General features: G+C 41.9%; 2 protein-coding genes across 2 annotated transcripts; one reads left to right on the plus strand and one right to left on the minus strand.

Annotated features, from left to right (window-relative positions):
* Nucleotides 1-38,584: 38,584 nt before the first annotated feature.
* Nucleotides 38,585-98,595, plus strand: LOC110494073 (metabotropic glutamate receptor 2). Its single transcript, XM_021568769.2, has 12 exons — nt 38,585-39,081; nt 60,982-61,646; nt 87,279-87,548; nt 88,042-88,221; nt 88,427-88,817; nt 92,210-92,328; nt 92,436-92,600; nt 92,862-92,975; nt 93,085-93,516; nt 93,810-94,049; nt 97,247-97,433; nt 97,827-98,595. Exons 2-12 carry the CDS (start codon nt 61,131-61,133, stop codon nt 97,883-97,885), a joined length of 2,673 nt encoding a protein of 890 aa, XP_021424444.1. The 5' UTR covers nt 38,585-39,081; nt 60,982-61,130; the 3' UTR covers nt 97,886-98,595.
* Nucleotides 98,596-107,930: 9,335 nt separating this feature from the next.
* Nucleotides 107,931-114,142, minus strand: LOC110494074 (U3 small nucleolar RNA-interacting protein 2). The gene is made up of 14 exons (XM_021568770.2): nt 113,902-114,142; nt 113,692-113,777; nt 113,466-113,578; nt 113,265-113,332; nt 113,121-113,162; nt 112,782-112,908; nt 112,406-112,623; nt 112,190-112,290; nt 111,982-112,116; nt 111,768-111,830; nt 111,487-111,632; nt 109,344-109,423; nt 109,064-109,137; nt 107,931-108,703 (listed from the first exon to the last, which is right to left on the minus strand). The coding sequence occupies exons 1-14, from the start codon at nt 113,980-113,982 to the stop codon at nt 108,601-108,603; spliced, it is 1,437 nt and encodes a 478-aa protein (XP_021424445.2). The 5' UTR covers nt 113,983-114,142; the 3' UTR covers nt 107,931-108,600.
* Nucleotides 114,143-122,089: the final 7,947 nt, after the last annotated feature.

A 122,089-nucleotide genomic window follows, 5' to 3' on the forward strand; every position in this document is an offset into this window, starting at 1 on the left:
GCGACCTTTTGCCACATTTCAGGCTTCAAACATAAAGATATAAAACAGTATTTTTTTGTGAAGAATCAACAACAAGTGGGACACAATCATGAAGTGGAACGACATTTATTGGATATTTCAAACGTTTTTAACAAATCAAAAACTTAAAAATTGGGTGTGCAAAATTATTCAGCCCCCTTAAGTTAATACTTTGTAGCGCCACCTTTTGCTGCGATTACAGCTGTAAGTCGCTTGGGGTATGTCTCTATCAGTTTTGCACATCGAGAGACTGAATTTTTTTCCCATTCCTCCTTGCAAAACAGCTCGAGCTCAGTGAGGTTGGATGGAGAGCATTTGTGAACAGCAGTTTTCAGTTCTTTCCACAGATTCTCGATTGGATTCAGGTCTGGACTTTGACTTGGCCATTCTAACACCTGGATATGTTTATTTTTGAACCATTCCATTGTAGATTTTGCTTTATGTTTTGGATCATTGTCTTGTTGGAAGACAAATCTCCGTCCCAGTCTCAGGTCTTTTGCAGACTCCATCAGGTTTTCTTCCAGAATGGTCCTGTATTTGGCTCCATCCATCTTCCCATCAATTTTAACCATCTTCCCTGTCCCTGCTGAAGAAAAGCAGGCCCAAACCATGATGCTGCCATCACCATGTTTGACAGTGGGGATGGTGTGTTCAGTGTGATGAGCTGTGTTGCTTTTACGCCAAACATAACGTTTTGCATTGTTGCCAAAAAGTTCAATTTTGGTTTCATCTGACCAGAGCACCTTCTTCCACATGTTTGGTGTGTCTCCCAGGTGGCTTGTGGCAAACTTTAAACTACACTTTTTATGGATATCTTTAAGAAATGGCTTTCTTGCCACTCTTCCATAAATGCCAGATTTGTGCAATATACGACTGATTGTTGTCCTATGGACAGAGTCTCCCACCTCAGCTGTAGATCTCTGCATTTCATACAGAGTGATCATGGGCCTCTTGGCTGTATCTCTGATCAGTCTTCTCCTTGTATGAGCTGAAAGTTTAGAGGGACGGCCAGGTCTTGGTAGATTTGCAGTGGTCTGATACACCTTCCATTTCAATATTATCGCTTGCACAGTGCTCCTTGGGATGTTTAAAGCTTGGGAAATCTTTTTGTATCCAAATCCGGCTTTAATCTTCTTCACAACAGTATCTCGGACCTGCCTGGTGTGTTCCTTATTCTTCATGATGCTCTCTGCGCTTTTAACGGACCTCTGAGACTATCACAGTGCAGGTGCATTTATACAGAGACTTGATTACACACAGGTGGATTGTATTTATCATCATTAGTCATTTAGGTCAACATTGGATCATTCAGAGATCCTCACTGAACTTCTGGAGAGAGTTTGCTGCACTGAAAGTAAAGGGGCTGAATAATTTTGCACGCCCAATTTTTCAGTTTTTGATTTGTTAAAAAAGTTTGAAATATCCAATAAATGTCGTTCCACTTCATGATTGTGTCCCACTTGTTGTTGATTCTTCACAAACAAATACTGTTTTATATCTTTATGTTTGAAGCCTGAAATGTGGCAAAAGGTCGCAAAGTTCAAGGGGGCCGAATACTTTCGCAAGGCACTGTACATGTAGATAGGGGTAAAAGTGACGAGGTAATCAGGGTAGATAGCAAACAGAGTAGCAGCAGAGGGCTTGTAAGTAAGCATTCCATGGTATAGTCTAAACTTGTATTCGGGGCATGTGACAAATAACATTTGATTTTGAAATGATATGGAAAGAGAGAGACAGGTGATAAACCCTTCAACATAAACTGCTGTCAACACGTCATTGTCTTTGGTGTCAACCCCTTTCAGTATGACATCTCCGATCAGCTTCAACTTCATCTCTCTCTCTCTCCCCTTGGGTGGTGTGTGTGAGAGCCACTGTGACAAAATGAGATAGGACAGATATGATCCTTCCTCACGTGTATTCCTATCTGCTAATAGGTACACTGGAGGACTAACAAACCAAACCGTCACTCTGCTGCAAAAACACTGACACAGACATTAAACTGAATCTAAGGAAATGTTGTGTTTATGTATCATTATCAATTAAAAATGCTGAGTTTGAGGTGCTGCTTCTTGAGCTTATCCCCACCACTCATACAGAGAGTGATAGACGTGCTTTCAGTAAAGATGTGCATTGATTATATGAACCCTGTCAGCATTAAGTTTGATTTGGTGCCTCTACAGTGTTATTGAAATGATAATATATCTTCAACCATAGATTGCATGAATGCGTCTCTTGATGCTCCTGGACACATCATTAGTGATGTAACTATAAGGGCACAAGGCGAGACCCAAATGCAGACACAGGAGGCAGATGGTTGAGTTCCGATACTTATTACACCAAAAGGGATAGGCAAAAGGCAGGTCGGGGACAGGCAAGATTTCATAAACCAGGTCAGAGTCCAAACAGTACAAGGGGATAGGCAGGCTCGGGGTCAGAACAGGCAGAGTGGTCAGGCAGGCGGATTCGGGCGTCAGGACAGGCAAGGGTCAAAACCAGGAGGGCTAGGAAAAAACAGAGACTGGGAAAAATAGGAGCTATGAGAAACGCTGGTTTACCTGGCAAAACAAGATGAACTGGCACAGAGAGACAGGAAACGCAGGACTAAATACACCGGGGACTAATGGGGAAAACAGGAGACACCTGGAGGTGGGTGGAGACAATCACCAAGACAGGTGAAACAGATCAGGGCGTGACAGTACCCCGAGCTCTTCTCAAGGTATGTCGACAGCGGTGGACAAACATCTGGGCCGAGGGTAAGTTGACCTCCTGCTCTTGTTCTAGGAAGAGTGGAGGCTGGCCGACGGCCCAATGAGGGTACAGAACACCTTCCAGAACTGAGAAGAGAACTGAGGATGCTGGTCAGAGACCATGTCCACCGGGAGTACATGGATCGGGAAGATGTAGAAAAACAGCTTCTATCTCAAGGCCATCAGACTGTTAAACAGCCACCACTAACATTGAGTGGCTGCTACCAACACACTGACTCAACTCCAGCTACTTTAATAATGGGAATTGATGGGAAATTATGTAAAATATATATATATATATATATTATATTTAAACAATGCTACCTAATATAATGTTTACATACCCTACATTATTCATCTCATATGTATACGTATATACTGTACTCTATATCATCTACTGCATCTTTATGTAATACATGTATCACTAGCCACTTTAACTATGCCACTTTGTTTACATACTCATCTCATATGTATATACTGTACTCAATACCATCTTCTGTATCTTGCCTATGCCGCTCTGTACCATCACTCATTCATATATCTTTATGTACATATTCTTTATCCCCTTACACTTGTGTCTATAAGGTAGTAGTTTTGGAATTGTTAGCTAGATTACTTGTTGGTTATTACTGCATTGTCGGAACTAGAAGCACAAGCATTTCGCTACACTCGCATTAACATCTGCTAACCATGTGTATGTGACAAATAACATTTGATTTGATTTGATTTACCATAAGCTGGGCCGTCTCCTTGGCAGAGGGTAGTTTGGGGAGAGGGATGAAATTGGTGGCCTTGGAGAATCAGTCCACTACCATCAGAATGACCGTGTTGCCATCAGACAGAGGGAGCCCAGTGACAGTAACCTGGGGTCATAAAGAGTTTTGGGTCCTACAACATCAGACACTCTCGCCCAGCCGAGGTTGATCAGACCCCAACTTGTGTTCTAGTGGGATTACGATGCTTCCCATGGATCTCCTCTCTTGAGCCATCATAAGGCTTCTTCAGCTGCCTTGATGGTGTTGCTGATGGCTTTCCTCTTCTTTGCTCCATTGATGCAGAGTGTTCTGTAGGCTCTGTAGAGGGATTGCCAAACAAAAACCCTGCAGCCTACCTCAATAGGCATGCTAATTCCACTCCTGCTCCCAGCAGTCAATGACCAGTCCCTTGTACATGGCCCTCTTCTTCTTTTAAGCCTCCTCCAGATGACGTTCCCAAGAGACTGTCAGCTCCAAAATATTAATAGAAATATATTTACTAGAACGGCATCCGAACATGTCAATGTTCTTTGATGTGTGGGACAGCAGTCATATTGAGTGTGTTTCCATTTACAGTTGAAGTCGGAAGTTTACATACACTTAGGTTGGAGTCTTTAAAACTTGTTTCTCAACCACAAATGTATTGTTAACAAACTATAGTTTTGGCAAGTTGGTTAGGACATCTACTTTGTGCATGACACAAGTAATTTTTCCAACAATTGTTTACAGACAGATTATTTCACTTATAACTCACTTTCTCACAATTCCAGTGGGGCAGAAGTTTACATACACTAAGTTGACTATACTCAGCCTGGTCTCAGGGTAGTATGTTGGTGGTCTGTTGATATCCCTCTAGTTGTGTGAGGGCTGTGCTTTGGCAAAGTGGGTGGGGTTATATCCTGCCTGGTATGCACTGTCCATGGGTATCATCGGACGGGGCCACAGTGTACCCTGGACCTCCCCCTGTCTCAGCCTCCAGTATCTATGTTGCAATAGTCTACGTGCCAGGGGGATAGGGTCAGTCTGTTATATCTGGTGTAATTCTCCTGTCTTTTCTGGCGTCCTGTGAAGAATTGAACTATGCTCCTCCCCCCGGAGGAGGACCTGACCCTAGGACCATGCCTCAGGACTACCTGGCCTGATGACTCCTGGCTGTCCCCAGCCCATCTGGTCGTGTTGCTGCTCCAGTTTCAACTGTCCTGACTGCGGCTATGGAACCCTGACCTGTTCACCGGACGTGCTACCTTGTCCTGGACCTGCTGTTTTCGAATTTCTCTCTCTTCCGCACCTGCTGTCTCGACCTCTGAATGCTTGGCTATATAAAGCAAACTGACATTTACTGACGAGGTACTGACCTGTTGCACCCTCTACAACCACCGTGATTATTATTTGATCCTTCTGGTCATCTTTGAACGTTTGAACATCTTGAAGAACAATCTGGCCTTAATGGCCATGTACTTTTATAATCTCCACCCGGCACAGCCAGAAGAGGACAGGCCACCCGTCAGAGACTGGTTCCTCTCTACGTTTCTTCCTAGGTTCCTGCCTTTCTAGGGAGTCGTCCTAGCCAAGGTGCTTTTATATCTGCATTGCTTGCTGTTTGGGGTTTTAGGCTGTGTCTCTGTATAGCACTTTGTGACATCTGCTGCTGATGTAAAAAGGGCTTTATAAATTTGATTGGTTGATTACTGCACATACTTTACTAGGGTTGGGAATTGCCATGGACTTCACGAAATGATCTTATCGTGATACTTAGGTGCCTATACGATATGTACTGCGATTCAAAATTCTATATGCATTGCCTTTCGATAACGCAATATTCCAAATACAGGATATTGCTCACTGTATGTCTGCTGCAGGGAGACAAGAGAGAGCATGAGGAAATTAGTTTTGGCCAGTTATAGAAATAAAAGTGCTGAAAACATGTTGGCTCACTCTTTAAAAAGAAGATGGATAACAAGCTATTCAATTAAAAATACCAGAGTTTTGGCGCAGGTACAGCTGAAGGGCGCTAGCTAACACTACCTTGCAACAAAATAACACTACCTAGAATTAATTAGATAATATTGTCCAAAAGAATATTGCAATATTTGACTGTATTGACTTTTTCCCCATCACCATACTTTAGTAGTGTTTCCATCTGCCACTACTGTATCTCCAATATAATTTCACATGTAGAGTGTTATTGAAATAACCAATGGTCACCTTCACTTTTTACAAATTGATACTTTGAGTCAAAGTATCAATATAATATTGTCCAAAATATATTGCAACGTGTAATTGTGTACATTTTTTCCCCCATTACTATACATTAGTAGTGTCCTAGTTTCCATCTCCCACTATTGTATCCCTCATCTGATTTCACACCTAGAGTATCATTTAAATTACCATTAATGACCTTTCACCTTTGACTGTTTTTTTCTGTCTCAAACGCTATATTCTTCTTGACCAGGAAACTCTTGATGGTCGTTCAGGTGTGATACACTGTTTGAAATTTGTCAAAGGGGTGACTGGTAATATGGGCCACTTGTAATTAATGGAATGTAATACAATGTTAGTCACTCCATAGTTCTCCTTCTACTTCTGCAGACATTTAACCTCTCTACCATTCATTACTGGATACCAAGTTTAGCCTACTATTCATTACTGGAAGCGTTAGTAGTGCTTTAGCTTTCATCCCACTACTGTAGGAATGTTATGATCTTAATGCTGGGAAGAACAAGATATCTATCTTGCTGAATGTAGTTCATCTCGCTTTTCCAAGGAGAAGAGAATAGCGTTTTTCGCTGCTAAGAGATGATGCCTAGAGTGATCCTTTGGCCACCTCAGGAGCAGAGTGAGCAGGAGTTTTCCTTCTAATCCCCCACTGTGTGCATATGGTGTGTGCGCGCGTGCGTGTGTGTGTGCGTATGGTAGTAAATCTTACTCATAAAATCCAAATATGCAGAAATTGATCTGACTCCAAATATGCCGAAGTGTGCATGATCATGTTGACCATTGTACATTGCACAGGAGGTTGCTGAGAGGAAGACGGCTCATAATAATGGCATCGAACACAGGGAAACCATGTGTTTGATGTATTTTATACCATTCCACTCATTCCTCTCCAGCCGTTACCACATGCCCGTCTTCCCCAATTAAGGTGCCACCAACTGGGGCACAGATCCAGTTTAGGGGTCCATAAAATGTTGAACCTTAATCAATGCAAGGTGGATTTTTTTTCAATATAATTATGATGGTTCAACTCTTTAAATGCTTCAGCTTAGGTTTGGTGCATTTCCCTGTTCAAATAAATAATCAATAATTTCCAAAAGTCTCGTTACAGTTCTTGAATTCAAGGTCAGGATTTTATACAAGGGTATTAGCATACAGCAGTAAATTCACTTTAAAGTGCCATTCAGTGTGAATATTACTGTGACATTCGGGGGGGGGGGGGGGGTCTCTTGTTCTTTTTACGGGACCTCCTATGTGCACATACTTTTTTTATGGGTTTTATAGTTAAGACAGTTTAACTGTAAAAATGTATTATCTTATATTGTTGTCACGAACACAACCAGTAATGATGTTTTCATCTGATTGTCAAACAATACACTTCAAAAGTAGCTTCAGCACTGTAGGTTACCTGCGCTTGTTCATCTACTCCAAAATAAGTCCAGCATCTGAACAGTGCACTGTGCACCCCTCTTTGAATGGAAAGGGACATCTATTACAAACACCCTAAGTGTAATGACATTCAGCCTACAAAGTTGCATGTATTCATGAATAACAAATTGAAACATTTAAATGTTTAAAATCATTTCTAATTTGTGTTGATCATTTTCCTTCAGTTCACAGGAGGCTGAATCTATTTCACCAGAGAGCGAAGCAAACTCTGTAGCCCATCTGTAGCCCATGCATTTGATTCTGTCTTTCCAAAAATTTTAGGGGGGGGGGGGCGTGGGCCATCCCCTGGACATGACTGTCGTGCCTGTATGGGGCACAAAGGCACGTGCCCCCTCAGATTTGTTCTGTTTAATTAATTACCACCTTAATCAGTGCTTGTAGCTGAAAAGCTTTTTCTGAATGTTTTGTCTCCATTTACCTTTGTTTCATCTGGCAATGAACACATTGGACAATAGTGCAATATTGGATACACTTGGACACCCTACCCTGCACTGGGGCCTGCACTCGGGCATTATCTAAGCAGACACCTGCCTACTGTTGCTTTCATCCTTCCACTTGACATTATGCCTCTGATGTTTTTGGACTAATGCCAAACTTGAACTCCACTTGGATTTACTGTTTTGGACTCTCCCGCGGCCCGGTGTAGTACTTGCCACCCTCCCAGCTTTCCACCGGCCTGTGCTGGAAACTACATCAACTCCAAGGTGCTTCTATCCTGGCTATCATACTGGCCCCAGCATTTAATCACATTGAGTAAGTCACTGCTCTCTCCTTGCTGTTGTTATGTTGGCCAGTTTTGTGCCTTGGCTGTGTTTATTGTGGGTCCTAGTAGTGTTTTTTAGTCTGTGTTTAGGTTCTGGCTTATTGCCTATAACTATGGTGATCCCACAAACTGCGTGATACAATCTAACTATTACAGTGTGAAAGTGAAGATGGCACCGGAGGGGATGGCTGCCGTTTTATTGGCTCTTGACCAACTGTGCTATTTTGTTTGTTTTTTCACATTGTTTGTAACTTATTTTCTACATAATGTTGCTGCTACCGTCTCTTATGACTGAAAAGAGCTTCTGGACATCAGAACTGCGATTACTCACCTCGAATTGGACAAATAATTTTTCTTCAATGAGTCGGACTGGAAGGATATACTCCAAACACCCGTACAGGACCTCATCCCTGTCATTCGCTGGAGAGAAATATTGTGATTTTGCGGAAAGAGATCGGGGTGCCTTGTGAGGATCAGGTGACGAATGGCTAACCTGCCTTTGCCATCTGTTAGGTAAAGTTCAATCTCTGGAAAATAAATGGGACGAACTGAAAACATGAATATCCTACCAACGGGACATTAAAAACTGTAATATCTTATGTTTCACGAGTCGTCGCTGAATGACAACATTAATAACATAGAGCTGGCAGGTTATACACTCTATCGGAAGGATCGAACAGCAGCCTCTGGTAAGATACAGGGCAGGGGCCTATGCATATTTGAAAAACAGCTGGTGCACGATATCTAAGGAAGTCTTGAGGTTTCGCTTGCCTGGGATAGTGTATCTCATGATATGCTGTAGACCACACTATCCACCTAAAGATTTTTCATCTGTATTTTTCGTATCTGTCTACAATACCACCACAGACCGATGCTGGCACTAAAACCGCACTCAATGAGCTGTATACCACCATAAGCAAACAGGAAACCTTAATCCAGAGGCGGCAGTCCTAGTGGCCGGGGACTTTAATGCAGGGAAACTTAAATCAGTTTGACCTCATTTCTATCAGCATGTTAAATGTGCAACAAGATGGAAAACTCCAGACCATTACTTCACACACAGAGAAGCGTACAAAACTCTCCGTCGCCCTCCATTTGGCAAATCTGACCATAAGTCTATCCTCCTGATTCCTGCTTACAAGCTAAAATTAAAACAGGAAACAGGAACCCGGAAGCTTATAAGAAATCCCGCAATGCCCTCCGATGACCCATCAAACAGGCAAAGCGTCAATAAAGGACTAAGATCGAATGGTACTACACCGGCTCCGATGCACGTCGGATGTGGCAGGGCTTGCAAACTATTACAGACTACAAAGGGAAACACAGCTGAGAGCAGCCCAGTGACACAAGTCTACCAGATGAGCTAAATAACTTCTATGCTCGCTTCAAGGCAAGCAACACTGAATCATGCATGAGAGCTGTTCCGGGTGACTGTGTGATCACGCTCTCCTTAGCCAATGTGAGTAAGACCTTTAAGACCTTTTCCTTTTATACTCCTCAGCCTGGTCGTCATGCCATTACCTCGCCACCGCATTGCCACTCTCTGACTGACTGGCCAGGGCTGCCCTGCATCCCAGTGGTGGCACATCACACACCGTAAGCCAAGCACAAGGCAGTGGTCTTTGGTTAATGGGGATAAAATGGCTTTGGTGGATCCCATCCTGCTGAGCAACAGTTTTGCCCACCTGTTTCCAGAGATTCCTTCTCCTTCATCCTCTACCCTGTCTCACAAGGGTCCAGCTCAGTGGGTCTCTACCAAAGACCCATACCTCCTGGGCAACCTCGCACTTCAGGCCTTGAGGGTGTCTGAGGCTCCAAAAAGGTTCACCAGGCACTTAGCACTTCATATCTGGCTTAAAGACTACTGCCCCTCTGCTGGCATAACTTTGACTGACCATTTTGACCGTTTTTGGAAACAAAAGATGCTCTACAGGGACAATGGACTCCACCCAAACCATCTCGGAGCCTGGACCGTCTCTTCATATTTCAAGGCTGCGTTAAGATATTGATTTAGAGACAGACCAAGCCCTGCTCAGGTAATACCTCCCATCCTCTCTGAGCGTTATTGTCGTACTGTTGTCTATACTGCCAGGGGTGTTGTCAGTTGTAATCTTGTACCCATTTGTTTGATCTCCACTCTTATATCTGCCATTGTTACCTCACAAGAGGAACCACTGTGGTCTTCAAATGTGAATTCCATGAACTTGAATACCCCCTCGGTTCTCAAATTACATCGAAGGCTTAGGCTGTTGAATAATAGCAACCAAAGCTCATGTAAGTCAGTTTATAACATTCCATCATTGGTTACTCTCAGAGTTCCTCATATTGATATTGACTGTGTCCTCCGGCCCTATGGTGCTAACCTTGGAAAAGTAATTCCAATGTACTTTCCTTCTCTATAACTAATAGGAATAGATCAAATTCTGCAGTTCTACGCAATCTTATAGCCATACCAACTATATCAACCATCAAACAGGGCCTGCAACTGCCTCTTGAACGTAACTTGTTTTGAGTTGGTGTTTACATGTGACTTTAAAAATGGTAAAAGTCTTAGGTTGATGCATTTTAGGAAGTAACAGGAGCCTACTTCCTAGACTGGATTACATCAAGATCTGGGCTATGCAGATGAATCCAGATGTTATGGTATTGACTGAAACTTGGATCTCTGGGGACATTCCCTCAATTCAATATTGAGGGTTATCATGTGTTCTGAGCTGACAGACAGGGTAGAGGTGGTGGAGTGGCCATTTAAAAAATATATATATTTATGTCTCTTTACTGAAATCCATTTCCCTTGCCATAAATTTGAGCTAGAATTTTTAAGCCTTTGTCCGGTGAAAAATGCATCCATAACTGTTATAGGGGTGTACCGTCCTCCCTCGGCTACCCTTTGTGCACTCGAGGAGTTAACTAGCTTGTCTTCTTTTACTAAACCATAAGTTATTATCCTGGGTGACCTACATTAGGATTGGTAAATGCAGGCTTAAGACAATCTGAAAACATGTGTAATGATCTAAACCTAACCCAGTTGGTGACTAAGCCTACACAGCCCAAACCTAGACATCCTACAAATGAATTTCTCATTGATCTTATCGTAATGAATGCAGAAGAGAAATATAATTCTACTGGTGTCTTCGCCCAAGATGTTAGTGACCATTGCCCAGTTGTTTGTGTTAGAGATGTAAGAATACAAAAATCTCAGCCTTCTGTCATCACAAAGAGGAACTTTAGAAATGTCAGTGAACAGGCTTTTTTACATGATCTTTATTTTAGTCAAATTTGATTGTTTTTAGCTATCCCTGAATCAGATTGAACTTTGAGCCTCTTTCCAGATGTCTTCAATAAAATTGTGGAGAGTCATGCTCCCTTCAAAAAATGAATGGTTAAAGGTAGATCAAATGCATGGTACACTCTGGAATTATCAGAAGTCATTCATAAAAGAGATCATGCTTGGGTCAAGGCCAGGAACACAAGCTTAGGCCCAGACTGGCAAGTTTTTAAGCAACTGGCTAAATCTGATTATTAGGTAACTGATTTCAGATTGTAATGGGATCCCAGCTAAATTCTGGAAAACTGGAAAATCCCTGAAGGGTTCTACGTCCTCCTCACTGCCACAACAAATGAATTCAGATACTGGCCTTATTACGGGGAAAAATTCCATAATTAATGCATTGACAGAACTTCTAAGCCTATATTAGGCTGGATGCTGATACTGGAAATGTGCTGAATGATCAGAGAAATGATAGTCAAAGCTTTCAGGAAATTTACATTAACATAAGTCCTGGAGGCTTTGCTAGCAATAGACAACAATAAATCCACATGGGACGACTAATTGGATCTTGGTCTATTTAAGTGTGTAGCGCCCATTATTGTTTGCTCATTAACCCACATTTGTTATTTAACATTCTTATCAGGAAATGTTCCAAAAGTATGGAAATCAGCTCTTGTGCTGCCACCCCATAAGGGCGGGGATAGTAGTGATTTTAATAATTATCGCCCCATTTCAAGGCTTCCTTGTACAGCTAAGATTCTATATTCCTTGGGAAATGTACAACTTTGCTCTTTTTATCTGAGAAATGTATTTTAATGTAAACCAATCAGGGTTCAGGCTGGGACATAGCATTACTACAGCAACCATTTTAGTTGTTAATGATTATGTCATTGCTTTAGACACTAAAATGAAATGTGCTGCTTTGTTTGTGGACATGTCAAAAGCTTTTGATACTGTTGATCTTGGCCTCGATAGGCCTGAGCTCCTGACACCTGTTCATGGTTTCATGATTATCTTAGTGAAAGAACTCAGGCCATTGTGATGGATGGGGTTATGTCTGAATTTCTTGAAGTACATAAAGGTGTACCACAAGGGTCAATTTTGGGACCTGTTCTCTTCACTATTTAAATTTAAAGAATCGGTCAATCTGTAAAAAGAAACATAAAAAATATTTTTTTTAAATATAATATTATATATGTTATTGCCCCAATAACAACAACCCAACAATTGATCTGGCTGTGTCAAAACTGCATTCAGATTTTATTGTTATGCAGGAATCCCTTGCTGATTTTAAAACATGCTTAATACAGGCAAAATAAAATGCATGTTGTTTTTAAACTCTTGTAAGAATGTTTCGGATGAACTACAAGTGCACTCATTAGATGGTTCTCCAATTGAACGTGTTCCCGCTGTCATGACTCATGTGAGGATCCAAAGGATCAGGTTACAGTGGATCAGCTTTACAGAGCTCTCTCTCTCTCCCACAGAGGAGGAGAGGGATGGATGTGTTGTTGTTTTTTTTACATCTCATGTCGATCGTAAACCATAGGCAGCAGATGATTCCATTTGGGGCCTAGTTTGGGTGATCGGAATGTCTTTGTCTTATGAAGACTTTGCCACCAAAACTTCAACATTAAACAATGGACATTGAAACATTATTTCTAACATAAAGAATGTTGGTAATGATGACAGATGGAATATGGAAAAATAATGTATATTTTGTGATGTCATTAAAATGATCAGAAAGACGTTCAAACGGAAAATGTTTAACTTTAAGAGCTTTCACAATGTACATATCAGATTTACATCTAATATGTTGTAAAAATGATGTGATAAAATATGAAACTATTTTTGAAAAGAAAGAAATGTGATTTTAACCTTCTAAATGAGATAATGGCTTTTCATATAAACCTGGGCCCAGTCAGTATCACAAGGACTCGCTGAGAACTTAAATACAGATCAGAGAACATGAGGACGTGGTCCACATGTTGAAATGGTTAAATCTACATGACTAGAAAATGGTAAGACCCTCTGAATCTCTCGACGAGTGAAGAAGATATATACTAGACCAAACATTCACAGTCTGCAGCTGTGTATGTACAGTAGTCTAAGACAATTTGGCCAATGATGAGAGGGAAGAACAGAGCCCTCTCACAACTGTGTGGGACACCTGCAGTATCCATTCTAAGAACACTCCAAGACAAATACGCATACAACTAAGAAGGGCATTGGGACTTCTGGTGGACAACCAGAGACTTGCATTCAACCACTTCCTATAGAACCATCGAGTTCAACAGAGAGACGACAAAGAAATCTATGCGCAAATACAATACAGGTCAAACGTTTTAGAACACCTCCTCATTCAAGGGTTTTTCTTAATTTTGACTATTTTCTATGTCGTAAAATAATAGTGAAGACATCAAAACTATGAAATAACACATACGGAATCATTGAGTGACTAAAAAAGGGTTAAACAAATCAAAATATATTTTATATTTGAGATTTTTAACAAGCCACCCTTTGCCTTGATGACAGCTTTGCACACTTGGCATTCTTTCAACAAGCTTCACCTGGAATCATTTTCCAACAGTCGTGAAGGAGTTCCCACATAAGCTGAGCACTTGTTGGCTGCTTTTCCTTCACCCTGCAGTCTGACTCATCCCAATCCATCTCAATTTGGTTGAGATTGGGGGATTGTGGAGGTAAAATAGCCCTTACACAGCCTGGAGGTGTGTTGGGTAATTGTCTTGTTGAAAAACAAATGATAGTCCCACTAATCCCAAATCAGATGGGATGGCGTATTGCTACAGAAAGGCAGTGGTAGCCATGCTGGTTAACTGTGCCTTGAATTCTAAATAAATCACAGTCAGTGTCACCAGCAAAGCACCCCCACACCATAACACCTCCTCCTCCATGATTCATGGGGTGAAATAAAAACCTGGATATCATCCATTCACCCACACTGCGTCTCACAAAGACACGGCGGTTGGAACAAAAAATCTCCAATTTGGACTCCAGACCAAAGGACAAATTTCCAACCGCCTAATGACCATTGCTTGTGTTTCTTGGCCCAAGCAAGTCTCTTCTTCTTATTGGTGTTCTTTAGTAGTGGTTTCTTTGCAGCAATTCAACCTTGAAGGCCTGATTCACACAGTCTCCTCGGAACAGTTGATGTTGAGATCTGTCTGTTACTTGAACTCTGTGAAGCATTTATTTGGGCTGCAATTTCTGAGAACGATAACTATAATGAACTTATCCTCTGCAGCAGAGGTAACTCTGGTTCTTCCATTTCTGTGGCGGTCCTCATGACAGCCAGTGTCAACATAGCGCTTGATGGATTTTGCGACTCCACTTGAAGAAACTTGTAGAGTTCTTTACATTTTCTGAATTGACTGACCTTCATGTAGTAATGATAGACTGTCGTTTCTCTTTGCTATTTGTGCTGTTCTTGCCATAACTTCTTTGGGCTTGGGGGCAGTATTTTGACATCTGGATGCCAAGCGTACCCAAAGTAAACTGCCTGTTACTCGCGCCCAGAAACTAGGATATGCATATAATTGGTAGACTTGGATAGAAAACCCTCTAACGTTTCCAAAACTGTTAAAATAATGTATGTGAGTACAACAGAACTGTTATGGCTGGCAAAAACCTGAGGAAAATCCATCCAGTAAGTGGGATTTTTTTATGTGGGTGGTTTTCAATTGAATGCCTATTGGCTTTCACTAGATGTCAACAGTCTTTAGACATTCAGGCTTGTTTTCTGAAAAATGAAGAAGAATGAGACCTTTCTATTAGTGGACTGAGGAAGCATGCAGTACTGGTTTGCGAGCGTTATTGTAGAATAATAGTGAAGACATCAAAACTATGAGATAACACATATGGAATCAAAAAGGTGTTAAACAAATCAAAATATATTTTATATTTGAGATTCTTCAAAGTAGCCACCTTTTGCCTTGATGCCACAACCATACATGGTGACATTGACGTGCTAGCCACATTAACAGCTATTTTAATCGGGAGGGGGTTAGCCATGTAGCTAGCTAACTTAGCTTCAACGATAGCTGGAGAACATCAGCATGCTAGCATCATTATATATAATAATATAGACTTAGTGTACAAAATATTAGGAACATTCCTTATATTAGGTTGCACCCCTTTTACCCTTAGATCAGCATCAATTCGTCGGGGAATTGACTCTACAAGGTGTCGAATGCTTTCCACAGGGATGCTGGCGCATGGTGACTCCAATGCTTCCCACAGTTGTGTCAAGTTGGCTGGATGTCCTCTGGGTGGTGGAACATTCTTGATACACACAAACTGTTGAGCATGAATAAGCTAACAGTATAAGCCAGCATTGCAATTCTTGACACACTGGCACCTACTACCATACCCTGTTCAAAGGCACTTAAATCTTTTGTCCCGCCCATTTATCCTCTGAATGGCACACATTCACAATCCATGTCTCAAGGCTTAAAAATCCTTCTTTAACCTGTCTCCTCGCCTTCATCTATACTAATTGTAGTGGATTTAAATGATCACATAAATAAGGAATCATCGCTTTCACCTCGTCAGTCTGTCATGGAAAGAGCCTGTGTTCCTAATGGTTTGTACATTGTGTATAGCATATGTGACTTGTTTCAGGAAACTATGCGTATGTCGCGTGTCATTACTTCACAGGAGTGTCATTAGCGTTTTTTGGCAGAAATGCTTCTGGGACATGTGAATTTTCATGTGCCTTAATAACAAATGTGTATGCCATCTTTAAATATTAATAAAATTGTTAAATTACGAGCCCAGTTGTGTCATGGTTCCTCCTAGCACCAGAGGGCGGCAGAGACCGCTCTAGAGACTTTTATTGGAATCAGGTTATCAAAAGAGGTGTGTTTTCTGTGGTCCTTTAAAGAAGCATGAATTGTTTATCATCGTTTCCTGAGTGAGTTTTCGAGACTTAGTGTTTGTTGTTTTTTCAAGTGTACTGTGATCCTGTGGCTACCATTTCTCAGTAAAATATTATGTTTATCCTTAACCACTGATTCCTCGTCTGGTCTCTTCTCCACACCTGGGTCCAAACTTACCACTTCACAAGTTGGTTTTGCCACGGAAAAAGACAGCAACCTTTCCGCTAGCCATGATTGGCTGAAATAATGAGTGGATGACTAAGTTTGCTTTGGATAAAAGCATCTGCTAAATATCCAAAGCAACTTATAGTCATGCATACATTTTACGTATGGATGATCCTGGTAATCAAACCCACTAACCTGGCATTATAAAGCACCATACTCTACTAACTGAGCTACAAAGAACTAGACAACTAGGCTACTAGCTGCTAAGGCTATCCTGAGCAAAAAATACAGTGCCTTGCGAAAGTATTCGGCCCCCTTGAACTTTGCGACCTTTTGCCACATTTCAGGCTTCAAAACATAAAGATATAAAACTGTATTTTTTTGTGAAGAATCAACAACAAGTGGGACACAATCATGAAGTGGAATGACATTTATTTGATATTTCAAACTTTTTTAACAAACCAAAAACTGAAAAATTGTGCGTGCAAAAAAAAAAAACTCTCTCCAGAAGTTCAGTGAGGATCTCTGAATGATCCAATGTTGACCTAAATGACTAATGATGATAAATACAATCCACCTGTGTGTAATCAAGTCTCCGTATAAATGCACCTGCACTGTGATAGTCTCAGAGGTCCGTTAAAAGCGCAGAGAGCATCATGAAGAACAAGGAACACACCAGGCAGGTCCGAGATACTGTTGTGAAGAAGTTTAAAGCCGGATTTGGATACAAAAAGATTTCCCAAGCTTCAAACATCCCAAGGAGCACTGTGCAAGCGATAATATTGAAATGGAAGGAGTATCAGACCACTGCAAATATACCAAGAACTGGCCGTCCCTCTAAACTTTCAGCTCATACAAGGAGAAGACTGATCAGAGATGCAGCCAAGAGACCCATGATCACTCTGGATGAACTGCAGAGATCTACATCTGAGGTGGGAGACTCTGTCCATAGGACAACAATCAGTTGTATATTGCACAAATCTGGCCTTTCTGGAAGAGTGGCAAGAAGAAAGCCATTTCTTAAAGATATCCATAAAAAGTGTAGTTTAAAGTTTGCCACAAGCCACCTGGGAGACACACCAAACATGTAGAAGAAGGTGCTCTGGTCAGATGAAACCAAAATTGAACTTTTTGGCAACAATGCAAAACGTTATGTTTGGCGTAAAAGCAACACAGCTGAACACACCATCCCCACTGTCAAACATGGTGGTGGCAGCATCATGGTTTGGGCCTGCTTTTCTTCAGCAGGGACAGGGAAGATGGTTAAAATTGATGGGAAGATGGATGGAGCCAAATACAGGACCATTCTGGAAGAAAACCTGATGGAGTCTGCAAAAGACCTGAGACTGGGACGGAGATTTGTCTTCCAACAAGACAATGATAAAAAACAAAACAATGATAAAGCAAAATCTACAATGGAATGGTTCAAAAATAAACATATCCAGGTGTTAGAATGGCCAAGTCAAAGTCCAGACCTGAATCCAATCGAGAATCTGTGGAAAGAACTGAAAACTGCTTTTCACAAATGCTCTCCATCCAACCTCACTGAGCTCGAGCTGTTTTGCAAGGAGGAATGGGAAAAAATGTCAGTCTCTCGATGTGCAAAACTGATAGAGACATACCCCAAGTGACTTACAGCTGTAATCGCAGCTAAAGGTGGCGCTACAAAGTATTAACTTAAGGGGCTGAATAATTTTGCACGCCCAATTTTTCAGTTTTTGATTTGTTAAAATAGTTTGAAATATCCAATAAATGTCGTTCCACTTCATGATTGTGTCCCACTTGTTGTTGATTCTTCACAAAAAAATACAGTTTTATATCTTTATGTTTGAAGCCTGAAATGTGGCAAAAGGTCGCAAAGTTCAAGGGGGCCGAATACTTTCGCAAGGCACTGTAAATAATAATTCATGTCTAGTTTTCTTAGCTACATGTTTCCCCAAGTTCAAGGCATAGTTTTTATAGCCGAAGATGCCCGCACTTCTATGATTAAGAGGGGTTGTGTTAAATGCAGAATACACATTTCAGTTGAAGGCATTCAGTTGTACAACTGACTAGGTATCCTGGGTAAGGAGCTTGGCTTTGCATGATTGCACTGTCGTCTCTCCTGTGTTTGAAGGAGAACTGGTCACTGTAACGCGGCCAGGGATTCTCCTCATCGTCTTCTTCAAAAGATGCAGACACTGGGTCTGTGTTTGGATTGTCTCCTGACTCTCCTCTGTCTCATCCGTCTCTGTTGTTTATCACACACACCTCTTTCATAAAAAAAAATCCTCTTTCATAAACACATTTTTCATTTTTCTGGGAAAAAACAAGAGCTGACAGGACAAACGCTAGTAGGCTTGACAAACAAGACGAACTGGCAACAGGCAAACAGAAAACACAAGTATACAGTGGGGAGAACAAATATTTGATACACTGCCGATTTTGCAGGTTTTCCTACTTACAAAGCATGTAATCAACTGTGAGAGACGGAATCTAAAACAAAAATCCAGAAAATCACATTGTATGATCTTTAAGAAATTATTTTGCATTTTACTGCATGACATAAGTATTTGATACATCAGAAAAGCAGACCTTAATATTTGGTACAGAAACCTATGTTTGCAATTACATAGATCATACGTTATTTATCTCCCCAATTTCATGGTATCCAATTGTTAGTAGCTACTATCTTGTCTCATCGCTACAACTCCCGTACAGGCACGGGAGAGATGAAGGTTGAAAGTCATGCGTCCTCTGATACACAACCCAACCGCACTGCTTCTTAACACAGCGTGCATCCAACCCGGAAGCCAGCTGCACCAATGTTTCGGAGGAAACACCGAGCATGTGGCAACCTTGGTTAGCGCGCACTGCGCCCGGCCCGACACAGGAGTCGCTGGTGCGCGATGAGACAAGGATATCCCTACCGGCCAAACCCGGCCAATTGTGTGTCGCCCCACGGAACTCCCGGTCGCGGCCAATTACGACAGAGCCTGGGCGCGAACTCAGAGTCTCTGGTGGCACAGCTGGCGCTGCAGTACAGCGCCCTTAACCACTGCGCCACCCGGGAGGCCCTTCCTGTAGTTCCTGACCAGGTTTGCACACACTGCAGCAGGGATTTTGGCCCACTCCTCCATACAGACCTTCTCTAGATCCTTCAGGTTTCGGGGCTGTCGCTGGGCAATACGGACTTTCAGCTCCCTCCAAAGATGTTCTATTGGGTTCAGGTCTGGAGACTGGCTAGGCCACTCGAGGACCTTGTGATGCTTCTTACGGAGCCACTCCTTAGTTGCCCTGGCTGTGTGTTTTGGGTCGTTGTCATGCTTGAAATCCCAGCCACGACCCATCTTCAATACTCTTACTGAGGGAAGGAGGTTGTTGGCCAAGATCTTGCGATACATGGCCCCATCCAGCCTCCCCTCAATACGGTGCAGTCGTCCTGTCCCTTTTGCAGAAAAGAATGAATGTTTCCACCTCCATGCTTCACGGTTGGGATGGTGTTCTTGGGGTTGTACTCATCCTTCTTCTTCCTCCAAACACGGCGAGTGGAGTTTAGACCAAAAAGCTCTATTTTTGTCTCATCAGACCACATGACCTTCTCCCATTCCTCCTCTGGAGGTTCATTGGCAAACTTCAGACGGGACTGGACATGCTCTGGCTTGAGCAGGGGGACCTTGTGTGCGCTGGAATGAAAAGGGGTGCGAGCAAGAGAAACAGAATAGTTTTCAATATGGCCCACCAGAGTCCTTGCTCCTACCGCCTTCATTAGAGGACAAAAGGACACTAAATGACCAAGAGTCCTGCAATACAGACAACTCTTCGTGTCAATCCTGTTTTGCCATTCCGCTGCTGACAGCCCAACTCTGTCTAGTGGCATATGCTCAGTAAGTATTGACTCGGCCGTCGTCGGCAGCCCTCGAGACCGTCGGGAGCTTCCGGGTTGACTCGGAGGCAAGGAGGGATCCCTGGGCGTGCGAGCAACATCGAATTTCCTCTCCCTCCATCGTTCCCGTAGTCGCCCATTGATTCGGATGGTCAAAGCGATGAGGGAATTGAGATCCGTAGGTAACTCCCGAGCAGCAAGCTCGTCCTTGACCTCCTCCGATGCGCCATGCAGGAACATATCAAACAGTGCTTCCTGGTTCCAAGCACTCTTCGCTGCCAATGTGCGGAAATCCACTGCATAGTCAGCCACACTGCAGGAGGGAGCCCTGCCGAAGCTGGAATAGCCTCCGGTCAGTTTCTCTCCCAGAGAATGGGGTGTAAAAAACCTTTGTCACCTCTGCCACGAATCCCTCCAGACTAACGCATATGGCCGGCTGCTCAGCTAGAAATGCACGACAGGTGCTCGACTCTCCATTGAGAGGGTCAAAGATGGGAAAGATGGGCGACACCTGGATGGGGGTAGAGACAAACACAAAGACAGGTGAAACCTATCAGGGCGTGAGGCCAATGTTGACTTACAGAGTTTAATTACAGAGTTTAATGGCTGTGATAAGAGAAAACTGAAGATGGAACAACTAACCTTATTCACAGAGTGAAAAGAAGGAGGCCTACACAGCATAAAAATATTCCAAAACATGCATTCTGTTTGCAACAAGGCACTAAAGTAATACTGCCATAAATGTGGTCAAACAATTCACTTTTTGTCCTGAATACAAAGTGTTCTGTTTGGGGCAAATGCAATACAACCCATTACTGAGCACCACTCTCCATATTTTCAAGCATATTGGTGGCTGCATCTTCAGTTTTCTCTTATCACAGCCATTAAACTCTGTAATTAAACTCTGTAAGTCAACATTGGCCTCATGGTGAAATCCCTGAGCGGTTTCCTTCCTCTCCGGCAACTGAGTTAGGAAAGACGCATGTGTCTTTGTAGTGACTGGGTACATTGATAAGGTAGACCAGCCAAAGAGAAATTAATAATTCCACCATGCTCGAAGGGATATTAAATGTCTGTTTTTTTACCCAACTACCAATAGGTGCCCTCCTTGGTCTTTGTGGTTGAATTTGTGTTTTAAATTCACAACTCGAGTGAGGGACCTTACAGATAATGAAATGTGTGTGTGGGGTATGGAGATGAGGTAGTCATTCAAAAATCACGTGTAATACTATTATTGCACACAGAGTTCTAATTTGACATTTTTTGGTATTATGAGTAGGCCAGAGACAAAATTCTCAATTTAATCAATTTTAAATTCAGACTTCAACACAACAAAATGTGGAAAAAGTCAATGGGTGTGAATACTTCATGAAGGCACTGTTTAATGCACAATGTCTCAGGAAAGACTGTGTGGGTTAACAATACTCAGTACAGAAAACAGTCGGGCTCGAAACCTGGTGAAATTATTTGCACACAAAAATGCAAGGCGATGCAGTCACATACTGTAGCTGCTATAGGCCTCTACAAAAATAGACAAACAAGCACAGACACAGGAATATTTGCTTCTAAGAGAAAGAAAGAGAAAAACTAACACAGAGAATCAGCATTGAGGGCATCAGGAGTCCAGGGGAGTCTCTCAAGTTGGATTAATTTGATGTAATGTTATTTACCTTGAATATTGCAGCCCATTTGTTTAGGCTATAAGCCAGACAAAACCCGTTGAGTTCAGCAATAAATAGTGTCTGAATTTATCCTCACGCACACTACTTTTTTTCTCATTGTCAGGCTATTTTATGTGTAATTTTTATAAAAAATATTATAAATAGCAGCCAAATAGCACCTAAATACAGTATATTGCTATAGATAGTACACTGAATAATGAAACAATCCCTAGTGAGCTAGTGTTTTCATGGTGGACTGACTGTATTATTTACCATTAATAGACTTGTTTTATGTACAACTGCAGTGTTTGAATTTCCAACTTCAATTACCAAACAAGTAATTATTATAAACACCAGCCAACCAGCATACCCTGTGTACAGCTTTGTGAAATGCTAGGCTTGACATGAGAAAATGATGACCAAATAGGCCTACCAATGAACATTTACCCATTAGCTAAACAAAGCTATAGGCTACATGCCCTGGCAGTGGCGTCACAGAAAGCCAATAATCGATTTGATAGGCAACTGTCAGCGATTGGGTGCAGAGTGAAAGCGGAGTCAGGCGCAGGACACAAGGATGGAGTAATCCAACTGAGTTTACTCAAAGAATAAAGCAAAATTCCAAAATGGAACATACAACAAAACTCTAACACAAACACAACCACTAACGACATAAACAATCACGGACAGAACAGGAATGTATGTCAGATGGTTAAATAGGGAATGTAATGAGGGAATGTAAAACAGATGTGTATGTAATCAGGCAAAACAAAACGAAACAGAAAAATGGATCGGTAGTGACTAGAAAGCCGGTGACGTCGACCGCCGAACACCACCCGAACAAGGAGATTGGCCGACTTCGGCGGAAGTCGTGACAGCAACTGTATAGTCATGTCGCAATTTCAGCACCATGGACAGAGGTCGGTAGTCTATACTTTGTGAGTGGCTGTCTGGCGAACTCCGACCTTGCGGGGGTCCATAGTTACTGCATTACCCAAGTGGATGGCCTTCAAAATTGTACTAAACCATATGGTTTTAAAAATGTAGCGATATAATGTTAATTCAAAACATACTTAAGTACCCCTGCCTGTGTGTTGCACTAAGGGTTGAGCAAAGTGCAAACTCATGGTAAGATCTTATTCAAAAATATTCACAGCTGCAATGGCTATCAATGGTGCTTCCACAAAGTATTAACTCTGGGGTGTGAAAACATATGCAATCAAGACATGTTTATTTTTTTTCTCAGTTTGGAAAATGTTCTATAATTGTCTTTCACTTTGAAAATGTGGAGTAGGTCAGCAGAATGTGAAGACTGTGCAACGGGTGTGCAGACTTTCACTAGGTACTGTGTACTAAGATATGCTATACTATTCTTTGTTCTGTGCTGTGCTTTGAGCAAAACCATACTGAATCTGTACCCTCTGGCCTGGAAGACGAGCCATGAGATCATTAATTCACTATTAATGAATTCATGAATTCATAGATATTAATTTGGCTATGATAAAGAGTAGAATGTCTCCTAATGTCTTCCAGTCTCTATCATCACACTCGCTCTGCATCTCTTCCCTCTATGCTATCTTTCTCTAGCATTTATTTTGACACATTTTCCTACCTCCCTCCCTCATTGTCACACCCTCACTCCCTTTCTCACACTCTCTCTTTCTCCATTTCCCCTAATCTCCTCCATCTCACCCCTCTCTGTCTGTCTCCCACTCAGGCTCACTCTCCTCTCACTCTCACTGTCTCTGTGATGAGGGTAAGGCAGCTGTTCCTGAGAGACCACCCGTTGTCTCTCACCATGAGGCTCATGTCCAGACATATACTCATCCTGCATCTTCACACAGCCTATTACACACAGAGAGAGAGGTGGGGTGGAGGGAAAGAGAGGGGTGGGAGGTAGTGGGAGAGAGAGAGGGAGGTAGAGATAAAGGAAAGGTAAAGGAACGAGAGAGGAGAGAGACATATCCCATCTGGAATCTTCAGACAGCCCATTACATCCAGCCAGACACACTGAGAGACACAACACCCCGTCAGTAATCACCCAGGCCAGCCACGTCCTACTCACTGTGCAGGGGGAGAGGGAGCGAGAGGGGGGAGAGCAAAGGGAGGGATGTAGGAAAGAGGGAGACAGAGCAGAGCGAAATGGAAGGTGGTGAGTAGAGAGAGAAGGAGTAAGTGATGTGAGGGAGATAGATAAAGAGAGGAGGGGTGAGAAGGAGAGAGAGATGGGGAGGAAAGGAAAGTGTACAGACAACACAGAGGGAATTAAATGACTGGGAGACCATAAATGCCAGTTTTATGCAAATGGTGTTTGTATATTCTGGACTCCAGCATATATATATTCATAAGCAGCAGTGTTAAGGTATTCTCAAGATCACCCATTCGTTACACACTCAGACAGATGAATAATACAAGCCAGGCTGGGTAGAATCCATCTCCACTTCAGTTCGTTACTGTTTCTAACCCTGAGTGTGTCTCAAATGGCATCCTATTCCCTATAAATGGTCAAAAGTAGTTCACTATGTAGGGAATAGGGTGCCCTTTGTGACACATTCCCTGTCTGCTTTAGGCTTTGAATGGGTGTCTCTAGACACACACAACCTTCGGTTGATATTTAACTCATATACATTTGTCAGTCGTAGAGTACACTAATGTCATATATAATCAACTAACATGTCATTTGTCTTGCTGGTCCCCCTTTTCCTCCTCATTCATGACAGTTACAATATGCTAACTCTCTGTTCGCCAGCATATACCTTGTAAAACTCAGTAATGAAAAGGACTATGAAGGTATATATACAGTAGCAATAGACATATACATGTATCCAACTGTATCATATTTTTGTAATGTCTTTATTCTTTAAAGGATAATCTTAGAATATAATACATATTGTATACCTCCCCCACAGACACTCAAACGATCCTCAATCAGCCATCTCCAAAGTTTGATCCGCCCATTGTTTTTACCATCACACGCTTCCTGTAGGTTGTTCGGTTGAGTTGCTTTACCTCTCCTCTGTGAAATCAAGGCAAGTTGGTGGGTGTATTTGTTCTGAGTCAAACTTCAAAGTGCTACAACCACCCACTCTGATACTGATACAAGCCCTGGTTGAAAGCTAGACCCAACCAGATCTATCTTAATTTATAATATGTTGTTGCCAATGTTTTTACATCTAAGATCGGTGCACTTATTTATACATGGTTTTTCCATAGTTCCATTTTGACATAGCTTTTTAAGGTTAATTCAAGGATTTACCACAAGTGGGTTCCGAGAGGGACTGTTTTCATTTCCACCCCTGGGTAAGTGTACTGATGTTGTCTATTTTGGCATGTGATGTGATGACCATACCTGCGTCCCAAATGGAACCCTACTTCCTATCTAGTACTACGTAGGGGATAGAGTGCCATTTGGGACGCAGGCCATGATAACAAGGTTGACACTGATCCAGAGGGAGATGGCATTTTAAGGGCCTGAAGGCGGATAATATGAAATATGAAACTGATTTGTACATTTTTGCTGCTCTGCAACAATATGTTTCTCCTGAGAGTTTTGTTGGTACTGTTTTTAGTAAACAAAATGAATAAAAAAATACAGAGCAAAACACAATTGGGTCGTTCCACGAAATAGGTGCTTTTGGAGTCCCTTTGATATTTAAAGTAGAAATTATGCACCAATAATGCAGTTTTAAAACCTGTTAAATAAAGTGCACGTTAATATAGACCAAGTGGAGAATTGAATACATCTGATTTGTATATGAATAAAGTTTGCTAAAGTTCCAAAATTCAGATTTTTTCTTTTTACATGTCCCTCCATCAACCCTGTGTTACTTCTAGGAAGTAATCCAGAAATGTCTCCAAGATTCACCATCATTGTAAAGGCCTAGTTATTGTGCCGCTTTGGCAAAGTCATTTCTGAAGATTATCATTTATTTAATTTGGTGATGCATTTACATATTTTAAGGACAACCCTTATGCGAACAATTCACCCATTTTAAAATAATGGACCGTTCCACCAAGTTAAATGATTCACCGCAGGAGACATAGTTTGTCTTCTGAACAGCATGGTGGAAAGACAAGTCTTCTCTCTCTTCTTGGTCTACTTATAACACCTCAACCCTGTTCGCTCAATTCATGTCAGGAAAACTTACATTTGATTAAACTTTCATTATGTGTGGAACATGTGTATAATTCCCAATTTCATGAACACCATGTGGTCCCATGCTCTTCACCACATAAGTCATTTGTGATCTTCACCTAAAACCTCAACCCTGTCATCGTCAACCCAACGGTAACTCTATCAGTTTGATATTATATGTGTGTTGATTTGATTACTTAAGAAAGAGAAATCGATTTATCTCAAACGTGCTTTTATATAATAGTTAGGCTAGGTAGTCTGTAACATAGTTGACAGACTGCGTGGTACAAGTGCAGATAAAATGCTCTTAGTTCATAAGACTTTAATGCCTGAGATGGGAAATGTGTGTTTCTGTAGGGTAAACATATCCTCCATGCAATTCAATGTTGAAAGAACAGATCTTTTAAAGAAAAGAAAATGTAAAGGCACCCATTTCGTAGAACAAACCAGTTACACAATTTCTCTAAGGGTCACAACATACGTAGGTCATTAGTACTATTCACTTAATTGCCCAATATTCACTTGTCAGCCTCGGAGAGCAAGACTCAAAGTAAGACCTGGTAAGGCAGAATGAGAAGCCCCATACACACTCGAGTTGTATAACTGATGTACAACGCATTTGACATGGCTGTGTTGATACAATGGAGAGTTTATCTGCACAAAAATAATTGCACAAGTCGTTTGGAGATACCGCATAATGGTTGTGTAAATATTTCATCCCAAGAATATCAGTTGTGTATCATAACCATGGTGTCAAATGGGTTGTAGATTAGTTGTACAACCTGAGTGTGTACGGGGCCTGAAATAAAACATCTGATCTGGTACAAGTTGTACTAATCAGATGATACGAATGGCACCCTAGTCCCTATATCGTGCACTACTTTTGACAATAGGGACAGGGGTGCCATTTGGGACAGAGACCGATGGTGTGTATTTACATTTCTAATCTAAATGCTAATAATTATTTTCTAGATTTGGAACAGTGCAGCCCATGAGGGTATATTGTACTACTGTAGGTAAATGATTGTGTGTATCGTCATTATGCTAAAATACTGCTCTGGGAGAAATGTGTGTGTGTGTGTGTGTGCGTGCCTGTGTGTGCGAGGACCTCCATTCTGTATGTTCGTCTTCTCTCATATTTGCAGTCACATGTTTGGTTGTTGCTTTTTCTCCCCCGCCACTTACAGAGTGGGTTTATACAGAATCCGATATATAGTGAATCTTTCCTCCTTGTTTTGGTTTGTTTAATCGACCTCCAAGACATATAATATGTTTTTCACAGGCTTGCATCATCACTGTTTAATAATGAATTAAATCTGTTCATAAGGTGTGTCAGATATCCCAATTGTTTTTAACCTCAAGATAAATGTTTTTTCATGTTAATTGGCCCTATGGTATATTTCTATCAATAGGTTTTGCTATCAATTCAGCTTTCCAAACATAGATATTTATTTGGGTGATGTTCACATTTATTGCTTATAAAAAGATACACAGTTCCAATACAAAATATTACACTATAAAAGGAGCAGAATCTATGAGCATGTAATGTGAAACGGTAAGAACCGTATGCCGTCTCCTCTCACTTGTGCTAACACTTCCTGGTCACGTGCGGCCTATATACATGCGACCAGTGACCCATGAACCCATATATAGTGCCCCAAAACAAGTTAAAACATTCCTAGAAAGACAACATATACACAGTCTGCACTTTCATCAGAATAGTCATAAATAATCTAAGATAAATAAAGAAATCTGTAATCATTGTTGACCTTTTTTTGCTGAGGATGTCTTAGTCGCACAATTGAACTCATATCAAATGTTTGTGCTGTGCTTCTCAAGTGAAAAAATGTGCATGAAATCTAGTTGTCTCTCATTGAATGATAACCAACCCTTAATTGGAGTAGTACTGTTGACCAATCAACGACAAAGGGGCGTAGACTTCGACTACGACTACTTCGTCACTAAAAAACCCAGTTGAAAACCAAAATGAACAAAACAAAGTCACAACATGTCTTCGTAATATATGCACAAGCTTTTTCGACTGGGAAGCGTGCAACACTCTTAAGAGACCAGATCACAGCGATGTGGAATCCATCACCAACATTGTCGTCATCAGCAGGGTCGCTGGCCTGTGGAGCATCGCTGCCAATCAGCAACCCCATGCCGGCCCCAATATGACCCTGCTGTCCAAAGTCAGACGGCCCGTGTTTCACATGATCCAAAAACTCAAGGCTCATAGACATTTTGGATTTAAACCAGTCAGTCTGCATGTGGTCTGATCTTTTCCATAGATCTGTCCATTTTCTTTCATGTTCAGATAATACCTTCTATAACACATTCAATTACATACCTATAGGCAGGTCAAAACGGCTCCTACAGGTTTTGTCGGCTTGGTAATAAAAAGAGAGTTAGAAAAGTTAGAGAACTGATTGATTGTTGTAATTCTCTGAACTATGTGATTACAATGATGCACTCTACTGAGTCTGGTGTAAAAAAGTGAAGTGAGGTGTAAAAGGAGTGTTGTATTCCAAACGTTACCCCATATCCTATATACTGCATTACTTTTGACCTGAACCCTATGGGCCCTGGTCAAAAGTAGTGTGGAAAAACAGGAATAGGGTGCCATTTGGGACATGAGGAGCAGGAACCCAAGTGTAGAGTCCAGGGGCAGGCCATTGTCAACTCAATTATACTGTAATTATACATTGAAATGAAAGAACACATATGACATGTGAGATGGATGTTTCGGTAAATAAATGAGTACAAGCAGAGATCTGTTTTGCATCAAACATTTACTTGCAATTTTCATGACCCACATACCACAACAGTCATTCATTCTTCTCCAAATGCTGGAACAACAGAGAGAGAGAGAAAGAGAGAGAGAGAGATAGAGACTTACAAACGCCCGCAAACACTCACGCACGCACTCACACAGTCGGTGCGTCTCTTTTGGTTTGTAGCCTAATACAACATCTAGATGTTTCATCAGAGACTGAGTGACCACTGTACAGGAAGTCTTTGATAACAGACTGTTCTCTATAATTCCCCACTACATTAATTGACATGCTCCTATCTAACGTCCCTACTCTCCCTCCTCCTCCCCAGAGATCCCTGCCATTGTAATGTTAAACTAAAAGTCTATTTCAGGAGGAAATTGGTCCCTTTGTGTTGGCAGAGGGGGAATTATGCAACGAACATGGACTAACTGCTAGTCATTTTAATTACCTCTCTCTCTCCAACTGAAAATAAACTGTTCTGTTTGTCCGGAGGTGTGTGTGTGTGTGTGAGTGAGAGAGAGAGAGAGAGAGAGAGAGAGAGATCTTAATTGGAGATAGAATGATCTTTGTTTTCATATGTTGCTTCCTGTCCTTGTTTCCAGATTTTCTCTTAATTGGTTGTGTGCTCATTGACGATCTGCCAACAAAAGACGACTGAAGAGGGGAAAGGAAGACGGAAGGAGAGAGAGGGGATGAGGACTTCATGAACACCTCCTCTGTGACAGATTATGCAACAGTTATTTGGCTGATGTTACGTACATCAGCCAAATAATTCAACAAAAGTGCTAAAAAATAGCCTGCGGGCTCTGGACCGTTTGAGACAATATCATGAAGTTTGTACGGTCAAAGTATGTTGTCTATGAACAATTCTAATAGGGAGTGGTAAACTTGTCAAAGGGTGGTGCACTTACTTTCATGTCATTGAACTAGTTGTGTATTTTGGTTCAGAGAAAAATTGGTGTGCATTTCCTTTTCTGGCTTCTATAGCAGTCTACACACACACACACACACACACACACACACACACACACACACACACACACACACACACACACACACACACACAAACACTCTTCTCCTGACTGTGTTCGGGAGATTCCTGTGGGGATCCATCACACCTCATCGAGTTCCACATGGATAGCTCATCCAAACAGCCACACCACTGAATGGCCCAAACAGCCCTCTGTCCATCCGCCACCTATGAGCTGTAGGCCTAACTCCTTCTCTCCCTCTCTGTTATTTCTGAAGCAGAGAGTTATTGTAGCTCAAAACAACTAACCTAATTTGTCACACAGAAGAAAAACTCTCCTCTCAGTAGTACAGTCAAATAGAAAGTTTGTTGTTGAGAATGACCACAGCTTACAAAGATCAGCAATACTCCCCTCTCAGCTTTCTGACCATAATGTGCAGTTACCTTGACAAGTACACTCACTCAGACAAACTAATGTTGTATATTAATAATGTGTGTGTGTGTGTGTGTGTGTGTGCATGTGCGTGTGCGTGTGTGTGTGTGTGTGTGGTGTGTGAAAAATGGATGACATAACGCCCCTACTCACAACCATAAAATACTATGTGATTTATATATTGTTACCATTAATCCATGCTGGGCTAAAGAATAGAGCTACCCATTAGACAAAGCTGGAACACGGATATGGATGAATACAAAAAAGCCCGCTACGACCTCCAACGAGACATAAAACATGTAAAAGGACAATATAGGAGGAATGTGGATTCCTATTACACCGGCTCCAATGCACATCATATGTGGCAGGGCTTGTAGACGATAATGAATTACAAAGCAAAAACAAGCCATGAGATGCCCAGTGATGCAGAACTCCCAAATTAGCTAAATGCCTTTTATGCTTGCTTCAAGCAAGGAATGCTTGCTTCCGAGTCTTGCATGAAAGCCCCTGTTTTCGGGATGACTGTGTAATCTCGCTCTCTGTGAGTTGTGAGTAAAAATTTTAAACAGGTTAACATTCGCAAGGCAGGCGGAATACAAGGGTGCATTCTCAAAGCATGTGCAGACCAGCTGGCAAGTGTGTTCAGGGACATTTTCAATCTCCCCTTGTCCCAATCGGTAATCGCAACATGTTTCAAGCTGACCACCATTGTCCCTATTCCCAAGAACTTCAATGTAACCTGACTAGATTGTCAATGGCGCCAGAGGAGATGGCTGCCGTTTTACGGGCTCTTAACCAATTGTGCTATTGTGTGTGTTTTTTTTTGTTAATTGTAACTTATTTTGTACATACATACACGTTTCTACCACCGTCTCTTATAACCGAAAGATCTACTGGATATCAGGACAACGATTACTCACATCGTACTGGATGAAGGCCCACATCCCCGTCATTCGCATGAGAAAGAGACTTAGATATTGGGGATGTAGGTTGGTGTGCCTTGTAAGGATCTGATGGCGAGTGGGTAATCTCCCTCTACCATCAGTCCTATTAGCCCACATTAAATGATTGGATAGCAAAATATACGAGATACGATCACGAATATCCTACCAACGGGACATTAAAAACTGTAATATCTAATGTATCACCGAGTCGTGGCTGAATGACGACATGGACAAAATACAGCTGGCGGGGTTTACTCTGCATCGGCAAGATAGAACAGCTGCCTCCGGTAAGACTAGGGGTATTGGTCTGCGTATATTTATAAACAACAACTGGTGCACAAAATCTAATATTAAGGAAGTGTGGTGGTTTTTCTCACCTGAGGTAGACTATCTCATGATAAGCTGTAGACCACACTATTTACCAAGAGAGTTTTCATCTATATTTTTCGTAGCTGTTTATTTACCACCACAAACCAATACTGGCACTAAGTTGGCACTCAATGAGCTGTATATGGCCACAAGCAAACAGGAAAATGCTCATTCAGAGGCGGCGCTCCTACTGAACAGGTAATCAAATGGCTAACCAGAATATTTGTATTGTCCCCTCCCTCCCCCCTCTTTTACACTGCTGACACTCTCTGGTTATTATCTATGCATAGTCACTTTATCTCTACCTACATGTACATTTTACCACAATTACATAGACTAACCTGTGCCCCTGCACATTGACTGTGTACCGGTACCCCCTGTATATTGCCTCGCTACTGTTATTTTTCTGCTGCTCTTTCATTATTTGTTATATTATTTTATATTTGTTATTTATCTGTTTTTTACTTAACACTTATTTTTCTTAATTGCATTGTTGGTTAAGGGCTTGTAAGTATTTCACTGTAAGGTGTAACCTGTTGTATTGGGCACGTGACAAATACAATTTTATTTTATTTTATTTGAAATGACTATCACACTGTGGTACTGACAGCTGTAATTATGAAGTGCTTTGAAAGGCTGGTCATGACACACATCAACACCATCATCCCAGACACTCTGGACCCCCTCCAATTCGCATACCACCCCAACAGATCCACAGATGACGGAATCTCAATTGCACTTCACACTGCCCTCTTCCACCTAGCCGATGAGGTGGAAATGACTATGTGAGAATACTGTTCATAGATTACAGCTCACATACTGGGCACAGACGTAAATTCAACATGTAGTTTTGACTTGCATTTGATTGAGTTGTCAACTAACATGAATTCAATGCGAAAAAAATAAATCAACATGTTATTGGATTTAGGTAAAATAATTATAATAATGAAATGAAAAAAATATGAAATTCCCTTACGTTGATGACTTTTCTCCAATGCAATCAGTTCATGTTGTTTCAATGTCATCACATTTAATGTTTTTGAAATTATGTGGAAACAACATTTATTCAAAGTTTTGTCCCAGTGGGCAGTGTTCAACACCACAGTCCACTCCAAGCTCATCACCAAGCTGAGGGCCCTGGGAATGAACACGTCCCTCTAACTGGACTTCCTGATGGGACGGTCCCAGGTGATGAGGGTAGGCAACAACACCTCCGCCACGCTGACCATTAACACTGGGGCCCCTCAAGGGTGTGTGCTTAGTCCCCTCCTGTACTCCCTGTTCACCCACGAGTGCATTGCCACGCACGACTCCAACACCATCATTAAGTTTGCTGATGACAGAACTGTGCTAGGCCTGATCACCAACTGCATCATTGGGGCCGAGGTCCCTGCTATTCAGGACTTCCATATCAGGCGGTGTCAAAGGAAGCCTTGAAAATGTGTCAAACATTCCAGCCACCCAAGCCATAGAGTGTTCACTCTGCTACCATCCGGCAAATGGTACCAGAGCACTGGCTCTCGGACCAAAATCAAATCAAATCAATTTATATAGCCCTTCGTACATCAGCTGATATCTCAAAGTGCTGTACAGAAACCCAGCCTAAAACCCCAAACAGCAAGCAATGCAGGTGTAGAAGCACGGTGGCTAGGAAAAACTCCCTAGAAAGGCCAAAACCTAGGAAGAAACCGAGAGAGGAACCAGGCTATGTGGGGTGGCCAGTCCTCTTCTGGCTGTGCCGGGTGGAGATTATAACAGAACATGGCCAAGATGTTCAAATGTTCATAAATGACCAGCATGGTCGACTAATAATAAGGCAGAACAGTTGAAACTGGAGCAGCAGCACGGTCAGGTGGACTGGGGACAGCAAGGAGTCATCATGTCAGGTAGTCCTGGGGCATGGTCCTAGGGCTCAGGTCAGTTGAAACTGGAGCAGCAGCATGGCCAGGTAGACTGGGGACAGCAAGGAGTCATCATGTCAGGTAGTCCTGGGGCATGGTCCTAGGGCTCAGGTCCTCCGAGAGAGAGAAAGAAAGAGAGAAGGAGAGGATTAGAGAACGCACACTTAGATTCACACAGGACACCGAATAGGACAGGAGAAGTACTCCAGATATAACAAACTGACCCCAGCCCCCCGACACATAAACTACTGCAGCATAAATACTGGAGGCTGAGACAGGAGGGGTCAGGAGACACTGTGGCCCCATCCGTGGACACCCCCGGACAGGGCCAAACAGGAAGGATTTAACCCCACCCACTTTGCCAAAGCACAGCCCCCACACCACTAGAGGGATATCTTCAACCACCAACTTACCATCCTGAGACAAGGCTGAGTATAGCCCACAAAGACCTCCGCCACGGCACAACCCAAGGAGGGGGGGGGGGCGCCAACCCAGACAGGATGACCACATCAGTGAATCAACCCACTCACATGACGCACCCCCTCCAGGGACGGCATGAGAGAGCCCCAGTAAGCCAGTGACTCAGCCCCTGTAATAGGGTTAGAGGCAGAGAATCCCAGTGGAAAGAGGGGAACCGGCCAGGCAGAGACAGCAAGGGCGGTTCGTTGCTCCAGAGGCTTTCCGTTTACCTTCCCACTCCTGGGCCAGACTACACTCAATCATATGACCCACTTAAGAGATGAGTCTTCAGTAAAGACTTAAAGGTTGAGACCGAGTTTGCGTCTCTGACATGGGTAGGCAGACCGTTCCATAAAAATTGAGCTCTATAGGAGGAAGCCCTGCCTCCAGCTGTTTGCTTAGAAATTCATGAATTTATCACTGCTAAAGTGAAAGTCATCCTCTCTTGGGGAATGCTGCTTTTTATTTAGCTTTGCGACAGTTTCAAAAAGGAATTTCGGATTGTTCTTATTTTCCTCAATTAAGTTAGAAAAATAGGATGATCGAGCAGCAGTAAGGGCTCTTCGGTATTGCACAGTACTGTCTTTCCAAGCTAGTCGGAAGACTTCCAGTTTGGTGTGGCGCCATTTCCGTTCCAATTTTCTGGAAGCTTGCTTCAGAGCTCGGGTATTTTCTGTGTACCAGGGAGCTAGTTTCTTATGAAAAATGTTTTTAATTTTTAGGGGTGCAACTGCATCTAGGGTATTGCGCAAGGTTAAATTGAGTTCCTCAGTTAGGTGGTTAACTGATTTTTGTCCTCTGGCGTCCTTGGGTAGACAGAGGGAATCTGGAAGGACATCAAGGAATCTTTGTGTTGTCTGTGAATTTATAGCACGACTTTTGATGTTCCTTGGTTGGGGTCTGAGCAGATTATTTGTTGCAATTGCAAAAATAAAATGGTGGTCCGATAGTCCAGGATTATGAGGAAAAACATTAAGATCCACAACATTTATTCCATGGGACAAAACTAGGTCCAGCGTATGACTGTGACAGTGAGTGGGTCCAGAGACATGTTGGACAAAACCCACTGAGTCGATGATGGCTCCGAAAGCCTTTTGGAGTGGGTCTGTGGACTTTTCCATGTGAATAATAAAGTCACCAAAGGTTAGAATATTATCTGCTGTGACTACAAGGTCCGATAGGAATTCAGGGAACTCAGTGAGGAACGCTGTATATGGCCCAGGAGGCCTGTAAACAGTAGCTATAAAAAGTGATTGAGTAGGCTGCATAGATTTCATGACTAGAAGCTCAAAAGACGAAAACGTCATTTTTTTTTTTTGTAAATTGAAATTTGCTATCATAAATGTTAGCAACACCTCCGCTTTTGCGGGATGCACGGGGGATATGGTTACTAGTGTAACCAGGAGGTGAGGCCTCATTTAACACAGTAAATTCATCAGGCTTAAGCCATGTTTCAGTCAGGCCAATCACATCAAGATTATGATCAGTGATTAGTTCATTGACTATAATTGCCTTTGAAGTAAGGGATCGAACATTAAGTAGCCCTATTTTGAGATGTGAGGTATCATGATCTATTTCAGTAATGACAGGAATGGAGGTGGTCTTTATCCTAGTGAGATTGCTAAGGCGAACACCCCATGTTTAGTTTTGCCCAACCTAGGTCGAGGCACAGACACGGTCTCAATGGTGATAGCTGAGCTGACTACACTGACTGTGCTAGTGGCAGACTCCACTATGCTGGCAGGCTGGCTAACAGCCTGCTGCCTGGCCTGCACCCTATTTCATTGTGGAGCTAGAGGAGTTAAGAGCCCTGTCTTTGTTGGTAGATAAAATGAGAGCACCCCTCCAGCTAGGATGGAGTCCGTCACTCCTCAGCAGGTCAGGCTTGGTCCTGTTTGTGGGTGAGTCCCAGAAAGAGGGCCAATTATCTACAAATTCTATATTTTGGAAGGGGCAGAAAACAGTTTTCAACCAGCGATTGAGTTGTGAGACTCTGCTGTAGAGCTCATCACTCCCCCTAACTGGGAGGGGGCCAGAGACAATTACTCGATACCGACACATCTTTCTAGCTGATTTACACGCAGAAGCTATGTTGCGCTTGGTGATCTCTGACTGTTTCATCCTAACATCGTTGGTGCCGACGTGGATAACAATATCTCTATACTCTCCACACTCGCCAGTTTTAGCTTTAGCCAGCACCATCTTCAGATTAGCCTTAACGTCGGTAGCCCTGCCCCCCGGTAAACAGTGTATGATCGCTGGATGATTCGTTTTAAGTCTAATACTGCGGGTAATGGAGTCGCCAATGACTAGAGTTTTCAATTTGTCAGAGCTAATGTTGGGAAGCTTCGGCGTCTCAGACCCCGTAACGGGAGGAGTAGAGACCAAAGAAGACTCGGCCTCTGACTCCGACCCGCTGCTTAATGGGGAAAACCGGTTGAAAGTTTCTGTCGGCTGAATGAGCGACACCGGTTGAGCGTTCCTACAGCATTTCCTTCCAGAAACCGTGAGAAAGTTGTCCGGCTGCGGGGACTGTGCCACGGGATTTATACTACTATCTGTACTTACTGGTGGCACAGACGCGGTTTCATCCTTTCCTACACTGAAATTACCCTTGCCTAACGATTGCGTCTGAAGCTGGGCTTGTAGTACAGCGACTGCAATTAGGCATCATGTTATTGTTACTACTTAGCTTCGGCTGTTGGAGGTCCTGACGAATCGTGTCCAGATAAAGTGTCCGGAGTGAAAAAGTTGAGGAAAAAAAGTATATATATATATATAAACGGTAATTAAAAAGTAAAAACCGTAAATTTGTCAGGTAGCAAAACAGGTTGTCAACAAAACGCACAGCAACTCGAAAACAAGTCTGCAAGTTGTGACCGGAAATTACCAGAACTGTCACCAACAGGCTCTGAGACAGCTTCTACCCCCAAGCCATAAGACTGCTAAATATCCATAAGACCGCTAAATAGTTACATAATTAATGGTTAACTGGCCTATCTGCGCTGAGCCTATCTTGCACTAAGTCTATACACGCTCAAAAGAATATTGACACACTCACACATACACTACACTGGCACTCACACAAACCCACACACATTCACATACACTACATACACACGCACACATATGCATACCGACAACACAAACACGCATGCAGACACAACGCAAACAGAGATACACACACATATACTTACACTTTTACATTCAACATTTGCTGCTGCTACTGTTCTTCATTTTACTCTTATTAATATCTATCCTGATGCCTAGTCACTTTGCCTTGCTTTTTTGTACATATCTACTTGAATTTGTTTTTAAACTACTTTTCGTTTCATTATTTTTTTTTAAACTCTGCATCATTGGGAAGGGCTTGTAAGCAAAGTGCATGTGACATTACAATTCGATTTGATGACACACTGTACAATACTGTCTATTATACTGTAAAAAAAAGTCAATGCTACCATAATCAGAATGAATGGATGAATGAATTCCATTCATTGAGGGGAGGAGTTTGTATTTCACAGTTGGCTATTTTACTGCAATTACAAGGGATTGATGCAAGCAGGTTGGCTGTTTGATGAAGTGTTTACACATTACAGCAAATGAATATTTGGTGTTTTACATCACTTGCACTTCTTGAGATCTTAACAAAAGCTTACAAACTGGCAGCAACTACGGGGCAAGACAGACATCGCAAAATATTAAATCATTTAAGGTTTAAGACTTGCTGCCACTCTAATCTGTCCCCTGTGCTGTACATTCTAAATTGTTTGGGCACTATAACGACATACGAGTTAAGTTGGGACTGCTCACGGGTGCAACAAATATAGCCTCTTACAAGGCACACCTCAAAATATGTTAATGAGACAGAAACAACATTACCATGCACCCACTAGAAGTTAAAAGGTTTTTGGTGCTCCGAAGATACGGTACAGTACTCTGTGGTGTGGAATTACAGTACCATTAGAAATGCAGCAATTTTCACTAAATGCATCATCATTTGGTTAAATAAAGGTTAAATAAAGGTTAAATAAAGGTTAAAGGTTTATCTTGATAATATCTAAAATGACCAGGTAAATTACAGTTTTCCATTACAGTGTAGGCTATCGTTCTTATGCATGGTGACTCCTCCTGTTATTTCATCCACTAAATGTTGATAGGAAGATGGTACAGCACAAGCAGAGGGGGGCAGGGGGCCCTGATAGTAGTTGGTAGCCTATGTCAGTGCACTGGACAGGCACTCCTTAAACACAGCCAACTGAACTTCTCCACACTAACAGAAGGCAGCAGTCCTAGTTTACAGTCCCATAACCAAATGGGAATGGAAGTCCAGTCTACATAGTAACCAAGCCAGGCAAGATTCTTGAAATAATGTGAGTTAACATAGGCTACTGAAGCTTGATGTGTCTCTGTAGCTTGATGGGGAAATTAAATTGAGCAATTGAAATTAAGTTCCTGCCAAGAATGCATTTGGGTTATTAACAGTGTAAAGTTACAAGAGTAGCCATCAGTAAAGACCATCAAAGGCATTTGGTGGATATCGGATTTCCTGAGATGGGAATATGCCTAGATATTAATTTATTGGAAAGGTATTCCATAAAGGACATTAATTAATATGTACAGTTGTATAGATCCAAGACAAGTAGATTATTATGGCAAATTTCAAATAGTACTTTGTGCATAACAATAACCCAGTGCAGGCTACATTCCAAGAACAACTGCTACACAGCAAGCAATTTGCGCGCGAGACAACAGAGCATATCAGTCAGGGGGTGCTCTGTTTCGAAGTTGACCTGATGAACTCGCATACAGAGAAGGATATCTCTATCGCTCGCTCGCTCTCTCTCTCTCTCTCTCTCTCTCTTTCTCTCTCTTTCTCTCGCTCTGCCATTGAAGGCATTTAATTGGAAATACATGAAGCAAGAATGTAATAATCGCATTATTAAATGGCACGTGATGTTTAAATTGACTAATGAGAATTAACTCAAACGTTCCGAACTGTCCATTCTGGTTTTGAAGAGCGCTTGCAGATCGAGACATTTTACATAACTTCATACTTGGCTATCTACTCTGGTCAGTGTGTCCGTTTAAAGTCATAATAGCCAACTATATCCTACACTCAGCGCCTTGGAATTTCGAGCACAACTATGTGGTCAAGAATGTCGAGGAATTACCCACTCCTGCCAATCTGATCTAGATTTCAGAACCAAGGACAGTTCACACCTGCTCCACCTGGGATACCGACGCGCGACGTTTCCTCACTTCCCGACTTTAACAATGCAACCAGGTAAGAAATGCTAACTCTGCTGTTTTAGGCTAGGCTACTCACTGTCACAGCATGCCAGTTTTATCAGAAATACTTGTGCATCAATATAGAATTGGCTAATGCGTTATTCACATGGTTTAATAGTGCCTTTCCTACAGGTCTATAGCAACTGTACAATACAATTTTACCTCCATATCGATGTAGGTTTTAACATTGTAGCCTTCCATGCTATTTGGCTAAATTATGCCGTTTATGGAAATAGCCTACAAATAGATTATTTTCCATTTGAAAAAATATGTTGAATTTAGAAGATCTATTGCATACAATAGCAGGCTATATTACATACTGGAAGAGTAGGCTTATTAGTATTACAAATAAATGTAATATTGAATCAATTGTTTATAAGCACATGCACAAGTTGTCACCACTCCCACCTCATCTGTAGTCCATGCTCTATTGTTCTGCACATTATCAATCTAAAGCAAAGTTTGACAGGTCAAGAAGAATGTGACATAGTATTGACTATGTTTTAACATGAACAATCCTAGATCATACCTTGTATATTACTAGGGGCTATGTATTGCTCATTGGTAGGCTATATAGAAATGGTATTTTTGCATTATATTTCACTTTTTAGTCATTTAGAAAATGCTCTTATCCAGAGCGATTTACAGGAGCAATAGCCTATTTAAAAGTCACAATGATAAGTTGGTCTTAAGAGCAGCGAAAGGATAGATGTTATTGACCATGCAGAGCTGGAGATCCAGGTGCTAGCCTACGAAAAGTGAAATATTCTAATCAATCAACACACCAAAAAACTGCATGTGCCATGCAATCATGACCATCCTCCATGAGACATCCGAGATCTGTCCTAAGATTTAAAGCTGACCATAGCAGCATATAGTGTAGGCTACAGTAGGCCCTACCAGGCGCTATATTAATGTATCGTTAGATCACATTATGTGGTGAACAGGTACTGAGGCAACTTGGATTTTGTCTGCCCTCTCTACCTATAGCATAGGCTACTAGAGTCTGTCCTCATTGTTAATTCTGCATTGTGAAGTAAAAGTTGTCACAAATATAAATAGTAAAGTAAAGTACAGATTCCCCCAAAAACGACTTAAGTAATGCTTTAAATAGTATTTTTACTTAAGGACTTTACACCACTGCATATAGGTGGCCCAAGGATTCAAACCCACAATCCTGGCATTGCAAGTGCCGTGCTCTACCAACTGAGCCATACAGGACCAGAAACAGACGCAGTTCCTCTATAGGCTAACATATTTAACTGGGAATAGAGATTCATCTAATTAAGCTCTATCCTTCTTCATGAAACACCATCAAAACCCCGCTCCTTCCTGTTTTGAAGTCACACCCATTGTGTGTTGTTTCTCTGCTCACTTTACAGGACCAATAACCCCATTCATCTCATGTAGAAAGGAGTCAAAAGCCTCTTATCACCCGAACAAAAAGTAGATCGTAGTTGGATTACTTTTGGGGGGATTGAGCCCAAAACCCTCCTGTGAGAATTTGACACTCAGTCACTAATGCTCTATATTGTAGCATACAATGGCTATTCAGTCAAACTTTCTAGTTTGAATAGGCTTCCGTTTACTGAGTGCACTTTTTCGATACATCACAAAAGAACACCAGTTGGCCTTCTGAATGTCCCCCTGTGAGAACTACTTGAAATCTGAAGTACCTATCAGAGTTAGATTCAGCTATGGAACTTTTTGAGGTCATTTTGAAGCCCATTGAGTCTTGGGCATTCTCACGCTGGACTGATGAATATTCCATAGCAACGCAGAGTTGAGTGCCGGGGGAAGGTCTTGAAGTTAACATTTTTGGTTCAAGTGAGGAGAAAGGGAATTGACCAGCATGTTGTGGTGTGTGTGTGTCCGTGTGTTTGAACCGAGAGATGAAATGGATCACTGAAACACAATAGTGACTTGGAGTGATAGAAAAGCTGGAAAGATGCTATGTCACATGGGTTAATCTAAATCATGAATATTTCAGAGTCACAAATAGATAACACCTTTAGGTATATCTGTCTAGAATAAGACATGTTATCTCTTTATGATTGCAGGTGTTATTGCCATTCATCGACACAAGGTGTCTACTGTTAGTGTTGCCTTAGGGTGTAAGTCTTTGCTACTTATTGTATGTGTTATGTGTTAAATATTTATATCCATCTTAGCACGCATTGTTTAATTGTTTATTTATTGAAATGTTAAAACAAGTTAAGAACCAAAGTCATTATTTTAAATATTACAGACTGAGCATCAATCATACTTATACCAATGACATTATATAGAACTCATTATATTCACACCAGCCATTCATACTCATACCAATGATGATACCCATTATAATGCCAATGTTATGATAGACACAATCAGACATGTTTAATCTACGGAGGCTGTATTTGAGCAGTGCCTTGAGCAGCTGGGCTCTCTGTCTGAGGGCAGACAGGGCATAGGCTCCTTCTGGCTCCACCATGTGTCGTGTGATGGTGTTCAGGTCTGTTAGGGAGGGTTACTGGCTGTGCTGTCTGACATCTCACCACCTGATCAGGGTGCCACTTAACACAGCATGGGGACATCTACCAGCTAACAACATTACCGTCCATATGAAGGTGCTATCATGCACCACTTACCAAGAGGACTAACTGCAAACTGTTTGGTCTGAAAGTCTAGCTCAGTAGAACCTATTCTAGACTCTTCTACATCAATATGTTCACAAGTGTCTGCTGCCCACAGTTGATGAAAACAGAAGCTTCATTTGGGAGTCTTTGTACAGTAAAAGCCAGTGAACTGTACTGTACCAATGGATCTTAAGGACCTGTGCTTGGTTGAAACATGTGCTCAAAGCAGCATTTGTCACTCAATAATTTGAGAAATGCCGTTATTTGGATTCCAAGGGAGAGAGGCACATTGTATTGGAGGCGGCTGACTACTGTACTGTATGCTGCTAGAGGGATCTGCGTTGAAGAGACCTGCAGCTTTTCAATGCACGTGATGGGAGGCTGGTGTGGATTTGGTACTGTATGTGTGCGTTAGCTTGCTAGCTGAGGGTTCAAAGTGGAGCAATTATGCACACTGTCTTCTCTTTTTGAACTCCTGTTTCACTGGGAATCATTGTGCAGAGATAGCTGGGTAGGGAGGGAGCAGCTCTCTTTGCTGCCAAGTGCTATTGTGACGGTCGATTCCGCCACGAGCCAGATTTAATGACATGACCATGGCCTGATAGAAAATTCCTCAGAACTAAGAGGAGGCTGAGCAAGAGTTGACAGTTGTCGTAGCAGCTCCAACTCATGTCAAATGACTCTTGGTCCCCTTGGTTATTTGCTGTCTCCTGTTTAAGGGGAAAGTATTATGAGGTCTACTGAGTGGGAAATGTTTTCCTAATATTGCCAGACATATCATTTGATATCTATCTACCTCCCATACTTCAAGCTTGTGTTATCCCCATATCTCTTCAACACACATCTGGGGAACTTGCAGTAGGACTTTATTTGCTATCAACAGACTAAGATCCACTCTTAGATCAAAACGTTGTGTAACTAAGCCTAATTAAATGTATGTGGTGATGCCATTGTGTCCGTGTTCTATATCTTTCGTTTTTTTTGGGGCGACTATGACAGTCAGTCCTTAGACCATACCTTGGCCTAGTTCCTTTTGGCCCCCTTCTTGGTCTTCTTGGTTGGCCCTGATTCCTCCATTAAACTCAGGCTCTGCAAATGGAGTCCCTACCAAGCCCACCTGGTACAAGGGACAGTCGAGTGGGAGGATTCGATTGCTAACATCAATTAAACAGTTTTGGGTCACCTGTACCCTGTAGCTCCTGTTGGAAGGCTTTACAACAACAGACTGTGGCTCAGTCCCAACAAGTTCTCCTTCCTCTTGAAGTGTGCACTCGTTCACTACTCCCCACAAATTGTAAAGCGTCGATTGGTGTAGGCATGGGCTAGAGGAAGTTTCCATATACCAGTCATATCCTTTCAAATCCATAAAGGGAACTGAACAAGTACACAGTTCGAGAGAAAGGAGATACTATTTGTACACACGCTATGAGACAGGAAGAAGGATATGGCTGGCATATTTGTATGCTTCATGATCTCACCATACCAAGCATAGCCATGCTAAACACCTGCTCCACTAAAGTACACCAACAAAAGTTCTGGGTTTTGCCTTGACATGTCTAAACAGCTATAAAACAGAATAGAAGGTAGAAGAAAATGTAGCATTGTAAAATAGTTAACTCAGTCTACTTTACCTTGTAGAATAATATGGACAGTTGATTTGGACAGAATATTTGGTTGTTTATGAAGTTTTTGCCATTATGAGTGTTCTCCTCACACTATTTTGATTGAGCGTGAATCACTGTCTTGCCAATGGAGCACAGGCAGTTTCAGTTGTTTTTCTCTTGGAGGGAGAGAAGAGGTTTCATCAATGCACCATATGGTCTACAGTAATGTCGGGGTTGTGTTTCTGTAGAGATGGCAGATTCAGCAGCAATCATTGCACTTGTTCCTGCTCATTTGCTTCCTTGTCTGTTGCTGGGGTATGACTGAACAATATCCCATTGAACACCATCACACACACACGCACCAGGGGGGAGAAGCTATACGGACACTCCTGGTGTACAAAGTGATGATGTATGTCGCGCTGCTGAGAGCCGAGTGAACCAAATCACACAGACCAACTTTCTCTGGCCAAAGACTGAACTGACTAGCCTCTTTCTCACCAGGGGCCCACCCACAGGAAGAGTGACAGGACATGCTATAGGTGGCATACTATGACCACAGGTTATTACTAACTATAGTCATGGGTGCTGAGAGATGTAGGTGTACACATTCCTTTTGTACTAAGTTTTTGAAAAAACGTATATGTTTAACATTGACCAGTTTACTGCGATAAGGTACCTGTAGGTAGAAAACTTTTAAGATTAAGACATGCATCTTTACAAATAGTATTACATGAAGTCCTCTATATGTCCACTACCAAAGCTTGGCAAAGATTATCAACATCTTGCCGTATCCTTTTAGCAACGGCAAAACTGGTTGAAATTATGTATTTTCAACCAGTTTTGCAACAGCATATGCCGTATGAGTTAGATGGTTGATTGAAAACCCAGGCCACACCTTCAACTAACAGCTATAGCTAGTATCTCCCATCAGTGACGAGGTGGTGTGTCCAGCAGCTAATGGGACTGATTACCTCAGCTTTCCTTAACAAAGTTCTCAGATGGCCAATCATAGTTTGAAATTGAATGTCGATTGTGAAATAAAAATCACAAAAAGTAGTGTTGTCACGATGCCAGAATTTTTACTTTGATACCGATACCAGGTATAGTATCACAATACTCGATTCCATTACGATACTCAATACCAAAACAATACCAAAACAATACCAAAACAATATCACTGGAAAAAACAGAAGGCATATTAGCCAAAGTCACAGAATGGCACTTGATCCAACCTGTTAAGCTCAGCTACTGCTCTGTTTAATCGCTGGGCATCTTTTGAGTTATCATTACATTACAATTTTTTTACCTCAACATTTTTCAGATGCCATGTATGCTTTAATGAATCAATTATACAATCATACAATCAATTTTACTTTGTATTTACCAATCTACATAACAACATAATGGTAATAATTTATTTGAATTAAAAATATCTATTGATATACTGGCTAAATCAAGATGAAGCCTAGGCATATCCACAATACACACAATGTGTGTGCCTGCATTGAGTTATTGAGCTTGTTTTGGCTGATTCCATGGGACTACAGATAGCAAACAATCTGTTTCCCTTCCTTATTGTATATTTGCATACAAATAGCCTATTTTATACAAATGTGTGCTGTCTCTTTAACCAGTAATATCGTCATTCACAAGGCAAGAGTGGGGCGGCCTGTCGGAACACAGCCAGTTCGCTCAGGCAATAGATCATCTTTGGGAGAGATGTGAGACAAAGACCGAATAAGTGAATGAATAAAGTTTTTGTTGTCAATCAGCTTTGAAATCAGCATACAAGCTTCGCACACCTCTATTTGGGGAGTTTCTCCCATTCTTCTCTGCAGATCCTCTCAAGATCTATCAGGTTGGATGCAGAGCGTCGCTGCACTGCTATTTCCAGGTCTCTCCAGAGATGTTCGATCGGGTTCAAGCCCGGGCTCTGGCTAGGCCACTCAAGGACATTCAGAGACTTGTCCTGAAGCCACTACTGTGTTGTCTTGGCTGTGTGCTTAGGGTCGTTGTCCTGTTGGAAGGTGAACCTTTGCCCCAGTCTGAGGTCCTGAGTGCTCTGGAGCAGGTTTTCATCAAGGATCTCTCTGTACTTTGCTCCATTCATTTTTCCCTCGATCCTGACTCGTTTCCCAGCCCCCGCCGCAGAAAAACATCCCCACAGCATGATGCTGCCACCACCATGCTTCACGGTAGGTGTAGTGCCAGGTTTCCTCCATGTGTGATGTTTGGCATTCAGGCCAAAGATTTCAATCTTGGTTTCATTAGACCAGAGAGAGTCCTTTAGGTGTCTTTTGGCAAACTCCAAGCGGGCTGTCATATGCCTTTTACTGAGGAGTGGCTTCCGTCTGGCCACTCTACCATTAAGGCCTGATTAGTGGATTGCTGCAGAGATGGTTGTCCTTCTGGAAGGTTATCCCATCTCCACAGAGGAACTCTGGAACTCAGAGTGACCATCGGGTTCTTGGTCACCTCTTGGTGGTTCCAAACTTCTTCCATTTAAGAATGATAGAGGCGACTGTGGTACCCTTCCCCAGATCTGTGCCTCAACAAAATCCTGTCTCGGAGCTCTACGGAAAATTCCTTTCGACCTCATTGCTTGGTTTTTGCTCTGACATGCACTGTAAACTGTGGAATCTTATATAGACAGGTGTGTGCCTTTGCAAATTATGTCCAATCAATTGAATTTACCACAGGTAGACTCCAATCAAGTTGTAGAAACATCTCAAGGATGATTTAATTGAAACAGAATGCACCTAAGCTCAATTTCGAGTTTCTTACAAAGGGCCTGAATACTTATGTAAATAAGGTATTTCTGTTTTCGCCTCGTCATTATGGGGGTATTATTGTGTGTAGATTGATGAGGAGAAGAACAAATATTTAATCAATTTTAGAATAAGGCTGTAACGTAACAAAATGTGGGAAAAGGGAAGGGGTCTGAATACTGTCTGAATGCACTGTATTTTCCCATTCATTACAAAGACCCCCATTGCTTTGTTTGACAAACCCATGCAGCTCTCGCTCTCTATCTCTCTCTCTCTCTCTCTCTCTCTCTCCAGTCAAACAGGTATTTTCAACCCCTAATATACAAGATATGACCTCAACATGATACGAATTTATATCAGCAAACCTCTTGTCATTTATATCAGCAAAACTCTCTGCCCACTACCCCTCCCTGCCCACCCACCACCATCCTCTTTTTTTGCCCATCATGTTTCCATGACAACCCCAGTTAGCGAAGAAGAGAGCTCTTCCAAGTGTGAGAATATCTCTGATTATACTTCTTGTATGGTATGGTGGTGGTATGGTTCACACTCCATGATGCTATACTGTAAATATTTGATTAGGTTTTTCAGTATGGATTTGTCTTCGATTAGAATAATGAATAACGAATAACGGAGTATGCTATAACCACTGTCCAAGGACAGAGCTCTTTTATACAGTATTCATTCACTTCTACCTTTCATTCAAAAAGTGATCCCACTGTGGTTTTCCACAAGGTTTCTCCTTGCATGTGGTCCTTGGAGATGGTTCTTCACTGAACTAGCTCCCAGTACACACACAAAAAAATTGTGCTTAATAGTACCAAATAGGGTTATTTAGCTTGTAACCATAGCGGAACCCTTTTTTGGTGCTACTGTGAATAGAACCCTTTCTTGAAGTAAAAAAATAACTATGCTCATGAGGTTCTAAATGGAACCTGTATGGTGCTATAAATATCCTTTCCTACGGTTCTATAAAGAAGCATTACAAGAAAAGATTAAAGCCTTAAAACCCACTTTTATGGGTCTTGAAACTTCCCATTAGCACTGCATGAAATGGTCACATTTGCACTTGTTTTTAAGGACACACCTCAAATATTGCCACCCCTCCCACCTCAGTTCAAGCGAGCTGATGTTAGACAGGTAAATTGACAAACCTCGTGTTATGACTGGAGAATACCAGTGAGACAGTTTTTACATGACGAAATAGAAAGATTAACGTGAATTTGACACTTGTGCTTCCTTAGCGCCAGCCAAAAATAGAGCCCTTTATCTGTTGTAAAGTTCTTTCTCCTCAAGTCAGTGTTCACTGTTTATATTCTTAATCTCCCAGTGATGCAATTAGTTAGAACAACTCGTGTCAAGTGCTGGACGCACTCGACAAAAGCAGAGGGCAACACATGATACAGTATATTCACTAAATAAATGTATTATTGTAACGGCTGTTGTCGGATGAGACCAAGGTGCAGCGTGGTAAGTGTTCATGATAAATGTAATACTCAAAACACTCAAACAAAATAACAAAGAGGGAAAACCGAACAGCTGCCTCTGATTGGGAACCACACCAACATAGAAATAAAGAAACTAGAATGTCCACCCTAGTCACACCCTGGCCTAACCAAGATAGAGAATAAAAGCCTCTCTATGGCCATGGCGTGACAATTATGTACCCGTGCGCATGTGCTGTGTATGTACTGTGAAGTCAGTCAAGTGAAAACAGAGGAAGTATGTATATAGTGTAGATGTACAGTATGTGAGTGGGTGCAAGTGGGTGAGTGTTTCATGTTTCAGAGAAGTCAAATGTGTCATAAGATAAAATGTATCTTATTAAATCATCAAATCAAGCTTTATTTATACAGCACATTTCAGACATGGGATGCAACAAAATGTGTCTCATAGGAAAACATATTTAAAAAAACAAAGCAGAAATATTTACAACACAACAAACACAAGATAAAAAAACAAAAGAATGACACAAACTGAACGACTAAAAAGCACCCTAAGAAAAGCTAAAAAGATTCAATTTAAGATCTCTTTTAAATATGTCCACAGTTTTGGCCCCCCTCAGGTTCTCTGGCAGGCTATTCCAGATGCTGGGGGGATAATAACTAAAGGCTGCCTCTCCAAGCCTCTTGATCCTAGGTTTTGGGATAGTTAAAAGGCCAGTGCCAGAGGACCTGAGGGACCTACTGTGTACATAACTTAAAAGCATGTCTGACATGTATTGCTGTGCACAATCGTGGATTGGTTTAAAACCAATTGAAGAATCTTGGTACCCGTGCTGCAGAATTCTGTATGTTTTGCAGTTGACCAATGGCTTTCTTGGGTAGAACAGACCGGAGAGCATTACAGTAGTCAAGCCTGCTTGTAATAAAAGCATGGATGTGTCTCGCTGTCCTAGCCTGAGAGAGAAACTGCGCAGTTTGGCAATGTTCCTCAGGTGGTAAAAAAAAAAAGATTTTTGTCACATTCCTAATGTGCGATTCGAATCTAAAACGCACACCTAGGTTTTTTGTCTTTATTGCCCATGAATTAATATGTGCGGCCAGATTTGCGCTCTGTGCTTTGGCACCAACAAAAAGTACCTTGGACTTGTCTTGATATAGTTGGAGGAAGTTGCAAGCCACGCAAGTATTTAAATCACTAATACAGTCTAATCATTTATCCCAAAAATTCTCTGGTGACACTTAAATATAAAGTTGTGTATCGTCTGTGTAGCAGTGAAAATCCTTGCTGTGCTTTCTGATAGTGCTGTTCACATCTAAATTGGTTTAGGACCTATTTATTTGGTCAAGATTTCTCTGTCACCGTATACTGTGAACATAACTCAGAGAAAATACATATCACATGTGGCGTTCCACAAGGTTTGATTTTGGGTCCGGTACTGTTCAGTTTATATACTGTATGTTACCCCTTGTAACATATATAAACTGAACAGTACCGGACCCAAACTAATCCACCTCTCCAGTTTGTCCAGAAGGACATCATGGTCAACAGTGTCAAATGCAGCACTTAAATCCTAGAGTACAACAAGGACAGAGAGCTGTTTGGCATCTCGGTTGGCTCTAAGATAATCTCCCACTTTAACTAAGGCTGCCTTCTTCAGATATGCTATTAAAAACTGTTTTAAAGAAGGTGGTGGGGATAGGATCAAGAAGGCCAGTAGAAGTATTAAGTTGTAATATCACTTTCCTGAGCATGTCTGTGTCAACCAGGGAAAATACATCTGTAGTGCCTTTGCGTGGTAGGCTAGGGAACAAATCATCAAACTTCTCATCAGGTTTTGCTTGACTGATACCCAGCCTAATGTTGATTATCTTATCTCTTAAATATGCCGCAAAGTCATCACATTTAGATGTGGAGGGAAGTTCAAATAGGTTTGAGGTGGTAGGATTTATCAGGCCATCAATGGTCGAGAAGAGCACTCTCTCATTATTCTGATTAATAGTGATCAAGTTAGAAAAATGAGCCCGTCTGGCATTTCTAATTGCCTTGTTATATATGCCAAGTTGCTCTCTCAAAATATCATAATGGACCAGCAACTTTGACTTTCTCAACTTTCTCAACCTTTCTGTAATCTTTCTGTAATTTCTCTTTAATTGATTAAATTCCTCACTCATCCAAGGGTCTCTCTGTTTGGATGTGGCCCTTTTCAAATGTAATGGAGCTATGGCATCAATGGTTGCCCTTAATTTTCTATTAATGTTATCAACTAAATCATCACAAGAGGAAGGCAGAATAGGTGGTGGAGAATTGTTCATACATAAAATCTGTAGCAACTTCAGAGGTAGGATAGTGTTTCTTAATAATGTGTTCGGTATTACCCTGTGCTTTGGGCAACAAGGTAGTAAAAAATGCACCGTGGTGATCAGATAAAGCAACATCAACAATAGAGGATATGTCAATAGAAAGTCCCTTGGTAATAAACAGGTCCAGAGTATGGCCGCAGTTATGGGTGGGCCTAGTAACATGTTGGGAAAAGTCTATAGTGCTCAAAAGATTCATACATTTAACAGCCTTTTAGTCAGTCTCTTTCTCAGCATGAATATTAAAATCGCCCAACACAATGATTTTATCATAGTTCTCAAGGACACAATTCAGATAAATCATTATATAAAGTGTGGCAGGACTTTGGTGGCCGATACAGGGTTATAGCCAGCACTGGATGCTGACATTTAAACAGTACAGCATGATGCTCAAAAGACCAACAGTCGCCAAACGAAATATCCTTACAGCTGAGAGTACTAGTAAAAATAGAGGTTGTCCCCCCACCCTTTTTCCATTTTCTGAGAGAGTATGAAAAGCTGTAGTCCAGGGGGAGTCTTCAATAAGAGAGGAACAAGTTTCAGTGATCAACATGTTTCAGCGATCAACATGCAATCAACTTTGAGCTCAGTAATGAGGTCATTCGCGAGAAAGCTTTTACTAGTGATTGCTCTAACATTTAAAAGCCCTATATTCAATGACTGTGGGCCACTCTGCCCCTGGGGAATCTGCCTCGAGGTAACCAATGGAATAACAACCAAATTATTAACGTTATAAACACGTTTTCTGACAGTCTCCAGTATAACAGAATGGTAGGAGATTACAGTTTGTATAAACTCACCAGAAGGTGGAGTTAAAGTAAAATAAATTAGGTTACTCACAACAACCATAGTGCCATTTCAACAGGAGTTGCTTATGCTTTCCAAGTTCTGTGTTGCTTACATGCTGACCACACCTCTCGCGTTACATGCACAAGTGTTGCAAAATATATTTACACATGCAGTTGAAGTCGGAAGTTTACATACACCTTAGCCAAATACATTTAAACTCCGTTTTTCACAATTCCTGACATTTATTCATAGTAAAAATTCCCTGTTTTAGGCCAGTTAGGATCACCACTTTATTTTAAAAATGTGAAATGTCAGAATAATAGTAGAGAGAATGATTTGTTTAAGATTTCATTTCTTTCATTACATTCCCAGTGGGTCAGAAGTTTACATAAACTCAATTAGTATTTGGTAGCACCTCCTTTCAATTTTTTCACTTGGGTCAAACGTTTTGGGTAGCCTTCCACAAGCTTCCCACAATAAGTTGGGTGACTTGTGGCCCATTTCTCCCGACAGAGCTGGTGTAACTGAGTCAGGTTTGTAGGCCTCCTTGCTCGCACATATTTTTCAGTTCGGCCCAAAAAAAATTCTATAGGATTGAAGTCAGGGTTTTATGATGGCCACTCCAATACCTTGACTTTGGTGTCCTTATTAAGCCATTTTGCCACAACTTGGAAAGTATGCTTGGGGTCATTGTCCATTTGGAAGACCCATTTGCAACCAAGCTTTAACTTCCTGACTGATGGCTTGAGATGTTGCTTCAATATATCCACATAATTCTCCTACCTCATGATGCCATCTATTTTGTGAAGTGCACCAGTCCCTCCTGCAGCAAAGCACTCCCACAACATGATGCTGCCATCCCGTGCTTCACGGTTGGGATGGTGTTCCTCGGCTTGCAAGCCTCCCCCTTTTTCCTCCATAACGATGGTCATTATGGCCAAAAAGTTATATTTCTGTTTCATCAGACCAGAGGACATTTCTCCAAAAAGTATGATCTTTGTCCCCATGTGCAGTTGCAAACCGTAGTCTGCCTTTTTTACGGTGGTTTTGGAGCAGTGGCTTCTTCCTTGCTGCGCGGCCTTTCATGTTATGTCAATATAGGACTCATTTTACTGTGGATACACATACTTTTGTACCTGTTTCCTCCAGCATCTTCACAAGCTGTTGTTCTGGGATTGATTTGTACTTTTCGCACCAAAGTCTGTTCATCTCTAGTTGACAGAAACCGTCTCCTTCCTGAGCGGTATGACGGCTGCATAGTCCCATGGTGTTTATACTTATTATAGTATTATTGTTTGTAAAGATGAACGTGGTACCTTCAGGCATTTGGAAATTGCTCCCAAGGATGAACCAGACTTGTGGAGGTTTACCATTTTTTTCTGAGGTCTTGGCTGATTTCTTTTAATATTCCCATGATGTCAAGCAAAGAGACACTGAGTTTGAAGGTACGTCTTAAAATACATATACAGGTACACCTCCAATTGACTCAAATTTTGTAAAATTGCCTATCAGAAGCTTCTAAAGCCATGACATAATTTTCTGGAATGTTTCAAGCTGTTTAAAGGCACATTCAACTTAGTGTATGTATGTAAACTTCTGACCCACTGGAATTGTGATACAATGAGTTATAAGTGAAATAATCTGTCTGTTAACAATTGATGGGAAAATTACTTGTGTCATGCACAAAGTAGATGTCCTAACCGACTTGCCAAAACTATAGTTTGTTAACAATACATTTGTGGAGAGGTTGAAAAACGAGTTTTAATGACTCCAACCTAAGTGTATGTAAACTTCTGACTTCAACTGTACGTGTTATTCAATCATTGCATCCACACTGCTCGCACACGTCAACGAGCGTCTGCGTAGTCAGGCTCTAAAATAGAACTTGGTTGTATTTGTGACACTTGATGCGCTGCAAGTCCCGCCTCTCCCATCTCCTCATTGGTTTTTAGGAGCATATACCCACGTGAGTGATTGAACGGTGAACTGAGGTCCACACTCCCGTCCAGTTGGTGGTGGTAATGCACCTTAAAGTTGGTTGCCAACCGCAATATAAAGTCAAAAGAAGAAGAAGAAGACTGAAGGAGGAGAGATTACTAGAAACTAATTTGGTTTACCCTTTTATCTGTAGATTAATTGTCAGATTAGAGGACCTTGTGCGTTTCAGGTAAAATAACAAGCCAATGTTAATGTCCCAGGATAAATTATCTAGCAACAGCAAGCTTGCTAGCTAAATTGCCATGAATGTTTAATGTTTTTTTAATGTCCCCAATGTTATATAGTTGGCTCAGAGTTCATCTTGATATTTCAACCTGCGTGTCCTGATCACGTCTGGTGTGGATGGACAAAATCAACATGTGCGGTTAGGGTGAATCACGTCTCTTTTAAAACATTCTGGTTGCTCCCACAGCAAATGAAAGTTGTCACAGAAAGAGATTCCTGTTGTTGCAAAGTTTCTTCAGGTACTTGTTCAAGGCAAAGAGTCGGCTGAAACGTTACGGACACCTTTGATAGCACGGGAGAGGGCAAGAGATAATTATTATCTTCCCTGTGCTAGTGTAAAATGATCGCCTAAAATGAAAGTCGTTATAACCTACGTGAGTGATGATGGTGTCAATGGAGTAGTTGGCCAGAACCGTGGGCAGAAGGGAGTTGATGTCATGGACATGGGCTCCTGGGTGACCTTGGTCGGTCCACAGATCGTAGGCAGGCCAAAATCTCTCACCATAGGGCTGCCTACATTGATGGTGGTCGTGATGGAGTCCGATGGGTAAGCGACCTGCTGAACTATGGTGGCCGTTGAAGAGGATGCCACTGGGCGGCCTGTTGGTATACACCCAGGATACATGCTGACTCCCTGGGCTGGTAGGTCCATCTCAAGCGGGGCAAAGCTGTTTGATAGCTGGATTGCATCTTCTCGGATAGATGAAGGGTGGCCAGACTTCCTCCCCGATCTCCTACGCCTTGCGTGTGTCCAGTCTCCCATCTTATGTCTCATGGAGTTTACTGTAGGATCTCATGGAGTTTTCATGTTAGATTGTAGTATAAGGCGTCAATATAAAGATTAGCCAAACAACCTCTCTTAGAAGATTAATATTTAATATCCAACTGCTAGCTTCACATAGAACAAGTCATACAAATGATAGTTCAAAAGACCACCTGGGAACGTGAATGAATACCAATAACCTTTTCCGAGGTCAAGTATTACATAGAGTGATTATGTCCGCTCCTGGTGAGGGACTATCCTGAGCAATGTCCACAGGGGTTGCAGCCTGATTCAAAGGGGAACAGGCAGGAGCATCAGGGGACAAAGGGAAAGTCTGGTGCCCTGGGGGTCCCTGGTGGAGTGCTTGGAGTCTCAGGAGTAGCTGACAGTGGGGCTGCCTGTCTCAAACCATGCCCATGAGATAGTGGGTGACGGAAAGGTAATGGTGCTTAGAGGGCAGTGAGAAGGGGGTATGGGATTGGGCTGAAGGTACAAAACCCTGCTAACACTTGTGGCTTCTCTGCAACATCACCATAGAGTGGTTTCAGTCTATTGTGATGGATACATTTCGGGGTAGTTTGAGGTGATTTCAAATCCAGTACCCTGCATGTTACACCAGGCTGTCCATCTGTGTCGAACAGATGTAGGATTTTGGATGGGCCCTTCCAACATAGGGATAGTTTGCAGTGCAGCTTTGCTGGATCAGTCATGAAAACCAGATCCCCAACTTAAAATGGTTTGAAAAAAGTTCCCTTGTCGTATTGCTCCTTCTGTTTTTTTCCTCCGAGCCAGCTGTAACTGGGAGTTGGCATCAGCGAAGGCCAACAATAGTCTGGATGTTACAGAGGAGGCGTACTGTGATGGGGACTTTGAGGAGATGTCAGACAGGCTGGGCAGCATGACAACTCACTGCCATTGGCATGTTTCTTCTTGACCACGTAGTTGTAAACATTGAGTTCCAGTGCCCATCGTGCTCTCTGCCATATAGGGTCGTTGTCCAATGGGATCATCCTGAGCCACACGTGTGGTATGTGATCAGTTACGACCTTGAACGGATTGCCTCCCAGATAGTGTATGAAATATCAGATGGACCACGCTATAGCGTAGAGTTCCTTGTCATATGTGGACCAGTTTCTCTCAGATGGGTTGAACATGTGACTAGCATAGGTGATCACTGATTCTCTGCCATTCTGCACTTGACTGAGAACAGCACCAACTGCCATCTCGGATGCATCACAGTGAATTAGGAAGGGCTCGGGAAAAGTCAGGGAATGACACGATAGGTGGCACTGAGAGGGTCTGTCTCACGTATTTGAAAACCTCATCTGTCTCCCTTGACTACTCAAAAGGAACGTCCTTGAGTGTGAGCTTGTGCAGTGGGGCTGCGATTTGGGCAAAGTTCCAAACCTCATGTAATAAGTGCACAAACCAACAAATGCCCTGACTTCTGTAGGAAAGGATGGGAGAGGTACATTTTTGACATGCTCCACATTTCTGGGATCTGGTCTCAAGCCCTGGGCAGACACAACATGACCTAGAATTGTCACTTGGCTCTGAGCAAAGGTGCGTTTTGACGGCTTCAGCTTCAAACCTGCTGACCTGAATCTCTGGAAAACATGTGTTCTTTACACTTCCTGCTGAACACAATGACGTCATCCAGGTAAATGAGGCACTGGTTCCAGTGACAACCACAGAAGACAAGTTCCATGAGGTGTTGTAACGTCGGCGGTGTGTTGGACAAGCATGACTTTAAACTGGTAGACCCCACTCCCTGTGTTAAAGGCTGTCTTGTCCCTGTCTGTAGAAACCATGGGAACCTGTCAGTAACCAATGGATAGTTTGAGCCTTGTTTGAGGGATGACCTGGCACTTGACCCACAGTACCAACTAGTACTCATTTCCCTGGTCTTGAGTGTGTGAATTATCAAACGGATGTCCTCATTTTTGGGCCATCTCCTATTGTTGTTCTTGTGGTCATAGTAACTGTGTCCCTATCCCTGTCTGTAGATACATACTGATGGGTGTCTGAGGTCTGTTGTAGCCAGAGCTGCTGTAGCCCCGTTCATGACGTCCAACATTGTTATGTCTGTAGAGTACTGTCTGTAGTCTTGGGAAGGTCTACCACAGCCATCATGCTGTCCACCATCGCTATCACATTGCCCTTATGGTTGGTGTGAGTAACGTTGCACTGTGTACCTAGTTTCCTCTGATGAGACGAGCTGTAGTCTGGAGTAGGTGAGCTACCGTTGACTGGGACGGCCTCTTGAATCCTGTTGTGGGTCATCCTGCCTCTGTTGTTGCATTGACAAAACCAGTTTCATCACCTGTTGTTCTTTACGTAGTCCTGAAAAATCACTTTGCAGTGCTTTGATGTCGGTTGTAAGGGCCTCTATTAATTTTGATTAGCCATCCCATGAAGCTTCATCACATGAAGCGGTGGGTGTGGTTTCACCAGGTGAAGCCTGGCATGAGGGGTTAGATGTGGCAGGCATGTTAACCATTAGACTTGGGGAGCTAAAATGAACTTCATCCTGTACTCTCTGGCTAACAATTACAAGTGTCTGTTCCAGAGTAGCAGCCCCATGTTCATGGCACTTAGCCTGAAGCACCAGATCCAAACCAGCTACAAAATGTCTAAAATGTTCAATTTGGATGGCAGCATCATTGTAGCCAGGAAAAGCTTCCTGAGTTAGACGTGTGAGTTCAGCTGCATAAACGTCTAATGTTTTTCATGGGAGTCTGGGCCTAGCGTTACCTCTGAAAAAGAGCTAAGTATTGCTTTCCACCAAAAACATCAAACTTTCCAATAGTTTCCCCATAGAAAATTGAGTTGCTTGTGGCAGAGAAATCCAGTTTGGTTGGAAGGATTGTGGCTAAATCATTGTCTGTTGTGTCAGCACAAGCTTTGACAGCTAATCCCCCCCCCCCAAAAAAAAAAATCCTTAGAGTAAAAACTCTCCTTGTCCTTTCCATCACCCTGAAATGGTTGGAGAAGATCCACTTTATAATATATCACTTTGTTAACAGCAGCAAGCTCTCGCCTTTCCTCTCGCCTCTCCTATCCTCCTCCGAGTCTGACATTCTTGAATTATTGATATATCTTGAATCAGATATCAAATTTAATTCTTCTCACATTTTAGCTGTTTAGTCTGTTTGTTATTCCACTCACTTGTAATTGTATAGTCCTTTCGTAAGTCTGTTTGGTTGCATAGTTTTGAATGTAGTTTATTTTTACAGGGACAGTGCACATTAATCAACGTTTTAGTAGAAGTTACCCGTTTTTACCCGCTAGTTCAAAAGACCACCCGGGAACATGCATGAACCCCAATAATCTTTTCCCAGGTCAAGTATTTCAGAGTGATTACGCCCTCTCATGCCGAGGAGACAATAACAGTACATCACTTTCTACACTAGTATGAAACATGTGCTGCCCTTTTTTTCATGTTTTATGTGGAAGTCTTTCCCACTGCTATTGCTACAAATACAGTCAATAAACTTGCCAAGGTGGAAAATGCTAACTTTAGGAATGTGATATCTATCAACAAGTGACACGTGACATGCACACAGATGATAGATTGGACTGCCCAGAATTTGACTTTCTATCATGTTTCGATGAAGAGCACAAACACATGGAAAGGTTAACATACTCAGGGAGCATTATAATTGACAGATTAAGTTGTGCATCCGAAATGGCACCACATTCCCTACCTAGTCCACTTCTTTTGCCACGAGCCATGTGGGTCATGTTCAAAAGTAGTGCACTATAGGGAATATGGTTCCATTTAGGATGCAGACAAGGCTATCAGGCTAACAGGAACCACATGAACCAGTTGTACTTTAACTGAAGCATTGTCATTTATTATTATTTTTTTAATTATGCGCAAAATGGTAGAAAGAGGAAGGGTGGGAGAGAAACTCAGAGGTAGAGTCTGTGTGGCTGTGGGAGAGAGAGAAAGACAGAGGTAGAGTCTGTGTGACTGTGGGAAAGACAGAGAAAAAGAGATGATGAATTAGGAAAAAATGGGAGAATATAGGTATTTAAATGTCTAGAGGGCAGTAGATTGGGGTGCTGGGAAATCCAGGCAGAGGAGTGGAACGTGACCAACCACCTCGATTCGGTCTTATGTAGCAACATTTGAAATTGCGTTTTTTACATTGGATAAAAGTAGAGTATCAGAGCTACAAATTATATGTCATACACTGCAGTTGAGGAACAATTGGACAGTAATTCTGCTTTGAAAGTGAATGAACTTTTGAGAAAATGGCCCTTGGATGTTTTGGTACATCTCCTGGAGAGCTCTTCTTTGTCTACACATATTCAGCATCGTTTACACCCTCTTAAGCCTTAGCCTCACCCATCTCTTTAAGGATTCACATGTGAGGCCATGTGCTAAACAGAATGAGTAAGATAGTGTAGTAAACAACCAAACATTTCAAAACTAAAAATTGTGAAAGTCCTAGCCCACAATAAGAAAAACTCCAGGTTAAAATACACTTCTAGCCCTTGGCCTATATCCTAATCTGACCTTGCTGCAGGTTGTGTTGTTCTTCACATTACCATCTATGATAAACACACAAATAAAATCACAATTATTTGTCACAGTGAAATGGTTACTTCTATATTTGCATAGTAGCAATATAAAAAATAGAAAGTTTCCAGATAAATATTTTATAATTATTAGATGATGCTTACCAAGACACTAGGGGTGTGCCGAGTAGTCGGACAAAGTATAATAACGGATATGGGCAATTTTCTGGATACAGTTATGATCCTAGTATTTTTTTCGGGTGCCAGCAAGGATGTTTCTCATGTGTTAGTCAGAGAGTTTCGGAACCATACTGTACTGTCTTTGAGTCACTCGTTTGCGTGGTCTAAATAACTCAACTGGCTTGATACTTCATACTGCTGCTGTTGATACTACTGCTCTGATTGGATAGAGTGAAGATCTGTTTCTCCTCATAATTTCAGGATCACTTTTCTTTGCATGTTCTCGGTCTGATCATTTAGATTGTTACTGCCTGCTACTATGATAAATCACATTGCGAGGACATTTGCTATCAAGCTATCAATGTGCGTAATATCTAATAAGTTGGGCAAGGGTAGGGAAAAAAGCTAAAATGCTAATGCACATTCTGACTGAGTGACAGCAAACTTGGTTGCCTGCAACAAAATGAGGACACAGACATACATACGCACTGACACCTACGCGAGCTGCATCTTTTTTTTGCAGTGAGAACATGCAGGGAGATAAATTACCAATAACTATTTAGACATATTAAAACCCTTCAGTTTTTTCTGATCACATGTATCATCCTATCCAACTGTCATGTGTCAATTTACAGATACGATTACGAATATGAGTATGGCCATATCAGCACACCCCTACCAGACACACTTGTCTAAATTGATGGGACATGAAAGAAATGCGATAACCACCCCCCCAGCCACATTTAGCTAAGTGGTTTGGTCACTATTGTCTAGACACATACACATGTTCATGAAATACAATATATGGCCGTAATCACCCACAGACACACCTGGCTAACTTGATGGGTCATGTAATCATCTGGCAAAGTGGAGTCTTTTCTTAAGACATGTAGCTAGCTAAACAATGAACCATACTCCCAACCCATACTACTAGCAATACAAAACTGATTGTCATAGCTAGCCACCATTTATGAAATGCTCTAGTATGTATCTACAGGTAGTTAAAGCTAACCAACTAGGTTCAATGTGAGCTAGCTAGCTAATGCTATGCTACAACTAGCAATTCAAATGGATTAGCTAGCGAGCCAGCAAACTAACGTTCGCTAGCCAGCGAACAGTACACTTTAACTTGCAATGAAAATGACTTTCTGACAAAATTAGAAACGTATAATTACCCGTGTACATGGGTGAATGCTTTATGGCAGACTGGAACCCATTTAACTCGGTTTTGTTTGTACAGCTTGTTTGGCCTGCGTTATGTCAAGTCACTCCGGTTCACATTGACTGTGTGCAGAAAGTAGTCCATCAAAACTTTTCCCCACTAATCTTGGTCGATAGTGCCTGCTAAACTCAGGGCAGCAATGTTGTTGAGAGGAGTAGCAACACTTTTGCAGTTCTCCATGGATAACATTATATCTTTAAAAAAGTAGTGGTAGCAAGGATTATCTACACATACTGCAGAGCTCACATTATAGACAGAAGCATGCTAAATGGCAGACCAATCTGAACTCATCTATCTGCACGTTCAGCCCATCCATTATCTCAGCCAATCATGGCTAGCGGGAAGGTTCCCTGTCTTTTTTTGTGGGTAAACCAACTAAGCTCGTAATTTAACAATTTTATTAGTATTTACAGATGACATCCTCAATTTTTATTAAGGCAGATGAAAGTTCACATGTTCCAGAAGCCATTTCTGCCAAAAAACACATTTTGATAAATAAATTACATTCAAATGCCTCTTCTGTGAAGTAGTGACATGCGACATATGCCTAGTTTCCTGAAACGGGTCACAAATACACACACATAGACACACACACACAGTGGCTTGCTGAGGACGAGCGACATACTCACTCATCTGTTGAGATGGCTGACAGTCTGGTTATGTGGCACAAGATAAGTTGCTGGGGTGAAGTGCATCTTGAGGAATTTGCCGAGAGTCACAACCACCTGCAGCCAGTCTTTAAGATTGAGAGCTCTTATAGAAGGGCTGTAAATCAACATGTAGAGGTTGTTCAAAGATGTGTGGGAAAAATGAAGACATCTTTTCCCTTTACACCTTAAAGGGATACTTCGGGATTTTGGCAACAAGGCCACTTCCCCAGAGACAGATGAACTTGTGTATACCATTTGTATGTCTCTGTGTCCAGTATGAAGGCAGTTAGAGGTAGTTTCAAAAGCCAATGCTAACTAGCGTTAGCGCAATGTCTGGAGGTCTATGATACCCATAGACATCCAGCCATAGCGTAAGCGCAACTAACTCTAACTTCCTTCATACTGGACACAGAGATAAAAATGGTATCCACAAGTTCTTCTGACTCTGGGGAAGTGGATAAAGAGCCTTGTTGACAAAATTGTGAAGTTTCCCTTTAAACTAGACTGGAGGTAGTGAGGAAAGTCTGGATTTTCACACCTTCCTGCCATGAGTAGGAGCAAATAGCATCTGTGAACCTCAATTTGGATTGTTTGGAATAAATTCTGTGCTTTTATTTTGGAGGGGGCGAAAATGCTATTTTAATTACAAATTTGTATCAGTCACTTTTATAACTGAAGTACCATAACACTACTGGAAATGTAACATGAACAATGATATATTATTCATTTTCCTCTCCTCCACTTGCAGTGAATAACCAAGATGACATGAGTGCCAAGAGTAGGCTCTAGAGTGATCCACCTCACCCAGCCTCAGCCCCTGTAAGACCATTCTGTGTCTCACTCCTACACCCACTTACCCACGACCCACTACACTGACCCCAGCTAGACTACCTCACCATGCCCACCACCGGCCTCCTCTGCCCTGGGCTCTGGGCCAAGGCTGCCCTTTGGTGGTCCCTTCACCTGCTCCTCTTTGACCTGCTCATCTCTGAGGCCCTGGCCAGCCCTAACAACAGATTCCCCCCTTCCACCAAGAGGGAGATCACCATCGACGGGGACCTGGTGATCGGCGGACTGTTCCCGGTGCACGAGAAGGGTGAGGGGGTGGAGGACTGTGGGAAGATCAACGAGCAACGAGGGATCCAGAGACTGGAGGCGATGCTTTTAGCGCTGGACGAGATCAACGCAGACGAGAGGCTGCTGCCAGGCCTCAGGCTGGGAGCCCACATCCTGGACACCTGCTCTAAGGACACCTACGCTCTGGAGCAGAGCCTGGAGTTTGTACGAGCCTCCCTCACTAAGGTGCACGAGCCTGGGTTCATCTGTCCAGACGGATCCAACCCCATCCAGGATGATGTCCCTCTGGCCATTTCTGGAGTCATCGGGGGCTCCTACAGTGACGTTTCCATCCAGGTACGTTTCTCATAGAAATCCGTTCATTAACTGGTTATGACTGTGTCCAGTTATTTCTATACCGTCTATGGTCCATACAGGTAAATTTACACCTCGTCATCTCACACCCCACCCATAGGAGTCTAAGCCCCCACCCCTCCATGTGTAATAAAAATAAAAATAAATAATACTAATAAATCCTCATACAATGTGATATTTGATTATGTATAATATATTACACATGACAAACAGTTGAGGTTAAGGTAGGCTACCATTACCCACCAGCAAATAGGACAACTTAGTTTTGGTCAGTTTCTTTCAGTCATCGCAGGTTCCGAAGCGAGCCTTGGAGGAAGCAGCTATGCAGTCTTTTTAGCTATGAGCCACACAGTATTATTCACTTTGCACATTAGGTATCAGGTGTTGAATTCGTATTTTTTCTGTGCCTATGCCTGCATATACCTGCTGGTAGATAGATGTGAGACGTGCTTGTAGATAGATGTGAGAAGTGCTGGTAGATAGATGTGAGACGTGCTGGTAGATAGATGTGAGACGTGCTGGTAGATAGATGTTAGATAGATGTGAGACGTGCTGGTAGATAGATATGAGACGTGCTGGTAGATAGATGTGAGACGTGCTGGTAGAGGCGTGCTGTTAATGTGAAATTAGTATTCAGGTTTAACGAGAGGCAGAAAGAGATGGAGCTAAGATAGAGTGAGATTAAATTCAGTTCTCGGCTTTGGCTGACGATTCAAAGCTCTCTGTAACTAATTGGTCCCAGCTGAGATGATGTCGTATTCCTGTTTCATGACCCAGTACTCCAAATACTGTGTTTGTGTGTCTTTGTGTGTGTACATGTGTACATGTGTGTACATGTGTGTGTGTTTATGTTTATGAGTGGGTTGCTATGTCTGTAAGTGTCTACACTATGTCTTTAAGATGGTGTCATGTTGGATAGGAAGTGTAATATACAGGGGGAAAAACACTTTAAAAAAAAAAGAGAAGACAACAGTTACCGGAAACAGGTTGCATCCCATCCCCACCTACCTCCACTTGCCTCTAGTTCCGGTTCTGTACATTTCATTTGGCTTTGGTCGGGCTGGAATAATTATCCACCTGGGAGGCTTGCATTAGCTGCCCACATTAGCTGTTTGAAGCTCTGCTCCTCTACGGCGTTTGTTCACAGAGACCTCTGTCACTTTGTCAGTGCGATAACTTCCGTACGCCACATGGAGAACTTTGACCTTTCTTGAAACCTATGAAGAGAAGCCCCTACGTCCTATACATAGCTACTTAATTAACACCTGTTCTCTAAGCGTAAAGGAGAGGAGGCCTGTGTGAATAATTTAATAATTCAGAGACAGGACATTACACTGGGAGTGATGTTGTTAGGTAAGGATCATGTCAACGATGGACCTGATAGAGAAGTGTACAGTCTGCGTGTGTGTCTGTGTGTATTTGTGTGTGTGTGTGTATTGCTGATGATGAAGTGATCCCACAGACAGAACATGTCATCATGGAGTGTTACAGCATGTCAGCTTCAGAATCCATTAGCACCATCTTATTCAAGACATGTGAGGATGTGAATAAGATCAGAATATGATCACACATCATATGAACTGTGACTTTACTATGCCTTTGTTAAGTGCCAATCCTCGGTGAAATATAGTTTGCATCTAAAATTGTACCCTTTTCCCAATGTAGTGCACTACCTTTGACCAGGGGCCATAGGAGACAGACATAGCTCACATCGATGCGTCAATTCTGGAATGATTTATCAAGTGCAGTATTCCCTTTCGCCATGCTTCTTAGCAAGTGAGTTAAAACGATCAAAATGATGAAGGAACAGAACACACATCTTATAGCAACTCGGTGTTAAAACAAATTCCTTGATAGATGGCTCTCTGTCAGATGTGAGGCACAGTAGCTTGTGGATAATTGATGATTAAGCTTCTGCTCATTAAGTCATGAAGTTAAATTGTATTGTACAGTTTATGCCTGGCGAAGACTGAGGATATTGAGTCAATCAATAGTTGATCAAGGAGATTGTAGCTAGGACAATTGAACTATATGGTCTATAGAGGTGTGGTCTAACAGAGAGAGTTCTGTTCCCTTCTTAAAGAATCCGGAAAAGGATAATTTATGTTGTCATCCCTCCATAAATAATACAAACAGAGTAAAATTACTGTTCCTTTGGATCATTCAGTAAGCATGTTTCCAGTGGATCTGCATTCTTTTTTTCCGATTCTGCATTCTGTATTGAAGTCGATTTAACTTTTACGGTCTAATCAATGCTTTTGTTCAGAGCTTGCATGAAATACATTTCTGGGGAAGGTCTATACAGATATTCTATATTAATTTGACCAGTTTCTCACAGCACAAAAATAATTTTGCAGCAACAGGAAATGTGAATTTTTATGTGGGTTATAATTAATGTACATTTTTGTACATGTTTTGTTAAGATAAATCAACTCTGGCATTTTAAAGTGCAAATTACAATCTTTAGAAGGCTTTTTAAACCTCAAATACACTACAATTTGCATGTCCTGCCACATAGTGATCAAATTAAAACAGTACACCTGTAGCTCTCTGTCTGGTAGAGAAACACCAGACAACACAGCAGGGATTGTATTATACACTTCGGTTGAGTCAGTTGAGACCGCAGCAAACACAAGGCCTCCCTACTGAGAGAGTAGAGCTTTATGGATCTGCGTGGCCATCTGTGGCCCCTTTTGTGGTCAATGACAGTCAGTGACAGGAAAGCTGAAAGCGATTGGATACTTCACCGTGATTGGGAAAAAGAGCCAGGCAGGGATACTTTACAGGACTGTCGCACACAAAGGTTTGGAAAATGTTTATTTGTCACATGCTTCGTAAATAACAGGTGTAGACTAACAGCAAAATGCTTACTTACGGGCCTTACCCAACAATGCAGAGAGAAAGAAAATAGAGAAATAATAGCAAAGTAATCATATGTCAAAGTAATAATAAATACACAATGAGTAACAATAACTTGGCTATATACATGGGGTACCAGTACCGAGTTGAAGTGCAGGGGTACGAATAATTGAGGTAGATACATATAGATGGGAATAGAGTGACTAGTCAACAGGATCATAAAAATAAATAAAGTAGCAGCAGCGTATGTGTGAGTTACAAAAAGTTTACGCAAAAACGGTCAATGCAGATAGTTAAATAGTTAACCAAATAGCTACCCAGACTAACTATTTAGCAGTCTTATGGCTTGGGGGTAGAAGCTGTTTACCGTCTTGTTGGTTCCAATTAGAATACATGATAACTGTACTGTCATAATGCCATAGGGGTTCAAGGTTCTGTTGGCAGTGACCTATAGTTTCAGGTCCCCTTCATTGACTCACTCCTTTGTGAGTAGTGAGGACTGAGGAGCCTGTGGTGAGGTTTGTCGGAAGGAGGGCGGCTGCTTACGCACTCAGTCCCACTGTGTCTCAGAGGCAGAATTGTGTGTGTGTGTTTTTTTTATGCTGACGTACACTGTCCCACTGTGCTTCAGACTCAAAAGCAGAGTTTACTGTATTAGAGGACGGGCACCACCAGGGCCGGTGGAATGACGCCACTGGAGAGCTATGGCCTTAGAGATACAATATAACACTCATCTATTCAATTCTGTGATGCTGTCTGCATCCTTCAGAGGAGCTGCTTTGCTTTTCCCATCTGTGGGGTGCAACAGGGCCACAGAGAAACGGAGAATCTTGGCAACAGACCTCTCCACCTGACTGTGGTGGGGGAAAGACGCAACGACACTGCCCCAGTCTAGATGCCTGTCACTGGGGCCAAGGGCTGCCTGTGAGGGGGTTGTGTGATGTGCTGGCCATCTGGTGGTGCATGTATGCATGGGCGTCAGGACCAGTCATTCACAGCCTCCGCACGGTGCCATTTGGGACACATCCATAGGCTATAACAGGAAACTCAGACGGAGAGCACATGGGACGGCATCCTCCCCGTTTAGATGAGCTGTTTTTTCTCTCATTGATGTGAAAACGCTTTATCGCCATCTGGGATGAGGCTGGGGGCAAAGCATCACTGATGACTAAATTACACTTAGTTCAGGTGACAGATGATAGGTAGCTGACAAGTTTAATTGCATACTGGATATGATGCTCTTTAGGCTTTATAAATTGTGCTGTTGCTTAACAACCACCACAAGTAGAAATTGAATCCGTGTGGAATTGACTTATGCATGGTGCAAATGATAAGGATATACCCTATACATTTCATAGTGTATCAAAAAATATTATCTTTATATTAGCTATGCTGCTACTGTTTACCCACCACAACTAGACATAGAATTGTACGCATGATGCTTATTGTGGTCAGACTTGTATTTCTACATGTTCAGCACATTCCTTCTACTTGACAGCGATGTCTACTAAAATCGGTCTGTTTGTTTACCAGTCCGAGCATTCTGTGGTCGTGCTTTGTATTCAGACAGAAGGCTTTGTGTGAACTCCTCACAAAGCAACACCTCACTCCATGTGAATATTCTAGAAAGTCTCTCTATTTTTCACCTTAAATAAACCTCAGATATACCAGCCCCATATCTGCATGGTGTCCTGTAGATCAAAATAGGAACATATTGCATATGAACATTCAATGTCTTAGAGCAGGTGTTAGATATCAATCCATAAATTCAGCAAATTAGAAAAAGAGACTCGGCACACCCAATCACATTACTAAAATCTATTTTAGAACTCTCATAACTTAAAAAATAAAATAAAATCAAAATCAAATTTTATTTGTCACATACACATGGTTAGCAGATGTTAATGCGAGTGTAGCGAAATGCTTGTAACTTGAGGCAATATGAGTTGTTTGAGGAAGGAGGTCCACTTTGATTTGGGGTGTTGTTATCTCAGGGTGGATAATAGTAATTATGAGATAGATGTTGGAGTGTAGGGGCTCGAATCACTCCGTAGTGCTAAAGTTCCGTGTCGTAGCCTGATTGACATTTAAATACCATGTTCCTGCATTTGCAGAGAATGCATTCACGGTAAACGCTGCATATGTCAGTTAAATCTGAAATTACCTTTCAATTTCAATCGCACTACAGCGCTGATCTTCAGCTCTATACGGATTGAATCGAGCCCTAGGTTTAGAGTGTGCTATAGTGTTGTATAAGTGTTGATTATGTGTCAGAGTGGCTAGGAAGGTGGATGAATCTCTCACTGTGTGTGTTTGTGTTTCAAACTGAGCTGAGCATCACACAGAGATTGCAATGCAGGGTAAAAAAGACTTCTCCTTTGGTGTTTTTCATGTGCGGTATCATTGCCATCTCCCTCTCTCCCTTCTTCCCTCCCTCCCTCCCTACCTCACCTCCTCCCACCTTCTCCTACATGAACCTGTGATTTTAAAACTGTACATTTTTGCAAACTGCGGTGAGGCACGCTAATTAGTGCGGCAGAATGTCGTTTAGAAGTGAGGGAAACAGTGGAGGTTGAAAGAAGTGGGATTCAAGAAGCCCATGCGTACCACACAGAGACAGGCGTTGTTAATGCCAGACAATCTACGTATATCCACGTGCGCTCACACAAACTTGCACGCACGCATACACACACACACACACAAACCTTGTATTCCTCCCATTTCCCAGAGAACTGTTATTTTCTTTATTTCCTTCTCTCTTACAAGGTGACATTAATTAAATGTTCATTTTTTTTGTTCAGAACCTCTGGGTGTTCCACACTGCATTTTGAATGTAATTATATGCATAAATATGGATGACAAGCTTATATCCTCTGATATCAACTATGATGAAATAAAAAATACCTGGAGTCGTTTCAGACTTTTTTACAAATGCAATGCGGGAGAATGGGGAGAAAATAGCATTACACAGGCTCTGCAAACAAATGATGCAGAACAATGTGTTTGTGTGTGCAGGCGTGCATATGTGCGTGTGTGTGTCGGGGTGTTTTTGTGGTCACTCACTCTGAGCCTTGCATTGTTGTTGGTGTGGAGGAAATTTTAATAGAGGTCATTAACATGTGGTTGATTTGGCTGTGGGTGACTTCCTGGTAAAGAGCACTGTCAGCCGATCCAATAACATCTCACAGTCTGCGTCTGATTGTGTGTGTGTGTGTGTGTGTGCGCCAGTGTTTGCCACTCTTTTTACATTTAGTCTAGTCTTATTTATTTTAACTAATAGGTCACTAAGTTTTTGTCACATTTTTAAATAATGAATTAGTCTAGTTATTGTCAAAATGACCAAAACAGTTGGTCATTTTAGTCAACTTAATGCCCTTTTAGTTCAGTCAAATTTGTATTGCCTTCCATGTGCACAAACATACATAGCCTTGTCTTACCAGCATATGTTCCGGCATAACATTCCATGATTCTCTTCCCAACAGCCAAATTGGTAGAAGAACACATTACTCTGCAGCAGATAAAAATCACACCCCTTGACAGGGCTCCAGACTAACATTTTCCCCTAGTGACACTGGTGCCACTAACTTTTTCAGTTGGTGGCACCAGCTCATGATTTGGTTGCAGCAATTTTTTTCTGCGGCACCACACAATATAAACATTTTTTTTAATCAAGTTATAAAGTCATCCACAGTGCCTGACACTGTGTAATAGACTACTGAGATGGTAAGCTATTCAATAAATAAGTTGTTTCATCTGTCTAAGTAGGAATGCATGATTCAGCATATTTTGATGTACAACCTAATCCTGTGATTGCCATGAATTGTAGGTTGACAATAGGGATTATTAGGGTTATATTTTAATGTCAAAATGGGACTCCAGAATTTTCTGAATTGTGTTGTTGAATTTAGATTAATTTTCCTACATCTTTATGTGCACTAATATCATAGGCACATTTATTTTGGGGCTAATTCACCACCATGAGGAACTCAAAACAAATTTGCTGGATTGCTAACACTAAATATAATACCCACTGCTAGTAATCATGTATTAATCTAACAGTAAATGTTGTTTGCTAAAAATACTTTGCTATTGGAGCCTGCTACCCTATGCACTTGCAATGGCTGATGCGCAATTGACCATTTCGTACGTTTCATATCGTAATTAACAGTAGACTTTGGGCAAAAACGCAAAAAGAACAGCTTTAAACTGTATAACTGATCAATGCACCACCATACCAGGTAATTTAATGCGTAAAAAAAAAGGGATGAATACGATATTTGGTTACAGAAGTGTCATTGCTTATGGATCTCTACAGCTTCAGTCCAATAACAAATCCTTTAAAATGATGTCAACACATACTGGAAGAGTTACTGGCTAGCTAAAGTGGCTAGCTTAGCTAACAAACTAGCTAACAAACTAAATGTTGGTCACGGTGCGCATGACTAGAATGATATATCGAAGAACCACCAAAGGCACACCCCATTTCTGTTCGAAAATTTAGAAAGGGGCGGAAAGGGACCATTTTTCATGCCCAAAGTCAACATTTAAAGCAATTTCAAATCTCAGTTGTTGAATAGTTTCTATTGAGCTCAATATTAAGATGACAAATAAAAATTATACCCACAGAAAGCTGTGACCAACAGTAGTTGCTTCCAAAGCTATGTCTTTCCCATAATTGGATATAGAAACATTATACAATTAGAAGGCTTTTTTCTCTCTCCCAGAGGACACCTCAAGTGGCTCATTCAACACAGCAGCAGGCCCCAGCAAGACAGGCCTCAGCAAAACAGGCCCAAGGTCTGGGAAGACACTTTCATTACAGAAATAATGAGGATAATGCACTCACTTTGAGTGAGGTGGCCATACAATGAAGGTTGCCCGCACTGATGTGACCAATTACAAATGTACCTCGCAGAGCCAAGTCAAAGGATCGCAAAATGTGACTAAATGGTTGCCGTCTGGAGCCCTGCCGCTTGACATACTGTAGGTAAATTGTAATCAACGTTCTGTCATAAGTAGTGGTCTGATAGGTTGCAGCAAGCTAATTAGCCAGCATTATCAATCTGTTATTACCTGAGCGTATATATTGGAATGATGCGCTTTCAGATGTCTCTTGAGGTTGGTGTATTTTTCCGTCAACTTGTGGGTGAAAATGCAGTAATAAACTAAACTTCTCAGTGGAAACGTTGCATTCGGTCTTGTTTGAATCAAGACAATGAGTAAAGTGGCTCCAAACACTGGCCCTTTTTCTACCGGGAGCTTATACTACCTGAAGAGTAGCCATGGGGTGTACCTTTGTTGCATCAATGATTTGTTGCCACCAAATTGGAGAGCAGATGCCGGTTAGAGAGGTGACTAGTGAATGAGAAACAAGATTCTCTGGTCTGATGAAACCAAGATGCAACTCTTTGGCCTGAATGCCAAGTTTCACATCAGGAGGAAACCTGGCATCATCCCTACAGTGGAGCATGGTGGTGGCAGCATCATATTGTGGGGATGTTTTTCAGCGGCAGAGACTGGGAGACTAGTCAGGATCGAGGCAAAGATGAATGGAGCAAAGTACAGAGAGATTCATGATGAAAACCTGCTGCAGAGCGCTCAGGACCTCAGACTGAGGCGAAGTTTCACCTTCCAACAGGATAATGACCTTAAGCACACAGCCAAGACAACTCAGGAGTGGCTTCGGGACATACTCTGAATGTCCTTGAGTGGCCCATTCAGAGCCTGGACTTGAACCTGATCGAACATCTCTGGAGAGACCTGAATATAGCTGTGCAGCATCGCTCCCCATCAAACCTGACAGAGCTTGAGAGGATCTGCAGAGAAGAATGGGAGAAACTCCCTAAATACAGGTGTGCCAAGCTTGTAGCGTCATACCCAAGAAGACTCGATGCTGTAATCGCTGCCAAAGTTGCTCCAACAAAGTACTGAGTAAAGGGTCTGAATCCTTATGTAAATGGGATATTTCCATTTTTTATAAATTAACAAACATTTCTAAAAACCTGTATTTTGTTTTGTCATACAATCTTGTGTGTAGATTGATGAGGCAAAAAAAACAGATTTAATCAATTTAAAGCCGTGGAAAAAGTCAAGGGGTCTGAATACTTTCTGAAGGCACCGTATAATAGGGTGGTTTTGAACATGATGAACATGATGAACCAGGCAAAGCTGAGCACCATGGCCTTAGACAATGGGTACACAGCCCATATTGGCCATAGAGATTGTCATAGAGAGAGAAAGATTCAGATAAAGAAAAAAAGTAACAATCTCCTTATCAATCAAATGATTGTCATATCTGACATTGACTGACAGTACACAGTTGAGTTGAGTTTGTGTTTTCCCATGGTAGAAGGCTGTATGTATCATTACACAAGGCAAGACCCAAATGCAGACACAGGAGGCAGATGGTTGGAGTCTTACCCTATTGGAATAATACATATTGTAAGGCAAGAGAATAGTCGTGGACAGGCAAAAGGGTCAAAACCAGTTCAGAATCCAAAAGGTACTGAAGGGCAGGCAGAATCAAGGTCAGGGCAGGCAGGATGATCAGGCAGGCGGGAAAGTAGTCCAGAGTCAGGCAGGGGTCAAAACCGGGAAGACTAGCAAAAAGAGAACAGCAAAAGGAGTACAGGAAAAACACGCTGGTTGACTTGACTAACATACAAGATGAACTGGCACAGAGAGACAGGAAACACAGGGATAAATACACTGGGGAAAATAAGCGACACCTGGAGGGGGCGGAGACAATCACAGGAACAGGTGAAACAGATCAGGGCATGACAGTATGGAGAGGAGAGGCTAAAAGATAAGGGCTTGATTTGCTCTCTTCTACACGTCATCTGTAGTGGATCTGTATCTCAGCTTTCTTCCGTCCTTCCTCTCCATCCTGTATTTATACTTGTCTAAGCTGGGGGGAGTCTATGTCTAAGCCAGGGGGAGTCTATGTCTAAGCCAGGGGGGAATCTATGTCTATGTCCCAGGACATATACAGGACATATATATATATATGGGCAGAAAGCTTAAGCTTGTTAATCTAACTGCACTGTCCAATTTACTGTAGCTATTACAGCATAAAAATACCATGCTATTATTTGAGGATAGTGCACAACACCAAAACACTTTTATCACAGCAACTGGTTTGATACATTCACCTCTGAAGGTAAATAATGTACTTACATTCAGTAATCTTGCTCTGATTTGTCATCCTGAGGGTCCCAGAGATATATTCAAATGTAGGAACTAGTTTCTAAAGTTTGAACCCCTGCTGTTTCTGGTTGGCAGATCGGCTGTACCGACTTCAGAGGAGTCCCAATTTGCTTGTGCGGGTTATAGAGCAAAAACGGAGAACACCATTGTGTTTGTGAGAGTCTCATCATTCTTTAGAGGGGTCATAAACCGTTTGGACACTAGAGACAACTTTGTGAGGAGACCAATGTTTGGGAGGTCTCATGGTCTGACAAACACCGCTCTAGCTCTGTCACCGTTCACTGCAGAGGTCTCATGGTCTGACAAACACCGCTCTAGCTCTGTTACCGTTCACTGCAGATGCGGAAGTGCGACATCGGCAGATGCGGTCGATTGAGACGCATCCAATGCAAAACAGATATCTCTAGTTTAAACTGATTAATTTTTATAGGCATTGTTTTATTATGCTAATTAGATTTATGCGGTGGTGCGGACAGCGACTCTAGGGGGTTAACTAGAACTGGAATCTTCTTTGTACAGCATACAGAAACAGGCATGCACCTGTAACTGGAACTCTTAAATCTCAAACAGTGATGGATCAATAGATACATGTATAGATGCATTCTGTCCATGTAGTCTCATGTATGTATAGGGAATCAATTCATAACTGGAACCCTTACTGTTAAAGGACTGGTATGATTCCACTCTTATATAAACAATTCTGTAACCTCAAATACAATGTTCCTTAGTCTTGCTGTAATGCCTGCATTACTATACTGTCTCAAGGCTCAACTCACTCTGGACCTGACCGGAGTTAAAGCAGCAATGAGGGGGGAGCTACTCACTCAGCTAGCATTTTAAACTCTTTCTGAATAATACAGTCTATAGGAATCATATTAGCAGAGTTTAAGTACAAATTGAATGACAACATTCTGTCAATTAAAGGTTAAGCAGGTGAAGGTTTGACTTTTGGAAAAATATTTAACTGAAGTAACCGATAAGGGTCTAATGCAGCGGAGTTGTTTGTAGTCGTACCTTGCAAAGAGAGGGAGAAAGTGTGAATGAAACAGAGAGAGAGAGATGGAGCAAGGGAGAGAGAGAGAGAGTGTACATAAAGGGATACACAGACAGCTCAGGACCTGATGCAAAGATATGTATATTCTTGATACAATTGAAATGAGGCACATTGAAATTTTGGAAATGTGAAATTAATCTAGGAGAATATAACACATTAGATCTTATAAAAGATAATACAAACAAAAAAACATGTTTTTTCATTTATTTTTTGTTACATCATCTTTGAAATGCAAGAGAAAGGCCATAATATAATATTGCAGTTTAGGAGCAATTTAGAATTTGGCCAATAGATGGCAGCATTATATGTGCACAGTTTCAGACTGATCCAGTGAAGCATTGCAATAACTACAGAGAACATACAAAGAACATACAAATATGATATAGTAATAAAACAATTTTTACACACACCCAGGAAGGTCATAAATGATAGAAAACTAGCTTCACTACAGAAAATACACTAACCTTCACACATCTAGATGGCCGGGCGGGGTGGGTGTGGGACCAGAAACATCAGGGGTTCAAACTGTAGGACCCAGTTCTTACATTTATCTCTGGGACCCTCAGGATGACAAATCAGAGGAAGATTACTGAATGCAAGTACATTATTTACCTTCAGGAGTGAATGTATAAAACCAGTTGCTGTGAAAAAAGTTTTGTTGTGCACTCTCCTCAAACAATAGCATGGTATTTCTTCACTGTAATCGCTACTGTAAATTAGACAGTGAGTTAGATTAACAAGAATGTAAGCTTTCTGCCTATAAAATACATGTCTATGACCTGGGAAATGTTTTTGTTACTTACAACGTCATGCTAATCACATTTGCGCACATTAGCTTAACCATCCCGCTGGAGGGGCAATGATCCCGTAGAGGTTGAAAAATATATTTTAAAAATTTGACCCTGTACCGGAACAGTAACATACATCCATTATGTTTTTGTCAATTTGACCCGCAATTTGACCTTGGTCTATATAATGTTTTTACAGTTTGTCCTACAAACCAGATGCTTTCTGCACATGAATGGTGCAACCATGCTGGTCACATAGATATTCGTATAATTTCTCTATGATTCTCAAAGACTGAGCAGCACAGATCTGAAGTAAATTTGAACCACAATTTGACCTCCACAATTTGAACTTGACCTTGGTCTACAGTGGTTCCTCCTTTAAAAGTTGTGAGCTTACACCGGGGGACTCAGAGGTACCCAGTGTCAAGGCTTCATTGCTCCAGACCACCACAAGGGGGAGTTAGAGCACTCAGTATGCATTTGGGTACCAAGGTTTTTATATGACCAATCATATCGAGTGGTTCCAATGACGAGATTGATGCGAGCCACCCATCCCTGGTGACTTCCTTCAGTAAAGATGGCTGACAAAACATGGGGGAAGCAATTGTAAGTAGTTATAATGTCATAACAAGTCAAGCTAAAAATATACAATTGAGAGGAATATGTTAGTTAACCCTTTCACACGTACCATCACACGGGTGTGATCGTTCTACAGTGGTCCCTGAAGCGTACGATCACACCCGTGTGATTAGAACACTCATTTAGAATGCTCCTTTAGAAGGGCAGTTTCGAATGACGCAGCAATCAGCGTTTGAGCTGGCCACACTTTTTTCAGAAACTATTTACACAAACACAGTCCTTACAAAGTTACAGTATGTCCAGAATGTCAGCAGTTTATTTTGGGATGCAATGTTCAGATATTCACAGAAGTATATATAGCATAACACAATCATCTTAACTGGAAAAATGTAGGCTACATTTGTCCTAGCGCTGAGGAAAGATTGACCCAACACAAGCAGTCATATTTTCTAACTCTCGGCTGACATAAACTACAATATGAATTAGCTAATAGCAATTACTATGTATAATTAGCTCACCATTGATTGAAATAACTAGGTAAAACACTTTATAGAAATGGAAAGTAATCCGACGATTAGTTTCAGTGCACAGCCATGCATTTTTTCCTCACAGACACCGAAGATAATAAGAGAAGAGGAGATGAGTTTGGTCTGTTTATAGTATGCATGTTGAAGGGGTGTGTCATCTACCGTCGTTCACAACCCACCATTAATTTCCGGAAGTCCTCAAAAAATGAGTGAACTCTTACTCACCTAGTTTTGTTATAACATATTTGGTCAAACAGACGTGAAACCCAGAATGCATTGTATGTCAACAAACATGGCTACACAGCTGGAATTAGCTTAGCTCATCATAATCAATACAACCTTCAAAAAAGTATATTACACACATAATACGTGCCCATTACAATCTGTGCAAGAATCGGAATGCATGATTTGTCACCTAGAATTGAAAACATGTGAATAACACCGTAAATACACAAATAATTGCCACACAAAACATTTTCTGATCGTGATTTATTGATACAAGTGGCGCGTGCCGGCAGTCAACCACGTAACCTCCCACTCTGCGCCATTCAGTGTTGTTGTTTATGTACTGTATGTAGCTAGTGAGCTAAGCTGTAGCATTAGCAATGTCTTTCAAAAGGAGACAACTCACAAATGTGGAAATTCTGGAGATTTTCTTTAACAATGAGTCTGAGTATGAAAGTCAGGAATCAGATTCTGACAGTGACAGTGAGGAGCTGCCCCCCAACCTTGTAGTCATTGAGAACCCTGAATCTGAATTTCCCTTGTCCACTGACGAAGTACCAGGTCCCTTTGAAGATGCTGGTGGTGATGGAGGCAGACCGATAGTGGATGAAGTACAGGAGTTCTGTGGTAGCTGGAAGGCCACCAGTCATTTCACCCCTCCTGGCCCTGCTGTTTGCTTTGACGAGTCCCAGTCTGGAGTGCAACGCCCCTTGCCATTTCCAACTGAGGCAGAGTGCTTCAAGTTGTTTCTGACAGAGGAGCTGGTGGGAGACATAGTAGAGGAGACCAATCGCTATACCTTGGAGCTACAGGAGAAGAGAGAGCCAGGAGTGAGGGGGAAACTCACTAAATGGGTGACAACCACAATTAGTGAAATGTATACCTTCCTGGTGACAGTCCTTCTCATGGGAATAGTAAAGAAGAACTCCCTAAGAGAATACTGGAGCACAGATCCTATGTTTGCAACTCCCTTCTTTGCCACCCTCTTTTCCAAGACTGCTTCCTAGTTCTGCGGCGATGCCTACATTTCGTCAACAATGCTACTGCCATCCTAAGTGACCCGTTATACAAAATAAGAAATGTTCATATCTGCCTGACATCAGCATTTGGTCGGGTCTTTGTGCCATACAAGGACCTATGCATTGATGAGTCCCTGATGTTATGGAAAGGTGGGCTGGCGTTCCGTCAATATATTCCCTCCAAAAGGCACAGGTTTGGAGTCAAGTTCTTTGTCATGTGTGACGTGAAGACAGGATTTGAACTGTTAAGGAGTGTACGTTAGCATACAAAAGCTGTCCTCATTCTTCAGCTCCAAAGATGTCCAGCTCCAGTTATGATATTGGCAAATAATGTTTGTGGTTTCTGAAAGTACAGAATAAAGAGGAATTATTCATTAGAATACAATATAAGGATATAGCAATAAAACAATACTACAAAGAAGTAACATAATAAACACTGCTATAAAAAATTGTTTATTGCATTGACAAAATCACAGATTTGAGTTATAACAGTAAGAAACTAACTTTTGACCTCCACAAGGGGGCAAGGCAGGGCAGAACAGAGCTATGCTGAAAAGACCAAATTAACAAACCATGGTCATATTTTTTATTTATTTAACTAGGCAAGTAATTTAAGAACAAATTATTATTTACAATGATGGCCTACACCGGTCAAACTCGGACAATTGTGCACTGCACTATGGGACTCCCAATCACAGCTAGTTGTGATACAGCCTGGATTTGACCCAGGGTGTCTGTAGTGATGCTTCTAGCACTGAGATGCAGTGCCATAGACCACTGCGCCACTTGGGAGTCATAAGGCCAGGGTAGCTTCAAAATACAACACAATCTAATAGTTCTCTGACGCAACTAGCATTGTTTTACAGCGCTAATAGAAAAATGTAGCTACGTAAGCGCGATTCACTATAACACCATAAAGGTTATAAAATGAAAAACGTTACCTCACGTGTCCGCTGTTTGTTTGAAATTTTGTTTCAACAAGTCCAAATACATTTCTATTTACTCCTCAGATACCCTAAAATGTAACCAAACTGTAATATTTATTTCAGAAAGAAGTATGTTCAATAGGAAACCGATCAGGTGCGCAATGTCTTCATGGCGCGCAAACATGAATTTCCAAGACTGTCTTTCTACTAAAACTGATATTTCTTATTTGTTTTTGAAGTTACAAGCCTGAAACCTTGAACATGGAACATAGACTTGAACATAGACTGAGCCAGATATTTGGCTCTGAATTTGGAACAGTTGGGTCTATCAATTCAGGGGAAAAACATATATGAAAGAGAACATTCTCATCTACTGGAAATACATTTTGGGAGGTTAAAATCATATATGTATTATCTTGATGTACTTACTGTACTTCATTTACTCTGAACATGAATGGTGTAGGCTGAATTGAACATAAGGTAAGGGTTAAAATGGTTGCAAAGACAGGGAACCAATAAAAGCAAGTGTGTTTTTTATTTTACTAGGCAAGCCAGTTAAGAACAAATTCTTATTTACAATGACGGCCTACCCCGGCCAAAACCTAACCCGGATGACGCTGGGCCAATTGTGCGATGCCCTATGGGACTCCCAATCACGGGCCAGTTTTGATGCAGCCTGGAATTGAACCAGGGTCTGTAGTGATACCCCTGGTGCTGAGATGCAGTGCCTTGGACTGCTGAGCCACTCGGGAGCACACCGATTAGTATAATGAATGTTGGCTACAATATCTAACGTATTGATTGAGTTTGTCATTTGAACACCAAGATCAATTTATTCTAATTAACTTCAATGATGTGTTTTATTTTGTACTTTCTTTTTTAACTAGGCAAGTAAGTTTAGAATAAATTATTTTATACAATGACAGCCTAGAAACAGTGGGTTAACTGCCTTGTTCAGGGGCAGAATGACAGATTTTTTGACCTTGTCAGCTCAGGGATTCAATCTAGCAACCTTTCAGTTACTGGCCCAATGCTCTAACCACTAGGCTACCTGCCACCCCAGGTAGCCTTCATGATATGTTAAAGTTTAGTTCTTTCAGTGGATTCATATTTCAGTCGACCCTCTGCTCCTGCTCTATATTCAGCTAGAAGGAGGACATGGAATGGACTTACGCTGTTGTCCAGAGGGATCATTGCATTGCGCCTGTCTAAATAGATCATATTTACTCCATTTCCTCTCTAGGGACAAAGTGTGCCTGCTGCTCCCCCAGGCCTGTGGTCTACAGGGTGTTTTAAATGGAACTGTCAGAGTCGGTTAAGATCAAGGTTAATTTCAGTTAACTCCATTGAGTTAGAAAGATAGCCCATCCCCTATCTTTGCCATGATCACGTCTGTGACAGCATGGGCAGCCACATTGAGGTTTTTCTGGTAAGTGCGTCCTCTCTATCCAACTCTATGGTCAGTTTATAGAGGCACGCTCTAGGGAGACGCACTCCACAGTATGTTAGCGTTACACTCACCATACTAACTGGTCTATTTGGTCTCTCCAGCGTGTACAATGTCCGTCCACTTTGATGCCCTGACGTTTATTTATGCAACAGTGTCCTTGAAATGAAATACCCAGATATGTCTTGGACAAAATCGCTCAATCAGCTGTAAGCTCCCAGATGCCGTCCATGGGACTGAAGGAATGTTGTCTACAGTTTAGGCAATAAGCAGTACATTTATTTTGAATCTATTGTAAGTTAAGTCTTATTTTTCTATGTCAGACACAAATGTCGAGACTTCTGTAGGATCATGCTCTTTAGCATCTCATACTGTACATCTGATTGAAGACAGCACAATGTCCAATCATATCATACCACATACACCACAATTGGGGCCACATATGTCCTCTGAAAAAGTAATCAGTGTCAGTGTTGTATAGAATTGGAGAACGAAAAAGGCCACATATTTGCTTTGAAAAACATACAGCTGAAACACAACATACAAATACTTGTATTTTATGTTCCACAGAACATTGTTTGTGTAAGGATGTGCATGACGTATCAAATACTGGATTAATTTCCCTATTTAAAGATTAATATCTGGCTACTTAAATTCTCATGAGCTGGAAACTGGGAAGGGAATGAAGGCTGGTGAAAGAATGGGAATCTAAATGTGGATTAGTGTGAAGAGGAACTGTTAAATGAGCTCCAAGGGAATGGTAGGGCTATTGAACCCTCTAGGCATCGTGAGGTGCCTGGGAGACAGTGCTCGTTAGTTACAGTAGTGTTAGAACACACATTGGCACAAACTCAGAAACCCTGAGGCGGACAAGGAAAGCTGGAGAGATGGAGAACAACATAAAAAAAATGTCACATACAAGTGTTAAGCAGATGTTATTGCAGGTGTAGCGAAATGCTTGTGTTTCTAGCTCTAACAGTGCAGTAGTATCTAACAATTTCACAACAATACACACATCTAAAGTAAAGGAATGGAAATTAAGAATATATAAATATTTTGGCGAGCAATGTCAGAGCGGCATAGACACAGTAAAATAGGATAGAATACAGTATATACATGTACATATGAGATGTAAACATATTTTTTTGTTTTTTTTGTTTGTTTTTTTACCCCTTTTTCTCCCCAATTTCGTGGTATCCAATTGTTGTAGTAGCTACTATCTTGTCTCATTGCTACAACTCCCGTACGGGCTCGGGAGAGACGAAGGCTGAATGTCATGCGTCCTCCGATACACAACCCAACCAGCCGTACTGCTTCTTAACACAGCGCGCGTACAACCCGGAAGCCAGCCGCACCAATGTGTCGGAGGCTACACTGTGCACCTGGCAACCTTGGCTAGCGCGCACTGCGCCCGGCCCGCCACAGGAGTCGCTGGTGCGCGATGAGACAAGGAGATCCCTACCGACCAATCCCTCCCTAACCCGGACGACGCTAGGCCAATTGTGCGTCGCTCCACGGACCTCCCGGTCGCGGCCGGTTACGACAGAGCCTGGGCGCGAACCCAGGGACCCTGATGGCACAGCCACTGCGCCACCCGGGAGGCCCAGATGTAAACATTATTAAAGTGACTAGTGTTCCGCTATTGAAGTGGCCAGTGATTTCAAGTCTATGTAAATAGGGCAGCAGCCTCTAATTTGCTAGTGATGGCTATTTAACAGTCTGATGGCCTTGAGATAGAAGCTGTTTTTCAGTCTATCGCTCCCAGCTTTGATGTACCTGTACTGACCTCGCCTTCTGGATGAAAGCGGGGTGAACAGGCAGTGACTTGGGTGGTTGTCGTCCTTGTTGATCTTTTTTTACCTTCCTGTGACATCGGGTGCTGTAGGTGTCCTGGTGGACAGGTAGTTTGCCCCCGGTGATGCATTGGGTAGACTGCACCACCCTCTGGAGAGCCCTGCTGTTGCGGGTGGTGCAGTTGCTACACCAGGCAGTGATACAGCCCAACAGGATGCTCTCAATTGTGCATCTGTAAAAGTTTGTGAGGGCTTTAGGTGCCAAGTCTGTGTGGGTGGAACATTTCAGTTTGTCAGTGATGTGTACGCTAAGGAACTTGAAGCTTTCTACCTTCTCCACTGCGGTCCCGTCATTGTCGATAGGGGGGGTGCTCCCTCTGCTGTTTTCTTAAGTCCACGATCAGCTCCTTTGTTTTGTTGAATGTTGGGTGACAAGTTATTTTCCTGGCAAAACACTTGCAGGGCTCTCACTTCCTCCCTGAATGCTGTCTCATCATTGTTAGTAATCAAGCCTACTACTGTTGTGTCATCTGCAAACTTGATGATTGTGTTGGAGGCGTGCGTGGCCACACAGTCATGGGTGAACAGGAAGTACAGGAGGGGGCTGTGCACGCATCCTTGTGGGGCCCCAGTGTTGAGGATCAGTGAATTTTGAGGTGTTTTTCCTACCTTCACCACCTGGTGTTGAATGCTGAGCTATAGTCAATGAACAGCATTCTTACATAGGTATTCCTCTTGTCCAGATGGGATAAGGCAGTGTGCAGTGCGATGGCGATTGCATCGTCTGTGGATCTATTAAGACGGTAAGCAAATTGAAGTGGGTCTAGGGTGTCAGGTAAGATAGAGGTGATATGATCCTTGACTAGTCTCTCAAAGCACTTCATGATGACAGAAGTGAGTGCTATGTTGCGATAGTCATTTAGTTCCATTAGCTTAGCTTTGCTTTCTTGGGTACAGGAAACAATGGTGGCCATATTGAAAATGTGGGGGCAGCAGACTGGGATAGGGAGAGATTGAATATGTAGATAAACACTCCAGCCATCTGGTCTGCGCATGCTCTGAGGACAATGCTAGGGATGCCATCTGGGCCGGCAGCCTTGCGGGGGTTAACACGCTTAAATGTCTTACTCACATCAGCCACAGAGAAGGAGAGCCCACAGTCCTTGGTAGCGGGCAGCATCGGTGGCACTGTGTTATCCTCAAAGTGGGCGAAGAAGGTGTTTAGTTTGTCCGGGAAGCAAGGCATCACTGTCCACGATGTGGCTGTTTTTCCCTTTGTAGTCTGTTATTGTCTGTAGACCCTGCCACAGATGTCTTGTGTCTGTGACGTTGAATTGTGACTCCACTTTGTCCTTATACTGAAGTTTTGCCTGTTAGATTTCCTTACGGAGGGAATAACTACACTGTTTGTATTCGGCCATATTCCCAGTCATGTTGCCATGGTTAAATGCGATGGTTCACGGTTTCAGTTTTGCGCGAATGCTGCCATCTAATCACGGTTTCTGGTTAGCGTAGGTTTTCATAGTCACAGTGGGTACAAAATCTCAGATAGACTTCCTGATAAACTCAGTCACCGTATCAGTGTATTCGTTGATATTAACCTCAGAGGCTTCCCGGAACATATCCCAGTCCGTGTGATCAAAACAATCTTGAAGCGAGGATTCTGATTGGTCAGACCAGTGTTGAATAGTCCTTAGCACGGCTACTTCCTGTTTGAGTTTCTGCCTATAGGAAGGGAGGAGCAAAATGCAGTCATGATCAGATTTGCTGAAGGAAGGGCAGGGGAGGGCCTTGTAGGCATCCCAGAAGTTGGAGTAGCAGTGGTCTAGTGTTTTAGCAGAGAGAGTACCACAGTCAATGTGTTATTCGAACTCCGGCAGCGTTTTTCTCAAATTTACTTTGTTAAAAATCCCCAGCTACAATAAATGCGGCCTCAGGATATGTGGTTTCCAGTTTGCATAAAGTCCAGTGAAGTTCTTTGAGGGCCGTCGTGGTATTAACCTCGGTATTAACCTTGAGGGGGAATATACACGGCTGCGACTATAACTGAAGATAATTCTCTTGGGAGGTAATACGGTCAGCATTTGAGTTATTCTAGGTCGGGTGAACAAAAGGACTTGAGTATGTTATCACAATCTCACCAGAGTAGTTAATCATGAAACATATACCCCCACCCTTCTTCTTCCTGGAGAGATATTTTTCCTGTCTGCTCGATGAACTGAGAATCCAACTGGCTGTATGGACTCACAGTATATCCCGAGAGAGCCATGTTTCCGTGAAACAGAGTATGATACAATCCCGGATGTCTCTTTGGAAGGAAATCCTCGCCTTGAGCTCGACAACTTTATTATCCAGAGACTGAAAATTAGCGAGTAATATACTCGGAAACTGTGGGTGGTGTGTGCGCCTCCTTAGTCGGACTAGAAGACCTCTCCTCCGCCGGCAGTGTTTTGGATTAGCGTCTGGAATCAGTTCAATTGCCCTGGGGGGTACGAACAAAAAAGGAAAGTCCTATTCCTGGTCGTAATGCTGGTGAGTTACTGCTTCTCGGATGTCCAATAGTTCTTCCCGGCTGTAATAACACACCAAAAAACTGGGCTAATAATGTCAGAAATAACACGTAAAAAAACAAAATACTGCAAAGTTTCCTAAGAGCTAGAAGCATGGCAACCCTCTCTGTCAACACCATTTTTCTTGCTGAAAGGAAGAGGATTTTTGCTACCATTCTCTTGTGGACAATGTGGCACTCAATAAAAAAAAGGGCAACATAGACATACATTAACCACTAAACAAACATATGCTTCTTGTGACAATGATTACAATTTCAAATGCTCATTCAACATGATCTGCTTTCAGAGTGGTGCATCACACATAGTAACGTCCCTCGTTGCTCTCAGCAGAATACACTTTCCCTAGCGCCCACACTGTAGATCAATAGATCTTGTTCAAGTTATTTGGGGCATAATGAGCTTATGGTGTCAGAATATTGACTGTAGATTCCAACACACACGCACACACACACACCTCAGTCTATCTTTCTGGGGGCTTGACTGTATCTGGCCCAGCTTTAAGCTGCTGGGAAAATGGCAAAACAAGTGTCTAATGTTCTTATCTCAATTATGGTTTTGTTGTTGTTATCATATAATTAAACAGATATGGCTGTTATCCACTTATGGCTCCTGCTCCAGGTAATGTGGATAGCTGACATGGTAAACAGGGTTAGAGATATGTGAATGGGGCATTGGCTGGAGGCCTCCTCATCTCACCAATGCAAGTCAAATCCTAAGGTAGGCTCCTGATAGACAGCAGAAGCTGCAACGGTTGTCGTCGGGAGAAAGAGAGGACCAAGGTGCAGCGTGGTAAGTATTCATTGTGATTTAATAAAGAATGAATACTGAAAAAAAACAATACACGACAAACGAACAGTCCTGGACGGTGCAACAAAACACAGAACAGAAAATAAACAGTCATGAAACACAGGTGGAAAAAGGCTACCTAAGTATGATTCTCGATCAGAGACAACTAACGACACCTGCCTCTGATTGAGAACCATACCAGGCCAAACTCAAAAACCAACATAGAAAAACAAACATAGACAACCCACCCAACTCACGCCCTGACCATACTAAAACAAAGACCTAAATAAAATAACTAAGGTCAGAACGTGACAGAAGCTGCTTTAAAGAAGCTCCTCTGAGGAATACTGATACAGTAGAAATAGGCATTTTTGGACTGGGGCTGCAGAGATAAAGAGATCAACATTTTTGGAAGCAGAAGATGTATTAGATATATATAGATATATATATATATATTCATGCTTCCCAAATTGCACCCTTTCCCCTATATAGTGCACTACTTCTGACTAGAGCCACCATATAGGGAATAGGGTGCCATTTAAGACACAACTATAGACACATTTGGACTGGGGCTGCACAGTTGATATCACTCCCTGATAAATTAGCTCTGAAAACAGAGCACAGGTTGTGCTGCAGTGGTTTTGTTAATTTCCTTTAAAGCTACAATATGTAACGTTTTGGGCGACTTGATCACATTTACATAGAAATGAGAGTTATAGATCTGTCATTTGCTTTGAAAACAAGTCTAAGAAGCGAGATAGCTGTTCTATGTGCTCTGTTTCTATGCTTCCCATTCTGAAGTTTGATTTTGTGTCTTTTACTTTCAGTTTTGTACACCAGCTTTAAACAGCTGACAATACAATATTTTTGGTTACGGAAAATATTTCACAGCGATTTAGATGCTACAATGATTCTCTACACAATTAGAATATTAGCAACCAGGAAATGGAGGAGCGATTTGTGCATAGTGCACCTTTAATATATATATATATATATATATATATATATACACACACTACCGTTCAGAAGTTTGGGTTCACTTAGAAATGCCCTTGTTTTTGAAAGAAAAGCTAATTTTTTGTCCATTAAAATAACATAAAATGTATCTGAAATAGAGTGTGACATTGTTAATGTTGTAAATGACTATTGTAGCTGGAAACGGCAGATTTTTTTATGGAATATCTACATAGGCGTACAGAGGCCCATTATCAGCAACCATCACTCCTGTGTTCCAATGGCACGTTGTGTTAGCTAATCCAAGTTTATTATTTTAAAAGGCTAATTGATCATTAGCTGAAAACTGTTGTGCTGATTAAAGAAGCAAGAAAAGTGGCCTTCTTTAGACAAGTTGAATTTCTGGAGCATCAGCATTTGTTGGTTCGATTACAGGCTCAAAATGGCCAGAAACAAAGGCCTTTCTTCTGAAACTCGTCAGTCTATTCTTGTTCTGAGAAATGAAGGCTATTCCATGAAAGAAATTTCCATGAAACTGAAGATCTCGTACAACGCTGTGTACTACTCCATTCACAGAACAGAGCAAACTGGCCCTAACCAGAATAGAAAGAGGAGTGGGAGGCCCCGGTGCATAACTGAGCAAGAGGACAAGTACATAAGAGTGTCTAGTTTGAGAAACAGACACCTCACAAGTCTTCAACTGGCATCTTCATTAAATAGTACCCACCCAACACCAGTCCCAACGTCAACAATGAAGAGGCGTCTCCGGGATGCTGGTCTTCTAGGCAGAGTTGCAAAGAAAAATACATATCTCAGACTAGCCAATGAAAATAAAATATTAAGACGGGGAAAATAACACAGACACTGGACAGAGGAAGATTGGGAGAACATTTTTTAAGTTTGAGGTGTTCGGATCACAAAGAAGAACATTTGTGAGACACAGGAATTATTTTAAAGATGCTGGAGGAGTGCTTGACGCCATCTGTCAAGCATGGTGGACGAAATGTGATGGTCGAGCGGTGCTTTGGTGCTGGTAAAGTGGGAGATTTGTACAGAGTAAAAGGGATCTTGAAGAAGGAAGGCTATCATTCCATTTTGCAACGCCATGCCATACCCTGTGGACGGCACTTAATTTGGAGCCAATTTTCTCCTACAACAGGACAATGACCCAAAGCACAGCTCCAAACTATGCAATACCTATTTAAGGAAGAAGCAGTCAGCTGTTATTCTGTCTATAATGGAGTGGTCAACCCTATTGAGCTGTTGTGGGAGTAGCTTGACCATATGGTACGTAAGAAGTGCCCATCAAGCCAATCCAACTTGTGGGGGGTGTTTCAGGAAGCATGGGGTGAAATCACTTCAGATTACCTCAACAAATTCACAACTAGAATGCCAATATCTGCCAGGCTGTAATTGCTGCAAATGGAGACTTCTTTGACGAAAGCAAAGTTTGAAAGACACAAATATTTTTTCAATTAAAAGTCATTATTTATAACCTTGTCAACATCTTGACTATATTTCCTATTGATTTTGCATCTCATTTCATGTATGTTTTCATGGAAAACAAGGACATTTCTAAGTGACCCCAAACTTTTGAACGGTAGTATACACTTGTATATATACAGTTGAAGTTGGAAGTTTACATACACCTTAGCAAAATACATTTATACTCAGTTTTTCACATTTCCTGACATTTCATCAGAGTAAAAATTCCCTATCTTAGGTCAGTTAGGATCACCACTTTATTTTAAGAATGTGAAATGTCAGAATAATAGTAGAGAGAATGATTTATTTCAGCTTTTATTTATTTCGTCACATTCCCAGTGGTTCAGAAGTTTACATACACACAATTAGTATTTGGTAGCATTGCCTTTAAATTGTTAAACTTGAGTCAAATGTTTTGGGTAGCCTTCCACAAGCTTCCCACAATAAGTTGGGGGAATTTTGGCCCATTCCTCCTGACAGAGGAAGGTTTGTAGGCCTCCTTTCTCACACACGCTTTTGCAGTTCTACCCAAAAATGTTCCATAGGCTTGAGGTCAGGGCTTTGTGATGGCCACTCCAATACCTTGACTTTGTTGTCCTTAAGCCATTTTGCCGCAACTTTGGAAGTATGTTTGGGGTCATTGTCCATTTGGAAGACCCATTTGCGACCAAGCTTTAATTTCCTGACTGACTCACTCTTCATCAGAAGATCCTAAAGCCATGACATTTTCTGGAATTTTCCAAGCTGTTTAAAGGCACAGTCAACTTAGTGTATGTAAACCTCTGACCCACTGGAATTGTGATACAGTGAATTATAAGTGAAATAATCTGTCTGTAAACAATTGTTGAAACAATATGTTGTGTCATGCACAAAGTAAATGTCCTAACCGACTTGCCAAAACTATAGTTTGTTAACAAGGAATTTGTGGAGTGGTTTTAATGAGTTTTAATGACTCCAACCTAAGTGTATGTAAACTTCCGAATTCAACTGCATATATAAATGATGTGCCGGTTGAGATCACCTAACCCAAGGCGGGAACTGTGTATTGTCACGTCCAAGCATACACAAGCTGCAGCCATTGTCACTGTGAGAATAATTTACATGATAAATATGGTGATTATAGTTCATTTGAATTTTAGATGAGGATAAAGCTCTCTTAGGCCTTTTTCAACAGTAAGTGTAGGTGGTAAATGTCTGGAACTAGCTGACATAGTTTTGCCGTCCCTCCCCCTCTCTCTGTATAGGTGGCCAACCTCTTCCAGTAGTGGAAATGGCGAGATCATTAAATTATTATTAGATTCAAATTTTAGATTAGATGGGAGATGATTGCAGTATGTTAAATGTCTGAGACTAGCTGGCATGGTTTATCACTCTCCCTCCCTACTTCCCACCCCAGGTGGCCAACCTCCTGCGCCTCTTCCAGATCCCTCAGATTAGCTACGCCTCCACCAGCGCCAAGCTCAGTGACAAGTCTCGCTATGACTACTTCGCCCGCACCGTGCCGCCAGACTTCTACCAGGCCAAGGCCATCGCCGAGATCCTGCGTTACTTCAACTGGACCTACGTGTCCACCGTGGCATCCGAGGGCGATTACGGTGAGACAGGCATCGATGCCTTCCAGCAGGAGGCCCGCGCCCGCCAGATCTGCATTGCCACCTCGGCCAAGGTCAGCCAGTTGTTGTTGTTTGTTTGTTTGTTTGTTGTTGTTTCCACTTTCACAGTGAAAATAATTCATCATTACAAAGGTTTCATACTATAGCAATATATACCCAACACCTTACCAACCTTTTCTAGGGGTTCAGAAATCTTGACGTAATGGTTAAGGTGTTGGTTTAAGAGTCTCTGGACCCGGGTTAGAATCCAAATCTGGGTTACCCACCGATTTCATTACAATACTATTGCATGGTATTAAATTACATTTGATCACGGGGTGACGACAATGGGGTTTCTAAAGGCAATTTTACCACGTTAGCAGAGATCCCATTCACTGTAAACACTGCAGCACAATTGGAAATTGGCTTTAAAAGGTGATTTGTAGACATCCCACGATCAGATTAAATCCTGACATTGGAATAGGGTTGTATCTTTTGCTGCCTTGTTGTTATAGACTATGTCTTATTCGAGCACATGATGGTTCAAAGCTGGTGCATAATCAACAGGTGAGCCGCTCGATGAACCGCTACAGCTTCGACCAGGTGATCCGCTCGCTGCAGCAGAAGTCCAATGCCAAGGTGGTCATTCTGTTCACACGCAGTGAGGATGCCAGGGAGCTGCTAGTGGCTGCCGCCCGCATGAACGTCACCTTCATCTGGGTGGCCAGCGATGGCTGGGGGGCGCAGGTAGGGCCTTGGCCTCAGTTCAAAAAGAGTTGATTACCGATTTCCTAACAGTCAAAATCGACTCCTTCACAAATAAGGAATAAATTCCTTTATAAGAATGATTTCCATCATTTTACCTTTGTTTACCATGAAATTTAATGTTTTGCGATTTTGATAAAGGGTGTATTTTCATTCCAATTACTGAGAAAATGTGAATGATTTGCAGGAGAGTGTTGTGAGGGGAAGTGAGACAGCAGCCGACGGGGCCTTCACCATCGAGCTGGCCTCCTACCCCATCCGGGAGTTTGCCGACTACTTCACCAAGCTGAACCCCTACACTAACACACGGAACCCCTGGTTTAGAGAATTCTGGGAGCACCGCTTCGACTGTAGTCTTACAGAGCCTGGTTGTAGCGAACACAGTCTGCGGGACGGCAAGTTTGAGCAGGAGTCCAAGATCATGTTTGTAGTGAACGCAGTGTATGCTATGGCTCATGCTCTACATAATATGAGGCAGGCAGTTTGCCCACTCAATGCAACCAAGATCTGTGATGCCATGAAGCCAGGCACCGGGAAGAGGTTCTATAGGGATTTCATCCTCAAGGCCAAGTTCGATGGTGAGTGAAGCAGTCTTAACAATAGAAATATAACTCCCAGAAGGGGATATCCCCATTTAAGTAAATGTTCCATGATGGGTGGACCGGAGGCCATATGCAGTGCAGTGCATCCAATTCTGCGGGTAATGTAATAAAATGTGTATGGCCTTAACAGCCATATAAGGTCAGGTGACTTGATTACGGGCTGTATCACAATGTTAGCCTATATGCACCCTTCATTCACTGCACGGGTTTAGATATACAGTACCAGTCAAAGGTTTGGACAGACCTACTCATTCCAGAGTTTTTCTCTATTTTTACTATTTTCTACATTGTAGAATAATAGTGAAGACATCGAAATGAATAAATAACACATATGGAAACATGTAGTAACTAACAAAGGATTAAACAAATCAAAATATATTTTATATTTGAGATTCTTCAAAGTTTGCTTCGATGACAACTTGGCACACTCTTGGCATTCTCTCAACCAGCTTCACGAGGTAGTCACCTGGAATGCATTTCAATTAACAGGTGTGCCTTGTTAAAAGTTCATTTGTGGAATTTATTTCCTTCTTAATGCATTTGAGCCAATCAGTTGTGTTGTGACAAGGTAGGATTGGTATACAGAAGATAGCCCTAGCAAAGAGAAATGACAGTCCATCATTACTTTAAGACATGAAGGTCAGTCAATACGGAAAATTTCAAGAACTTTTCAAGTTTCTTCAAGTGCAGTTGCAAAAATCATCGAGCTCTATAATGAAATTGGCTCTCATGAGGGCCGCCACAAGAAAGGAAGACCCAGAGTTACCTCTGCTGCAGAGGACAAGTTCACCTCAGATTGCGACCCAAATAAATGCTTCACAGAGTTCAAGTAATAGACACATCTCAACATCAACTGTTCAGAGGAGACCGTGCAAATCAGGCCTTCATGGTCGAATTGCTGCAAAGAAACCACTACTAAAGGACACCAATAAGAGACTTGCTTGGGTCAGTCTGTCCTTTGATCTGAAGATGCCAAATGTGAGATTTTTAGTTCCAACCGGTGTGTCTTTTTGAGACGCAGAGTAGGTGAACGGGTGATCTCCACAAGTGTGGTTCCCACCGTGAAGCATAGAGGAGGTGGAGGTGTGATGGTGTGGGGTTGCTTTGCTGGTGACAATATCAGTGATTTATTTAGAATTAAAGGCACACTTAACCAGCATGGCTACCACAACATTCTGCAGCGATACGCCATCCCATCTGGTTTGTACTTAGTAGGACTATCATTTGTTTTTCAACAGTACAATGACCCAACACACCTCCAGGCTGTATAAGAGCAATTTGACCAAGAAGGAGAGTGATGGACTGCTGCATCAGATGACCTGGCTTCCACAATCCCCTGACCTCAACCCAATTGAGATGGTTTGGGATGAATTGGACCACAGAGTGGAGAAAAAGCAGCTCAGCATATGTGGAAACTCTTTCAAGACAGTTGGAAACGCATTCCAGGCTAATCTAGTTGAGAGAATGCCAAGACTGTGCATAGCTGTCATCAAGGCAAAGGGTGGCTACTTTGAAGAATCTAAAATATATTTCGATTTGTTTAACACTTTTTTGGTTACTACATGATTCCATATGTGTTATTTCATAGTTTTGATGTATTCACAATTATTCTACAATGTAGAAAATATTAAAAATAAAGAAAAGCCCTTGAATGAGTAGACGTGTCCAAACGTTTGGCTCGTACTGTAATTTATTGTTAAACTGTATATGTACACCACCTGACCAAAAGTATGTGGACACTTGCTCATCAAACATCGCATTCCAAAATCATGGCCATTAATATGGAGTTGGTCCCTCCTTTGCTGCTCTAACAGCCTCCACTCTTCTGGGAAGGCGTTCCACTAGATGTTGAAACATTGCTGCGGGGACTTGCTTCCATTCAGCCACAAGAGCATTAATGAGGTAGGGTACTGATGTTGGCCGATTAGGCCTGCCTCGCAGTTGGCGATTCACTTAGAAGGGTTAGAAGGGATTAAGGTCAGGGCTCTGTGCAGCGAAGTCAAGTTCTTCCACACCGATCTCGACAAACCATTTCTGTAGGAACCTTGCTTTGTACACAGGGGCATTGTCATGCTGAAACTGGAAAGGGCCTTCCCCAAACTCTTGCCACAAAGTTGGAAGCACAGAATCGTCTAGAATATCATTGTATGCTGTAGTGTTAAGATTTGGCATCCGCCAAACCCAGATTCGTCCATCGGACTGCCAGATGTTGAAGTGTGATTCATCACTCCAGAGAAATAATTTCCACTGCTCCAGAGTCCAATGGCGGCTAGCTTTACCCCACTCCAGCCGACGCTTGGCATTGCACATGGTGATCTTAGGCTTGTGTGCTGCTGCTCGGGCCATGGAAACCCATTTCATGAAGCTCCCGACGAACAGTTCTTGTGCCGACGTTGCTTCCAGTGGTAATGTGGAACTCGGTAGTGAGTGTTGCTAGGCGCTTCTGCACTCGGTGGTCCCGTTCTGTGAGCTTGTGTGGCTTACTACTTTGCGGCTGAGCCATTGTTGCTCCTAGACATTTCCACTTCACTATAACAGAGCTTACAGTTGACTGGGGCAGCTCTAGCAGGGTTGGAATTTGATGAACTGACTTGTTGGAAAGGTGGCATCCTATGACGCTGTCACGTTGATAGTAATTGAGCTCTTCAGTAAGGCCATTCTACTACCAATGTTTATGTATGGAGATTGCATGGGTGTGTGCTTGATTTTATACACCTGTCAGCAACAGGTGTGACTAAAATAGCCAAATCCAGTCATTTGAAGGAGTGTCCACATACATTTGTATATATAGTGTACCATTAATGTCATCAGAAATAATACATTTAATCTATTCTTACATTTCTTATTTTCAATGTGATAACACAGAATGTAAGAACAGACCGGAAGCAGCTCAGAATCACATAGTAATAATGTTATTACCTGAGCTAGTCCTAGAATGATGTCTAATTATAATTGAGTATTAAATGTTTTATTTAATCATCAATATTGGTACATTGGGGCAATTTGAAACAAATGCAGATCTGAATTGACCGTGAGATTGGTTTCGCAGTTTATGTTGTGTCCCTGTTGAAAAGGGTTTGGTGATGATTTGATTTGCAGTGGGATCAGTAACAAATAGGGACTCAGTAAGATGCGTAGTTAGAGTAGGCAAACAGTGTGCACTATTTTGAGAAGATGCCTCATGAATATATGTTGCATTAAATAAATGAATTAAAAAGCAAATGGATAAGATAAAGGAAACATTGACATAGCATCTCAATTGTGATTTCTTTTCTTTCATATTAAAACTCAATATCTAACTAAAATGGAGAGTTGTTCTTTCTTCTGAAATGTCATCATTGATATACAGTATCTCTGTTTCCCGTCAGCTCCCTTCAGACCTGCCGACACGGAGAACATTGTGCGTTTTGACGCCTACGGGGACAGTCTGGGCCGCTACAACATCTTCCACTATCACAAACAGGATGATAAATACGTGTATAGGAAGGTATGTAGCTCTTCATCCAGGAGTGCTGAACCACGGCTGACCCGGTGTGTGTGTCTGGGGATGGGGAAAAAGGAAGAAGAATAAAGTATCTCTCCTTTCCTCTTCAGGTGGGTTACTGGGCCCAGGGCCTGATCCTGAATACCAGCCAGGTGCCATGGAGGGGCCCAGCCGGAGTGCCCCCCACCTCCCAGTGCAGTGATCCTTGCAGGAAGAACGAGGTGAAGAGCATGCAGCCTGGAGATGTGTGCTGCTGGATCTGCATCCCCTGCCAGGTAATACATCCACAAGCAAGGAGAGATTCATTTCTTTTTTCATTGTATCGTTTATCCTCCAATAGTCTGCAGCTCTCTTTGAGGGTGTGTTCCGCTCGGCGCCATTCATTTCTACCGGTTGAATATGCACTACCTTTCTTGGGTGGGGTTAGGATGAAGGTTAAGTTTAGGGCTAGGGTAAGTGGATAGTAAGTTGAAATATTGTTGATAGTTAGTTTGTAGATGTTCTGTAGATGTTTAACTATCTATTTCCCCTGCCAGCCCTACCAGTACCTGCTGGATGAGTTCACCTGTGCAGACTGCAGCTTCGGACAGTGGCCCCAGGCCAACCTGACAGGCTGCTTCGACCTCCCAGAGGAGTACATCCACTGGGAGGTATTGTCACTATTTTACCTTATTTTTCTCCTCTTTTTAAAATATGTGTCTGAGTTTTGAGACATTTAAGTGTGAAATAACACTTTAAATAAACCTTCATTTGATTTAGGATGCCTGGGCCATTGGGCCCGTCACAATCTCCTGCCTGGGCATGTTGTGTACCCTTTCCGTGGTGGGCCTGTTCTTCAAGAACAATGACACCCCTGTGGTCAAAGCCAGCGGCCGGGAGCTGTCCTATATCCTCCTACTCGGAGTCCTAATGTGCTACAGCATGACCTTCATCTACATCGCCAAGCCCTCGATGGCCGTGTGTACCCTACGTCGACTAGGCCTGGGAACCTCCTTCGCTGTGTGCTACTCGGCACTGCTCACTAAGACCAACCGTATCGCGAGGATCTTCAGCGGGGTGAAGGACGGGGCCACGCGGCCACGGTTCATCAGCCCAGCCTCCCAGGTGGCCATCTGCGGCGGACTTATCTCCTGTCAGCTCCTGGTGGCTGTGGTCTGGCTTCTGGTGGAGATGCCTGGTGTCAGGAAGGAGGTGGGCGTAACAGAGTTGGATTCCTAACATCACTCCCTAGCCTGAAATGTTTCCACACAAGCTATCAACTCATTAGCTTTTGTCAAGTGGGGGGGTCATGTATGTTTGCAGAGCAGATGATCCCTGGTTCCAGCCCAGTGAGGGTCAGGGAAGAAAGCTATACTGTTAATGAAGCACAGTGATATTATTGCCCATCACATGAGCATAGAAATATATAATAATATTATATATTAATATACTGTATACACTACTCTATTTCCTAATATGGTTCTGTTCTATTTAATTATATGGAGGTGAGCCCCGAAAGGAGGGATATAGTCACCCTGAAGTGCAACAGCAAGGACTCCAGCATGCTAGCCGCTCTGGCCTACAACTGCGTCCTAATCGTCCTCTGCACAGTCTACGCCTTTAAGACCAGGAAGTGTCCAGAGAACTTTAACGAGGCCAAGTTCATTGGGTTCACCATGTACACCACCTGTATCATCTGGCTGGCCTTCCAACCCATCTTCTACGTCACAGCCAGCGACTACAGGGTGAGTGGTAAAAATATACTCCAATTAGGGTTGTAAAATGCTGGTAACTTTACCAAAATGTCTAGATTTTCCAGAAATCCTGGTTGGAGGGTTCCAGATTTCCTGCTTATTCCCCTTCTGATTCTGGGAATATTCTAACCAGGACTTCTGGACATTCTGGGAATTTGGAGAAAGTTACTGGAATTTTGCAACCCCAACTCCAATATATTGTAATGAAATGACGGAGTAGAACGAGGTAATTGTACCTATCAACACTAGGGTCATTACGATATTAATGACAAGGTGGGTATATTTTCATTATTAAAGAAATCTATAAGTCTTTGAATGTGTCTTTAATGTACCAATGGATCTAGGTGACATACTGTACATAAATTCCTTTTGATCATCATCATCATCATTTTGATCGTTCCTCGTATAGTCATTCTCCAAATGAAGTTCCTTATCTAATCTAAAACTCCAGTATTGCCATTTATATACATTACATTATGATTTGAAAATAATGCTTTTTTTTTCTCCCTTCTAACATCGACAATGAAATGTGCAGGAGATTTCCCCCAGGGAATTTAGATAGGAAGACTCTTCCCACTGGGCAAAAACTGGTTGAATCAATGTTTCCACGTCATTTCAACCCAAACATTCTATATGAAAACGTTGAATCAAGGTGAAAAACTGATTGGATTTGAAAAAAGTCATCAACGTAAGGGACCTTCGTATTTTAAACCTAAATCCAATGACATGGCGGAATATTTGGTTGATTTCACATTGAATTCACGTTAGTTGACAACTCAACCAAATGTAAATCAAAAGTATATGTTAAACAGATGTCCATGCCCAGTGGGTTGTTCCTAGCATTCCTCTACAATATTGCCATGGCTTCGTTTTCCAGTTCTCAGCTGAGATCAGTTCAAACAAGGGAATAGCTGGGCTTCTTAGGGCCTGATGCTAAGATTGTCTTAGTTATCTACAGATAGCCATCTGCTTAACTGATCGACTAATCAACTAATGAACACCCAGACCCAGTGACCCAGTGTGCCCCTTCTCAACACCCAAATGACGAGCCCAATATGACACCACAATACAGCCTAACAGGATAGATGACTTACTGTATATGTTATATCTATATAAAAATATAGCTTAAAGGTGCTTTCATCACCCTGTTTCAGACCTACGCAGTCTTTGTTGGCATGTAAGCAAGATAAAGAGAGACAATATGTATACAACTGACACAAAAGTTCAGTCCAGGGTGTATGATAACTGGGACCCAAGGCTGAATCTAGTCTAGTCTAATGCCTGTCCGGTTGGTGTTGGTGTGCCACTGGGCTCTGGGAGGAGAAAGGAGAGGGGGAGGAGGAGGGAGTCTCATATTGGTCTTGCATCAGAATCATGAGTCTCCCCAGGCTATCTCCTCATCATCTCTATGGTGTTCTATGTACTAGCAAAAAAACACCTGAGTTGAAAGAGAAAAGTTTGAGAGAAGGGGTGAGAAAGCAGGCTAGAAAGGAGTGAGAGACTGGATGAACAGTATTAGGATGAGTGTACATATTGAATATAGATGATGAGTGTTCATATTGGAGCTGTGGTAGACAGAATAATTAAGCTAGGAAGAGGTTTTGGCTATGCAACAGAACGCTTTGCTCTCTGTGTGCCATTAATAATGACAGCAGTTGGGCTCAGCGTCCTGCATTTCAACATTGGAGATGTTCTCACATGAAAGACAAGCTGTGTTGTTCATTGAATTTCAATGAACCTGGGGTCTCATATGGACATGGACATTCAATATTCCAGACTGTACTTCCATCAACCGTCAAATGGCAGACTTGTTCTCTCTCTCTTTCTCTCCTGATTTCTAAGTCATCTTCTCTCTCTCTCTCTCTTAAAGCTCAAGGCTATTGATCTAGTCCAGTGCCATGGTTCGTTAAATTATCTTGTGTTAAAATATGCATTGAATAGCTCCTAGGTAGCTAAATGCCTACTGTTTCTTTACATACATGCATATATATATTATCAAACCTGATGCTTGTTGAGGTCAGCGAAGGGCCATAGACAGCTCTTGGAAATTCACACTCAACTGTGACTTGGACAAAAGTTGTGTCACACTGTCATAGTGTTATTTCATTAGGGTGAAATGGAGTTCAAATTCAACAGAAACAAACCTGAAAGCCTTCCATCATACTATTATGGATTGTGCATGCTGTTAATGTACTACATAGATGTGCTTTGATGCTCAGAGTCAGACCATTCTGTTGTGCGAACTGGTGGTCTTTGCATGCGGAAACAGCAGTGGTACGAGGCAGCCTATTGGTTGGGAAGACTGAGTAATCACAGGTTAGGAGTCAGAGCAGATTAACGATGGGCTCATGATGACAACCCAGGGCCCAGATTCACAGAATCTTTTAAAGAAGACATTTCTTCTTAACTGCCATGTTTTCCTTAACCATAGGCTTAAGACGAAAGTTAAGCAAAGTTGCTATTCCTTAAAAAGGTTCTTGGAAATATGGTTGCGCTATTTCTTATGTTTCTCCTTAAGCAAAAAGTGAAGAAGAAATTAGATTCTTGAAAATAAAGTCATCTTAATTCCAAGATAGCTAAACCCATGTCTTAAACTCAGGGCAGTGAGAGAACAAGCTCATGAAAGCAATTGAACGTTTAATTCACTCAGAAACTTAACCTGAAAATTTCAGTATTGATTATTTTAAACCCAAGAACATGTTTTAGAACAGGAATCTCAGTAAGAAATATACTAACATTATTGCCATTGCTAGCTGGATAGCTAGCAAAAACAGTTGCCTAGCAACAAATATTTTAAGAAGATATTGGAGAAGTTCGTAAGAAATTCATTACATCTTAAGATATTGTTGAAGAATTTCACTTACAAACTATCACATGAACTTCTTTTTTTTAAGAAGCTTCTTAAGTTTTTGCATAAGAAGTGTTTTGTGAATCTGGGCCCAGGATCTGCCAGGACAGACAGCAGTGGCAGTCATTAGTGGGCACAGTTGAATGAGATTTCCATCAGTTTGGTCCACCAGAGATGCTCAACTGGTTGGCAGAAATGGCAGATAGCAAAAGACCACTACAGTCACTGGTCTTGGAATAGAGCTCCATCTCTGTCAGGAAACGACTAAAAGACCCCAGCCCTATCAGTATATTCAGTGAATCCTGATGATTCAACCTGTCTCCTCTATCTCCCTATACAGGTTCAGACCACCACCATGTGTATCTCTGTCAGTCTGAGTGGCTCTGTGGTGCTAGGCTGTCTCTTCGCTCCTAAGGTCCACATCATCCTATTCCAGCCCCAGAAGAATGTGACCACACTAAGGGTGCCTGCCAACCGCTTCGGGGCCACGGTCACAACATCAGCCTCAGTCCCCAGCTCGTCGAAAGGTAGCTATCACTGGCAAATTTGAACGTTTCAGTCATTGTTGGTGAACATGACATACATCTCATGACATAAATGTTGCTGACCAAAGCACACAAGATTTGGTTATGGGTTCCAAAAATAGTGAGCCTTCATCTGAAACATACATAGGTCTACTGATATTTATGATCACAGTGGTAGAGGTGTCTGTTGCGTTTGGCAACTATATAGGCGTATGCAGAACACTACTAAAATGTACTAAAACCAGATCCCTAAGTTAAATATTTTAGCTTTAATCAATGTGAAAAACAAGCAAGTTATTTTTTATTTTCTTTAAAAAAAAAAAAAAAATCACATTTTTACTCTCTATTTTGTATTATTATTGTTGCATCAGCCTCTCTCTGCCTGTGTGCCAACAGCGGTAACAACGGTGTGTAACGGTCGTGAGGTGGTGGACTCCACTACGTCCTCTTTGTGAAGAAGGTTGAGCTGCTTGTATCATTCCTCCGTTCTCCAAACACAAGCTACAGTGCCATCTGAAATCACCCCCTCTCATCCAACAAAGCTGCTGATGACATAACGCTCATGCCATATCTCAAGTCCCATTTACAGTAGAGACAAGTAGAGGCTCTCTCTAGTCAGACAGAGGACTGTGAAAGCTAAATTATGACTATACATACCAGTATTACGTAATGTATGAGTGTAAATCCTTTTGGTATAGATTTAACAACATTGCATTGATTTTATTTGGTTTCAGGATAGACTTGTCGTTGAATGCGCTGCTGTATGAAGGGTTGCAAAGGGAGGGTATATTACTGAAAACGTTTACCAGTAAACTAGCTGAATTTTGGTCATTTTCAGGTTTCTTTTGGAATCGAGTGGCCTTTTTAGTACTTCAGATTATCACAGGTGTCTGTAATTATGAAATAATTCAATAAGTTGATTTTAAAATAAAAATACAAAGACAAGCAGTAAAACATTATCCTAAATATAAACCATCAACTTAGTGAACACCGTTGGTGTTTAATATGATGGTTTCAGCATGAAATATCCTTTATTTATGTTTTACACACTTATTTTACTCTTTCAATGTCTATGTTGTAAATGTTTTGGAATCAAACTGGTGGCAGTTGTGAAATAAGTCAATAGTTGGAAGAGTTAATGAAAACAATTGTTGATTAGATGCTTTTTTCATTAATTAGGCTATATTGTCCTGAACTTTATGGTCTATCCACTAGAAACTCATGGACAATATGCACACAGATATAAAAAATGAATACTATATATTATTTTTTATTTTGTTTTAAAGTTATTCAAGTATAAATTAACAAGATCAGTTTTCCATCCCAAATGTGTGTGTGTGTGTAAAGTACATGTAGGAAAAATAATTGCACAACAGTCCTGATGGAAAAGGCTAATTTGTTAACTTTCCAAATGTCAACAAAACACACTAGACAAGGTGGAATCTTTTTGTGTGCGTAAAATTAATAAAAATTAATTATGTGAGGAATTGTAATGGAAACTCCTTTATGCGCAAATATTGTAAACTTGGGAGTCACACGATGGTCTGTTGTTTGGTCCTCCTACTACAACTCAGGAAAGCATGCAGTTTATTAGGCTACAGATTAATTCAATTATGAACGTCACAGGGTGGTGAAAGTGGACAGTCATGAGCTTGATGCTACTTTCCAATAAATATCGAGGGACTTATTCTGGTGACACGATGATCAATGCTTGGCTGCTGTTTGACAAATGAAAATAATCTCTCTCTTGTACATAATAATATCATCATGTAGGCTATACCTGCATTGTACCTGCCAGCTGTTGGCTAGAGCATGTGCCAAGACCAGAGTGGACACATTCGCTATATAACACAAAATACATGCTGACAAAAAAAATCAGAAGAGTTGAAAATAAGATGGAAACCCATTTAACATGGGAATAGAAATTCAACCACAAAAGTAATTATGTGCACTACGTCATCGCGCACATCCTTTTCCCCACAAGTCAATTTGATGGAAATATGACCATATTGTATGCGCATATTGTTTTTATAGAGATTTTAGAATATTTGCATTAAGATCTGTCGCAATTGGATGGAAACATAGCTATAGATTGAAATAGATTATGTTAATTACCAAAATTCCAGTAGCTTTGGTCAATTACCGGTAGCTTTGCAACCCTAGCTGTACGCCTTACTGTCAGTACAGAGAATCCGTATTGTGAATAAGGTGGCTCATGGTGTCATACAGTTATGTGAATACAATATCCAAACGTTTTACTTCTCTTCCAACTACTAGAGTTAGTATTATTAACACAAAACACTTATTTTGAATTAATTCTCCCCCTGCCTCTTAAACTACATTGAAAAAAATATATAAATGCAACATGTAAAGTGTTGGTCCCATGTATAATGAGCTGAAATAAAAGATCCCAGAAATTATCCATAAGCACAAAAAGCTTATTTCTTTTAAATTTGGTGCACAAATTTGCTAACATCCCTGTTGGTGAGATTTTCTCCTTTGCTAAACTAATCCATCCACCTGACAGGTGTGGCATATCAAGAAGCTGATTCAACAGCATGATCATTACACAGGTGCACCTTATGCTGGGGGCAATAAAATACCACTAAAATGTGCAGTTTTGTCACACAACACAATGCCACAGATGTTTAAAGTTGAGGGAGCGTATAACTGGCATAATGACTGCAGGAATGTGCATCAGAGCTGTTGCCAGAGAATATAATGTTAATTTCTCTACCATAAACCACCTCCAACAACATTTTAGAGAATTTGGCAGTATGTCCAACCGCAGACCATGTGTATGGCTTCGTGTGGACAAGCGGTTTGCTGATGTCATTGTGAACAGAGTGCCCCATGGTGGCAGTGGGGTTATATGTGCTGGCATGAACTAAAACAATGAACACAATTGCATTTTATCAATGGCAATTTGAATGGACAAAAATACAGTGACGACATCCTGAGGCCCATATTTTAAGGTATCTGTAACCAACAGATGCATCTCTGTATTCCCTGTCATGTGAAATCCATAGATTAGGGCCTAATGAATTCATTTCAATTGACTGATTTCCTCATATGAACTGTAACTCAGTCAAATCTTTGACATTGTTGCGTTTATATTTTTGTTCAGTATACATTTGAATGACATGAGATTAACCATAGTGAAAGTGATGATTAAAAACTAGGCTACTATCAGCATGGACAATGTTTTAACGTAGACTTTGGTGAACCAGTTTGTGCTTTCTTGTAATTTATGTAAATAAAGTGTTATTTTTTATTATTAAAACAAATTGTCAGTGTTTATTTTGTTCACAAAACTCCAGAGACACCAGCAACGAACTGTAAAGAGCCACTACCTCATCTTAATAACCTCAGAAATATAATATCCTTAAATGTTGCAGGTGTATCAGCATTCTGGATCGACCATCAATACTGAGCAAAACACTGATTATTACCCAGCACCGAGTGTGTATATTCCAATGGCTAAAGGATGCACAGAGGTACTCTAACCAGAAACGTTAAGTCCCCTATTTAGGGGACTTTGAGAGGTTCTGGACCGGTTCCAACTGACATTTGTGTACAAAGCGCTCCATGAACATCGCAGTGTCCAGTGCCTTATAGTGTCAGAAAACACCATATGTCTGCATTGCACTACCACTGTCAGCAGAGTTGACTTGAAGTGTCAGGTTTCACACCCTACATTCACGTAGGGAGGTGACGTGTCACATTTTACGGCTCATCCTTTTCTGGGATCCCTCTGAATAAAGGCGCTAGAGCCTGGGAGATCTATTAAAAAGGGAACAGTCTAGCAATTTCAGCAATTGTGGTTTCATCTCACTTAGAGCTCTCAACATGAAGAAAAACACTAAATCATTTTGTAGAATTGAAACAACCATTCCTCTTGGTCACAGAGGGAGGAAAACACGTTGTGCGTAAGGCTGAAGTTGTAACAAGTCTGCAGACATTTAAATGTTGTCTCTGCATCGCTCAGAGGATGCTTGGCAGAAAATGCTCGGTCGTCAGCCATATAAAAATGGGGCCAAATTTGGGCTGTCACTAAATATGTCCATATTTTACTATACAGTGATATCTTATAGTAAGTCTTTATAATTTCATTGTTACTATATTTATAAAGCATTTCAGGTCATTTCAAGCCCTATTCCCCCACTTTTGAATAGAAATATAATATTTTTTAAAATATTTGTACTGGGTACAAATTTGTGTCCTCAAGTGAGTACACCTCAGCATTTTTTAATTATTATTTTCACCAGGTGAGTTGCAGATCTTCCTAGAACGATGCAGCATTACTTGTTATTGTTTATGGCCATCTCGGGTATGTCTATTTAGGCAGAAATATATTTTTTGTCCAAAAGGTCTTATCCATCGCAACCTCAGTGTGAACAATTAGCGCCGTCATCACCTAAAAATCTAGCTAAATCTATGTTCACGTCGAGGTAAGCAACACTTAAGCATGCATGAGCGCACCAGCTGTTCCGGACAGCTTCTGGACAGAGTGATTGATCACGCCGATGTGATTAAACAGGTCAACATTCACAAGGCCTTGGGTCCAGATGGATTAGCAGAATGTGTACTCCGAGCATGCGCTGACCAACTGGCAAGTGTCTTCACTGACATTTTCAACCTCTCCCTGACAGAGTAATACCTACATGTTTCAAGCAGACCACCATAGTCCCATGTGCCCAAGAAAGCGAAGATACAGTGCCTTGCGAAAGTATTCGGCCCCCTTGAACTTTGCGACCTTTTGCCACATTTCAGGCTTCAAACATAAAGATATAAAACTGTATTTTTTTGTGAAGAATCAACAACAAGTGGGACACAATTATGAAGTGGAACGACATTTATTGGATATTTCAAACTTTTTTAACAAATCAAAAACTGAAAAATTGGGCGTGCAAAATTATTCAGCCCCCTTAAGTTAATACTTTGTAGCGCCACCTTTTGCTGCGATTACAGCTGTAAGTCGCTTGGGGTATGTCGCTATCAGTTTTGCACATCGAGAGACTGAAATTTTTTCCCATTCCTCCTTGCAAAACAGCTCAAGCTCAGTGAGGTTGGATGGAGAGCATTTGTGAACAGCAGTTTTCAGTTCTTTCCACAGATTCTCGATTGGATTCAGGTCTGGACTTTGACTTGGCCATTCTAACACCTGGATATGTTTATTTTTGAACCATTCCATTGTAGATTTTGCTTTATGTTTTGGATCATTGTCTTGTTGGAAGACAAATCTCCGTCCCAGTCTCAGGTCTTTTGCAGACTCCATCAGGTTCTCTTCCAGAATGGTCCTGTATTTGGCTCCATCCATCTTCCCATCAATTTTAACCATCTTCCCTGTCCCTGCTGAAGAAAAGCAGGCCCAAACCATGATGCTGCCACCACCATGTTTGACAGTGGGGATGGTGTGTTCAGGGTGATGAGCTGTGTTGCTTTTACGCCAAACATAACGTTTTGCATTGTTGCCAAAAAGTTCACTTTTGGTTTAATCTGACCAGAGCACCTTCTTCCACATGTTTGGTGTGTCTCCCAGGTGGCTTGTGGCAAACTTTAAACGACACTTTTTATGGATATCTTTAAGAAATGGCTTTCTTCTTGCCACTCTTCCATAAAGGCCAGATTTGTGCAATATACGACTGATTGTTGTCCTATGGACAGAGTCTCCCACCTCAGCTGTAGATCTCTGCAGTTCATCCAGAGTGATCATGGGCCTCTTGGCTGCATCTCTGATCAGTCTTCTCCTTGTATGAGCTGAAAGTTTAGAGGGACGGCCAGGTCTTGGTAGATTTGCAGTGGTCTGATACTCCTTCCATTTCAATTTTATCGCTTGCACAGTGCTCCTTGGGATGTTTAAAGCTTGGGAAATATTTTTGTATCCAAATCCGGCTTTAAACTTCTTCACAACAGTATCTCGGACCTGCCTGGTGTGTTCCTTGTTCTTCATGATGCTCTCTGCGCTTTAAACGGACCTCTGAGACTATCACAGTGCAGGTGCATTTATACGGAGACTTGATTACACACAGGTGTATTGTATTTATCATCATTAGTCATTTAGGTCAACATTGGATCATTCAGAGATCCTCACTGAACTTCTGGAGAGAGTTTGCTGCACTGAAAGTAAAGGGGCTGAATAATTTTGCACGCCCAATTTTTCAGTTTTTGATTTGTTAAAAAAGTTTAAAATATCCAATAAATGTCGTTCCACTTCATGATTGTGTCCCACTTGTTGTTGATTCTTCACAAAAAAATACAGTTGTATATCTTTATGTTTGAAGCCTGAAATGTGGCAAAAGGTTGCAAAGTTCAAGGGGGCCGAATACTTTCGCAAGGCACTGTAACCTGCCTAAATGACTACCGCCCCGTAGCACTCACGTCTGTAGCCATGAAGTGCATTGAAATGCTGGTCATGGCTCACAACACCGCCATTATCCCAGAAACACTAGACCTACTCCAATTCGCATACCGCCCCCACAGATGATGCACTCCACAATGCCCTTTCCCACCTGGACAAAAGGAACACCTTGGTGAGAATGATGTTCATTGACTACAGCTCAGCGTTCTGCACCATAGTGCCCACAAAGACCATCTTTGGTAAATCCGACCACAACTCTATCCTCCTGTTTCCCGCTTACAAGCAAAAAATAAAGCAGGAAGCACCAGTGACTTGGGATCTAAAAAAAAATGGTTAGATGTAGCCGATGCTAAACTACAGGACTGTTTTGCTATCACGGACTTGAACATGTTCCGGGATTCTTCCGATGACATTGAGGAATACACCACATCAGTCACTGGCTTTATTAATAAGTGCATTGTGGACGTCGTCCCCACAGTGACTTTATGTACATACCCCAATCAGAAGCCATGGATTACAGGCAACATTTGCACTGAGCTAAAGGGTAGAGCTGCCGCTTTCAAGGTGCGGGACTCTAACCCGGAAGCTTACAAGAAATCCTGCTATGCCCCGCGACGAATAATCAAACAGGCAAAGTGTCAATACAGGGCTAAGATTGAATCATACTACACCGGCTCTGACGCTCGTCGGATGTGGAAGGGCTTGCAAACTATTACAGACTACAAAGGGAAGCACAGCCGCGAGTTGCCCAGTGACACGAGCCTACCAGACGAGCTAAACCACTTCTATGCTCGATTCGAGGCAAACAACACCAAGGCATGCATGAGAGCATTAGCTGTTCCGGACGACTGTGTGATCACGCTCTCCATAGCCATTATGAGTAAGACCTTTAAACAGGTCAACATACACAAGGCTGCGGGGCCAGATGGATTACCAGGCCGTGTGCTCAGGGCATGTGCTGACCAACTGGCAGGTGTCTTCACTGACATTTTCAACATGTCCCTGATTGAGTCTGTAATACCAACATGCTTCAAGCAGACCACCATAGTCCCTGTGCCCAAGAACACAAAGGCAACCTGCCTAAATGACTACAGACCTGTAGCACTCACGTCCGTAGCCATGAAGTGCTTTGAAAGGCTGGTAACGGCTCACATCAACACCATTATCCCAGAAACCCTAGACCCACTCCAAGTTGCATACCGCCCAAACAGATCCACAGATGATGCACTCTATTGCACTCCACACTGCCCTTTCCCATCTGGACAAAAGGAACACCTTGGTGAGAATGCTATTCATTGACTACAGCTCAGTGTTCAACACCACAGTACCCTCAAAGCTCATCACTAAGCTAAGGAACCTGGGACTAAACACCTCCCTCTGCAACTGGATCCTGGACTTTGACGGGCCGCCTCCAGGTGGTAAGGGTTGGTCGCAACACATCTGCCACGCTGATCCTCAACACTGGAGCTCCTCAGGGGTGAGCGCTCAGTCCCCTCCTGTACTCCCTGTTCACCCACGACTGCATGGCCAGGCACGACTCCAATACCATCATTAAGTTTGCAGACGACACAACAGTGGTAGGTCTGATCACCGACAACGACGAGACAACCTATAGGGAGGAGGTCAGAGACTTGGCCGGGTGGTGCCAGAATAACAACCTATCACTCAACGTAACTTAGACTAAGGAGATGGATTGTGGACTACAGGAAAAGGAGCACCGAGTACGTCCCCATTCTCATCGGCGGGGCTGTAGTGGAGCAGGTTGAGAGCTTCAAATTCCTTGGAGTCCACATCAACAACAAACTAGAATGTTCCAAACACACCAAGACAGTCGCGAAGAGGGCATGACAAAGCCTATTCCCCCTCAGGAAACTAAAAAGATTTGGCATGGGTCCTGAGATCCTCAAAAGGTTCTACAGCTGCAACATCGAGAGCATCCTGACCGGTTGCATCACTGCATGGTCCGGCCCAGTACGTCACTGGGCAAAGCTGCCTGCCGACCAGGACCTCTACACCAGGCGATTTTATTTATTTATTTTACCTTTACTTAACTAGGCAAGCCAGTTAAGAACAAATTCTTATTTTCAATGACGGCCTAGGAACAGTGGGTTAACTGCCTGGTCAGGGGCAGAACGACAGATTTGTACCTTGTCAGCTCGGGGGTTTGAACTTGCAACCTTCCGGTTACTAGTCCAACACTCTAACCACTAGGCTACCCTGCCGCGATGTCAGAGGAAGGCCCTAAAAATTGTCGAAGACCCCAGCCACCCCAGTCATAGACTGTTCTCTCTACTACCGCATGGCAAGCGGTACCAGAGCGCCAAGTCTAGGACAAAAAGACTTCAACAGTTTTTACCCCCAAGCCATAAGACTCCTGAACAGGTAACCAAATGGTTACCCGGACTATTTGCATTGTGTGCCCCCCCCAACCCCTCTTTTACGCTGCTGCTAGTCTCTGTTTATCTTATATGCATAGGCACTTTAACTATACATTCATGTACATACTACCTCAATTGGCCCGACCAACCAGTGCTCCAATTGGCTAACCGGGCTATCTGCATTGTGTCACACCACCCGCCACCCGCTCTTTTTACGCTACTGCTACTCTGTTAATCATATATATGCAGTCACTTTAACCATACCTAGACGTACATACCTCAAAAAGCCTAACTAACTGGTGTCTGTATAAAGCCTTGCTACTCTTATTTTCAAATGTCTTTCTACTGTTTTATTTCTTTACTTACCCACACACACTTTGACACTATTAGTTGAGCCTGGATGTAAGCATTTCACTGTAAGGTTGTATTCAGCGCACGTGACAAATAAACTTTGACTTGATTCGAAGGCTTGATCACCAACAAGGATGAGACAGCCTTTAGGGAGGAGGTCAGATACCTGGCAGTGTGGTGCCAGGACAACATCTCCCTCAACGTGAGCAAGACAAAGGGGATTATCCTGGACTGCAGGAAAAGGAGGGCCAAACACCCCCCCCCCCCCCCCATTCACTTCGAAGTGGCTGTCATGGAGCAGGTTGAGAGCTTCAAGTTCCTTGGTGTCCACATCACCAACAAACGAACATGGTCCAAACACACCAAGACAGTCGTGAAGAGGGCACGACAACACTGTTACCCCGTCAGGAGACAAAAAGATTGGGTATGGGTCCCCAGATCCTCAAAACGTCCTACAGCCACACCATCAAGAACATCCTGCCCGGTTGTCACACCACCTGGTATGGCAATTGCTCAGCAGCCAACCATAAGCCACTACAGAGGGTAGTGAGTATGGCCCATATATCACTGGGGCCAGGCTTCCTGCCATCCAAGACCTATATACTAGGCGGTGTCAGAGGAAGGCCCAACATTTTTTTTAATCAAAGACACCAGTCAGAGACTTCTCTCTGCTACAGGACAACAAGCAGTATCGGAGTGCCAAGACTTGCCTAGTTGATAAGTAAAAACTGTATTTTACACAAATAAAAGTCCAGGTCCAAAAGGATCCTTAACAGCTTCTACCCCCCAACACTGCTGAACAATTAATCAGAATGGCGAATGGCCAATTGGACTATTTACATTGACCCCCCACCTTTTGTTTTTATGCTGCTGAGCTATGCATAAGTCACTTTACCCCCCCCCCCCCCCCCCCCCATCTACATGTAAAAATACGTCAAATAACCTTTCTTCCCGCACACTGACTCAGTACCCCCGGAATACAGACTCTATTTTGTGTTACCTTATTTTATACTTTTAGTAAATATTTTAACCATTTCTTGAACTGCATTGTTGGTTAGGGGCTTGTAAGTAAGCAGTAAGGGCTACCTACACCTGTTGTATTCGGCGCATGTGACAAATGTTTTTTTACGCCCTATGGTAGGAGAGGGGGCTATCGACTAGGCCACCAAAGCTATGGTCCGTGCACCACCTATATTCCAGAGTTCAACCTTCTCACTTAAGATTGGAAATATGCATTTTAAACCATTTCATCTGCATTTTATAAGTAAAGAGAGTGTTTTGATTCAATAGTGAAGGAGCATGCCACTAGTTTTTCCACACATAATACATTATTGTAACAGTTGGTAGAAAATTGTTTATCAGATAACAGAAGCGGAACGCTGTTTGGCTAGCAGCCACAAGTAAACTGGCTTACAATGAAAAGGCAAGATTTATTTTTTGCAAAAATCATGAATGTCCATCAATTTCTAATGTTTATGATAGCATGTAGCCAGCTACATTTCTTAATGTTTTGCTTGTAGATAATCTTGCATTTGAACTTTCTACCAGAGAAAAACACCTGAGGAAATAACCCGCTGGTGATCCAATCAGAGCAAATTTCATACAAGTGGAGAAGTGTAACTGAAGCACAAAACTACTTCTTTTACATTCATGAGTTGTAACAAACCCTGACTAAAGTTGAAGCATTTTAGATCTGCAATTACAAAAATGCAGCAAGATGTGTTGTAGCTTATCTTTTTTTGCATGAAGAACACAGAATCCTGCATTAACTCAACCTCTGGTGACACAAAAGTTGTTAAATAATTTCATTTTCAAATAACCAAATCACAGGGGATTTTTCGATCTACAGTCCACAAGCGGTGTAGCTGAGAGAATACAGGTACCAACAGCACAGACTGATATTAGATGCAGACAGAGCACAAGACTTCAATGAGATTTAAAATAGAATGAAAGTTGTTTTCTAACAAACCATTTACTGTAGTTAATTGATAGGCAGTAATACAAATAGTATTTCTGGAAATAATTTAATTTACAAAATCAAATGTCATACATATCATATTCTAAGGCATACACAGATCAGCTACTCCCCATTCTTTTCTCCATTCACCTCTTCTTGTCGTCGTTTCAGAGGAATAATGTAGAGTCCGTTCTTCGCTTCTTTCAGTCTCCACCATCGACCAAGCCTGAAAACAACCACCGTTTTAACAAAAACAAAGACGGTTGACAAAACAGAGCTAATGCATGAATAAAGTTATGAGTAAAATTATGCGGTACATAAGATGCCATTTAATCTTGTAATAAGGAAAGAAGGTAATTCCATCACTGCCACTGAGGCAGTCTTAAGGATTTGAGGGTGAAATAACAGTGCCACCACGTGGACAACGGTCCTCATTGCAACAACTTCCATACAGAATACTGAAAACAGGTGTGTTTAAAAGAAAGGGTAGACACTGATTACATGATCAATCAACAAGTCAGTCTATAATGCTAGTAAGTATGCTCTGGGCTATATCTCTGTATGACAGGCATGAGTGAGTACCTACCTGTGCTCCTGTCCTACTCCTGCCACCAGGAACTTCCCAGAACTGGAGAACTTTAGACTGTTGACAAAACCAATCTACACGAAAAGAAAACGAATATGCTGTATTGAGAAGACAGATGTTTTAGTGCAGAACACTCTTACTAGGCAATTCCTCATACACATACATAAATAGGCCCAATGCTTAATGTTTGAATTATAGCCAATGGCGCTACCCACATATTGTTATGCTACACAACACAAGGTGTATTAGATATGGAGCAGCGTAGCTGGGACTTGCTTACCACAGGGACGCTGAAGAGAGGCTCCAGATGACGGAACCCTTGACCACATTTCCACAGCTGCACCTTAGAGTTGTGGGAACCTGCAGAGTGACAAGACTACCGTTGTTCAATTACAGAATCATCAATTGGACAAGTAAATATTAGCGGTCAATTCCGAAATTATGTCCAAGTCTGCTATGAATGCGAGCATGCTGATTTTCCTACGCACACTACGTAGATTTACAGTATGCATTATAGCAAGGAGGTGGAAGTTTGGGGTTGATTGTTAAATAACTCACACAGGGTGTGTGTATAGAAGCGACAGTGTATATAGTAAGGTTGGTGAATAGGACTCTCACAGCCGAGGCAACGTGTCAATAGTTCTGCCGTGCTTGGTGTATACAAAACATTAAGAACACCGGCTCCTTCCATGAGACTGACCAGGTGAAGGCTATGATCCCTTACTGAAGTCACTTGTTAAATCCACTTCAAATCAGTGTAGATGAAGGGAAGGTGACAGGTTAAAGGACTAACAATTGAAGTCGGAAGTTTACATACACTTAGGTTGGAGTCACTAAAATTGGTTTTTCAACCATTCCACAAATTTCTTGTTAAAACTATTGTTTTGGCAAGTCGGTTAAGACATCTATTTCGTGCATGACAATTTGTCCAACAATTGTTTACAGAGATTATTTCACTGTATCACAATTCCAGTGGGTTAGAAGTTCAGACTAAGTTGACTAAGTTGCTTGTAAAATTCCAGAAAATGTCATGGCTTTAGAATCTTCTGATAGGCTAATTGACATCATTTGAGTCAATTGGAGGTGTACCTGTGGATGTATTTCAAGGCCTACCTTCAGACTCAGTGCCTCTTTGCTTGACATCATGGGAAAAAACATAAATCAGCCAAGACCCCAGAAAAAAAAGTCTGGTTCATCCTTGGGAGCAATTTCCAAATGCCTGAAGGTACCACATTCATCTGTACAAGCAATAGTAAGCAAGTATAAACACCATGGGACCACGCAGCCTTCATACCGCTCAGAAAGGAGACGCGCCTCCTAGAGATTAACATACTTTAGTGCGGAAAGTGCATATCAATCCCAGAACAGCAAAGGACCTTGTGAAGATGCTGGAGGAAACAAGTCCACAAGTATCTATATCCACAGTAAAACAACTGCTATTTCGACATACCCGAAAGGCTACTCAGCAAGGAAGAAGCCACTCCTCCAAAACCACCATAAAAAAGCCAGACTACGGTTTGCAACTGCACATGGGGTCAAAGATTGTACTTTTTGAAGAAATCTCCCCTGGTCTGATGAAACAAAAATAGAACCGTTTGGCCATAACGACCATCGTTATGTTTGGAGGAAAAAGGGGGAGGCTTGCAAGCCGAAGAACACCATCCCAACCGTGAAGCACGGGGGTGGCAGCATCATGTTGTGGCTTAGCTGCAGGAGGGACTGGTGCACTTCAAAATAGATGGCATCATGAGGGAGGAAAAGTATGGATATATTGAAGCAACATCTCAAGACATCACTCAGGAAGTTAAAGCTTGGTCGCAACTGAGTCTTCCAAATGGACAATGACCCCAAGCATACTTCTACAGTTGTGGCAAAACGGCCTAAGGACAATAAAGTCAAGGTACTGGAGTGGCCATCACAAAGCCCTGACCTCAACCCTATAGAAAATGTGTGGGCAGAACAGAAAAAGCGTTTGCGAGCAAGGAGGCCTACAAACCTGACTCAGTTACACCAGCTCTGTCAGGAAGAATGGGCCAAAATTAACCCAATTTATTGTAGGAAGCTTGTGGAAGGCAATCAGAAATGTTTGACCCAAGTTAAACAATTTAAAGGCAATGCTACCAAATACAAACTGAGTGTGTAAACTTCTGACCCACTGGGAATGTGATGAAAGGAATAAAAGCTGGGGGGGAAAAAAATGTTATTCTGACATTTCACATTCTTAAAATGTGAAATGTATATTGATTGTTGAAGTTATATCTATGTCAGAACGATAAAAAAAATGGCCTTATTTAATTAGAACAGTGCTAACTCTGACAACTCAATATTAGGAAAGAGTTAATGTTTTGAAAACTCAGTGTAGAACTGTAGAACTCAGTGTAGAACTGTGTTATAAAGCTGGTGACTCTCATAGCCGTTGGTACCTGAGGCTACGGTGTCAGAGTTCTGCAGAGCTGCCACGGCCGCTACCCAGTAGGGCTGCTCCAGTCCCGAGTCGCCATGCAGACCGTGGGCTGCCTTCACCATGCTAAGAGGCTTCTTCTTGTTCACACTCCACAGGGAGACAGAGCTGGAGGGAGGACGAGAGAAAGCTTTTTAGACTAATGAAAACATTTGTACGGAACCATTCCCTCACAAACTGGTTGCAGAACTGCTACAGAGGTGGAGTACGATGACACCTAGTGGAGTATAAATCAACATTTACCCATCATTAGCGCCTGTTATCATGTGTTCCTCGTTAATGAGCTGGATACAGTCGATGGAGCCCCTGAGAGAGAGAATAGCGAAAATGAGTGGAAATAGCATTACCAGTATGTTAACACACAAGGATAATAGACACTCTCTGAGACCAACAAAGACTAGGCCTATACAGTGTTGTGAGACTGACTAACACAGAGAAGGAGACCAGGGGGACTCACTCATGGCCATGGAACACTAGCTGGGACTCCTCAGCGATCTTCCACACCCTCACAGTGCGGTCCCTCCCCCCTGCAGTCACACAGCGCTCCCTACTCCCACTGTCCAGCCCTGTGATCACATCCTGGTGTCCAAACCTAGGGAGACACATGGTCAATAAAACACACAAACCACATGCCAAAACATAGATTTTACTATTCAGCTACTTACAGTGTTTCCACATAGGCGTTTTCATCCACGTTCCACACCTTGATGGAGCGGTCATGAGAAGCACTGTACAAGTCATGGGTGCCCCTCCTGAAGGATAGGCCCTGTGGAGGAGATGGCAACGTTTGTGAATGTAAATATGAAAGGGCGAGAACGCAAGAATAAAAGCAGATGGAAAAAATGAATATACAGGAAGGTGTGAAAGGGAGTATATTTTACCGATACTGGGCCTCTATGTCCTGTAAACTTGTACAGGTGTTTACATGTTGCTGCCTCCCAGATCATGATCAACTTATTCATGTCTCCAGTAGCCAGGTATTTGCCATCCGATGATATAGACATACATAGGACATGGGCCGTATGTCCCACATGGCGATCCTCTGTTCCTTTCCTCCCACCAGCTATCGTATGAAGTCTCTTACCACTCTCAACATCCCCTGCAGTTAAAGACAACGGGAGAATGCATGAGTAAGTTCACTTTGACTGTGTTGCATTCTAGGTCACATGCAACTGATTTTGAACATCCTATTTCAGTACAACAAACATTTTTCAGATTATTTTGGCGAAGAGAGTAAAATATATTCTCCAGACTCACATTTGATGATGGAGCAGTCTTTGGAAGCGGAAAATACGTGTTGGTCATCGGGAGAAATGGCCAGACAGGTGACTGGCAGCTTGTGGCCCCTCAACAGACGAATCTCTGACACATCTGGTGGCAGGAGCTGGAGACCATGACAACATAGGGACACATGAAGAGGACTGACAACTTACGCTACGGACCATAGAAAACTCATAGCACACATGTTCCAATATCCATAATAGTATACCACTTAGAATGCAATATATACATAATTTCATTCTATGTAGTAAAAGAGTGAATGATGGGCATGCACAGGAGCACTTTTACAGGAGACACCAAAACAAAGGTACTCACATCTTTTGCAACCATCCGTTGGAGCTGTCCTTTCTGCTCAAGCTGAGGGGGAAAATCTATGAGATAAATAGCAGCAACCAAACTCATGTGACATTTACTAGGGCTATATACAAGCAACACAATGATGTAGCTAGTTACACTTACCACTTCTTCTTGAAGTCTTCCAGCAATCAGGTCCATCTCAAAGGACTCCTCCTCTGCCTTCTTTTCTTCTGTTGATAAGACATGACGAACACAAACCAGTCAAGCATCAGATTCATGAAATGTCATTAAAACGTTGACGTTACCCATTTTAAGAGAGCTTTGTTGAAATTGATAATAGGTTTTCAGTAGCTCTTCCCTTACCCTCATCCCTCAATTGGTCGAGGTAAAGTTTAGCTAATCGTAGTTTTTTCTCCTGTGGGGTCTCATCAAACTCTTCGTCGAAATTGGCCCTCCGTTTTCTGTGCAGTGAAAGGCTACATAAAGAAATTGATTCAACTCATGGTTTGTCCACTCATAAAAGGAATTCAGTTTGTTAGCCAACTTCGCTAGCCAGCCAGCCAACTACACCTCGAGTAAGTTAGCATACCCTTCTGTTTCAGAGTCGCTGGAGATTTCTTCATTGTGCTTTGAATTTCGTTTTTTCTTGAGTTTGTTTCCTGTGTCTGTATCATTCTAATGCACCAACACAAACAAACATCAACGATTAAACGAATGCTACGTGTTAGATAGCATTGTAATACGTAGGTCGCAAACTAAGTGCTAGGCTACGTGTGGCTAGTTAACGTTAGCTCCGTACCTTTCGTTTTGAACCTGCTGAATTCTCGTTCTTTTTGAAAACCTTTGGCGGTCCTTTTTTCTTTATAAAGAAAGACGACATGATAAGAATATATAGATTGACTAACTATGACGCACTGTTACAACCTTTACACTAGTTGGCACACATTTCGTCCACGGAAATCAACACTGAACCCACATGGTTCTCTCGCTCTTCTAATTCAACCGAACTATGGATACCACAAACCCAGTTTTAAAATAGAGGATTTATTGGATAATATTGAGGCACCGGTATTGAGGCACCGGGTTGTCCCGCCCCCAAGTACAGACCTCTCATTGGACAATCGAGCAAGTAGGAACTAAATTCCAGATTTGATTGGCTAAGAATCCAGGTAAAGTCATCATGAAAAGTGTGCGAAGTAGGGCTGGTCATTCCGGCTCTTTTCAGTGCGCCGGCTCGTTCGGCTCAGCTCATAAAAAAGACCCGGCTCTTTTGGCTCCCAAACGGCTCTGTATTTTTTCTAGTCAAACAATTTGCGATAGTTTGACTGTGATTGGTGTTAAAACAATTCTAATTAAATGATTAAATGAAATCATACTCTACCTTAACCATAAACTTAACTTAAAATGCATTGGTTTGTTATGAAAAATAATGGTATTAAACATTTGCATTTAAAGTAAAACTTTTTAATGTATATAAACAAAGTGCACATACATCTAACCATTAAAAACGAATACAATCTGAACAGAATAATGGAATATTGCACCATATCAAAGAAAAATAAATAACAATTTGCAAAACTGCAGCATCCCACAAATTGAAATAATTGTAAAAAAAATAAGGATGCTATTACACATGTGCATTTAAAGTCTAACTTTGTTAATGTATATAAACAAAGTGCATATAAATGTAACAATTCAAAACGAATACAATCTGAACAACATAATAATAGAATATTGTACCATATCAAAGAAAAATAAATAACAATGTGCAAATCTGCAGCATCTCACTTAAAACATTAAACTGGTATTTTCAAACTCTCCTCTTTATTGCCATGTTATAACCAGCAGCACACAGCAATGATGACCACATTTTCCTTTAATGAGAGATTTGCATTCAGAAATGCAAGTTGCCTCACTTTCGAGGGGCTGATGCGGTTTCTTCTCTCGTACAGTTGTGGAATAAGTGATTTTGAAAGGGTTTTCCTGCTTGGAATTGTGTACATTGGATTTAGACTATTGCAATAATGTATAAAACCTCTGTCCTCCACGATCGAAAATGGCTGGAAATCGGTGGCAATCATTTTTGCCAATGCAGTATCAATTTGGCCTTGTTTTGCTACAGACATAGACGTTTGGCATAAACTGGTCCATAGCAGTCTGCGTTGCTGTGGGTCGCGGCGTAGGCCTACTTGACTTGAGTGGATACGTCTCCACGTGTGGAGGTGCTGGCTCCACCACTATCACTAGCAGGCCTACTTGACTGAGTGGATACGTCTCCACGTGTGGAGGTGCTGGCTCCACCACTATCACTAGTAGTCCTACTTGACTGAGTGGATACGTCTCCACGTGTGGAGGTGCTGGCTCCACCACTATCACTAGCAGGACCGCTAATTTCTCGAAGCTCCGCTACAGCTAGCTTCACAGTTGGGTGCACAGTTCGCATATGCCGGTGTAGGTTGTGCATAGAACCGGCATTATATGAGATTTTATTTGGCAAATTCTACACTGTGCTCTAACATTGTCTACATTATTAAAATGCATCCACATTCATTTTCCAGCTGTTGTTTTCACAGCTGTCCTTCCTCTCCTCGGCTGCTAAGCGTGTGACTGTGAATGAGTTGGCTCGGGCTTCCCTCAAGCACCTTGGTTCAATGGTTGGCATTGCGTGTCTGATTGACAGGAACAACAGGTGAGGCTGTTAGTCTGAGTAGACAGTCAGAACGAATGTGTGCGCTTGAGCATTTAGGCCTATATTATTATTTATTTTTTCTTTCGTTCTTTGAATTAGTTAATTATTTTCATTAAAATCTTTTAATTATTAACAATTATTAACCGGCTCTGAATCTTCACGAATGACCCATCACTAGTGCAGGGGCAAAATCCCCCCCTTCCCAAAAAGTTGTGATCCTGACACATTTTTTCTTGCAGAATGCAGTTAAACCAAGTAAATAATTAACATGATTAAATCATGTTTTTAAAGGAAGGTTACATGTTAAGCACAAACCTATAATAATTGGAATTATCTCGTTTTTTTTAAAGAAGCACATTTTCTCACTGCCATCAAACACACACTGAAATTCTTATTGCGACCAAATACACACTTCCTCTAGCTACTAGCTAGTACCAGCTAGTACTTTTTTTATGTACTTACAAATGTTTGTATCGATTGTCACTGTCTTAACAACAACATTTTATATACGGGTGGGTGGGTAACTTTAACAGCAATCTGGTGTGTTAAAATCTGTAATGTGTTGTTTGAGGTAGGCACATTTGTCCAATTATTAGGAAATACCCAAAACTGCTAACGCAGAGTTCACATCCTGATAACGACCCACGATATGGAGTCCACAAAGATTATTCATTATGGCTGCTGAGAATGCAGTATCATCAATGTAGCAATAACCAATTTTAATTTAATCCCAATGTAAAACTAATGGATTTAAAAGTTGATGGAAGATAGTAATGTACAGCTTCAATATTTATATTTTATTTCTTCAACTACACAATTGAATTATAGTGCTTCAGACCTGATGAAAATATGTTTTGTGTATTTAGTCAAATGTACTTACTTTCTGTGCCTGTGTTATATATTTCATCAGGGAGTTTTCCCACCTGGAAACATGGCATCCAAGCCGGCAGCAACAACAACAATAACACATTCCATCTTTGTCAACACAGGCTCTTCTGTCAAAATGATGAAGATTGGATCATTCTCTGGATGATTTTGGTGAGGTAATAGAGAAGTACTGAATACCGGAATGGACATTCGGCCATAGAGATGAGAAAGGTTATCTTATTGATGATCAATTACAAACAGTTAATGCAGATGACCACCCTGTTGCAATCTTGGCTAGTCCATTTTTTTTCAGATGTCATTTAATTTGCTTCACGGAATCCCTACCCCTTTTCCACCCTGCTGTATCAGTAAGGATTATTGCCCATGTGCAATACCAGTACTAGTTGAACTGTACTGTATTTTACACCATGGTGTTGTACTTTGTTTCTCTCTCTGGGAGAACCAATCACTTTCTGGGAAGAAGATGATCAAAGTCCTGGAATGAGAACCGACACCACAACTCTCCTGATGAAAATGGATAATCTCCAAGCAGAACTGAAATATGAGCGCAGATGCAGACAGCTGGCAGAGAGGGAACTGAAACAGATGAAAGGTACATTCTAAAATTACACTCATTCCAATTGAAGTACTGAATCCTATTCAATAAGGTATTCACAGTTGCCCAAAATGTAAACTTTTGGGGGGGGGTTTACTAGATTATTAAGCTTTATGCTTTTTTAGTGTTAAACTTTTTTTTTTTAAAATACTTATCATGCCAGATACTGAAAATATTTGAAACACCATGGTCATTGTACTGTTATTTTTTTCATTTTTATTTCACCTTTTTTTAACCAGGTAGGCTAGTTGAGAGTTCTCATTTACAACTGAGACCTGGCCAAGATAAAGCAAAGCAGTGTGACACAGACAACAACAGAGTTACACATGGAATAACATGGAATAAACAATAAACAAGCCAATAACACAATAAACAAGTCAATGACGCAGTAGAAAAAAAGAAAGTCTATATACAGTGTGTGCAAAAGGCATAAGGAGGTGGGCAATAAATAGGCCATAGTAGCGAAGAATTACCATTTAGCAGATTAACACTGGAGTGATAAATGAGCAGATGATTGTGTGCAAGTAGAGATACTGGTGTGCAAAAGAGCAGAAAAGTAAATAAAAGCAGTAAAGGGATGAGGTAGGTAGATTGGTTGGGCTATTTACAGATGGACTATGTACAGCTGCAGCGATCTTGCAAAGATGCACTTAAAAAGGTTAATAAATTAGGGGGATTGCTGATTAGCTATTTCCTATCTTTCTAACATGGCTTGGCTAAATACTCAATTCTGATTGGTCAAATGGGTGTTGATTATTTTCTGATACTTTGTCAGAGATGAAGAACCTGCCAATGTACTCAGTTATTGTAATGGCTCTCCTCTTTGTCTGATGATAAGGAATAGGAATCACCGGACCAACATGCAGCGTGGTAAGTGTTCATAGTAAATTTAATTAAATAAACTGAACGACGACGACACGAAACAGTCCTGTAAGGTGAAAAAACACAAAACAGGAAACAACTACCCACAAACACAGGTGGGAACAGGCTACCTAAGTATGGTTCTCAATCAGAGACAACGATTGACAGCTGCCTCTGATTGGGAACCGTACCAGGCCAAACACATAGAAATACAACACACAGAACAAAACATAGAATGAAAAACATAGAATGAAAAACATAGAAAGCCCACCCCAACTCACGCCCTGACCCAACCAAAATAGAGACATAAAAAAGGAACTAAGGTCAGGACGTGACAGTTATCTTGTCCGTACTCACAAACTTTTTAGACCTGAGGTTTAGACCTTTGGTCTAAAATGGATAGCTGCTAGCTTTTCTCATAGACAAACCTGGCACAATTATTCACTATGCCAAGTACAACCAGCTGATCTGTAACCTCAGTAATCTTAAATGGTAAACCCAGGCATGAAAGTAGATTTTATTTCTTACTGGTATGGGCATCATAAAATTACATATAGAATCCCTATTCATTTAGTATGATCTCGGTGGGCCTAGTAAAGATTTGTCATATAACTTGTATCATATATTACCTTTTAATATGTCATAAACACAACCAGTCATAATGTTTTCATCTGATTGTCAAACAATCACTTCAAAAGGTGTTCCTGTTGGCTTCACGGCCACGTTTGTCCACTCACAACATAATTCCAGCATCAAAACAGTGCACTGTGCGCTTGCATTTTCATGGATAGAAAGAGACATCTGTTACAAAAAAATGAAATGTGTAATGACATTCGCCGATTGTCATTAGGCACACAACACTTATAGCCTAAATTTATGCATCAACTGCCGTACACAAGCGTCTCGGTCTTGGCCACTTATCTCCACCTTAGTGTTCTTGTCGAACCACAAAGCAATTTGGAGGCTATACCGCCAGTTTTCAAGTCAATTCACTCAGCTGGCATGCGGTAATGTTGAGTAATGGTGTAATTGCCAATCGTTTTCTTGCCTATTTGTTTTAATTATTGTGATAGGCTCACGTTTTACCGGTACGGGGTACCTCTATTTTGCTGGGACGCCGTACCGGGCCATACTGCCTTACTTTCACCCCTGGGTTGATCCACCATCCAATCACATTTGTTAAGAAGGTCAACGTGGCCACCAACCTTCAAGGTTTACTTTGTTACCCTTGGTCTAACAAGTGGAGTGTGCCAATATTGCATAATGCTTCCTTGACTAGGCTACTGACGTTACACAAAATTCAAAAGGCAGCTTGAAAACTTGATTGCTGACTAGCAAAACAATGGACTAATGAAACAAATACCAAAAGATCGTTTTTGGGTGGAATTTTGCTTTAAGGATGCTTTCGTGAAAAAGTGTTTGATCACATCCAACTATGTTGATAATTTTAATTTGCTGATATGGAATTTGTTACCGGATATAATCAAGGTGCTCAGCTGGTCGTACTTAGCATAGGGCCTATTTGGTCAGGTTTGCCTATGCGAAAAGCTAGCCATTTAATACCAAAGGTCTGAACCTCGGGTCTAAGCAAAAGTTTGCGAGTATTACTCTCTTCTCTAATACTTTGACAGAGATTAACTACTTGATGACCCAAATGAGAAAAACAGCCCATGATCTGAGGACTGTTCTGACAGCAGGGGAACAATGTGAATAAAGTTGTCATCCCACAGAGCTGTGAGGGACAGAGCATCTCTTATGCCAACTTGCCAGTTCATGTGTCACAGATGGTGTCACAGGAGGTAGAGGTGAGGTCACAACATCGAGGCGATTCCACATTGTAGTTGCTGCTACAAGCACACTAAAAGCACACTATCATGTGGGGAGTTCTTAGGCAAACTATATACATACTTTGCCTGAGAACTCCCCACAGGGCTATGACTCCAACCGCAATGAGACAACCTGATTAAATAATCGTTGAATAACATAGACAGCAATATGAAAGATACAAGGTACAGTACTTAAAAGGGCTCTCATGATGCCAGGGGGGAGTTGAGGTTTCTGGGTCTACACTTTAGCAATGTTACACCTCCTGCCCTACAGACTGTGTGTGCCCAGAGTTTCCTTATCAAACAGCACACTTAGCATGGCTGAGATGTAATTTCTGAAGTCCATGATCTCTGAGATCCCCTTGTACAGGTTCCCAGGAGGAAGATGTAGTTAGCATCCTGATAAAGTTCAAGACAAAACAAAGTGTTTTGAGTACATTGCATTGCATTTATGACCAGCAACGATTGGATATTGTGTATCTCCTTTCATCATAAGTACCCCTATCCTGGTTATGCCAGACTGCGCTTACCATTGTTCCCAAAACAATGGTTTGTGTCACGCCTTCTCCCACTGCCCTTCATTACGCACACCTTTCACCATCATTACTCGCAGCTGCGCAATATTGGACTCACCTGGACTCCAATACTTTGTTGATTACCCCCTCTTTATCTGTCTGCTCCTCACATTATTCTCTGTGTCAGAATTGATGTTGTTATTTTTCCCCTGTTGAGACGCTGTTTCTGTCCTTTTTCATGTCCGTTGTTCATTAAATGATCTCCCTGTACCTGCTTCTCATCTCCAGCGTCTATCCTCACGGAATGCTGTGTGGGCACCTTGGCAGGTGACCACCCTACGTCATTCTTCAGCCGGCCATCAGGCTCCCACTCCTCAGCCGGTTCATCAGGCTCCCATGTCTCAGCGGGATCGTCAGGCTTTCACGCCTCAATCGGATCATCAGGCTCCCACGCCTCAGCCGGTTTGCCAGGCTCCCACGCCTCTGCTTGTTCGTCAGGCTTCTATGCTCCAGCCGGCTTGTCCAGTGCCCCTGCCTCGGCTGGCCTATCAGGCTCGCCCAGGTTGGATGCCGGGTGGGGATACTGTCACGTCTGCCCCCGCTCCCCCTCTCTGGCGCTCGAGGGCTCCAGGTTGCCCTTCATTACACACATCTGTCACCATCATTATACACCGCTGCGCAATATTGGACTCACCAGGGGCTCCATTACTTTGTTGATTTCCCCCTCTTTATCTGTCTGCTCCTCACGTTATTGACTTCACGCTCTGACTTAGAATATGTGGACAACTACAAATACCTAGGTGTCTGGTTAGACTGTAAACTCTCCTTCCAGACCCACATCAAACATCTCCAATCCAAAGTTAAATCTAGAATTGGCTTCCTATTTCGGAACAAAGCATCCTTCACTCATGCTGCCAAACATACCCTTGTAAAACTAACCATCCTACCAATCCTCGACTTCATTGATGTCATTTACAAAATAGCCTCCAATACACTACTCAACAAATTGGATGCAGTCTATCACAGTGCAATCTGTTTTGTCACCAAAGCCCCATATACTACCCACCATTGCGACCTGTACGCTCTCGTTGGCTGGCCCTCGCTTCATACTCGTCGCCAAACCCACTGGCTCCATGTCATCTACAAGACCCTGCTAGGTAAAGTCCCCCCTTATCTCAGCTCGCTGGTGACCATAGCATCACCCACCTGTAGCACGCGCTCCAGCAGGTATATCTCTCTGGTCACCCCCAAAACCAATTCTTCCTTTGGCCGCCTCTCCTTTCAGTTCTCTGCTGCCAATGACTGGAACGAACTACAAAAATATCTGAAACTGGAAACACTTATCTCCCTCACTAGCTTTAAGCACCAACTGTCAGAGCAGCTCACAGATTACTGCACCTGTACATAGCCCACCTATAATTTAGCCCAAACAACTACCTCTTTCCCTACTGTATTTATTTTATTTATTTTGCTCCTTTGCACCCCATTATTTCTATTTCTACTTTGCACATTCTTCCACTGCAAATCTACCATTCCAGTGTTTTACTTGCTATATTGTATTTACTTCGCCACCATGGCCTTTTGTTGCCTTTACCTCCCTTATCTCACCTCAT

The sequence above is a fragment of the Oncorhynchus mykiss genome, chromosome 17 (assembly GCF_013265735.2).
Source record: "Oncorhynchus mykiss isolate Arlee chromosome 17, USDA_OmykA_1.1, whole genome shotgun sequence".
Taxonomy (NCBI): domain Eukaryota; kingdom Metazoa; phylum Chordata; class Actinopteri; order Salmoniformes; family Salmonidae; genus Oncorhynchus; species Oncorhynchus mykiss.

What these genes read in the sequence shown, in the direction of transcription:
- LOC110494073 (XM_021568769.2), top strand. Translation starts at nt 61,131, where the DNA reads ATGCCCACCACCGGCCTCCTCTGCCCTGGGCTCTGGGCCAAGGCTGCC. An exon ending in ACAGTGACGTTTCCATCCAG is followed by an intron (nt 61,647 to 87,278) that starts GTACGTTTCTCA and finishes TTCCCACCCCAG; the next exon opens with GTGGCCAACCTCCTGCGCCT. An exon ending in ATAAATACGTGTATAGGAAG is followed by an intron (nt 92,329 to 92,435) that starts GTATGTAGCTCT and finishes TTTCCTCTTCAG; the next exon opens with GTGGGTTACTGGGCCCAGGG.
- LOC110494074 (XM_021568770.2), bottom strand. Translation starts at nt 113,982, where the DNA reads ATGTCGTCTTTCTTTATAAAGAAAAAAGGACCGCCAAAGGTTTTCAAA. An exon ending in CTAGTGTTCCATGGCCATGA is followed by an intron (nt 111,831 to 111,981) that starts GTGAGTCCCCCT and finishes TCTCTCTCTCAG; the next exon opens with GGGCTCCATCGACTGTATCC. An exon ending in CTCTGACACCGTAGCCTCAG is followed by an intron (nt 109,424 to 111,486) that starts GTACCAACGGCT and finishes GTCACTCTGCAG; the next exon opens with GTTCCCACAACTCTAAGGTG.